Genomic DNA, 144,179 nt, shown 5'->3' with positions numbered 1-144,179 from the left:
TTATCTTGGCCAGGTCGCAATTGTAAATGAGAACTTGTTCTCAACTTGCCTACCTGGTTAAATATAGGTGAAATAAAATTTGTTTAAAAAAATTAGAATGGAAATGACTGACTCCATTAAATCTGTGTATTCTTCCAAAGCAATACGTAGAAATAAAGAAACATAGAAAAAAAAAAAAAACATAGAATGCCCACCCCACATCACTCCCCGACCCCCAAAGGTGCGGACAACGGCCACAAAACCTGAACCTATAGTGGAGGGTCTTGGTGGGCATCTATCCGTGGTGGCGGCTCTGGTGCGGGACGTAGTATGTGTAACCACAAAGCATGGATTCTGAAGGGTCACATGGTCCTCAAAGCGACTGTCTTGCTCCAGACTGCCAACCCCTCCAAACTCTTTCTCCCTCTCCACTGCCAACCACTCCTCGCTCAAACGGTCCAAGAATTCCTCCTCGGTCTCTGACTCACCCCTCAGCACCGATGCCGACGTCATCTGCCCTTCCCCAAAAAATAGTTTGGGGCTGCCTCTCAGGTTTCCGTCGTGTCCTCTCCTCCTGACCACGCTGCTTGGTCCTTTGGTGGTGGGTAGTCACGGCCGTCAAAAGAAGTGGACCAAAGTGCAGCGTTGTGAGAGTACATTTATCTTCTTTATTTAAGGAATGCCGCCAACAAAACAAGAACCAAGCTAAATAACCTTGAAGCTTACAGGTCTAAGTGCAACTAACAAAGTTAACTACACACACTGAAGGAGAGAAAAAAGGGGTACCTAAGTATGATTCCCAATCAGAGACAACGATAGACAGCTGTCCCTGACTGAGAACCATACCCGGCCAAAACATAGAAATAAAGAAACATAGAAAAACACATAGAATGCCCACCCCGCATCACACCTGACCTAACCAAATAGAGAAATGAAACGGCTCTCTAAGGTCAGGGCGTGACAGTAGGTCAGATGATTGAGTGTAGTCTGGCCCAGGACCCAGGAGTGTGAAGGTGAACGGAAAGGCTCTGGAGGAACGAACCGCCCTTGCTGTCTCTGCCTGGCCGGTTCCCCTCTCTCCACTGGGATTCTCTGCCTCAACCCTATTACAGGGGTTGAGTCACTGGTGCTCTTCTATGCTGTCCCTAGGAGGGGTGCGTCACTTGAGTGGGTTGAGTCGCTGACGTGGTCTTCCTGTCTGGGTTGCGCCCCCCCCCCCCTTGGGTTGTGCCGTGGCGGAGATCTTTGTGGGCTATACTCGTCTCAGGATGGAAAGTTGGTGGTTGAAGATATCCCTCTAGTGGTGTGGGTGCTGTGCTAATGCAAAGTGGGTGGGGTTATATCCTGCCAGTTTGGCCCTGTCCTTGGGCATCATCGGATGGGGCCACAGTGTCACCTAACCCCTCCTGTCTCAGCCTCCAGTATTTATTATTTATGTATTTATTTCATCTTTCTTTAACCAGGTAGGCAAGTTGAGAACAAGTTCTCATTTACAATTGCGACCTGGCAATTTATGCTGCAGTAGTTTATGTGTCGGAGGGCAAGGGTCAGTTTGTTATATCTGGAGTATTTCTCCTGTCTTATCCGGTGTCCTGTGCGAATTTAAGTATGCTCTCTCTAATTCTCTCTTTCTTTCTTTCTTTCTTTCTTTCTTTCTTTCTTTCTTTCTTTCTTTCTTTCTTTCTTTCTTTCTCTCGGAGGACCTGAGCCCTAGGACCATGCCTCAGGACGACCTGGCATGATGACTCCTTGCTGTCCCGAGTCCACCTGGCCGTGCTGCTATTTCAGTTTCAACTGTTCTGCCTGCGGCTATGGAACCCTGACCTGATCTCCGGACGTGCTACCTATCCCAGACCTGCTGTTTTCAACTCTCTAGAGACAGCAGGAGCGGTAGAGATACTCTCAATGATTAGCTATGAAAAGCCAACTGACATTTACTCCTGAGGTGCTGACTTGTTGCACCCTCAACAACTACTGTGATTATTATTTAACCATGCTGGTCATTTATGAACATTTTAACATCTTGGCCATGTTCTGTTATAATCTCCACCCGGCACAGCCAGAAGAGGACTGGCCACCCCTCATAGCCTGGTTCCTCTCTAGGTTTCTTCCTAGGTTTTGGCCTTTCTAGGGAGTTTTTCCTAGCCACAGTGCTTCTACACCTGCATTGCTTGCTGTTTGAGGTTTTAGGCTGGGTTTCTGTAAAGCACTTTGATATATCAGATGATGTAAGAAGGGCTATAATCCCCATATGGTGAGTGTAGTGGGTGATATAAAAGGTCTGTTGGATAAACAAAAACAGTGTCATATGTTACAGGGTGTGTGTGTGTGTGTGTGTGTGTGTGTGTGTGTGTGTGTGTGTGTGTGTGTGTGTGTGTGTGTGTGTGTGTGTGTGTGTGTGTGTGTGTGTGTGTGTGTGTAAGTCATTGGATAAACACACACAGAGCTACATGTTACGGCTGTATCAGGTTGCCTGACAGGTTGCCTGGCACGCACACAGGCACACGCACACACACACACACACACACACGCACACACACACACACACACACACACACACACACACACACACACACACACACACACACACACACACACACACACACACACACACACACACACACACACACACCATAATGACAAAGCGAAAACAGGTTGGTAGAATATTTTAGCAAATGTACTACAAATAAACAACACAAATACCTTATTTACATAACTATTCAGACCCTTCACTATGATAAATTGAGCGGAGGTGCATCCTGTTTCCATTGATCATCCTTGAGATGTTTCTACAACTTGATTGGAATCCACCAGTGGTAATTTAAATTGATTTGGAAAGGCACACGCCTTTCTATATAAGATCCCACAGTTGTTAGTGCATGTCAGAACAAAACCCAAGCCATGAGGTCGAAGGAATTGTCCGTAGAGGTCCAAGACAGGATTGAGGCACAGATATGGCGAAGGGTGCCAAAAAATATATGCAAAAATTATTGAATGTCTCCAAGAACACAGTGGCCTCTATCATTTTTATATGGAAGAAGTTTGGAATCACCAAGACTCTTCCTAGAGCTGGCCACTCGGCCAAAATCGTGAGAGAAGGGACTTAGTCAGGGAGGTGACCAAGAACCCGATGGTTACTCTGACAGAGCTCTAAAGTTCCTCTGTGGAGAAGGGAGAACCTTCCATAAGGACAACCATCTCTGCAGTACTCCACAAATCATGCCTTTATGGTAGAGTGGCCAGGGGAAGCCACTCCTCTGTAAAAGGCACGACAGCCCGCTTGGTGTTTGCCAAAAGGCACCTAAAGACTCTCAGACCATGAGAAACAAGATTCTCTAATCTGATGAAACCAAATCTGAATTATTTGGCCTGAATGTCAAGTGTCACGTCTGGAGGAAACCTGGCTGTTACGGATACAGGTATTCTGTGTGTGTGTATTTCTTTTCTCTCCTTCTCCCCTCCTCACAGGTGGCAATCATCATTCCCCAATCAGTCATCAATCAGTTGCTAATCAGAAGACACACCTCCTCCTGTTTCCATTACCCAATCACATCCCCTTTCCCTTGGTTTAAAAAAAAACCCTGTCTGTTGTTTGCTCTAGAGCACAATCTCTCTGTAGATCTCTTGTTTGATTTTTGCAACTACATGCCACTTTGTCCCCACCTGTGAGTATTGGTTTTGTTATGGTGTTTGTTTGATGATGGGAAAAAGGGGGTACCAAGATAAGTCGCCCATGGGCATACATTATCCATAGGAATACTTTGTATAAAAACACTAGTTAGAACTGGGCGGACCACCCACTGTATTTTTGATTAGCTAATTAGCTGTTGGTGAAGTAGGCTAGTCTAGCTTAGTTTAAAAAAGTTTCCTTGGGTCCAACTCAGCCCCTTTTCCTGCTCTCTCATTACCGTGTGTTTTCAAATAAACCATGAGTGATGGTAAGTTAGTTGTCTGTGGTTATTTCGTTCTCACTCTTTCTTTTTCACTATTATAATTTGCATGAGCCATGTTACGGGTCCCCCCCCCCCCCCCCAGATTGCCGGGCCAAAAGGGATTCGTAACACTGGCATAATCCCTATGGTGAAGTTTTGAGTGTGTAGTCTTAGAGTGATTATCTTAATTTACCGAGGTTAGCTAGCCAGCTATTTGTCGTCCTTAACGTAGGAGACACTGCTGGCTAGCCAACAGCTAGCCAACGTCTACCGAATAGAACTTCCGCACTCAACAACCCGGTCGCATTCCGCTTCGCTCCACAGGTAGTATCACATTTTCATTTCATTACAGTACAACGGTTTGATTTGTTTGATCGTAGCTGACAAAGACATAGCTGTCTTTGTATCAAAGATAATTGTGTAGTCTAGAGTGATTTTCTAGGTTAGCTAGCCAGCTATTGTCGTTCTTTTAACGCAACGTAACGTAATCAACACTGCTAGCTAGCCAGCTAGCCCCCGAATAGATGTGTAGTCCACTTGTCATTCCAATCTCCTTTGCATTAGCGTAGCCTCTTCTGTAGCCTGTCAACTATGTGTCTGTTTATCCCTGTTCTCTCCTCTCTGCACAGACCATACAAACGCTCCACACTGTGTGGCCGCGGCCACCCTAATCTGGTGGTCCCAGCGCGCACGACCCACGTAGAGTTCCAGGTCTCCGTTAGCCTCTGGAACTGCCGATCTGCGGCCAACAAGGCAGAGTTCATCTCAGCCTATGCCTCCCTCCAGTCCTTCGACTTCTTGGCACTGACGGAAACATGGATCACCACAGACAACACTGCTACTCCTACTGCTCTCTCTTCGTCCGCCCACGTGTTCTCGCACACCCCGAGAGCTTCTGGTCAGCGGGGTGGTGGCACCGGGATCCTCATCTCTCCCAAGTGGTCATTCTCTCTTTCTCCCCTTACCCATCTGTCTATCGCCTCCTTTGAATTCCATGCTGTCACAGTTACCAGCCCTTTCAAGCTTAACATCCTTATCATTTATCGCCCTCCAGGTTCCCTCGGAGAGTTCATCAATGAGCTTGATGCCTTGATAAGCTCCTTTCCTGAGGACGGCTCACCTCTCACAGTTCTGGACGACTATAACCTCCCCACGTCTACCTTTGACTCATTCCTCTCTGCCTCCTTCTTTCCACTCCTCTCCTCTTTTGACCTCACCCTCTCACCTTCCCCCCCTACTCACAAGGCAGGCAATATGCTCGACCTCATCTTTACTTTGCTCAAACCTTCTCCCACCTATCTCCTGATTCTGCCTCCTCAACCCTCCTCTCCTCCCTTTCTGCATCCTTTGACTCTCTATGTCCCCTATCCTCCAGGGCGGCTCGGTCCTCCCCTCCCGCTCCGTGGCTCGACGACTCATTGCGAGCTCTCAGAACAGGGCTCCGGGCAGCCGAGCGGAAATGGAGGAAAACTCTCCTCCCTGCGGACCTGGCATCCTTTCACTCCCTCCTCTCTACATTTTCCTCCTCTGTCTCTGCTGCTAAAGCCACTTTCTACCACTCTAAATTCCAAGCATCTGCCTCTAACCCTAGGAAGCTCTTTGCCACCTTCTCCTCCCTCCTGAATCCTCCTCCCCCCCCCTCCTCCCTCTCTGCATATGACTTCGTCAACTATTTTGAAAAGAAGGTCGACGACATCCGATCCTCGTTTGCTAAGTCAAACGACACCGCTGGTTCTGCTCACACTGCCTTACCCTGTGCTCTGACCTCTTTCTCCCCTCTCTCTCCAGATGAAATCTCGCGTCTTGTGACGGCCGGCCGCCCAACAACCTGCCCGCTTGAGCCTATCCCCTCCTCTCTTCTCCAGACCATTTCCGGAGACCTTCTCCCTTACCTCACCTCGCTCATCAACTCATCCCTGACCGCTGGCTACGTCCCTTCTGTCTTCAAGAGAGCGAGAGTTGCACCCCTTCTGAAAAAACCTACACTCGATCCCTCCGATGTCAACAACTACAGACCAGTATCCCTTCTTTCTTTTCTCTCAAACTCTTGAACGTGCCGTCCTTGGCCAGCTCTCCCGCTATCTCTCTCTGAATGACCTTCTTGATCCAAATCAGTCAGGTTTCAAGACTAGTCATTCAACTGAGACTGCTCTTATCTGTATCACGGAGGCGCTCCGCACTGCTAAAGCTAACTCTCTCTCCTCTGCTCTCATCCTTCTAGACCTATCGGCTGCCTTCGATACTGTGAACCATCAGATCCTCCTCTCCACCCTCTCCGAGTTGGGCATCTCCGGCGCGGCCCACTCTTGGATTGCGCCCTACCTGACTGGTCGCTCCTACCAGGTGGCGTGGCGAGAATCTGTCACCACGCGCTCTCACCACTGGTGTCCCCCAGGGCTCTGTTCTAGGCCCTCTCCTATTCTCGCTATACACCAAGTCACTTGGCTCTGTCATAACCTCACATGGTCTCTCCTATCATTGCTATGCAGACGACACACAATTAATCTTCTCCTATCCCCCTTCTGATGACCAGGTGGCGAATCGCATCTCTGCATGTCTGGCAGACATATCAGTGTGGATGACGGATCACCACCTCAAGCTGAACCTCAGCAAGACGGAGCTGCTCTTCCTCCCGGGAAAGGACTGCCCGTTCCATGATCTCGCCATCACGGTTGACAACTCCATTGTGTCCTCCTCCCAGAGCACTAAGAACCTTGGTGTGATCCTGGACAACACCCTGTCGTTCTCAACTAACATCAAGGCGGTGGCCCGTTCCTGTAGGTTCATGCTCTACAACATCCGCAGAGTACGACCCTGCCTCACATAGGAAGCGGCGCAGGTCCTAATCCAGGCACTTGTCATCTCCCGTCTGGATTACTGCAACTCGCTGTTGGCTGGGCTCCCTGCCTGTGCCATTAAACCCCTACAACTCATCCAGAACGCCGCAGCCCGTCTGGTGTTCAACCTTCCCAAGTTCTCTCACGTCACCCCGCTCCTCCGCTCTCTCCACTGGCTTCCAGTTGAAGCTCGCATCCGCTACAAGACCATGGTGCTTGTCTACGGAGCTGTGAGGGGAACGGCACCTCAGTACCTCCAGGCTCTGATCAGGCCCTACACCCAAACAAGGGCACTACGTTCATCCACCTCTGGCCTGCTCGCCTCCCTACCACTGAGGAAGTACAGTTCCCGCTCAGCCCAGTCAAAACTGTTCGCTGCTCTGGCCCCCCAATGGTGGAACAAACTCCCTCACGACGCCAGGACAGCGGAGTCAATCACCACCTTCCGGAGACACCTGAAACCCCACCTCTTTAAGGAATACCTAGGATAGGATAAAGTAATCCTTCTCACCCCCCCCGCCCTTAAAAGATTTAGATGCACTATTGTAAAGTGGCTGTTCCACTGGATGTCATAAGGTGAATGCACCAATTTGTAAGTCGCTCTGGATAAGAGCGTCTGCTAAATTACTTAAATGTAAAATGACTTAAATGTGAAGCACAGTGGAGGCAGCATCAAGCTGTGGAGAAGTTTTTCAGCGGCAGAGACTGGGAGACTCGTCAGGATCGAGGCAAAGATGAACGGAGAAAATCAATGTGAAGGGGTGAAGGTTCACCTTCCAACTGGACAACGGCCTTAAGCACACAGCCAAGACAATGCAGGAGTGGCTTCGGGGGACAAGTTTCTGAATTTCTTTGAGTGCCCCAGCAACAGCCCAGACTTGAACCAGATCTAACATCTATGGAGGGACCTGAAAATAGCTGTGCAGCAACACTCCTCATCCAACCTGACAGAACTTGAGAGAATCTGTAGAGAAGACTGTGAGAGACTCCCCAAATACAGGTGTGCCAAGCTGGTAGTGTCATACTCAAGAAGACTCAAGGCTGTAAACACTGCCAAAGGTGCTTCAACAAAGTACTGAGTAAAGGGTCTGAAAACTTATGTAAATGTAATATTTCTTTTTTCTTTTTAATAAATAAGCAAAGAAAAATGGTATTGTGTGTAGATGAGAGGAAAAAATGATTTAATACATTTTGGAATGAGGCTGTGACCTAACAAAATGTGGAAAAAGTCAAGGGGTCTGAATACTTTCCAAAGGCACCATCATATTGTATACCACTTTGAAACATGCATTCACCATTCCATATGGTATGTAGGGTTATGTAATGTTGCTTCCTTCTGGAGCCGCTTTATAAGTATTTCTCTTGATTAAATAAATTGATTAATTTCATATTGATTAGGTTCATTTATGCTCCAATGTCCAGTGTACATGTATTGAGGCCACCTTACTGTAAACAACTTATAGCATTCCCACTAACCCTACTCTGCCATGTCGACTAATATATTACCTAAACCCACCTGCCACACTTCTAAACTAACACATTACCCCAATCCACCTGCCCCCAAGGACCACCTGACCCCACAACCAGCTCAGATATTGAATAATTACTAATTGAGGCACTGACATTTCTTCTGGCCTGTTTGTATGTGGCCCCTTTGTGTAGCACTTTGGCGTTCTGATGGCACTAAATATTGATAACCTCCAATGCCTTGGGGAACTTTCTGTGTGTTTGGAGTCTATCTGTGTACAGAGTGGGAGTCTGGGGTTTGTTTGGAGTCTAGCTGTGTACAGAATGGGAGTCTGGGGTTTGTTTGGAATCTAGCTGTGTCCAGAGTGGGAGTCTGGGGTTTGTTTGGAATCTAGCTGTGTACAGAGTGGGAGTCTGGGGTTTGTTTGGAGTCTAGCTGTGTACAGAGTGGGAGTCTGGGGTTTGTTTGGAGTCTAGCTGTGTACAGAGTGGGAGTCTGGGGTTTGTTTGGAGTCTAGCTGTGTACAGAGTGGGAGTCTGGGGTTTGTTTGGAGTCTAGCTGTGTACAGAGTGGGAATACAGCTGTGAGTGTAGATGTACATGTGAGGACAGCTGTGATTGAGTGTTTGAGAGAGAGAGTGGGTAAGAGAAGGGCTGGATATAAGGCACAGTGGTGAACTTGTGTGTGTGTGTGTGTGTGTACCTCATTACACAGTCTGCAATGAGGGGGATGGGCAAATATAAACTGCTCACTGAATAGGAAAAAGTGTTGTTGATTTCTTTAGCTATTAGTTTCAGACCACCAGGATGACTTTTTCAGGAGAAACATTACAGTTGTATCATTTCTATCTGTGGATATCTATCACCCCGTCGTTCTCTGTCATACTTTCAATATATCATACAAAACTAGTGTACAGTCAAATAACATCCATTTTCATTCTATGGTAGCCCTGAGCTATGGTATTGTATTCTCACTCTAATAGAAATACACAGGAAATAAACTAAGATGACAGTCAACAATTTGAAAAGCTGTCTAGTCAAAGGTAACTCATGAGAAAAGGAGAAAGAATAACATTAGCAGCCCCTTACTGTGCTGTCACCAGGGCCAGTGGGATGTCATGTCAGTCAGGGCCACAGAGGCTTCAGGGAGAGAGTGGCAGGGCTACACAAGGCCTGACCGAGCCTTCAGCTGACTGAGCAGGGCGCCTCTGCCTCTGGGGAGCCTTCCACTCTACCCCAGGCCCGTCCAGGCTACCTGTTTAGACTACTGTCCCTGTGGTTTTCATCCCAGGGAGGGAACATGTCAGTTTAACATGAATACGGCTTTCATCGAGTGTCATGACAAATTAGCCTCTTCTGAAGAGGAGTTGTTTCTTCTCCTTAGGAAGGACGCGTGAAAACTACTGCAGAATCCCAAACGCATATGTTTGGAAAGTGTCCTGCTCTCCAGATTAAGTTAACTGCCCAATGTTTTGGTGTGCTGTCTAGTAGGCACAGAAGTGCCTGTTGAAAAGGAGACCAAATACCTTTTGTTTCCCCGAGTAGCATGCAAACCATTAGTGAAATATTATTTTGATCATACACAAAGAATTGGGCATTTCATGAGAACTACCGATGCATAAAAATGCTAAACCAACAATTATTTTGACAAGGAGAGAGACACTTTTCCAATGTATTTTACAGCAGGCCACTGTCCTTATTCTCTTCTGTCACGATAGGGAACATATGCATGTGGTGGTGTTTGCTTTTCGGGTCCTTCAGACAGAGGACTGCATCCCAAATGGCAGCCTGTTCCCTTTATAGTGAACTACTTTTGACCAGGGCAGCGCTATATAGGTCATATGCTGCTATTTGGGACAGGAGAAACACCAAAGAACAGAGAAATCAGAACCCTGTAGGTAGTGTAGGACACTCCAGTCTCTTCCTGTTTTATTCATGCAGGGTCTGGAGCGTGCCTCACACAGATATTTGCTCAGACAATTAAAGTGATTAACCCTTAAGAGGCTAAGCCCTGTCTAAGGTCATACCAAAGATAATTCTTGAATTTGATTTATAATTTTAATACCAATTGAAGTAAAAACAAAATGTGTATATACATTTCATTAAGCATTTGGACCAACAAGAAGAATCTAAAGGAAGTTTGTTCTGACGTGTCAATCCTACATCTGAGAGATACAAGATTAGGAAACGTTTGTTATTTCTTTCTAAATGTATTTAATTAAAGGGCTCTTTCCTGACATCCAGAGAAAACAGAAGGCTGATCTCCTCCATGTCCCTCTGCGGGCAGGACCAAGCTGTGTGGTGGTGAGTTTGGCGCTCTGTGTGTGTGTGCATGCGTGAATGCGTGAGTGTCTGTGTGTGAGTGTGTGTGTGTGCGTCTATGTGTTTATCTGTGTGTGCGTACATTTCTCTGTGTGCGTCCCTCTCCGATTCAGAACACCACAACAGTCTCTCCTCCATTCTTCAAAGGGCTGTTCTCTGATCTGCCTGTCTCATCAGATTACTGGTGGCGGAGTGATATATCTGGAGCCCCCGGCAGGCACTTCAATGGAGCGCCACACGCAGGACCCAGTTTTCTGGGGAGCCGCCTGGACTGTTTCCGCTCTGCTGTGTGGAAAGCTAGAGGCAGTGTGCGTGTGGAAAGTGGAGGGTCTGGGTGATCAGAGAGGCTAAGAGGGGCTGGTGGCTTACTCAGGGCTCTGGGGAAGAAGGGGGGTTTAATTGTGCACAGGTGACTCTGTGCAGGTGCTTCAGCACACCAGATGCTGCCCTGGCATGAACAGACTCAGACAGATGGAGGGGAGAAGAAAGACAATTTGTGTGTGTGTGTGTGTGAGAGAGAGAGAAAATAAGACAGAGTGATAAAGACCCAGCTGAAAAAACAGCATAGATTATATACATTTCAGGCTGGTCCATGCTGGTCTATGCTGGTCCATGCCGGTCTATGCTGGTCAAGGTGGTCGGATGCTGGTCAGGCTGGTCGGATGCTGGTCAAACAAGTCCATGCTGGTCGGATGCTGGTCCATGCTGGCCGGATGCTGATCAAGCTGGTCGGATGCTGGTCAAGCTAGTCCGATGCTGGTCAAGCTCGTCCATGCTGGTTGGATGCTGGTCAAGTTAGTCCATGCTGGTCGGATGCTGGTTGGATGCTGGTCAAGCTAGTCCATGCTGGTCGGATGCTGGTCGGATGCTGGTCGGATGTCACCCTATTCCCTTTTGTTTTTCACTCTCAATTGTTCATAGACAAAGAAATGTGATATTCTGAGTCTATGTTAAAGCATCAATCACATTAGAATAACTTTTTTTTTAAAGCCTTGAAGAAAACAACTGTACGTTTTTTGTGTAACTCCCCTTTAATTGCACATCTGGCCCTTTAATTGCACATCTAGTGAGTGAGGAACGTGCAATCTAAAGTGCTGTCTAATGTGTCGGTCTAGTGATGGTTCTGTACTGCTGCTACTGCTGCTACTCATTTCAAGTTAAAGTTTGCAAATAACACATAATAGATACACATGATATACTCACTCATAATATACTTCTTCCAGGTAAGCCTACTTTAAAGGAAACATTTAATTGAGTAGGTTTTGGGGAAAATATTTCTGTCAGCTCACAAGAAGCTTATCACATCAACTGGCTACACACGGAGTGATGGACAAACGTGAACACCACAGAGACATACAGGGGCAATATTGCTGGAAATGAATTGGAAGATTGAAGATTTTGCGTTATGTTTGGCGTTTTAAGCCAATGGTGGCTAACCAGAGGTGGGACAATGTTACCTTGATTAGATAGTAGCTGGGAGCTTGCTGTGTCTGATACTTGTGAGATTTGCTTATGGCAGCTTAGGGTGGAACATGTGAAATGAATTGTCCAGCTGGTTATGCTGGCAGACCAGCCTTTATTGTGCTAGTGACCAGCCTTCAAAAGTACAACAAAGGCTGTTCATGAAGGCTGGTCACCAGTGAAAGCACAAAGAAGGCTGGTCACCAGCCTATGCTGGTATGTGCTGTTTTTTTCAGCAGGGGAGAATGATAGCAAAACATAAATGCCTTTCTTTCTGTCTGTTTTAAAATCAACCACATGCAGTCAAGCTCATTGAACAAACATTGATCTTGTTTTCTCTCTGTTCGTGCTGCTATTGATATTGAGCTGAATGTTCTCTGACAGTGGTGGTCTGTCTCTGTCTGTCTGGACAGAACATGGCTACATCCCAAATAGCATCCTATTCCCTACATAGTGCACAACTTTAGAGCAGGGCCCATAGGTCTTTGATGAAAATAAGTGCACTATGAAGGGAATAAGGTTTAGGACACAAGCCCATAACACACAGTAGATGTTACTCTTTAATTTTACTCTTGCTTTGTTAACCTCTCTCTCCTTCAGAGAGTTAGAGAAGAACATGAAGTATGCATTCCAAATGGCACCCTATTCGCTATATAGTGCACTATGTAGGGAATCGGGTGCTATTTGGGATTCAGTCTCTGTTTATGTCCCTAACAGATTTCTCTGAAGAAGCTCGCTGTCCCAGTCAGAGAGGAATAAGAAACAGCATCCAGAATGCTAATGATCTAACTCAACAAGTGAACATACGCCTTTAGGCCTGGCTCATGTAAGTCTCCATCTCCAATCCGAAATTCCTTTTTGATACTGTCGCAAAGCTAACTAAAAAGCAGCATTCCCCAAGAGAGGATGACTTTCACTTTAGCAGTGATAAATTCATGAACTTCTTTGAGGAAAAGATTATGATTATTAGAAAGCAAATTACGGACTCCTCTTTAAATCTGCGTATTCCTTAAAAGCTCAGTTGTCCTGAGTCTGCACAACTCTCCCAGGACCTAGGATCAAGAGAGACGCTCAAGTGTTTTAGTACTATATCTCTTGACACAATGATGAAAATAATCATGGCCTCTAAACCTTCAAGCTGCATACTGGACCCTATTCCAACTAAACTACTGAAAGAGCTGCTTCCTGTGCCTGGCCCTCATATGTTGAACATAATAAACGGCTCTCTATCCACCGGATGTGTACCAAACTCACTAAAAGTGGCAGTAATAAAGCCTCTCTTGAAAAAGCCAAACCTTGACCCAGAAAATATTAAAAACTATCGGCCTATATCGAATCTTCCATTCCTCTCCAAAATTTTAGAAAAGGCTGCAACTGACTGCCTTCCTGAAGACAAACAATGTATACAAAATGCTTCAGTCTGGTTTTAGACCCCATCATATCACTGAGACGGCACTTGTGAAGGTGGTAAATGACATTTTAATGGCATCGGACCGAGGCTCTGCATCTGTCCTCGTGCTCCTAGACCTTAGTGCTGCTTTTGATACCATCGATCACCACATATTCTTTTGGAGAGATTGGAAACCCAAATCTGGCCTGGTTTAGATCTTATCTGTTCGAAAGATATCACTTTGTCTCTGTGAATGGTTTGTCCTCTGAAAAATCAAATGTAAATATCGGTGTTCCTCAAGGTTCCGTTTTAGGACCACTATTGTTTTCATTATATATTTTACCTCCTGGGGATGTTATTCGAAAACATAATGTTAACTTTCACTGCTATGTGGATGACAAACAGCTGTACATTTCAATGAAACATGGTGAAGCCCCAAAATTGCCCTTGCTAGAAGCATGTGTTTCAGACATAAGGAAGTGGATGGCTGAAAACGTTCTATTTTTAAACTTGGACAAAACAGAGATGCTTGTTCTAGGTCCCAAGAAACAAAGAGATCTTCTGTTGAATCTGACAATTAATCTTAATGGTTGTACATTCGCCTCAAATAAAACTGTGAAGGACCTCGGTGTTACTCTGGACCCTGATCTCTCTTTTGAAGAATATATCAAGACCATTTCAAGGACAGCTTTTTTCCGTCTACGTAACATTGCAAAAATCTGAAACTTTATGTCCAAAAATTATGCAGAAAAGTTAATCCATGCTTTTGTCACTTCTAGGTTAGACTACTGCAATGCTCTACTTTCCGGCTACCCGGATAAAGCACTAAATAAACTTCAGTTAGTGCTAAATACGGCTGCTAGAATCCTGACTAGAACCCCCAAATGTATCATATTACTCCAGTGCTAGCCTCTCTACACTGGCTTCCTGTCAAAGCAAGGGCTGATTTCAAGGTTTTACTGCTAACCTACAAAGCATTACATGGGCTTGCTCCTACCTATCTCTCTGCTTTGGTCCTGCTGTACATACCTACACGACGCAGGCCTCCTAATTGTCCCTAGAATTTCTAAGCAAACAGCTGGAGGCAGGGCTTTCTCCTATAGAGCTCCAGTTTTATGGAAAGGTCTGCCTACCCATGTCAGAGACGCAAACTCGGTCTCAACCTTTAAGTCTTTACTGAAGACTCATCTCTTCAGTGGGTCATATGATTGAGTGTAGTCTGGCCCAGGAGTGGGAAGGTGAACGGAAAGGCTCTGGAGCAACGAACCGCCCTTGCTGTCTCTGCCTGGCCGGTTCCCCTCTTTCCACTGGGATTCTCTGCCTCTAACCCTATTACAGGGGCTGAGTCACTGGCTTGCTGGGGCTCTCTCATGCCGTCCCTGGAAGGTGTGCGTCACCTGAGTGGGTTGATTCACTGATGTGGTCATCCTGTCTGGGTTGGCGCCCCCCCTTGGGTTGTGCCAGGGCGGAGATCTTTGTGGGCTATACTCAGCCTTGTTTCAGGATGATAAGTTGGTGGTTGAAGATATCCCTCTAGTCTTGTGGGGGCTGTGCTTTGGCAAAGTGGGTGGGGTTATATCCTTCCTGTTTGGCCCTGTCCGGGGATGTCCACAGATGGGGCCACAGTGTCTCCTGACCCCTCCTGTCTCAGCCTCCAGTATTTATGCTGCAATAGTTTGTGTCGGGGGGGCTAGGGTCAGTTTGTTATATCTGGAGTACTTCTTCTGTCCTATTCGGTGTCCTGTGTGCGTTCTCTAATTCTCTCCTTCTCTCTTTCTCTCTCTTGGAGGACCTAAGCCCTAGGACCATGCCCCGGGACTACCTAACATGATGACTCCTTGCTGTCCCCAGTCCACCTGGCCGTGCTGCTGCTCCAGTTTCAACTGTTCTGCCTTATTATTATTCGACCATGCTGGTCGAATAATGGGCTGGGGACAGCAAGGAGTCATCATGTTAGGTAGTCCAGGGGCATGGTCCTAGGGCTCAGGTCCTCCAAGAGAGAGAGAAAGAAAGAGAGAATTAGAGAGAGCATATGTGGGGTGGCCAGTCCTCTTCTGGCTTTGCCGGGTGGAGATTATAACAGAACATGGCCAAGATGTTCAAATGTTCTAGTTTCCGGTTCCGGTTTGGAGCGAGTGGTCGCATCGGCGCTTCGCTCCCGCAGGTAGTATAACTTTTTTACATTTTACATTTCATTATATTTCATTATAGCACAACGGTTTGATTTGTCTAATCTTAGCAATTTCTTCTCAGCTAGCTACATAGCCGTCTTTGTATCAAAGATAATTGCGTAATTATCGTATTTCGCCGTCCTAACGTAGTCTTCACTAGCCAGCTAGCTAACGTCCACTGATTAGCTGCACTGGGAAAACTATTACACTCAACTGAACGACTTGATCAGTGTAGTGTTAGCTAGCTACATAGCTGTCTTTGCTGTCTTCGTATCTTCGTTCCAAGATAATTGTGTTGTTTAGGTCTAGAGTGTGTAGTCTTAGAGTGATTATCTTAATTTACCGAGGTTAGCTAGCCAGCTATTTGTCGTCCTTAACGTAGGAGACTCTGCTAGCTAGCCAACAGCTAGCCAACGTCTTCTGAATAGAACTCAACAACCCGGTCGCATTCACAGGTACTATCACATTTTCATTTCATTACAGTACAACGGTTTGATTTGTTTGATCGTAGCTAGCCACATAGCTAGCTACATAGCTAGCTACATAGCCGTCTTTGTATCAAAGATAATTGTGTAGTCTAGAGCGATTTTCTAGGTTAGCTAGCCAGCTATTGTCGTTCTTTTAACGCAACGTAACGTAAACAACACTACTAGCTAGCCAGCTAGCCCCCGAATAGCAGCACTGTAGAAACTATTACACTCAACGGAACGACTTGATTAGTGTAGTGTCAATAACGCACCCACTGCCAGCTAGCCTACTTCAGCAGTACTGTATCATTTTAATCATTTTAGTCAATAAGATTCTTGCTACGTAGCTTAACTTTCTGAACATTCGAGACGTGTAGTCCACTTGTCATTCCAATCTCCTTTGCATTAGCGTAGCCTCTTCTGTAGCCTGTTAACTATGTGTCTGTTTATCCCTGTTCTCTCCTCTCTGCACAGACCATACAAACGCTCCACACCGCGTGAACGCGGCCACCCTAATCTGGTGGTCCCAGCGCGCATGACCCACGTGGAGTTCCAGGTCTCCGGTAGCCTCTGGAATTGCAGATCTGCGGTCAACAAGGCAGAGTTCATCTCAGCCTATGCCTCCCTCCAGTCCCTCGACTTCTTGGCACTAACGGAAACATGGATCACCACAGACAACACTGCTACTCCTACTGCTCTCTCTTCGTCCGCCCACGTGTTCTCGCACACCCCGAGAGCTTCTGGTCAGCGGGGTGATGGCACCGGGATCCTCATCTCTCCCAAGTGGTCATTCTCTCTTTCTCCCCTTACCCATCTGTCTATCACCTCCTTTGAATTCCATGCTGTCACAGTTACTAGCCCTTTCAAGCTTAACATCCTTATCATTTATCGCCCTCCAGGTTCCCTCGGAGAGTTCATCAATGAGCTTGATGCCTTGATAAGCTCCTTTCCTGAGGACGGCTCACCTCTCACAGTTCTGGGCGACTTTAACCTCCCCACGTCTACCTTTGACTCTTTCCTCTCTGCCTCCTTCTTTCCACTCCTCTCCTCTTTTGACCTCACCCTCTCACCTTCCCCCCCTACTCACAAGGCAGGCAATACGCTCGACCTCATCTTTACTAGATGCTGTTCTTCCACTAACCTCATTGCAACTCCCCTCCAAGTCTCCGACCACTACCTTGTATCCTTTTCCCTCTCGCTCTCATCCAACACCTCCCACACTGCCCCTACTCGGATGGTATCATTTACATTTAAGTCATTTAGCAGACGCTCTTATCCAGAGCGCCGTCCCAACCTTCCCTCTCTCTCCCCCGCTACTCTCTCCTCTTCCATCCTATCATCTCTTCCCTCCGCTCAAACCTTCTCCAACCTATCTCCTGATTCTGCCTCCTCAACCCTCCTCTCCTCCCTCTCTGCATCCTTTGACTCTCTATGTCCCCTATCCTCCAGGCCGGCTCGGTCCTCCCCTCCCGCTCCGTGGCTCGACGACTCATTGCGAGCTCTCAGAACAGGGCTCCGGGCAGCCGAGCGGAAATGGAGGAAAACTCGCCTCCCTGCGGACCTGGCATCCTTTCACTCCCTCCTCTCTACATTTTCCTCCTCTGTCTCTGCTGCTAAAGCCACTTTCTACCACGCTAAATTCCAAGCATCTGCCTCTAACCCTAGGAAGCTCTTTGCCACCTTCTCCTCCCTCCTGAATCCTCCTCCCCCTCCCCCTCCTCCCTCTCTGCAGACGACTTCGTCAACCATTTTGAAAAGAAGGTCGACGACATCCGATCCTCGTTTGCTAAGTCAAACGACACCGCTGGTTCTGCTCACACTGCCCTACCCTGTGCTCTGACCTCTTTCTCCCCTCTCTCTCCAGATGAAATCTTGCGTCTTGTGACGGCCGGCCGCCCAACAACCTGCCCGCTTGACCCTATCCCCTCCTCTCTTCTCCAGACCATTTCCGGAGACCTTCTCCCTACCTCACCTCGCTCATCAACTCATCCCTGACCGCTGGCTACATCCCTTCCGTCTTCAAGAGAGCGAGAGTTGCACCCCTTCTGAAAAAACCTACACTCGATCCCTCCGATGTCAACAATTACAGACCAGTATCCCTTCTTTCTTTTCTCTCCAAAACTCTTGAACGTGCCGTCCTTGGCCAGCTCTCCCGCTATCTCTCTCTGAATGACCTTCTTGATCCAAATCAGTCAGGTTTCAAGACTAGTCATTCAACTGAGACTGCTCTCCTCTGTATCACGGAGGCGCTCCGCACTGCTAAAGCTAACTCTCTCTCCTCTGCTCTCATCCTTCTAGATCTATCGGCTGCCTTCGATACTGTGAACCATCAGATCCTCCTCTCCACCCTCTCCGAGTTGGGCATCTCCGGCGCGGCCCACGCTTGGATTGCGTCCTACCTGACAGGTCGCTCCTACCAGGTGGCGTGGCGAGAATCTGTCTCCTCACCACGCGCTCTCACCACTGGTGTCCCCCAGGGCTCTGTTCTAGGCCCTCTCCTATTCTCGCTATACACCAAGTCACTTGGCTCTGTCATAACCTCACATGGTCTCTCCTATCATTGCTATGCAGACGACACACAACTAATCTTCTCCTTTCCCCCTTCTGATGACCAGGTGGCGAATCACATCTCTGCATGTCTGGCAGACATATGCATGTCTGGCAGACGGATCACCACCTCAAGCTGAACCTCGGCAAGACGGAGCTGCTCTTCCTCCCGGGGAAGGACTGCCCGTTCCATGATCTCGCCATCACGGTTGACAACTCCATTGTGTCCTCCTCCCAGAGCGCTAAGAACCTTGGTGTGATCCTGGACAACACCCTGTCGTTCTCAACCAACATCAAGGCGGTGGCCCGTTCCTGTAGGTTCATGCTCTACAACATCCGCAGAGTACGACCCTGCCTCACACAGGAAGCGGCGCAGGTCCTAATCCAGGCACTTGTCATCTCCCGTCTGGATTACTGCAACTCGCTGTTGGCTGGGCTCCCTGCCTGTGCCATTAAACCCCTTCAACTCATCCAGAACGCCGCAGCCCGTCTGGTGTTCAACCTTCCCAAGTTCTCTCACGTCACCCCGCTCCTCCGTTCTCTCCACTGGCTTCCAGTTGAAGCTCGCATCCGCTACAAGACCATGGTGCTTGCCTACGGAGCTGTGAGGGGAACGGCACCTCAGTACCTCCAGGCTCTGATCAGGCCCTACACCCAAACAAGGGCACTGCGTTCATCCACCTCTGGCCTGCTCGCCTCCCTACCACTGAGGAAGTACAGCTCCCGCTCAGCCCAGTCAAAACTGTTCGCTTTTCTGGCCCCCCAATGGTGGAACAAACTCCCTCACGACGCCAGGACAGCGGAGTCAATCACCACCTTCCGGAGACACCTGAAACCCCACCTCTTTAAGGAATACCTAGGATAGGATAAGTATTCCCTCTCCCCCCCCCTTTAAGATTTAGATGCACTATTGTAAAGTGACTGTTCCACTGGATGTCATAAGGTGAATGCACCAATTTGTAAGTCGCTCTGGATAAGAGCGTCTGCTAAATGACTTAAATGTAAATGTAAATGGTCATTATGAACATTTGAACATCTTGGCCATGTTCTGTTATCATCTCCACCCGGCACAGCCAGAAGAGGACTCGCCACCCCACATAGCCTGGTTCCTCTCTAGGTTTCTTCCTAGGTTTTGGCCTTTCTAGGGAGTTTTTCCTAGCCACCATGCTTCTACACCTGCATTGCTTGCTGTTTGGGGTTTTAGGCTGGGTTTTTGTACAGCACTTTGAGATATCAGCTGATGTACGAAGGGCTATATAAATAAAATTGATTTGATGACGATCAACACGGTTTAGCTTCACAGCTGTATTGATACCCTTCGATGTTCATCAGACTACCTTCTGTCTTCTAAGGGAATACCACAGTGTCAGACAGTGACAGGCTTTCATTATGCATTCAACTCAACCATAAGTGATTTGAAAGTGCAGATGTTAAGGGTGTAATTCATGTAACATCTTCTAAATTTAGGGCAGAAGAAGAGGTAGAAATTATATGATGCTGAGATTCCTTGTGTATTTGAAAACAAAATTGAGAGAGCGAGAGAGGGATTCATAACGCAATTGAAATTTAAAGGCAATGTTCATGGGTTCACGGAGACTGCATTCACGTTAAAAGCTGTGTCCTATGTCCTTTACAAGATGGCGCCGATAGAGATGGCAGCTTCGCTTCAAGTCCTTAGGAAACTCAGTTGTCACAGAGTCTGAAGTGGTGGGTGTGGAGTCAAGAGCAGAGAGCAGAGGGTAATGAGGAAACCGGACATTATAACGGCCTCCAATATTAACGCCCAAAACAACAGGCGAATAATCAAAAAATGTCCAACCCAACACAGGGCACAAACAGACAGGAACACGACATGCCACAACCTTGACTAACAGAAAACAAGCCCGCACAAAAACAGGCGGGCCTAACAGGCTTAAATAGTCCTGAATCAAAACAAAATAAGAGACAGATGCAACCAATAAGACATAACAAACAGAAAAGGAAAAGGGGATCGGTGGCAGCTAGTAGACCGGCGACGACGACCGCCGAGCGCCGCCCAAACAGGCAGGGGAGCCACCTTCGGTGGGAGTCCTGACAGCAGTATTTAGTTTGTTTTAATGTATTATTATTTCTTACATTGTTAACCCAGAAAACCTTAAGTCTTATTACATATAGCCGGGAAGAACAATTGGATATCAGAGAGATGTTGCCTTAACAGCACAACCAGGACTACGATCAGGAGTACGACTTTCCCAAAGCGAATCCTTTGTCTGCACCTCCCTGGGCATTTGAACTGATTCCAGAGGTCGACCCAAAACAACACCGTCGGAGGAGAGGGTGCCGGAGCGGTCTTCGAGTGAGGCTTCGGATGCGCACACACCACCCACAGCTTCTGAGTATATTACTCGATAATGTACAGTCGATGAAATTAGGGCCAGATTTGCTTTCCAAAGATGTATCCGGGATTGTAACATACTCTATTTCACGGAGACATGGCTAGCTAGGGACATGCTGTCAGAATCCGTACAGCCAATGCGATTTTCAGTGCTTCATCTCTCTGGTACAATCCAAGATGGCGTAGCAGTCAGATGTTTTGTCGTGTCGTGTCCCTTGTATATATCTTTTTTTTAAACATATTTTTCTTCGCATATCTTTTAAATCATTTTGCTAAACCTCAACATCTAAATATTCTCCTGCAACCCGCCTCACCCATTGTAGCGTGGATCTGCTTTTTTTTCTAAAGTATTTATATTTACTTTGGATCCGGAACCCCTCAACTGAAGCTAGCCAGCTAACTACCAGCTATCAGTCAGCAAACCATTGCTAGCGGTCATCAGCTAACCTTTAGCTCGGAAAGCTCTCGCCAGTTCGAACAACGCGACTTTAACCAGAGCATAATGGACCTATTTTCAAACATTTTCGTCTGGATCTTCACAACTAGCTAACTAGCTAACCCCAACCCCGGATGACTACTCCTGGCTAGCGTTTCCATCCACTTAGCTTGAAGCTAGCCCAGCCAGAGCTCGTGTGCTATCACCAAAGCATACTCCTGGGCTACAATATCCGGACCCACGACCGGTCTATCGATGTCACCGCATGAAGAGGCATAAACAGACTTAATCCCATCTCGACGTCCCCCAAAGGCTAACTTTCTAGCCCTTGCTATCTTCTTGCTTGCTAATTCGGCCTGCTAACTGCAAGCCAGCCCCGGTCTACTAACTGCTAGCTTGTTTAGCCCCGGTCTGCTAACTGCTAGCTTGTTTAGCTCTGGTCTGCTAACTGCTAGGTTGTTTAGCCCCAGCCTACTAACTGTTAGCTTGTTAGCACAGGCCTACTAACTGTCTGAATCGCCGCGTCCCCAGCCAGCCCAACCACTCACTGGACCCTTATTTATTTTCAATCTCTTTTTGATTTTTAATTCGATTATACCTTCCGGTAACCTGTCTCACCCGATGTGATACGGAATCGCTATTATTTTTAATTTTTAGAACACATTCAAGAAACTCCAGAAGCTAACCAGCTAACTAGCTACAAGCTATTTAGTCATTGTTAGCCACTGCTAGCGGCTTTTACCTTCTGCACAGCCAGACAGTTTTTTTTTAGCCTGGATAATACTCGCCAGTCTAGCTTCCTTGTCCCATCTACCGCTGCCACCTGGACACTGTGATCACTTGGCTACATAGCTGATGCCTGCTGGACACTGTGATCACTTGGCTACATAGCTGATGCCTGCTGGACTGTCCATTAATCACGGTACTCCATTCTGTTTGTTTATGTTTTTATCTGTCGGCCCCAGCCGCACTCAGGCTCTGTGTGTAGTTAATCCGACCCTCTCTGCCTAGTCATCGCCATTTTACCTGCTGTTGTTGTGCTAGCTGATTAACTGTTGTTGTCTCACCTACTGGTTTAGCTAGCTCTCCCAATCAACACCTGCGATTACTGTATGCCTCGCTGTATGTCTCTCTCAAATGTCAATATCAAACCAAATCAAATCAAATGTATTTATATAGCCCTTCGTACATCAGCTGATATCTCAAAGTGCTGTACAGAAACCTGTACATATGCCTTGTTTACTGTTGTTCAGGTTAGGTATCACTGTTTTAGTTTACAATGGAGCCCCTAGTTCCACTCTTCATACCCCTGATACCTCATTTGTCCCACCTCCCACACATGCGGTGACCTCACCCATTACAACCAGCATGTCCAGAGATACTTATCATCACCCAGTGCCTGGGCTTACCTCCGCTTTACCTGCACCCCACCATACCCATGTCTGCACATTACGCCCTGAATATATTCTACCATGCCCAAAAATCTGCTCCTTTTATTCTTTGTCCCCAACAGCTAGGCGACCAGTTTTGATAGCCTTTAGCCGAACTCTCATACTACTCCTCCTCTGTATCGCGGGTGATGTGGAGGTAAACCCAGACCCTGCATGTCCCCAGGCACCCTCATTTGTTGACCTCTGTGATCGAAAAAGCCTTGGTTTCATGCATGTCAACATCAGAAGCCTCCTCCCTAAGTTTGTTTTACTCACTGCTTTAGCACAACCCTGATGTCCTTGCCATGTCTGAATCCTAGCTCAGGAAGGCCACCAAAAATTCTGAGATTTCCATACCCAACTATAACATTTTCTATCAAGATAGAACTGCCAAAGGGGGAGGAGTTGCAGTCTACTGCAGAGATAGCCTGCAAAGTAATACCCAAACAGTTCGAACTACTAATTTTCAAAATTACTCTCTCCAGAAATGTCTCTCACTGTTGCCGCCTGCTGCAGACCCCCCTCAGCTCCCAGCTGTGCCCTGGACACCATTTGTGAATTGATCACCCCCCATCTAGCTTCAGAGTTTGTTCTGTTAGGTGACCTAAACTGGGATATGCTTAACCTCTTCAACCTATGGGGGCGCTATTTCATTATTGGATTAAAAAAATGTGCCCGTTTTAAGCGCAATATTTTGTCACGAAAAGATGCTCGACTATGCATATAATTGGCATCTTTGGAAAGAAAACACTCTGACGTTTCCAAAACTGCAAAGATATAATCTGTGAGTGCCACAGAACTCATGCTACAGGCGAAACCAAGATGAAACCTCAAACAGGAAATGAGCAGAATTTTTGAGGCTCTGTTTTCCATCGTCTCCTTATATGGCTGTGAATGTGCCATGAATGAGCTTAAGCTCTCTGCCGTTCGTCCAAAGTGTCTGCAGCATTGTGACATATTTGTAGGCATATCATTGGAAGATTGGCTTTAAGAGACTACATTTGCCAGGGGTCCGCCCGGTGTCCTTTGTCTAAATTGGTGCGTAATCTTCAGATGCAGGCATTTTCCAATGGGATTCAGAGGGGAAAGCACACTTCCACGAACGATATATCATCGAATAGATATGTGAAAAACACGTTGAGGATTGATTCTAAACAACGTTTACCATGTTTCAGTCGATATTATGGAGTTAATTTGGAAAAAAGTTTGGCGTTTTGACGAATTAATTTTCGTTTTTTTTGGTAGCCAAACATGACGCAGAAAACGGACCGATTTCTCCTGCACAAATAATCTTTCAGGAAAAGCTGAACATTTGCTATCTAACTGAGAGTCTCCTAATTGAAAACATCTGAAGTTCTTCAAAGGTAAATGATTTTATTTGAATGGTTTTCTGGTTTTTGTGAAAATGTTGCCTGTTGAATGCTAACTCTAAATGCTAATGATAGCTATCAATAGCTATCAATACTGTTACACAAATCCTAGTTTTGCTATGGTTGAGAAGCATATTTTTGAAAATCTGAGATGACAGTGTTGTTAACAAAAGGCTAAGCTTGAGAGCTAGTATATTGATTTAATTTCATTTGCGATTTTCATGAATAGTTAACGTTGCGTTATGGTAATAAGCTTGAGGCTGTATTCACGATCCTGGATCCGGGATGGCTCGATGCAAGAAGTTAACACCCCGGCAGTCCTACAATATAAGCTAGATGCCCTCAATCTCACACAAATCATCAAGGAACCCACCAGGTACAACCCTAAATCTGTAAACAAGGGCACCCTCATAGACGTCATCCTGACCAACTGGCCCTCCAAATACACCTCCGATGTCTTCAACCAGGATCTTAGCGATCACTGCCTCATTTCTTGTATCCGCTACGGATCCGCAGTCAAACGACCACCCCTCATCACTGTCAAATGCTCCCTAAAACACTGCTGTGAGCAGGCCCTTCTAATCGACCTGGCCCGGGTATCCAGGAAGGATATTGACCTCATGCCGTCAGTTGAGGATGCCTGGTCATTCTTTAAAAGTAACTTCCTTGCCATTTTAAATAAGCATGCTCCATTCAAAAAATGCAGAACTAAGAACAGATATAGCCCTTGGTTCACTCCAGACCTGACTGCCAGCACAAAAACATCCTGTGGCGGACTGCAATAGCATCGAATAGTCCCCGCGATATGCAACTGTTCAGGGAAGTCAGGAACCAATACACTCAGTCAGTCAGAAAAGCAAAGGCCAGCTTCTTCAGGCAGAAATTTGCATCCTGTAGCTCTAACTCCAAAAAGTTCTGGGACACTGTAAAGTCCATGGAGAACAAGAGCACCTCCTCCCAGCTGCCCACTGCACTGAGGCTAGATAACACAGTCACCACCGATAAATCCATGATTATCGAAAACTTCAACAAGCATTTCTCAATGGCTGGCCATGCCTTCATCCTGGCTACTGCAACCTCTGCCAACAGCTCCGCCCCCCCCCCCCCACAGCTACTCGCCCAAGCCTCTCCAGGTTCTCCTTTACCCAAATCCAGATAGCAGATGTTCTGAAAGAGCTGCAAAACCTGGACCCGTACAAATCAGCTGGGCTTGACAATCTGGACCCTCTATTTCTGAAACTATGTGCCGCCACTGTCGCAACCCCTATTACCAGCCTACCAACCTCTCTTTCATATCGTCTGAGATCCCCAAGGATTGGAAAGATGCCACAGTCATCCCCCTCTTCAAAGGGGAAGACACCCTGGACCCAAAATGTTGCAGACCTATATCCATCCTGCCCTGCCGATCTAAGGTCTTCGAAAGCCAAGTCAACAAACAGTTCACTGACCATCTCGAATCCATGCAATCTGGTTTCCGAGCCGGTCACAGGTGCACCTCAGTCACGCTCAAGGTACGATATCATAACCGCCATCGATAAAAGACGGTACTGTGCAGCAGTCTTCATCGACCTTGCCAAGGCTTTCGACTCTGTCAATCATCATATTCTTATCGGCAGACTCAGTAGCCTCGGTTTTGCTGATGACTGCCTTGCCTGGTTCACCAACTACTTTGTAGACAGAGTTCAGTGTGTCAAATCGGAGGGCATGCTGTCCGGTCCTCTGGCAGTCTTTATGGGGGTGCCACAGGGTTCAATTCTCGGGCCGACTCTTTTCTCTGTATATATCAATGATGTTGCTCTTGCTGCGGGCGATTCCCTGATCCACCTCTACGCAGACGACACCATTCTGTATACTTCCGGCCCGTCCTTGGACACTGTGCTATCTAACCTCCAAACGAGCTTCAATGCCATACAACACTCCTTCCGTGGCCTCCAACTGCTCTTAAATGCCAAACCAAATGCATGCTTTTCAACCGTTCACTGCCTGCACCCGACTAGCATCACCACCCTGGATGGTTCCGACCTAGAATATGTGGACATCTATAAGTGCCTGGGTGTCTGGCTAAACTGTAAACTCTCCTTCCAGACTCATATCAAACATCTCCAATCTAAAATCAAATCTGGAGTCGGCTTTCTATTCCGCAACAATGCCTCCTTCACTCACGCCGCCAAACTTACCCTAGTAAACTGACTATCCTTCCGATCCTCGACTTCGGCGATGTCATCTACAAAATAGCTTCCAGTACTCTACTCAGCAAACTGGAAGCAGTTTATCACAGTGCCATCCATTTTGTTCCTAAAGCACCTTATACCACCCACCACTGCGACCTGTATGGTCTAGTCGGCTGGCCCTCGCTACATATTCGTCGCCAGACCCTCTGGCTCCAGGTCATCTACAAGTCGACGACACAACAGTGGTAGGCTTGATTACCAACAACGACGAGACGGCCTACAGGGAGGAGGTGAGGGCCCTCGGAGTGTGGTGTCAGGAAAATAACCTCACACTCAATGTCAACAAAACTAAGGAGATGATTGTGGACTTCAGGAAACAGCAGAGGGAACACCCCCCTATCCACATCGATGGAACAATAGTGGAGAGGGTAGCAAGTTTTAAGTTCCTCGGCATACACATCACAGACAAACTGAATTGGTCCACTCACACTGACAGCGTCGTGAAGAAGGCGCAGCAGCGCCTCTTCAACCTCAGGAGGCTAAAGAAATTCGGTTTGTCACCAAAAGCACTCACAAACTTCTACAGATGCACAATCGAGAGCATCCTGGCGGGCTGTATCACCGCCTGGTACGGCAACTGCTCCGCCCTCAACCGTAAGGCTCTCCAGAGGGTAGTGAGGTCTGCACAACGCATCACCGGGGGCAAACTACCTGCCCTCCAGGACACCTACACCACCCGATGTTAAAGGAAGGCCATAAAGATCATCAAGGACATCAACCACCCGAACCACTGCCTGTTCACCCCGCTATCATCCAGAAGGCGAGGTCAGTACAGGTGCATCAAAGCTGGGACCGAGAGACTGAAAAACAGCTTCTATCTCAAGGCCATCAGACTGTTAAACAGCCACCACTAACATTGAGTGGCTGCTGCCAACACACTGTCATTGACGCTGACCCAACTCCAGCCACTTTAATAATGGGAATTGATAGGAAATGATGTAAATATATCACTAGCCACTTTAAACAATGCTACCTTGAATAATGTAGGGTAAGTACATTATATATCTCATATGCATACGTATATACTGCACTCTACATCATCGACTGCATCCTTATGTAATACATGTATCACTAGCCACTTTAACTATGCCACTTTGTTTACTTTGTCTACATACTCATCTCATATGTATATACTGTACTCGATACCATCTACTGTATGCTGCTCTGTACCATCACTCATTCATATATCCTTATGTACATATTCTTTATCCCCTTACACTGTGTATAAGACAGTAGTTTTGGAATTGTTAGTTAGATTACTTGTTGGTTCTCACTGCATTGTCGGAACTAGAAGCACAAGCATTTCGCTACACTCGCATTAACATCTGCTAACCATGTGTATGTGACAAATACAATTTGATTTGATTTGAAGTCCATGCTACGTAAAGCTCCGCCTTATCTCAGTTCACTGGTCACGATGGCAACACCCACCCGTAGCACGTGCTCCATCAGGTGTATCTCACTGATCATCTCTAAAGCCAACACCTCATTTGGCCTCCTCATCCCCATACTGCTTATATTTGTTTACTTTTCTGCTCTTTTGCACACCAATATCTCTACCTGTACATGACCATCTGATCATTTATCACTCCAGTGTTAATCTGCAAAATTTTAATTATTCGCCTACCTCCTCATGCCTTTTGCATACGATGTATATAGACTCTCCTTTTTTCTGTGTTATTGACTTGTTAATTGTTTACTCCATGTGTAACTCTGTGTTGTCTGTTCACACTGCTATGCTTTATCTTGGCCAGGTCACAGTTGCAAATGAGAACTTGTTCTCAACTAGCCTATCTGGTTAAATAAAAAAAAAATAAAAAAAAAGAAGGGTGGGGGTGTATGTTTCATGATTCATCTTGTTGCTCCACTCCTAAGCACGTGCTTCCTGTTTTATAGGTCTATCCAATGTTTATCTGACCAATTGACCACACTTCCACACTTAAAGATTGCTTCGATCACGTGGACTGGGATATGTTCCAGGTAGCCTCAGACAATAACATTGATTTATACGCTGACTCGGTGAGCGAGTTTACAAGGAAGTGTATAGGGGATGTAGTACCCACTGTGACTATTAAAACCTTCCCTAACCAGAAACCGTGGATTGATGGCAGCATTCACGCAAAACTGAAAGCATGTACCACTGTATTTAATCATGGCAAGGTGACTGGAAACATGGCCCAATACTGTGTAGTTATTCCCTCGTAATGGAATCAAACAACCAAAGCATCCGTATAGAGACAAAGTGGAGTCACAATTAAAAGGCTCAAATACGAGACGTATGTTGCAGGGTCTACAGTCAATCACGGATTACAAAAAGAAAACCAGCCCTCTCGCGGACATCGACGTCTTGCTCCCAGACAAATTAAACAACTTCTTTGCGGGCTTTGAGGACAATAAAGTGCCACCGACATGGCCCGTTACCAAAGACTTAGATATTACCTGTTAGTTACTGCTGTACTGTCGGATCTAGGAGCATAAGCATTTCAGTACAAACACAATAAAATCTGCTAACTGTGTGTATGTGACCAATACAATTTGATTTGATGTCAGCTTAATCAAAAATGTCCTTCACATTTCAAGAGGGTCTTCTGCGATAAGCGTTGAATCTAGCCAAGGTCTAAACACTAGCGGAATATGCAAGGGTACCAAGCGGTATAGAGTGGCGAGGTGTCTCTCTTGAGAGAAGACAAACCTTTCTTCCCCTTGAGCGTCCCCTGGAGTGTCATCTGTGGTTGCCAGTGCAATATCTTAACCATACACATTATCAACCAGTTCCACACAGTATTTCAGAGCCAGGGGACATGAGGAGTGATGTTACCAACTTCTTAAGGCTGTGCTCTACAAGCCTCCTGGACTAGGTCCTCACCCCGCAAGGGAAACCAGCAGTCCAAAAATAAGCCTTTTAGATAGAAAGCATATTTTAGCATGGTTGGAGCCTCCTTTGACATCCTGTAAGCTTGGTCGAGATGAGCAGAGACAACTAGAGAAGGAGTTGTGGGGAGATGGGAGAGGGTTTATAATTCAGGGGCTGCACAAAGATCTTTGCTACGCAGGATCACCATTTCGCGTAGCTAGTTGTAGTTCTTTGCTGTGTAAATAAGCCTTTTCTCAAAATATCTTTGACACAACAGTACTTAACCTCGTAGGAATACATCTGCTGTACTGTGGTCCATTGAGTGACTGTTCTGAAGATAACAACATGCCCACTGGTGAGGATGATAAGGCAGGATCAGGACTTCACAAATGTGAACTGTTTATAAAGTGTGATTTAGAAATCCAACATGACTTCAAATGAAATAGACAAAATTATAATCTAAGGTATGATAAATAGTTATGGAAAATTGATATGTTTCCCCCTGAACTCATATTGAAAACACTGAGCATGATGAAGTTTCCCTTTGAGGAACATTTGAAAGGGGAGAGGCTTTTGGGAAGCTCACAACCAGGCAGATATAAATCAAAAACACAACTTCAAAATTGTTCTCTGGCTCCTTTAAAAAGACACAGAGAGACGCCTCCATCCACGGTTGCCTCCGAGGCAAGGAAAGGCTGGATGACAGCAACTGTTTTCAGTTCACAAGGAGGCATGTTAAAGAGGAAATCTGAGAAATCATCTGGTTAGGCCCACTAGAGGTCTCATTATAACATTAGTTGATGAGTTGCTGTTACTGATACAACAGTTGACTAACTATGCATCCCAAATAGCACCCTATTCCATATGGGCCCTTGTCAAATGGTACCCTATTCCCTATGGGCCCTGGTCAAATGGCACCCTATTCCCTATGGGCCCTGGTAAAAAAAGTAGTGCACTATATAGAGAATAGGGTGCCACTGGACACTTCCATTGAGTGCTATCTTTACTCTATCTCGCTCTCTACCTTGTAATTCAATCAACTCCATTAACTCAGCGTGGGGATACTGCCCTCAGAATAACAAACCCTCGCAGGATTATAATTACAAGCTCAGCAGGAAAAGAGTCAGGGAATCGCATATCCAGATTCTAAATGAATAACCTTAATAAACATGATAAAGAAAAAACATGTGTACAGTATAAAACAACATTCTATAAGCACAGAAAACATAAAGCATATCAACATGTATATTATATTCCGCATGTGTACACCATCTTAAATAAATGAAATGCAGTTTTAACTTTTCAAAATGTTTCTAGAAAATAGAATTCTTTGAAAAGCAGCTGGGTTTGCTTTACAATATGGTATAGAATCACTCAGACAAGGCTTTTTATCCAAAGTCTCTCTGTTTTGATTTTATATAACCTCCTATACAGTAACAACATATTTGTCTTTTGCATCACTGAAAGGTTCCCAAACAGAAAGCCCTCTGACAGGAACTACAGGGAGAGGTAGAGATGCAGTATCTCTATGTATTAGAACCACCACATGCTCTATAAGGGAAAATCCCTCTCCATTTCCTTTAACCAGCCTCAGCTGATATTGGTTCTGAGACACAGTGCCAGTAAGAGCAGATAAGACCTTTTTCCCCGCTATCACAGACACATATTGCCTCTTGGCTAAGTGTTGTTGCTGTCCCACAGTTATACTGCAGTGTCAACAGTCATCTGTGTTCTCTGGTCATCTGTATTCTGGAGCAGTAACTGAAAGATCACTGGTATGAATCCCTGAGCCGACTAGGTGGACAATCTGTTGACCAAGGCACCTAACTATAATTGCTCCTGTAAGTCACTCAATATGAGTATCTGCTAAATGACTCAAATGTAAATCCACCAAGGCAAAATCAGTCATCCCAACCAAACATGCGTCCCGTCATCTGGTAGAACTTCATGTTGAAAGGCCTGTAGAAGTCCCGTAGCCTCTGCACCACCTCTGGGTGGATGTTGGGGTGGGTCCGCCCTTTGGTTTTGCCCAGGCAGTGTGGCTTGCTGCTGCCCTCAGCCTTCTTGAGGCAGGAGAAGCCCTTGGTCTGGTTGAAGTAGAAGTGTTTGTCTGTGATGATCCTCTTGAGTCCCAGGAAGTCCTGCACCCTGCCCAGCTCTCCGGCCGGGTCGCTGATCAGACGTTCCCCGCTTACGAACAGAATCTGGCCCATGGGGAAGTATTCTAGCCAGTTGTCCAGGTGGTTGGCATAGATGCCGATCTGGATGGCGCTCCAGGACGTGTCGATGAGCCCCGTAGACCTGTTTTTGAAGGTCAAGCTCTCGAAGGTGGGAATTTTGGGTTCTTGGACAGCGTCTGTGTGTAGTCAGAGATGGCCCTGGTGATGGGGTCCCTCACCACCACAATTAGCTTGGTGTCCCGGGACATGGCGGAGATCCGGGCCGGGGCCTCTCTGGTCACAAAGTAGCTGGGGGTCTTCTCCATGGTGATCTGGCCCTCCAGGGTCTTGGGCATCAGCTCTCTGAAGAGAGGAGAGGGATACGTTGAGAAGACAAGACCAATTGACTGACTGTCAGACCTACGTATATACTTTGACAAGAACAACTCTAAGAACAACAAACATGTGAGACTGAGAAAACACAAAACAAACACATCTAACACTTTATTTTCATTGGAATTGTCTTGAATTTTCTTTATCATGCAGCTACAGTCTGCAAGCTTTAAAATCAGTCCGAAAAGCAGGGCCAAATGCACAGTATCACATCTACACTTGTTGATAGTTGTGTAGTGCACCAGAGTATTTTATTTCATATATTTTTATCTTTATTTTACTAGGCAAGTCAGTTAAGAACAAATTCTTATTTTCAATGACAGCCTAGGAACAGTGGGTTAACTGCCTGTTCAGGGGCAGAATGACAGATTTTGTACCTTGTCAGCTCAGGGATTTGAACTTGCAACCTTACAGTTACTAGTCCAATTCTCTAACTACTAGGCTACCCTGCCGCCCAGTATTGATAGCTGTGTAGTGTGTGGGAGTATTGATAGGTGTGTAGTGCATCAGCGTATTGATAGTTATGTAGTGTGTGGGAGTATTGATAGCTGTGTAGTGTGTGGGAGTATTGATAGGTGTGTAGTGCATCAGCGTATTGATAGTTATGTAGTGTGTGGGAGTATTGATAGTTATGTAGTGTGTGGGAGCGATGTCTTTTCTACGGTAATGTTTCCTATGCAGCCTATTCCCTAATTATATAGTTCACTACTTTTGACCAGGGCGCATCACAAGTAATATATGGCAGTTTTCAGCTAATTTCCTGCAGTTCTACACATTTAGGCATGTTAATCTGATATCTGAGTGAGAATGACTAATACCATCAATGGGGGCCCACTGGAGGTCAGGGCCCAGGGAAGGTGCCTGGTCAATATTTGGTCATGATTACTACAAGTGTAGATAGCTGACTAGACTAACTATCATTGTTAGCTTACATGTTTAATAATACAATTTGTCATCTAACAAATTATAGGTAGTCAGTGAGTGACTGTGTGTGACTGACATAACAAGAGAAAACCTGCCGAATGATGTACAACCACATTTCTAAATTACATCTGATGTATTCTAGTATTCTTACTCTCAACAGTAAGTTGAGACCCTGACTGAGTTCCCCAAAAAGCTTTTGTCTCTTATACTTGGAGCCGGCCCTGAATGCCCTGTACCACTAGAAGAAAACAACAGCGTTAACCACCTTTCCCCAGCAGAAAGAAAGTCATCCTTCGTTCGTGACACGCAGCAGTGGAACAACATGTTTCTAAGCTTATCTGAATCTGGAACGTCATCAAATAGACTATTTGAGAACCACAATTTGATTAATTGCTGCATGGACATATTCTCTGTTTGTTATTCTGTAGATATTAAAAATGAAAAGTGTTCGTATCAGGCCGCATAATATTGTGATTAGAGATATTTTTTTCTTCAGTTTTAACATGACATTTATTGGACACTTGATTTGGAAAAGAGAAACCCTATGTTTCGGGGCACCTTATAAACAGCTGCAGCTGAGTGAACAGACCATAGCAGAGACATAGTAGTCGCAGCAAAAGTGGTCCTGTTGGACTCAAGGGCTGTTTCCACAGTGGCATCCTATTCCCTATATAATGCACTACATTAGACCTCTGGTCAAAACCAGTGTACTATGTAGGGAATAGGGTGCCATTTGGGACCAAGCCTGGGAAAATAAATCCTGGTGATGAAAGAATACCCATAAATCCCACCTCAAATATTTACAGCAAAAAAGTTGAACTGGAAAGGCCGCTCAGCCTTAATATTTGCTTTAAAGTTTTCTTTGGCAATATTTCTTAATCTATGCGGGCCCATTTTTCACACAATCTATTCGGCCATGATACCCCACCTTTCCAGCTTCTCTCCTCTGTCTCCCCTTCCCGCTCCACCCTCGCCTCTCCTCCACTGCCCCAAGTGCCTTCAGGACAGTGACCTGAACCAAAGCAGATAAAAGCAGCCCATGAATCATTAACGTCTCCTTCTCCCAGCCATTTAGAGCCTCTGCAGAATGCAGACTTCAATTATTCATCCTAGCTCTCTCTATTTCTCTGCTGGTGTGGCTCTGCTTAAAGACCAGGATGTGTGTGTGTGCTGACAAAGTGGCCTGCCTGCGCTGTTCCCATGGCAGATGCATTTTACTGTCCGTGACGGAACTACTGAGCAGTGCTAGGGGAAGGAGGCGGGCTCAGCTGCTGTCAGGTCCCCTGGTTGGTCAAAATGGGGAGGAAGAAAGGGGTGAGGCCTACTCATCTTTTCAATCTCAGGGCCTTTATAAAGCGACACACAGCAGCAGATAGCTTTCGGCTCCACACAGCCATCCTCCGCCACCAAACTTGCTACTTTCCTAATGTGATAGCAGCACTGTTTTTCTGTCTCACAAACAGGCAGGTAAAAGATCATGCTCCGTTTAACCTCCATGCAGCTAAAGAAGACGAGGCGTCTGAGATGCCACTAGAGAGATGTGTTTCTCAGAGTGAGAGTGCTTCTGAGAGATGCCAGCTGTCAGACTGTGAAGTGGATGACTACACTACTCCCTTAAGCTTCACTCCAAGATTTCCCTCTTGCACTGATGCTGGGAAAGTCAAGATATTTGAATAAATGTCCATATCCAGCCTGAAAACAGAGGTTTTGGTTTCACCCAAAAAATTACCACATTCAATTATGGCAGTGTCTTTTCGGTTCCACTATGACACCTAAATGTGTTTAAAATAGTTTATGTTTTGCAAAGATGTATCCACCACAGGAGGCTATTGAGGGGAGGACTGGAAGTCTGGAATGGAGTGAATGGAACTGTATCAAACACATGGACACCATGATGTATATCAGACCCGTCCTCCCCAATTAAGGTGCCACAAACCACCTGTGTGATACACAGAGAGCTTTCACCTTGAAGTGTCCCTCCGTGGTTTATGTGCCTCTCCTGCCCTTCAGGGTGCATATGCTTCCAAGGTATAATAGCCTGAGCCTCCTGAGTGACTCTAACCTGGCAGCCTCATGTCACAAGAACAGGGTGAGGGAGCACAGCTACACACAGTTCGTTCTCCAGTTTTAAAATATATATATACACTGAGAGTGTTAAATCAACACTGAAAGCGGAACAGTGTTAAATTAACTACAGCCTTATTAAAATATTTCACAGAGTGCCGTTTGAGTTTATTGTAACAGTTACCGCCCATGACTGCACTTGTTAGTGACAGAGTGTCAATGGTGGGTGTAGCTGGTGCATGGAAGTCAGGGACAGGAGAGCAGAGATGAATGGACAAAGCACTTTACCTAGGCAATCATCATACAGAACGCAACCGCGTGACAAAACAAATTCACAAAGAACAAGTAAGGCAGCCCAAAGTACAAAACCTTTAGTACAAAGTACTGGCTGCCGCAAAGCACAGGCATAAAACAAAACCTGTCACAAACCAGCCGGCAGCATACCAACCCTGACAATAAACAATACCCCACACAGACATGGAGGGAACAGAGGGCTAAATACATGTTAATTAGTAGGAGATGAAAACCAGGTGTGCAGGAAGACAAGACAAAACAAATGGAAAATGAAAGGTGGATTGGTGATGGCTAGAAGACCGGTGACGTCGACCGCCGAACAATGCCCGACCAAGGAGAGGAACACAGAGACAAGAGTTGTTGCACTCATTTTTGGTCTTATGATCTTCACCAAGTGAGATCCTAAGCGAATATATTATTGTAAAAAATATATTTACAGTATTTAACATAATACCGGACATATTTCGCAAGGACTTATTTTGAAGGCCTAGTTTTACCTTACTACTGGGGCCTAAAACTAATACACATCACTTTGAATCAACACCACACTCATCATCACACCCATCATTATCATTTTTCCCAGCATGCCCTATTGCATGCTGCATTGCAGACATATTTTTGGAATTTGTTTCAATATCTATGTTTCCGCCTGAATTTATTTGCCCATCACCTCCGTGGCCTGGCTATCACCCTGGTTCGTGGTCTGCTCTCCTAGGTGCAGTGCAGAGTTACAACATTCTGGTAACTTTATCAAAATTCCAGGGTTTTCCAGACATCCTGTTTGGATGAATTCAGATTTCCTGCTTATTCCCTACTGATTCCAATAATATTCCAATCAGGATTTCTGTAAAAACTAGGTTTGGGATAGGGGGGTACTGAAGGAGGTGCAGAGTACAGGAATGGGACTATGGTTATTTGAGGTTTGAAGTTGTGTTGCAAATGGCACACTGAGCCCTATGGGCCCTGGTCAAAAGTAGTGCACAGTGCACAATAAAGGAAATAGGGTGTAGTTTGGAATCCATCCACTGAGGTTAATGCAACCTGATTACAGAAAGAACAGAATCAGAATAGTATCAGGACAGTATCTGGAGACTATCAAGGTATTATCAGGACAATATCAGGACAGTATCGGGATTGTATCAGGATAGTATCATGATAGTATCAAGATAGTATCAGGACAGTATCAGGATTGTATCAGGAGACTATCAGGATAGTATTGGGTTAGTATCAGAATAGTATGAGTATAGTAGCATGATAGTATCAGGAGAGTATCAGAACAGTATCAGGACAGAATCAGATCAGTATCAGGATATAATTGGGATAGTTTCATGAAAGTAACAGGAAAGTATTAGAAAAGTATCAGGATAGTATCAGAATAGTATAAAGATAGTATCAGGATAGTATCAGAATAGTATGAGGATAATATCGTGATAATATCAGGACATTATCAGGATATCAGGATAGTATCATGATAGTATGAGAGTAATATCAGGATAGTATAAAGATAGTAACAGGATAGTATCAGAATAGGATCAGGATAGTATCATGATAGCATCAGGATAGTATCAGAATAGTATGAGGATAATATCATGATAGTATCAGGACATTATCAGGATAGTATAAGGATAGTATCAGGACAGTATCAGAATAGTATCAGGATAGAATCAGAATAGTATACGGATAGTATCGGGTTAGTATCAGGACAGTATCAGAATAGTATGAGGATAATATCATGATAATATCAGGACATTATCAGGATAGTATAAGGATAGTATGAGAATAATATCAGGATAGTATTTTTTTTTTTTTTTTTTATTTCACCTTTATTTAACCAGGTAGGCAAGTTGAGAACAAGTTCTCATTTACAATTGCGACCTGGCCAAGATAAAGCAAAGCAGTTCGACAGATACAACGACACAGAGTTACACATGGAGTAAAACAAACATACAGTCAATAATAGAGTATAAGCAAGTCTATATACAATGTGAGCAAATGAGGTGAGAAGGGAGGTAAAGGCAAAAAAAGGCCATGGTGGCAAAGTAAATACAATATAGCAAGTAAAACACTGGAATGGTAGTTTTGCAATGGAATAATGTGCAAAGTAGACATAAAAATAATGGGGTGCAAAGGAGCAAAATAAATAAATAAATTAAATACAGTTGGAAAAGGAGGTAGTTGTTTGGGCTAAATTATAGGTGGGCTATGTACAGGTGCAGTAATCTGTAAGATGCTCTGACAGTTGGTGCTTAAAGCTAGTGAGGGAGATGAGTGTTTCCAGTTTCAGAGATTTTTGCAGTTCGTTCCAGTCACTGGCAGCAGAGAACTGGAAGGAGAGTGACTTTGTTTGGGTGTAGGGCCTGAGTGACTTGGTGTATAGCGAGAATAGGAGAGGGCTGGGAACAGAGCCCTGAGGGACACCAGTGGTGAGAGCGCGTGGTGAGGAGACAGATTCTCGCCACGCCACCTGGTAGGAGCGACCTGTCAGGTAGGATGCAAGCCAAGAGTGGGCCGCGCCGGAGATGCCCAACTCGGAGAGGGTGGAGAGGAGGATCTGATGGTTCACAGTATCGAAGGCAGCCGATAGGTCTAGAAGGATGAGAGCAGAGGAGAGAGAGTTAGCTTTAGCGGTGCGGAGCGCCTCCGTGATACAGAGAAGAGCAGTCTCAGTTGAATGACTAGTCTTGAAACCTGACTGATTTGGGTCAAGAAGGTCATTCTGAGAGAGATAGTGGGAGAGCTGGCCAAGGACGGCACGTTCAAGAGTTTTGGAGAGAAAAGAAAGAAGGGATACTGGTCTGTAATTGTTGACATCGGAGGGATCGAGTGTAGGTTTTTCAGAAGGGGTGCAACTCTCGCTCTCTTGAAGACGGAAGGGACGTAGCCAGCGGTCAGGGATGAGTTGATGAGCGAGGTGAGGTAAGGGAGAAGGTCTCCGGAAATGGTCTGGAGAAGAGAGGAGGGGATAGGGTCAAGCGGGCAGGTTGTTGGGCGGCCGGCCGTCACAAGACGCGAGATTTCATCTGGAGAGAGAGGGGAGAAAGAGGTCAGAGCACAGGGTAGGGCAGTGTGAGCAGAACCAGCGGTGTCGTTTGACTTAGCAAACGAGGATCGGATGTCGTCGACATTCTTTTCAAAATGGTTAACGAAGTCATCTGCAGAGAGGGAGGAGGGGGGGGGGGGATTCAGGAGGGAGCAGAAGGTGGCAAAGAGCTTCCTAGGGTTAGAGGCAGAAGCTTGGAATTTAGAGTGGTAGAAAGTGGCTTTAGCAGCAGAGACAGAAGAGGAAAATGTAGAGAGGAGGGAGCGAAAGGATGCCATGTCCGCAGGGAGGCGAGTTTTCCTCCATTTCCGCTCGGCTGCCCGGAGCCCTGTTCTGTGAGCTCGCAATGAGTCGTCGAGCCACGGAGCGGGAGGGGAGGACCGAGCCGGCCTGGAGGAGGGGGCATAGAGAGTCAAAGGATGCAGAAAGGGAGGAGAGGAGGGTTGAGGAGGCAGAATCAGGAGATAGGTTGGAGACGGTTTGAGCAGAGGGAAGAGATGATAGGATGGAAGAGGAGAGAGTAGCGGGGGAGAGAGAGCGAAGGTTGGGACGGCACGATACCATCCGAGTAGGGGCAGTGTGGGAAGTGTTGGATGAGAGCGAGAGGGAAAAGGATACAAGGTAGTGGTCGGAGACTTGGAGGGGAGTTGCAATGAGGTTAGTGGAAGAACAGCATCTAGTAAAGATGAGGTCGAGCGTATTGCCTGCCTTGTGAGTAGGGGGGGAAGGTGAGAGGGTGAGGTCAAAAGAGGAGAGGAGTGGAAAGAAGGAGGCAGAGAGGAATGAGTCAAAGGTAGACGTGGGGAGGTTAAAGTCGCCCAGAATTGAGAGAGGTGAGCCGTCCTCAGGAAAGGAGCTTATCAAGGCATCAAGCTCATTGATGAACTCTCCGAGGGAACCTGGAGGGCGATAAATGATAAGGATGTTAAGCTTGAAAGGGCTGGTAACTGTGACAGCATGTAATTCAAAGGAGGCGATAGACAGATGGGTAAGGGGAGAAAGAGAGAATGACCACTTGGGAGAGATGAGGATCCCGGTGCCACCACCCCGCTGACCAGAAGCTCTCGGGGTGTGCGAGAACACGTGGGCGGACGAAGAGAGAGCAATAGGAGTGGCAGTGTTATCTGTGGTGATCCATGTTTACGTCAGTGCCAAGAAGTCGAGGGACTGGAGTGAGGCATAGGCTGAGATGAACTCTGCCTTGTTGGCCGCAGATCGGCAGTTCCAGAGGCTACCGGAGACCTGGAACTCCACGTGGGTCGTGCGCGCTGGGACCACCGGATTAGGGTGGCCGCGGCCACGCGGTGTGGAGCGTTTGTATGGTCTGTGCAGAGAGGAGAGAACAGGGATAGACAGACACATAGTTGACAGGCTACAGAAGAGGCTACGCTAATGCAAATGAGATTGGAATGACAAGTGGACTACACGTCTCGAATGTTCAGAAAGTTAAGCTTACGTAGCAAGAATCTTATTGACTAAAATTATTAAAATGATACAGTACTGCTGAAGTAGGCTAGCTGGCAGTGGCTGCGTTGTGACTTTGTAGGCTAGCTGGCAGTGGCTGCGTTGTTGACACTACACTAATCAAGTCGTTCCGTTGAGTGTAATAGTTTCTACAGTGCTGCTATTCGGGGGCTAGCTGGCTAGCTAGCAGTGTTGTTTACGTTACGTTGCGTTAAAAGAACGACAATAGTTGGCTAGCTAACCTAGAAAGTCGCTCTAGACTACACAATTATCTTTGATACAACGACGGCTATGTAGCTAGCTATGTAGCTAGCTACGATCAAACAAATCAAACCGTTGTACTGTAATGAAATGAGGTGAAAATGTGATACTACCTGTGGAGCGAAGCGGAATGCGACCGGGTTGTTGAGTTCTATTCGGAAGACGTTGGCTAGCTGTTGGCTAGCTAGCAGTGTCTCCTACGTTAAGGATGACAAATAGCTGGCTAGCTAACCTCGGTAAATTAAGATAATCACTCTAAGACTACACACTCTAAACTACACAATTATCTTGGATACGAAGACAGCAAAGACAGCTATGTAGCTAGCTAACACTACACTAATCAAGTCGTTCAGTTGAGTGTAATAGTTTCTACAGCTGCTATTCGGTGGACGTTTGCTAGCTGGCTAGCTGCTGGGCAAATAGCAGTGAAGACTACGTTAGGACGACGAAATACGATAATTACGCAATTATCTTAGATACAAAGAAGGCTATGTAGCTAGCTAAGAAGAAATTGCTAAGATTAGACAAATCAAACCATTGTACTATAATGAAATGTAATGAAAAAGTTATACTACCTGCGGAGCGAAGTGCGGATGCGACCGCTCGCTCCAACCCGGAAGTGGTCAAGATAGTATCATGCTACTATCTTAGTATCATGCTACTATCAGGAGAGTCTATCAGGAGAGTATCGGGATAGTTTTGGGTTAGTATCAGAATGGTATGAGGATAGTATCATGATACTATCAGGAGAGTATCAGTACTGAATCAGAACAGTATCAGGATAGTATTAGGATAGTACCATGATAATATCAGGAAAGTATCAGGATAATATGAGAATAGTATCAGGAGAGTATGAGAATAGTATCAGGATACTATCAGGATACTTTGAGATTAGTTTCAAGATAGCTATATTATCAGAATAGAAACATGATAGTATTGGGATAGTATAAGGTTAGTATCAGGACAGTTTCCGAATAGTATCAGGATATAATCTAAAAAAGTTTTAGGATAGTATCAAGATAGTATCAGGATAGTGTCAGAAGAGTATCAGGATTGTTTCTGAATAGTATCAGGATAGTATCAGGATCAATATCAGGATAGTATCAGAAAATAATCCAGATAGATTCAGAATAGTATCAGGATGTAATCAAAATAGTTTTAGGATAGTTTCAAGAGAGTATCAGGATAAAATCAGAAGAGTATCAGGATAGTATCGGGTTAGTATCAGAATGGTATGAGGATAGTATGATGTTAGTATCATGATACTATCAGGAGAGAATCAGGACAGAATCAGAACAGTATCAGGATAGTATTAGGATAGTATCATGATAGTATCAGGATAGTATGAGGATAGTATGAGAATAGTAACAGGATAGTATCATGATACTATCAGAATAGTATCACAATAGTTTCAAGATAATATCAGGATAGTATCAGAATAGAAACATGATAGTATTGGGATAGTATAAGGATAGTATTAGAAAAGTATCAAGATACAATCAAAATTGTTTTAGGATAGTATCAGGATAGTGTCAGAATAGTATCATGATAGAATCATGATAGTATCAGCATACTCTCATGATAGTATCAGGATAGTGTCAGGACAGTATCAGAAGATAATCAGGATAGTATCGGGTTAGTATCAGAATAATATGAGGATAGTATCACTGTAGTATCAGGATATTATCAAGACATTATCAGAAAATAATCAGAATAGTGTTAGGAAGTATCAGGATAGTATCAGAATAGTATCAGGATTGTATGAGGATAGTATCAGGTCCCCTCAGAAATATGGTAATGTGAGCAGGCCACTGTCACGCCTTGGTCATTGTATTTTGTGTTTTTGTTATATATTTGGTCAGGCCAGGGTGTGACATGGGTTTATGTTATTGTATTTTTCGTATTGGGGTTTGTAGTATTTGGCATCGCCGCTGAGTAGGGGTGTTGTATAGGCTTGGCTGCCTGAGGCGGTTCTCAATCTAAGTCAGGTGATTCTCGTTGTCTCTGATTGGGAATCATATTTAGGTAGCCTGAGTTTCGCTTTGTATTTCGTGGGTGAATGTTCCTGTCTCTGTGTAGTTCACCAGATAGGCTGTACTAGATTTCACGTTCCATTTGTTGTTTTGTATTTTGTAATAGTTATTTCATGTATCGCTTTCTTCATTAAAGACATGAGTAACCACCACGCTCCATTTCGGTCCGACTCTCTTTCTACAAACGAAGAACGACGTTACAGCCACCTGGTAGCCATAACCATAATAGTAATATATTAATAAACATAATAATATTCATAACCATTAAAGTAATACAATTAAGAACATAATAATAACTGTAACATTACAGTAATATAATAACATAATAATAACAATAACCATTATAGTAATATAATAACAAACATCATAATTACCATAATTGTAATATAATAATACACATAATAATAATAACCATAACCATTATAGTAATATAATAATACACATACTTATAACCATAACCAATATAGTAATATATTAATAACCATAACAAGTATAGTAATATAATAATACACATAATAATAACCATTATAGTAATATAATAATACACATAATAATAACAACCATAACCATAGTAATATAATAATAACAACAATAATAACCATAACCATTATAGTAATATAATAATAACCATAATAAATATAGTAATATAATAATAACCATAACCATGGTCTTCTTCTACAAAGCAGAACTTTTCAGATGTTTGGTTCCCATGCATAATTCAGCATATGGAGGATTTGTAGTTTGAATAAACTCTGCAATGCTAAAGAAAGAAAATCATCTCTAACTGTCTTCCCAAGGAATAAAGACTGGGGATATAGTGGGGAGAGAGTTTGAAGTTGATCCATGATAGATTAATTCACAGGTCTGGGATGACTATACAGGGAAGAGAAAAGAGAGTGGCTTTTGTTCATGCAGGCTACACAAGAGCATTTATTTAAATTCCAACAGGAACCGCATGCAGTCTAATTAAACTTTATTGGCAGCGTAGGTAATGTAATGAACGAGGTACCTTCCAAGTGCCTGAGATTTACTGCATCTCCACAGACCTGCTTTGATGTCTTCTGTGCACTGCTAAAATACGACTCCCCATACACACTAATGCATGGAACACAGACAGCAGGCGTCAACTCATAAAACAACGGAGCAGAATGGAGTAAGGATATACAGTATGTAAGTGTAAGCATGGTTTATATTAACATTTTGATGCTGGAACTAACTTAAAGACATGGCGGAAAGTGGAAAGTGAATGGACGATTTATGGTGTCACATTTTCATTAGAAAATGAAACTGACAGGTTGAGTGGGAAACTTATGAGAGCACAAACAAATAAACAATGCCATTTTTAGGGAGAAAGTATGCGAGACAGAACACGGCCTAAATTGTACTCTGAGAGATTACGCTCATATGGTTCTACTAACTAGGCAATGTTGTCTGTCAAAACTCATTGGAGCTTACTCTATTCCCTGTTTGAACACATTCTGAAGGACAAGGTAATGCTAGAGGAGATCAGTCAATGAGTCCTTTGTAAGGTTGTCTATAAATGTCATGCAGGTGAATGAGGACCCAAAAGCGACTTGGCGAAAACAGAGTATTTAATCCAGAATAAACTTTACAAAACAAAAAGCATAATACTACACGTAAAGACGAGAACAGACTGGAGACTTGATCGAGAACTGCAGGTTGCCTCGGGAAGGCACTTGAACCTAGCAGACTCAGACACCTGCTCACCACGCAGCATCTGAGGGAAACACGACACGACAGGGCAAAACATAGACACAGCACGGTGAATTATATATGAGGATCCGACAGGGCAGGTACGGGAAACAAGGAGTGAAATAGGGACTCTAATCAGGGAAAAGGATCGGGAACAGGTGTGGGAAGACTAAATGATGATTAGGGGAATAGGAACAGCTGGGAGCAGGAACGGAACGATAGAGAGAAGAGAGAGCGAGAGAGTGAGAGAGGGAGGGGGAGAGAGAGGGATAGAAAGAGGGAAAGAACCTAATAAGACCAGCAGAGGGAAACGAATAGAATGGGAAGCACAGGGACAAGACATGATAATAAATGACAAAACATGACAATAAAAGGAGTACTTTGGCACAAATGGTCTGATGCATCACGGCTTTAGTTTCCCCCTCCCTCCATCCATGTTACTTTGCATACAAAACCCATGCAGCCTATAATAATAATAATAATATATGCCATTTAGCGGACGCTTTTATCCAAAGCGACTTACAGTCATGTGTGCATACATTCTACGTATGGGTGGTCCCGGGAATCGAACCCACTACCCTGGCGTTACAAGCGCCATGCTCTACCAACTGAGCTAGAGAAGGATACATGTGTAGTGGTAAAAAGGAGGAGGAGGAGGAGGAAGAGTGGGTAGTGGCACTGTATGATGGGGGATCCCCAATAAATACAAATACATACAGTACCAATACTCATTCCCCCTCATCCTACTCCTCATCTTCCTCTTCATTCTCCTTCCCTCCCTCCCACTACATAAAAATGTTCAGGCTACATAGAGTACATATTGAGGTATAGCACAGATTATAATCGGAAACAAATATATAACAAACAAAACAAAACTAGCAAGTAAACAAATCCCTCCTGCTTTACTCACAGATCAATCAGAAAGGGTCTGGGGTTTGACTGGGGCTGGGGTTGGACTGGGTCTCTGGTTAGAGAAATTTTTTATTTAATTTTTTAATTTATTGAACTATTATTTAACTCGGCAAGTCAGTTAAGAACACATTGTTATTTACAATGAAGGCCTAGGAACAGTGGGTTAACTGCCTTATTCAGGGGCAGAACAACATATTTTTATCTTGTCAGCTAGGGGATTCAATCTAGCAACCTTTCAGTTACTGGCCCAACACTAACCGCTAGGCTACCAGTCTAATTGACTGGCACTTGGAAGAAAACATTTTACAAAAAAATGACCTACAAACACATGAGTGATTCCATTTCTAACTAGTACGAAAAAAAATCCATAAATGGTCCTTTAGATTGACATACTAAATGGCATACTGTATATCTAGAAGCATAATTGAAAAATAATGTAGCAAAGTTGGCATATTTGTGACGTTTTGTGACCCAGGCCTACTTTAATTCTCCATAGTATTTCACCTGTAGGTGGTGTCATATGAAGCTTTACCACTGGCTCTATAATTTGAGTACTATTTAGAGTTCAATAAAACTATTTTCTTTTGATGGATGAATATTGAAACATATAAACAGTAATATTATCCTCAGGAATATCAAAGCTCCGCTAGTTGTAAAATCGTATACATAGAAATTGGCACAGTAGGCAATGTAACCGATCACAGCCCTCCTTTTAGTTCTAGCATTGCACATCTTGAAATCACCAGGGTGACCATTTTGAATCCATTTTCACATTCACTCTGTTAGTAATGCACATACATTGGATCATAACTCTAAAAGTAGCAGAGATCCCACTCTGGATCTTTGATATACTATATTATGTTCAACAACGTATTTGTCACGTTCGAAGATAGGAACGGACCAAGGCGCAGCGTGAGTTGAGTTCCACATACTTTATTACACCGTGAAACTACAAAAACAATAAACATAACACAAACTTGAAAGCCGTAGTGCACAAAACACTAACACAAACTATATCCCACAAAAGAGGTGGGAACAAAGGACAACTTAAGTATGATCCCCAATTACAGACAACAATAATCAGCTGCCTCTAATTGAGAACCATACTAAAACACCAACATAGAAATATAACGACTTGAACACCCGAGTCACCCCTGACCTAAAGCACCATAGAGAACCCTGAGGCCTCTCTATGGTCATGGCGTGACATTATTAAAGGATACATTGGGATTTTGCCAATGAAGCCCCTTAAAACTGCACGCAGAGCGATACCAATGGCGTCCATGAGTTCATCTGACTCTGGGGAAGTAGGCTTAGATAAGCCTAGTTTTATTATTTATTTATTATTTATTGCCAAAAATGTGTCAAATCTCAAAATTAGTTTTTTAAATATTCATGTTTATATTTTTCCCTATGAATAAATTATTGTAATTTAATTTGGGGGGATTTAAATCTAAATACCTCTCATATAACAGCAAGCAGTAAAGCATCATAGGAGACAAATTGTTCGTACATCTTACAGATCACCACAAAATCAAATAACTTCCATGTAAAAAAGACCCATGAGCACCAACATGTGAAGTTCCTTGGAGCATGTCAAAGCCAAGATGGCATGGCAGTCAGACGTCCGTTGTCCTCGTCTTGTCGTGTCCCGTACATATATATATTTACAACTTTCATCGCATACCTTTTTATATATATTTTTGTCTTTTCCATAAACTCAACTTCAAAACACTCTCCTGCAACCCGCCTCACCAATTTATAAAAAATAAAGTATTATTTACCTCAAATCTGTGATCCTCCACAGAAGCTAACCAGAAGCTAGCCTGAAGCTAACCAGAAGCTAGCCAGAAGCTAACCAGAAGCTAATCAGAAGCTAACCAGAAGTTAGGTTAGCTTCTTTACTGGCCAATCATTAGTATTCAGACTCCAACCAACCTCACTACTCACTGGACCCTTTTGATCACTCGACTAAGCATGCCTCTCCTTAATGTCAATATGCCTTGTCCATTGCTGTTCTGGTTAGTGTTTATTGGCTTATTTCACTGTAGAGCCTCTAGTCCTGCTCACTATACCTTATCCAACCTATTAGTTCCACCACCCACACATGCGATGACATCTCCTGGTTTCAATGATGTTTCTAGAGACAATATCTCTCTCATCATCACTCAATACCTAGGTTTACCTCCACTGTATTCACATCCTACCATACCTTTGTCTGTACGTTATAACTTGAAGCTATTTCATCGCCCCCAGAAACCTCCTTTTACTCTCTGTTCCAGACGTTCTAGAGGACCAATTCTCATTGCTTTTAGCCGTACCCTTATCCTACTCCTCTTTTCCTCTGGTGATGTAGAGGTGAATCCAGGCCCTGCAGTGCCTAGCTCCACTCCTATTCCCCAGGCGCTCTCTTTTGATGACTTCTGTAACCGTATTAGCCTTGGTTTCATGCATGTTAACATTAGAAGCCTCCTCCCTAAGTTTGTTCTATTCACTGCTTTAGCACACTTTGCCAACCCGGATGTTCTAGCTGTGTCTGAATCTTGGCTTAAAAAGACCACCAAAAATTCTGAAATGTTCATCCCTAACTACAACATTTTCCGACAAGATAGAACTGCCAAAGGGGGCGGTGTTGCAATCTACTGCAAAGATAGCCTGCAGAGTTCTGTCCTACTATCCAGGTCTGTACCCAAACAATTTGAACTTCTACTTTTAAAAATCCACCTCTCTAAATACAAGTCTCTCACTGCTGATGCCTGCTATAGACCACCCTCTGCCCCCAGCTGTGCTCTGCACACCATATGTTAACTGATTGCCCCCCATCTATCTTCAGAGCTTGTGCTGCTAGGCGACCTAAACTGGAACATTCTTAACAACCCAGCCATCCTACAATCTAAGCTTGATGCCCTCAATCTCACACGAATGATCAATGAGCCTACCAAGCACCTCCCCAAAGCCGTAAACATGGGCACCCACATAGATATCATCCTTACCAACTTGCCCTCTAAATACACCTCTGTTGTCTTCAACCAAGATCTCAGCGATCACTGTCTCATTGCCTGCATCCGTAACGGGTCAGCGGTCAAATGACCTCCACTCGTCACTGTCAAACGCTCCCTGAAACAATTCAGCGAGCAGGCCTTTCTAATCGACCTGGCCGGGGTATGGCTGGAGGGATATTGATCTCATCCTGTCAGTAGAGGATGCCTGGTTATTTTTGTAAATGCCTTTGTAAATGCCTTCCTAACCATCTTAAATAAGCATGCCCCATTCAATAAATGTAGAACCAGGAACAGATATAGCCCTTGGTTCTCCCCCGACCCTTAACCAACACAAAAACATCCTATGGCGTTCTGCATTAGCATCGAACAGCCCCCGTGGTATGAAACTTTTCATGGAAGCTAGGAACCAATATATACACAGCCAAGGCTAGCTTTTTCAAGCAGAAATTTCCTTCCTGCAACACTAACTCAAAAAAGTTCTGGGACACTGTAAAGTCCATGGAGAATAAGAACACCTCCTCCCAGCTGCCCACTGCACTGAAGATAGGAAACACTGTCACCACTGAAAAATCCACTATATTTGAGAATTTCAATAAGCATTTTTCTAAGGCTGGCCATGCTTTCCACCTGGCTATCCCTACCCAAGTCAACAGCACTGCACCCCCCACAGCAACTCGCCCAAGCCTTCCCCATTTCTCCTTCTCCCAAATCCAGTCAGCTGATGTTCTGAAATAGCTGCAAAATCTGGACCCGTACAAATCAGCCGGGCTACACAATCTGGACCCTTTCTTTCTGAAATGATCTGCCAAAATTGTTGCCACCCCCTGTCGTCTGAGATTCCCAAAGATTGGAAAGCAGCTGTGGTCATCCCCCTCTTCAAAGGGGGGGACACTCTTGACCCAAACTGCTACAGACCTGTATATATCCTACTCTGACTTTCTAAGGTCATCGAAAGCCATGTCAACAAACAGATTACCGACCATTGCGAATCTCACCATACCCTCTCTGCTATGCAATCTGTTTTCAGAGCTGGTCATGGGTGCATCTCAAGGTCCTAAACGATATCTTAACTGCCATCGATAAGAAACAATACCGTGTAGCCGTATTCATTGATCTGGCCAAGGCTTTCGACTCTGTCAATCACCACATCCTCATCGCCAGACTCGACAGCCTTGGTTTCTCAAATGATTGCCTCACCTGGTTCACCAACTACTTCTCTGATAGAGTTCAGTGTGTCAAATCGGAGGGTCTGTTGTCTGGACCTCTGGCAGTCTCTATGGGGGTGCCACAGGGCTCAATTCTTGGACCAACTCCCTTCTATGTATACATCAATGATGTCACACTTGCTGCTGGTGAGTCTCTGATCCACCTCTACGCAGACAACACCATTCTGTATACTTCTGGCCCTTCTTTGGACACTGTGTTAACAACCCTCCAGGCAAGCTTCAATGCCATACAACTCTCCTTCCGTGGCCTCCAATTGCTCTTAAATACAAGTAAAACTAAATGCATGCTCTTCAACTGATCGCTGCCTGCACCTGCCCGCCATCACTACTCTGGACGGCTCTGACTTCGAATATGTGGACAACTACAAATACCTAGGTGTCTGGTTAGACTGTAAACTCTCCTTCCAGACCCACATCAAACATCTACAATCCAAAGTTAAATCTAGAATTGTCTTCCTATTTCGCAACAAAGCATCCTTCACTCTTGCTGCCAAACATACCCTTGTAAAACTGTGCATCCTACCATTCCTCGACTTCGGCGATGTCATTTACAAAATAGCCTCCAAATACCCTATTCAACAAATTGGATGCAGTCTATCACAGTGCCATCCGTTTTGGCACCAAAGCCCCATATACCACCCACCATTGCGACCTGTACGCACTCGTTGGTTGGCCCTCGCTTCACAATCGTCGCCAAACCCACTGGCTCCATGTCATCTACAAGACCCTGCTAGGTAAAGTCCCCCCTTATCTCAGCTCGCTGGTCACCATAGCATCACCCACCTGTAGCACGCGCTCCAGCAGGTATATCTCTCTGGTCACCCCCAAAACCAATTCTTTCTTTGGCCGCCTCTCCTTCCAGTTCTCTGCTGCCAATGAGTGGAACAAACTACAAAAATCTCTGAAACTGGAAACAGTTATCTCCCTCACTAGCTTTAAGCACCAGCTGTCAGAGCAGCTCACAGATTACTGCACCTGTACATAGCCCATCTATAATTTAGCCCAAACAACTACCTCTTTCCCTACTGTATTTATTTATTTAATTAATTTATTTATTTTGCTCCTTTGCACCCCATTATTTTTATTTCTACTTTGCACATTCTTCCACTGCAAATCTACCATTCCAGTGTTTTACTTGCTATAGTGTATTTACTTACTTACTTACTTTTTTTTGCCTTTACCTATCTTATCTCACCTCATTTGTTCACATCATATATAGACTTGTTTCTACTGTATTATTGACTATGCTTGTTTTACTCCATGTGTAACTCTGTGTTGTTGTATGTGTCGAACTACTTTGTTTTATCTTGGCCAGGTCGCAATTGTAAATGAGAACTTGTTCTCAACTTGCCTACCTGGTTCAATAAAGGTGAAAAAAAAGTCAAATTTGGTAAAATTAAAGCATGTATAGATTTTCAACCATGGTTAATAGTTTAGGTAGCTAGCTTGCTACATGTCTAAACAAAATACTCTACTATGCAAGTAACCATTTCACTGTACAGTTTACACCTTCAAAGCATACTGTAATGTCGTTCGTTCGTCTGTTGTTTGAAGAGAGTCAGACCGAAATGCAGCGTGTAGGTTACTCATGACATTTAAAGAAGAAAATGCTGTACATGAAATAACTGAGAATACAAAACAACAAACGAGTGAAACTAATTACAGCCTATCTGGTGACTAACACAAAGACAGGTACAATCGCCCACGAAATACAACGCGCACTCAAACTACCTAAATACGGTTCCCAATCCGAGACAACTAGAATCAGCTGACTTCAATTAGGAATCGCCTCAGGCAGCCAAGCCTAACTAGACACACCCCTACTAATACACACTCCCAATTAATACAAACCCCAATACGAAATACAACATATAAACCCATGTCACACCCTGGCCTACCCAAACATATAACAAAAACACAAGATACAATGACCAAGGCGTGACACATACTTACTTTGCCATTGTTCCTCAACTGCGGTGTATGATATACAATATTTTTGCTCGGATTCTCTACTTTATCCAATGTAAAAAAACACAATTTCAAATGTTGCTACATAAGACCGAATCAACGTGGTGGGTCACATTGTCCATCTTAAACATTAGGAAAAAGCAAAGGCTTTCATTTATGGTCAAACAGATGGAAAAGGGCTCTTCCACCAGAAAATGTCTTAAAAAGTATTAGAAATACATCAAAACACACTGTTGAAATAAAGACCCTTGCCAACTAATATCAACACTTATTTGGTATAATAACTTTCTCTGCCTTCTGTAAGTTTAAGAAACATTACCTTGTGCTTTGGATTTCCATTAGGAAAAACCCACATATCTTTAAGATAATTTTCTAATTTCTCTCCCTCATCAGGGAGGACACTGAAAGTTCACAGAGTAACGAGTGAAGTTCGACCTATCGATTAGCTGTAGTGATTTTACTGACATACATCTTGTTTATGATTGTTTATGAATTATATTATTAGTGGGTAAAACTTGAAAATCTGTAACCAAATCAGTAAATTAATTTCCTAAGAATCGGTAACAGAATTGGCTACAATGGGAAATCATAGTACAGTGGTTAGAGCATTGGGCCAGTAACTGAAAGGTAGCTAATTTGAATCCCGGGGCTGACAAGGTGAATGATCTGTCGATGTGCCCTTGAGAAACAATAATTGCTCCAGGGTCGCCGTTGATAATGGCTGACCCTGCCTGTGATGTGACCCCACACTCCGAGGGTTTTCTATGGAATCACTCACATGGGAATTGTGGGGGGATTGGAGTGATGCATGGGAATTGTAAGGTGTAGGAAGTAATTTTCGAGAGCGGCACAATTACTAGATAAGAGGCTCATCTCTTCCTGGAAAAGGACAGGACCTCTGTTAGTCATTCCTCTGGGAAAACAACAACAACATGGTTTTGATAAAGTGGGGCCATGAAGAGATACAAGAAAGACTCATGGGATGTAGATAAAATATCACCATATTGGACAGCAATAACTGCTGAGAAAACTGGTGAAGGGAAACAGATGGGTACAGATTTAGGATCTTAATTTGATTACTCTTTTGTTGATGAGAATTTTCCAGGAAATGCAGATTCATGATTGATATAAATTCACAGGAAACCCACACGAACACCCAGTTATATTAACAGTGTTGCACTTTTCATGTAGCCTACTTTTGTCCATGTAGCCTACTTTTGTCCAGTCCAATAGCCTAACCACCGATCAAGCAACATTATGGACTAAACCAGTGGCCATCAACCGGTTGATTACGATCGACTAATTGATCTCCAAGGCATTCGTAGTCAATCACGAAACATTTCAGAAAAAACCCAAAGATAATGCCTTGCTTTCCTATTTTTTTAAATTCATTTCGCGCTATTGGCGGTAGGTGTACTTGATTCAGCTGCCCTGCGCGCCGGGTAGGCGAAGTGTTCCCATTGGATGCCATAACAATGTCATAACAAAAAGCTAAAGCAAAGCAAAGTTGATACTGTGAGTTTTCAAAACTTTTAAAACCATGACTAGAGAGACTGTCTGTCATGCCTACTCCCGCTCCAGCGCTCGAGGTCGCCAGTCTACTTACAACTGGTCCTGGCAACAATCATTACCCCCACCTGCTCCCCATCGTTACACACACCTGGACCTCATCATTACCTTGATTACTCTCCATTTATTTAGCCCTCAGTAACCTCAGTGATCAGGCAGTCTTGGTTTTGGTCACGTTCAGTACGCTTCTCCTGTTTTGTTAATCTGCCTTATTCATTAAACACTCCTTCTGCACCTCCTTCCTGACTCTCAGCGTATATGTTTTATTGTCAAGAAATACAACAAATAGCTGCTGTTTTTATGAGCGTTAAAGTTTTTACTCAGCACTGTCCACACTTTTACGAACCATAAAACGCATTTTCTACTTCCACTCACGCTACAACCAGCACTGCAGCTGTAATGAATGAGTAGGAAAGTGTATCTATTGTATAGGCTTCTGTTATTATTATTAGTGTCTTGGGTCTATTTTATTATCAAGGAAAATGTCACTTTCTCAACATGAATTTGTACATGAAGCTGAAATAATGCTGTACGACTCAAGTTTCACTATCAGCTGGAACGTGGTGTCCATTTTTGACCAGTGTCAGTGGAGGAAAGGGAGGGCTGAGGGATGTTGAGAGGCGGACCCTCTGCTGCTCTCTCCCTCCGCTGAGACTGTCCATCAGAGGCAGGCACAATCAGCCCAGTAAAATAAAATAAAATGATTTAAATGTATGCTCATTCAGCTGTGCCTCACAAGTAATACAACATCTAATCTATTATCGGTGTGAGCATATAGCCGTGTCGTGACTTCTGCCAAAGTCGGCTCCTCTCCTTGTTCGGGCGGCGTTCGGCGATCGACGTCAGCGGCTTTCTAGCCATCGCCACTCCATTTTTCATATGTCCATTTGTTTTGTCTTGTTCCAATCAACCTGCTTTTCAATCCCCAATCAATCTACATGTACCTAATCCTCTGTTCCCCATCATGTCTTTGTGTGTATGTAACGCTCGTCTGAAGAAGAGGACCAAAGCGCAGCGTTCTATGTGTTCATGATAATTTATTCAAACTGAACACTGACACAAAATAAAAAAGTGGAACAAAACGAAACAGTTCTGTCTGGTGCAGACACGAAACAGAAAACAACTACCCACAAACGCAGGTGGGAAAAAGCCTACCTAAGTATGATTCTCAATCAGAGACAACGATAGACAGCTGCCTCTGACTGAGAACCACACCCAGCCAAACACAAAGAAATAGAAAACATAGAAATAAAGAAACTAGAATGCCCACCCTAGTCACACCCTGGCCTAACCAACATAGAGAATTAAAGCCTTCCTATGGACAGTGTAATTGTTCATTGTTAACGGTGTATGTTCATGCGCAATACTTTTATAATTAATGTTCTGTGTTTTTGGGCACTTATGTCATTTTTTGTGCCTATTGCTGAATGGAATAAAAGTGTGCCTGTTTACTCTACTCTGCTCTCCTGCACCTGACTTTGCCTCCCTTACACAGCCTTAACAGAATTACACACCAACAATGGAGTCAGCAGGAGCAGGTACCTCGGTTAGAGGAGTCGAGTAGCGCATCCAGGAACATTCAGCTATGTTAAATCATCTTGGTGCCATGATGGATCGCGTTGTCCAGACTATGGACCGCTGGAAGAGACAGGAGGTCTCCCCAGTGCCTCGACCAGTGCAACCAGGGTTACCTCTACCTGTCCCGTCCAGAACCAGTCCCAGTGGGATGCGTATCTCCCTTCCCAGGGAGTATGATGGGACGACAGCACAGTGCCAGGGAATCCTATTACAACTGGACCTCCACCTGGCAACTGTGCACCCAGCTTCCTCAGGAAGGGAGAGAGTTTCTGCCCTCGTCTCATTTCTCTCAGGAAGAGCTCTGTAGTGGGCAAACGCCGTGTGGGGAGTAGGAGGCGCAGCATTGGACCACTTCGAGGAGTTCACCGGGTCATCATTGACCATCCACCCAAGGGTAGAGAGGCCGGGGAACGGCTCTTTTATTTAAGGCAGGGGAAGAGGAGCGCCCAGGATTTTGCCCTGTAATTCCGGACCTTGGCCGCCGGAGCAGTTTGGAACGACAGGGCCCTCATCGACCATTATCGGTGCAGCCTGCGTAAGGACGTCCGACGTGAGCTGGCCTGCAGGGATGCCACCATCTCCGTTGACCAATTGGTGGATTTGTCCATCCGGTTGGATAACCTGCTTGTCACCTGCGGACGTCCAGAGGGAGCTCTGTTGGTGCCATCTTCCAGCACCCAGTACCCATGTAGTTGGGAGGGGCTGCTCGTAGGGAGACTGGAGGAGGAGCCATCATAGGCACCATCTGTGGCCGCAGAGGGCACACTGCCGGTCGGTGCCGTGTTCGTCCCTCTGGGAGTCGAGGCAACAGGCAGCACACTCTGGCGTCACCCCAGGTGAGTTCGCACCACACTCATCCAGAGTCCTCTGTTGATCACCTGTTTGTATCGGTTTGTTTCCCTGATTTCTCCCCGCCTTCCCAGCATAAGGCACTCGTCAATTCAGGTGCAGCTGGGAATTGTATCGACAGAGCGTTTGCCCTTTGTTTAGGGATCCCCATTATTCCTGTAGTTAGACCTTTCCCGGATCACGCTCTGGATAGTCGACCATTAGGGTCCGGGCTAATCAGGGAAGACACCATCTCCCTGACCATGGAGACACAGGGGTTCAGGAGAAGAAAATCAGTCACTTTCTCATTGACTGTCCTGCGTTTCCCATGGTACTAGGCCTTCCCTGGTTAGCTCTTCATAACCCCACTATTTCCTGGCAACAGAGGGCTCTCACGGGGTGGTCGAGAGAGTGCTCAGGGAGGTGTGTAGGGGTTTCCGTTGGTGCTACCACGGTGGAAAGTCCAGACCAGGTCTCCACTGTGCGCATCCTCCCAGAATATGCAGATTTCGCTCTCGTCTTCTGTAAAAAGAAGGCGACTCAATTACCACCTCATCAACGGGGGGATTGTGCGATAAATTTGAATTGAATGTATTGGGCCTATAGCTTTCTGCACAAACCTCATTTCTACAGTAATGTTTTAATTGGTTAATGTTGCAGAGGTTTACGATTTTTATGTCATGTTAAATAAAGATCTGAGCGGTAGATCTCGGCTTGCATTTTGAAAGTTATCTGAAAGTTTGGTGACAACAAAAGGTTGGTGAAAACTCGACTCATCGTTCAAGTCCTGTTGTTTCATGATTATTCAGTTGTGACAACATAGGTCAAGTGGTCTGTAGGATGTATGAAAGAAACTGTCTGAGCACAGTCAAGGGAACTTTACTTCCATCACTTAAAAACTAAAGCTGAACAAATTGGGTCGTAGAACATTAATAAACAGTGTTGTTAGTCCCTTCGGGGTGGGCTGTCTGATTATAAAATTCACTTAAAAGAAACAATTATCTAGTATTTTTGCTCAGTTTGTCACCAGATTTAGAGGCGCAACATATACACGCCCGCATGCCCGCACGCACGCACACACACACACACACAAATGGCGTAGCAGTGCAGACGTGTTTTGTTCGTCCTCTTGTGTACTTTGGTATTTTTTGTCATTTTTGGATATATTGAAATTTTATTTTCAATCTCTTTTCCATTTTAGTTCAATTATACCTTCCGGTAACCTGCCTCACCCAATGTGATACGAAACCGCTATTATTTTTTAATTTTTAGACCTTGCAGCAAGAACCACCTAGCCTTCAGAAGCTAACCAGCTAATTAGCTACAATCTATTTAGTCATTGTTAGACACTGCTAGCGGCCTTTACCTTCTGCACAGATACCAGCCCTTTTTTTAGCCTGGATAATAATCACCAGCCTACCAGTATCGGACTGTCTCTCCACTACAACGCCATATTCCTGCCGTAATCCCTGGACCATTACTCCTGATCTTCACAGCTAGCTAGCACCCACCGAGTTACCAAGGACCGAAGCTATCCCTGAGGCCCACCTCCCGGCCTACTCAATTGTTCACCGGATTCCACCCAAACAAGGCTAGAACCCACTACTCCACCGGATCCTTGCCATAAGCTCTGGACCATGGCACCAGATCACCGCTGCTACCGAGTGGCTATAGTGGCTAAAGCCCCTGCCCCGAAGCTAGCACCAGTTAGCAGTGAGCCAGGAGCAGCTAAAAAAACAAAATTACTACAACTACATTACCTCTTTCACCATCTGGCTTGGATCCTTTGTCGACACGGCGCCCCGCCGCACCACCACGACTGGTCTGCCGACAAATAATTCATCCGCTGTGCCTTCAACCGGCCTCAGTCGGAAGTCGGAGCAGGCGCCAGCCCGGGCTACTAACTTTAAGCGCTGTGTCGCCCGCGTGCTAGCGTAGTAGCGACTACTCCGTGGCTTCCCTGTTCCATCTATTGCTAACCCCTGGACCCTATGATCACTTGGCTACATAGCTGATGCCTGCTGGACTGTCCATTAATCACGGTACTCCATTATTTAAATTTTATTTTGTCTGTCGGCCCAAGCCGCAAACTCAGACTCTGTGTGTAGTTAAACAACCCTCTCTGCCCAGTCATCAACATTTGACCTGTTGTTGTTGTTTTAGCTGATTAGCTGTTGTTGTCTCACCCGTTGTTGTCTTAGCTAGCTCTCCCAACCAACACCTGTGATTACTTTATGCCTCGCTGTATGTCTCTCTCAAATGTCAATATGCCTTGTATACAGTTGTTTAGGTTAGTTATCATTGTTTTAGTTTACAATGGAGCCCTAGTCCCACTTATCATACCTCTGATACCTCCTTTGTCCAACCTCCCACCCATGCGGTGCCCTCACCCATTATAACCAGCAGTCACCCATTATAATCAGTCCAGAGATACAACCTCTCTTATCATCACTCAGTGCCTGGGCTTACCTCCGCTGTACGCGCACCCACCATACCCCTGTCTGCACATTATGCACATTACGCCCAGAAATTCTTAATTCCCAACACTCTAGGCGACCCGTTTTGCTAGCCTTTATCTGTACCCTCATACTACTCCTCCTCTGTTCCGCGGGTGATGTGGAGATAAACCCAGGCCCTGTGTGTCCCCAGGCACCCTCATTTGTTGACTTCTGTGATCGAAAAAGCCTTGGTTTCATGCATGTCAACATCAGAAGCCTGCTCTCTAAGTTTGTTTTACTCACTGCTTTAACACACTCTGCCAACGCTGATGTCATTGCCGTGTCTGAATCCTGGCTTAGGAAGGCCGCCAAAAATTCTGAGATTCCTTACCCAATTACAACATTTTCCATCAAGAGAGAAATACCAGAGGGGGAGGAGTTGCAATCTACTGCAGATATAGCATGCAATGTTTTGTCATACTTTCCATGTCAATACCCAAACACTTCGAACTTCTAATTTAAAAAATGATCCTCTCCAAATATAAGTCTCTCACTGTTGCCGCCAGCTATCGACCCCCCTCCGCTCCCAGCTGTGCCCTGGACACCATTTGTGAATTGACCCCCCCCATCTAGCTTCAGAGTTTATTCTGTTAGGTGACCTAAACTGGGATATGCTTAACCTTTTTGGGATAGGGGGCAGCATTTTCACCTTTGGATGAATAGCGTGCCCAGAGTGAACTGTCTCCTACTCTGTTCCAGATGCTAATATATGCATATTATTATTAGTATTGGATAGAACACACTGAAGTTTGAATGATGTCTGTGAGTATAACAGAACTCATATGGCAGATGAAAACCTGAGAAAAATCCTACCAGGAAGTGGGACATCTAAGGTTTGTAGTTTTTCAAAGCTTGGTCTACCGAATACACATGAAGATATGGATAAAGTTGCACCTCCTACGGCTTCCACTAGATGTCAACCGTCTTTAGAAACTTGAATGAGGATTCTACTATAAAGGAGAGGCTCATGACACCTCTTTGAGTCTCCAGAATTCTCCGGTTGGAATATTATTGATGTTTTATGTTAAAAACGTCCTAAAGATTGATTCCATTCTTCGTTTGACATGTTTCTAAAGGACTGTAACGGAACTTTGAGTTTTTGTCTGCATGAAATGCTTGCGCTTCATGAAGATGGATTACTGGGCTGAACACTCTAACAACAAGTGGCTATTTGGACATAATTGATCGACTTTACGGAACTTTATGGAACAAATCAGTCATTTATTGTTGAACTGGGATTCCTGGGAGTGCATCTGATCAATTTTGTTGACTCCAAAAAGTTGTATAATCCTCTGTCTGTTTTGGGTTCCGAGCGCCGTTCTCAGATTATGCTTTTTCCGTGAAGTTTTTAAAAAATCTGACACAGTGGTTGCAAGGAGAAGTCTATCTTTAATTCTGTGAATAACACTTGTATCTTTTATCAATGTTTATTATGAGTATTTCTGCAAAATCACCGGATGTTTTGGAATCAAAACATTACTGCACGTAAGGCGCCAATGTAAACTGAGCTTTTTGGATATAAATATGCACCTTATCGAACAAAACATACAATGTATTTTGTAACATGATGTCCTATGAGTGTCATCTGATGAAGATCATCAGAGGTTATTGATTCATTTTATCTATATTTCTGCCTTTTGTGACTCCTATCCTTGGCTGGAAAATGGATGTTTTTTCGACTTGGCTATGACCTAACATAATCAAATGTTGTGCTTTCGCTGTTAAGCATTTTTGAAAATGGACACGATGGGAAGATTAACAAAATGTTTATCTTTCATTTGCTTTATTGGACATGTCAATGTGTGAAAGTTAGATATTTCAAAAAAATATTTTAGAATTTTGCGCACTGCCTTTTCAGCGGAATGTTGTCGAGGGGTTCCGCTAGCAGAACACCCCGGCAGTACTACAATCTAAGCTAGGTGCCCTCAATCTCACACAAATCATCAAGGAACCCACCAGGTACAACCCTAGATCCGTAAACATGGTCGCCCTCATAGACATTATCCTGACCAACTTGCCCTCCAAATACACCTCAGCTGTTTTCAATCAGGGTCTCAGCAATCACTGCCTCATTGCCTGTATCCACTATGGGTCCGTGGTCAAACGACCACCTCTCATCACTGTCAAACGCTCCCTAAAACACTTCTGCGAGCAGGCCTTTCTAATCGACCTGGCCCAGGTATCCTGGAAGGATATTGACCTCATCCCATCAGTAGAGGATGCCTGGTCATTCTTTAAAAGTAATTTCCTCACCATCTTAGATAAGCATGCCCCGTTCAAAAAATGCAGAACTAAGAACAGATATTGGTTCACTCCAGACCTGACTGCCCTTGACCAGCACAAAAACATCCTGCGGTGGACTGCAATAGCATCGAATAGTCCCCGCAATATGCAACTGTTCAGGGAAGTCAGGAACCAATACACGCAGTCAGTCAGGAAAGCAAAGGCTAGCTTTTTCAAGCATACATTTGCATTCTGTAGCTCAAAAACTTTTTGGGACACTGTAAAGTCCATGGAGAACAAGAGCACCTCCTCCCAGCTGCCCACTGCACTGAGGCTTGGTAACACGGTCACCACCGATAAATATGTGATAATCGAAAACTTCAACAAGCATTTCTCAACGGCTGGCCATGCCTTCCTCCTGGCTACTCTAACCTCGGCCAACAGCTCCACCCCCCCTCCCGCAGCTACTCGCCCAAGACTCCCCAGCTTCTCCTTTACCCAATCCATATAGCAGATGTTCTGAAAGAGCTGCAAAACCTGGACCAATACAAATCAGCTGGGCTTGACAATCTGGACCCTCTATTTCTGAAACTGTCCGCCGCCATTGTCGCAACCCCTATTACCAGCCTGTTCAACCTCTCCTTCGTATCATCTGAGATCCCCAAAGATTGGAAAGCTGCCGTGGTCATCCCCCTCTTCAAAGGAGGAGACACCCTGGAACCAAACTGTTACAGACCTATATCCATCCTGCCCTGCCTATCAAATCAAATCAAATTTATTTATATAGCCCTTCGTACATCAGCTGATATCTCAAAGTGCTGTACAGAAGGTCTAAGGTCTTCGAAAGCCAAGTCAACTGACCATCTCGAATCCCACCGTACCTTCTCCGCTGTGCAATCTGGTTTCCGAGCCGGTCACGGATGCACCTCATCCACGCTCAAGGTACTAAACGATATCATAACTGCCATCGATAAAAGACAGTACTGTGCAGCCGTCTTCATCGACCTGGCCAAGGCTTTCGACTCTGTCAATCACCATATTCTTATCAGCAGACTCAGTAGCCTTGGTTTTTCTAATGACTGCCTTGCCTGATTCACCAACTACTTTGCAGATAGAGTTCAGTGTGTCATATCGGAGGGCATGCTGTCCGGTCCTCTGGAAGTCTCTATGGGGGTGACACAGGGTTCAATCCTCGGGCCGACTCTTTTCTCTGTATATATCAATGATGTTGCTCTTGCTGCGGGCGATTCCCTGATCCACCTCTACGCAGACCACAGCATTCTGTATACTTCTGGCCCTTCCTTGGACACTGTGCTATCTAACATCCAAACGAGCTGCAATGTCATACAACACTCCTTCCGTGGCCTCCAACTGCTCTTAAACGCTAGTAAAACCAAATGCATGCTTTTCAACAGTTCGCTGCCTGCACCCGCACGCCCGACTAGCATCACCACCCTGGATGGTTCCGACCTAGAATATGTGGACATCTATAAGTAGCTAGGTGTCTGGCAAGACTGCAAACTCTCCTTCCAGACTCATATCAAACATCTCAAATGCAAAATCAAATCTAGAGTCGGCTTTCTATTTCACAACAAAGCCTCCTTCACGCACGCCGCAAAACTTACCCTAGTAAACCTGACTATCCTACCGATCCTCGACTTTGACGATGTCATCTACAAAATAGCTTCCAATACTCTACTCAGCAAACTGGATGCAGTTTATCACAGTGCCATTCGTTTTGTTACTAAAACACCTTATACCACCCACCACTGCAACCTGTATGCTCTAGTCGGCTGGCCCTCGCTACATGTACGTCGCCAGACCGACTGGCACCAGGTCATCTACAAGTCTATGCTAGGTAAAGTTCCCCCTTATCTCAGTTCACTGGTCACGATGGCAACACCCACCTGTCGCACACGCTCCAGCAGGTGTATCTCACTGATCATCCCTAAAGCCAAAACCTCATTTGACCGCCTTTCCTTCCAGTTCTCTGCTGCCTGCGACTGGAACGAATTGCAAAAATCTCTGAAGTTGGAGACTTTTATCTCCCTCACCAACTTTAAACATCTGCTATCCGAGCAGCTAACCGATCGCTGCAGCTGCACATAGTCCATCGGCATATAGCCCACCCAATTTACCTACCTCATCCCCATACTGTTTTTATTTGATTTACTTTTCTGCTTTTTTGCACACCAGTATCTCTACCTGCACATGTTCATCTGATCATTTATCACTCCAGTGTTAATCTGCTAAATTGTAATTATTCACTCCTATGGCCTATTTATTGCCTACCTCCTCATGCCTTTTGCACACAATGTATACAGATTCTCTGTTTTTCCTACTATGTTATTGACTTATTTATTGTTTATTGTTTACTCCATTTGTAACTCTGTGTTGTTGTCTGTTCACACTGCTATGCTTTATCTTGGCCAGGTCGCATTTGTAAATGAGAACTTGTTCTCAACTAGCCTAACTGGTTAAATAAAAGTGAAATAAAAATAATTTAAAAGATACATTACAGAAAGCTTTAGGACCTGACTCGTATCTGTACGTTACATTACAGAAAGCTTTGGGACCTGACACTTATCTGTTAGTTACAGAAAGCCTTAGGACCTGACACTTATCTGTTAGTTACAGAAAGCTTTAGGACCTGACACTTATCTGTTAGTTACAGAAAGCATTAGGACCTGAACCTTATCTGTTAGTTACAGAAAGCTTTAGGACCTGACACTTATCTGTTAGTTACAGAAAGCTTTAGGACCTGACACTTATCTGTTAGTTACAGAAAGCTTTAGGACCTGACACTTATCTGTTAGTTACAGAAAGCATTAGGACCTGACACTTATCTGTTAGTTACAGAAAGCTTTAGGACCTGACACTTATCTGTTAGTTACAGAAAGCTTTAGGACCTGACACTTATCTGTTAGTTACAGAAAGCTTTAGGACCTGACACTTATCTGTTAGTTACAGAAAGCTTTAGGACCTGACACTTATCTGTTAGTTACAGAAAGCTTTAGGACCTGACACTTATCTGTTAGTTACAGAAAGCTTTAGGACCTGACACTTATCTGTTAGTTACATTACAGAAAGCTTTAGGACCTGACACTTATCTGTTAGTTACAGAAAGCTTTAGGACCTGACACTTATCTGTTAGTTACAGAAAGCTTTAGGACCTGACACTTATCTGTTAGTTACAGAAAGCTTTAGGACCTGACACTTATCTGTTAGTTACAGAAAGCATTAGGACCTGACACTTATCTGTTAGTTACAGAAAGCTTTAGGACCTGACACTTATCTGTTAGTTACAGAAAGCTTTAGGACCTGACACTTATCTGTTAGTTACAGAAAGCTTTAGGACCTGACACTTATCTGTTAGTTACAGAAAGCTTTAGGACCTGACACTTATCTGTTAGTTACAGAAAGCTTTAGGACCTGACACTTATCTGTTAGTTACAGAAAGCTTTAGGACCTGACACTTATCTGTTAGTTACATTACAGAAAGCTTTAGGACCTGACACTTATCTGTTAGTTACAGAAAGCTTTAGGACCTGACACTTATCTGTTAGTTACAGAAAGCTTTAGGACCTGACACTTATCTGTTAGTTACAGAAAGCTTTAGGACCTGACACTTATCTGTTAGTTACATTACAGAAAGCTTTAGGACCTGATTCTTATCTGTTAGTTACAATAAAGAAAGCTTTAGGACCTGACACGTATCTGTTAGTTACATTACAGAAAGCTTTAGGACCTGATTCTTATCTGTTAGTTACAGAAAGCTTTAGGACCTGACACTTATCTGTTAGTTACAGAAAGCATTAGGACCTGACACTTATCTGTTAGTTACAGAAAGCTTTAGGACCTGACACTTATCTGTTAGTTACAGAAAGCTTTAGGACCTGACTCTTATCTGTTAGTTACAGAAAGCTTTAGGACCTGACTCTTATCTGTTAGTTACATTACAGAAAGCTTTAGGACCTGACACTTATCTGTTAGTTACAGAAAGCTTTAGGACCTGACACTTATCTGTTAGTTACAGAAAGCTTTAGAACCTGACTCTTATCTGTTAGTTACAGAAAGCTTTAGGACCTGACTCTTATCTGTTAGTTACATTACAGAAAGCTTTAGGACCTGACACTTATCTGTTAGTTACAGAAAGCTTTAGGACCTGACTCTTATCTGTTAGTTACATTACAGAAAGCTTTAGGACCTGACACTTATCTGTTAGTTACAGAAAGATTTAGGACCTGACTCTTATCTGTTAGTTACAGAAAGCTTTAGGACCTGACTCTTATCTGTTAGTTACATTACAGAAAGCTTTAGGACCTGACACTTATCTGTTAGTTACAGAAAGCTTTAGGACCTGACTCTTATCTTTTAGTTACATTACAGAAAGCTTTAGGACCTGACACTTATCTGTTAGTTACAGAAAGCTTTAGGACCTGACACTTATCTGTTAGTTACAGAAAGCTTTAGGACCTGACACTTATCTGTTAGTTACAGAAAGCTTTAGGACCTGACACTTATCTGTTAGTTACAGAAAGCTTTAGGACCTGACTCTTATCTTTTAGTTACATTACAGAAAGCTTTAGGACCTGACACTTATCTGTTAGTTACAGAAAGCTTTAGGACCTGACACTTATCTGTTAGTTACAGAAAGCTTTAGGACCTGACACTTATCTGTTAGTTACAGAAAGCTTTAGGACCTGACTCTTATCTGTTAGTTACAGAAAGCTTTAGGACCTGACACTTATTTGTTAGTTACAGAAAGCTTTAGGACCTGACACTTATCTGTTAGTTACATTACAGAAAGCTTTAGGACCTGACACTTATCTGTTAGTTACATTACAGACAGCTTTAGGACCTGATTCTTATCTGTTAGTTACAATACAGAAAGCTTTAGGACCTGACACGTATCTGTTAGTTACATTACAGAAAGCTTTAGGACCTGATTCTTATCTGTTAGTTACAATACAGAAAGCTTTAGGACCTGACACGTATCTGTTAGTTACATTACAGAAAGCTTTAGGACCTGAGTCATATCTGTTAGGTACAGAATGCATTAGGAACTGACACTTATCTGTTAGTTCCATTACAGAAAGCTTTAGAACTTCACTCTTATCTGTTAGTTACATTACAGAAAGCTTTAGTACTTCAATTTTATCTGTTAGTTACATTACAGAAAGCGTTAGGACCTGACTCGTATCTGTTAGTTACAGAAAGCTTTAGGATCTGACACTTATCTGTTAGTTACAGAAAGCATTAGGACCTGAATCTTATCTGTTAAATACATTAAAGAAAGCTTCAGGACCTGACACTTATCTGTTAGTTACAATACAGAAAGCTGCAGGACCTGACACTTATCTGTTAGTTACAATACAGAAAGCTTCAGGACCTGACACTTATCTGTTAGTTACAATACAGAAAGCTGCAGGACCTGACACTTATATGTTAGTTACAATACAGAAAGCTTCAGGACCTGATACTTATCTGTTAGTTACAATACAGAAAGCTTCAGGACCTGACACTTATATGTTAGTTACAATACAGAAAGCTTCAGGACCTGATACTTATCTGTTAGTTACAATACAGAAAGCTTTAGGACCTGACACTTATCTGTTAGTTACATTACAGAAAGCTTTAGGACCTGACACTTATCTGTTAGTTACAGAAAGCTTTAGGACCTGACACTTATCTGTTAGTTACAGAAAGCTTTAGGACCTGACACTTATCTGTTAGTTACAGAAAGCTTTAGGACCTGACACTTATCTGTTAGTTACATTACAGAAAGCTTTAGGACCTGATTCTTATCTGTTAGTTACAATAAAGAAAGCTTTAGGACCTGACACGTATCTGTTAGTTACATTACAGAAAGCTTTAGGACCTGATTCTTATCTGTTAGTTACAGAAAGCATGAGGACCTGACACTTATCTGTTAGTTACAGAAAGCTTTAGGACCTGATTCTTATCTGTTAGTTACAGAAAGCCTTAGGACCTGACACTTATCTGTTAGTTACAGAAAGCTTTAGGACCTGACACTTATCTGTTAGTTACAGAAAGCATTAGGACCTGACACTTATCTGTTAGTTACAGAAAGCTTTAGGACCTGACACTTATCTGTTAGTTACAGAAAGCTTTAGGACCTGACACTTATCTGTTAGTTACAGAAAGCTTTAGGACCTGACACTTATCTGTTAGTTACAGAAAGCATTAGGACCTGACACTTATCTGTTAGTTACAGAAAGCTTTAGGACCTGACACTTATCTGTTAGTTACAGAAAGCTTTAGGACCTGACTCTTATCTGTTAGTTACAGAAAGCTTTAGGACCTGACTCTTATCTGTTAGTTACATTACAGAAAGCTTTAGGACCTGACACTTATCTGTTAGTTACAGAAAGCTTTAGGACCTGACACTTATCTGTTAGTTACAGAAAGCTTTAGGACCTGACTCTTATCTGTTAGTTACAGAAAGATTTAGGACCTGACTCTTATCTGTTAGTTACATTACAGAAAGCTTTAGGACCTGACACTTATCTGTTAGTTACAGAAAGCTTTAGGACCTGACTCTTATCTGTTACATTACAGAAAGCTTTAGGACCTGACTCTTATCTGTTAGTTACAGAAAGCTTTAGGACCTGACTCTTATCTGTTAGTTACAGAAAGCTTTAGGACCTGACTCTTATCTGTTAGTTACATTACAGAAAGCTTTAGGACCTGACACTTATCTGTTAGTTACAGAAAGCTTTAGGACCTGACTCTTATCTTTTAGTTACATTACAGAAAGCTTTAGGACCTGACACTTATCTGTTAGTTACAGAAAGCTTTAGGACCTGACACTTATCTGTTAGTTACAGAAAGCTTTAGGACCTGACACTTATCTGTTAGTTACAGAAAGCTTTAGGACCTGACACTTATCTGTTAGTTACAGAAAGCTTTAGGACCTGACTCTTATCTTTTAGTTACATTACAGAAAGCTTTAGGACCTGACACTTATCTGTTAGTTACAGAAAGCTTTAGGACCTGACACTTATCTGTTAGTTACAGAAAGCTTTAGGACCTGACACTTATCTGTTAGTTACAGAAAGCTTTAGGACCTGACTCTTATCTGTTAGTTACAGAAAGCTTTAGGACCTGACACTTATTTGTTAGTTACAGAAAGCTTTAGGACCTGACACTTATCTGTTAGTTACATTACAGAAAGCTTTAGGACCTGACACTTATCTGTTAGTTACATTACAGACAGCTTTAGGACCTGATTCTTATCTGTTAGTTACAATACAGAAAGCTTTAGGACCTGACACGTATCTGTTAGTTACATTACAGAAAGCTTTAGGACCTGATTCTTATCTGTTAGTTACAATACAGAAAGCTTTAGGACCTGACACGTATCTGTTAGTTACATTACAGAAAGCTTTAGGACCTGAGTCATATCTGTTAGGTACAGAATGCATTAGGAACTGACACTTATCTGTTAGTTCCATTACAGAAAGCTTTAGAACTTCACTCTTATCTGTTAGTTACATTACAGAAAGCTTTAGTACTTCAATTTTATCTGTTAGTTACATTACAGAAAGCGTTAGGACCTGACTCGTATCTGTTAGTTACAGAAAGCTTTAGGATCTGACACTTATCTGTTAGTTACAGAAAGCATTAGGACCTGAATCTTATCTGTTAAATACATTAAAGAAAGCTTCAGGACCTGACACTTATCTGTTAGTTACAATACAGAAAGCTGCAGGACCTGACACTTATCTGTTAGTTACAATACAGAAAGCTTCAGGACCTGACACTTATCTGTTAGTTACAATACAGAAAGCTGCAGGACCTGACACTTATATGTTAGTTACAATACAGAAAGCTTCAGGACCTGATACTTATCTGTTAGTTACAATACAGAAAGCTATAGGACCTGACACTTATCTGTTAGTTACAATACAGAAAGCTATAGGACCTGACACTTATCTGTTAGTTACAATACAGAAAGCTTCAGGACCTGACACTTATCTGTTAGTTACAATACAGAAAGCTGCAGGACCTGACACTTATATGTTAGTTACAATACAGAAAGCTTCAGGACCTGATACTTATCTGTTAGTTACAATACAGAAAGCTATAGGACCTGACACTTATCTGTTAGTTACAATACAGAAAGCTATAGGACCTGACACTTATCTGTTAGTTACAATACAGAAAGCTTCAGGACCTGACACTTATCTGTTAGTTACAATACAGAAAGCTATAGGACCTGACACTTTTCTGTTAGTTACAATACAGAAAGCTATAGGACCTGACACTTATCTGTTAGTTACAATACAGAAAGCTATAGGACCTGACACTTATCTGTTAGTTACAATACAGAAAGCTTCAGGACCTGACACTTATCTGTTTGTTACAATACAGAAAGCTTTAGGACCTGACACTTATCTGTTAGTTACATTACAGAAAGCTTTAGGACCTGACACTTATCTGTTAGTTACAATACAGAAAGCTTCAGGACCTGACACTTATCTGTTAGTTAGAATACAGAAAGCTTCAGGACCTGACACTTATCTGTTAGTTACAATACAGAAAGCTTTAGGACCTGACACTTATCTGTTAGTTACAATACAGAAAGCTTTAGGACCTGACACTTATCTGTTAGTTACAATACAGAAAGCTTTAGGACCTGACACTTATCTGTTAGTTACAATACAGAAAGCTTTAGGACCTGACACTTATCTGTTAGTTACAATACAGAAAGCTTCAGGACCTGACACTTATCTGTTAGTTACATTACAGAAAGCTTTAGGACCTGATTCTTATCTGTTAGTTACAGAAAGCATTAGGACCTGAGTCATATCTGTTAGTTCCATTACAGAAAGCTTTAGGACCTGACTCTTATCTGTTAGTTACATTACAGAAAGCTTTAGTACTTCACTCTTATCTGTTAGTTACATTACAGAAAGCTTAGGACCTGACTCTTATCTGTTAGTTACAATACAGAAAGCTTTAGGACCTGACTCTTATCTGTTAGTTACATTACAGAAAGCTTTAGGACCTGATTCTTATCTGTTAGTTACAGAAAGCATTAGGACCTGAGTCATATCTGTTAGTTCCATTACAGAAAGCTTTAGGACCTGACACTTATCTGTTAGTTACAGAAAGCTTTAGGATCTGACACTTATCTGTTAGATACAGAAAGCATTAGGACCTGAATCTTATCTGTTAAATACATTAAAGAAAGCTTCAGGACCTGACACTTATCTGTTAGTTACAATACAGAAAGCTTTAGGACCTGACACTTATCTGTTAGTTACAATACAGAAAGCTTTAGGACCTGACACTTATCTGTTAGTTACAATACAGAAAGCTTTAGGACCTGACACTTATCTGTTAGTTACAATACAGAAAGCTTCAGGACCTGACACTTATCTGTTAGTTACATTACAGAAAGCTTTAGGACCTGATTCTTATCTGTTAGTTACAGAAAGCATTAGGACCTGAGTCATATCTTTTAGTTCCATTACAGAAAGCTTTAGGACCTGACACTTATCTGTTAGTTACAGAAAGCTTTAGGACCTGACTCTTATCTGTTAGTTACAGAAAGCTTTAGGACCTGACACTTATCTGTTAGTTACAGAAAGCTTTAGGACCTGACACTTATCTGTTAGTTACATTACAGAAAGCTTTAGGACCTGACACTTATCTGTTAGTTACATTACAGAAAGCTTTAGGACCTGATTCTTATCTGTTAGTTACAATACAGAAAGCTTTAGGACCTGACACGTATCTGTTAGTTACATTACAGAAAGCTTTAGGACCTGAGTCATATCTGTTAGGTATAGAATGCATTAGGAACTGACACTTATCTGTTAGTTCCATTACAGAAAGCTTTAGGACCTGACTCTTATCTGTTAGTTATATTACAGAAAGCTTTAGAACTTCACTCTTATCTGTTAGTTACATTACAGAAAGCTTTAGTACTTCAATTTTATCTGTTAGTTACATTACAGAAAGCGTTAGGACCTGACTCGTATCTGTTAGTTACAGAAAGCTTTAGGATCTGACACTTATCTGTTAGTTACAGAAAGCATTAGGACCTGAATCTTATCTGTTAAATACATTAAAGAAAGCTTCAGGACCTGACACTTATCTGTTAGTTACAATACAGAAAGCTGCAGGACCTGACACTTATCTGTTAGTTACAATACAGAAAGCTTCAGGACCTGATACTTATCTGTTAGTTACAATACAGAAAGCTTCAGGACCTGATACTTATCTGTTAGTTACAATACAGAAAGCTTCAGGACCTGACACTTATCTGTTAGTTACAATACAGAAAGCTGCAGGACCTGACACTTATCTGTTAGTTACAATACAGAAAGCTTCAGGACCTGACACTTATCTGTTAGTTACAATACAGAAAGCTGCAGGACCTGACACTTATATGTTAGTTACAATACAGAAAGCTTCAGGACCTGATACTTATCTGTTAGTTACAATACAGAAAGCTATAGGACCTGACACTTATCTGTTAGTTACAATATAGAAAGCTATAGGACCTGACACTTATCTGTTAGTTACAATACAGAAAGCTTCAGGACCTGACACTTATCTGTTAGTTACAATACAGAAAGCTATAGGACCTGACACTTATCTGTTAGTTACAATACAGAAAGCTATAGGACCTGACACTTATCTGTTAGTTACAATACAGAAAGCTTCAGGACCTGACACTTATCTGTTTGTTACAATACAGAAAGCTTTAGGACCTGACACTTATCTGTTAGTTACATTACAGAAAGCTTTAGGACCTGACACTTATCTGTTAGTCACAATACAGAAAGCTTCAGGACCTGACACTTATCTGTTAGTTACAATACAGAAAGCTTCAGGACCTGACACTTATCTGTTAGTTACAATACAGAAAGCTTTAGGACCTGACACTTATCTGTTAGTTACAATACAGAAAGCTTTAGGACCTGACACTTATCTGTTAGTTACAATACAGAAAGCTTTAGGACCTGACACTTATCTGTTAGTTACAATACAGAAAGCTTTAGGACCTGACACTTATCTGTTAGTTACAATACAGAAAGCTTCAGGACCTGACACTTATCTGTTAGTTACAATACAGAAAGCTTCAGGACCTGATACTTATCTGTTATTTACATAATTTTTTAGGACCTGAGTCACATCTGTTAGTTACAGAAAGCATTAGGACCTGACACTTATCTGTTAGTTACATTACAGAAAGCTTTAGGACCTGACACTTATCTGTTAGTTACAGAAAGCTTTAGGACCTGACACTTATCTGTTAGTTACAGAAAGCATTAGGACCTGACTCTTATCTGTTAGTTACATTACAGAAAGCTATAGGACCTGACACTTATCTGTTAGTTACATTACAGAAAGCTTTAGGACCTGGCACTTATCTGTTAGTTACATTACAGAAAGATTTAGGACCTGACACTTATCTGTTAGTTACATTACAGAAAGCTTTAGGACCTGACACTTATCTGTTAGTTACAGAAAGCATTAGGACCTGACACTTATCTGTTAGTTACAGAAAGCATTAGGACCTGACACTTATCTGTTAGTTACAGAAAGCATTAGGACCTGACACTTATCTGTTAGTTACAGAAAGCTTTAGGACCTGACACTTATCTGTTAGTTACAGAAAGCTTTAGGACCTGACACTTATCTGTTAGTTACAGAAAGCTTTAGGACCTGACACTTATCTGTTAGTTACAGAAAGCATTAGGACCTGACACTTATCTGTTAGTTACAGAAAGCTTTATGACCTGACACTTATCTGTTAGTTACAGAAAGCTTTAGGACCTGACACTTATCTGTTAGTTACAGAAAGCATTAGGACCTGACTCTTATCTGTTAGTTACATTACAGAAAGCTTTAGGACCTGACACTTATCTGTTAGTTACATTACAGAAAGCTTTAGGACCTGACACTTATCTGTTAGTTACATTACAGAAAGCTTTAGGACCTGACACTTATCTGTTAGTTACAATACAGAAAGCTTTAGGACCTGACACTTATCTGTTAGTTACAGAAAGCTTTAGGACCTGACACTTATATGTTAGTTACAGAAAGCTTTAGGACCTGACGCTTATATGTTAGTTACAGAAAGCTGTAGGACCTGACTCTTATCTGTTAGTTACAGAAAGCATGAGGACCTGACACATATATGTTAGTTACAATACAGAAAGCTTTAGGACCTGACACTTATCTGTTAGTTACAATACAGAAAGCTTTAGGACCTGACACTTATCTGTTAGTTACAATACAGAAAGCTTTAGGACCTGACACTTATATGTTAGTTACATTACAGAAAGCATTAGGACCTGACTCTTATCTGTTAGTTACATTACAGAAAGCTTTAGGACCTGACACTTATCTGTTAGTTACATTACAGAAAGCTTTAGGACCTGACACTTATCTGTTAGTTACAGAAAGCTTTAGGACCTGACACTTATCTGTTAGTTACATTACAGAAAGCTTTAGGACCTGACACTTATCTGTTAGTTACATTACAGAAAGCTTTAGGACCTGACACTTATCTGTTAGTTACAGAAAGCTTTAGGACCTGACACTTATCTGTTAGTTACATTACAGAAAGCTTTAGGACCTGACACTTATCTGTTAGTTACAGAAAGCTTTAGGACCTGACACTTATCTGTTAGTTACATTACAGAAAGCTTTAGGACCTGACACTTATCTGTTAGTTACATTACAGAAAGCTTTAGGACCTGACACTTATCTGTTAGTTACATTACAGAAAGCTTTAGGACCTGACACTTATCTGTTAGTTACATTACAGAAAGCATTAGGACCTGACACTTATCTGTTAGTTACATTACAGAAAGCTTTAGGACCTGACACTTATCTGTTAGTTACATTACAGAAAGCTTTAGGACCTGACACTTATCTGCTAGTTACATTACAGAAAGCTTTAGGACCTGACACTTATCTGTTAGTTACAGAAAGCTTTAGGACCTGACACTTATCTGTTAGTTACATTACAGAAAGCTTTAGGACCTGACACTTATCTGTTAGTTACAGAAAGCTTTAGGACCTGACACTTATCTGTTAGTTACAATACAGAAAGCTTTAGGACCTGACTCTTATCTGTTAGTTACATTACAGAAAGCTTTAGGACCTGACACTTATCTGTTAGTTACAGAAAGCTTTAGGACCTGACACTTATCTGTTAGTCCCATTACAGAAAGTTTTAGAAACCTGACTCTTATCGGTTAGTTACATTACAGAAAGCTTTAGGACTTCACTCTTATCTGTTAGTTACATTACAGAAAGCTTAGGACCTGACACTTATCTGTTAGTTACATTACAGAAAGCTTTAGGACCTGACACTTATCTGTTAGTTACATTACAGAAAGCTTTGGGACCTGACACTTATCTGTTAGTTACATTACAGAAAGCTTTAGGACCTGACACTTATCTGCTAGTTACATTACAGAAAGCTTTAGGACCTGACACTTATCTGTTAGTTACAGAAAGCTTTAGGACCTGACACTTATCTGTTAGTTACATTACAGAAAGCTTTAGGACCTGACACTTATCTGTTAGTTACAGAAAGCTTTAGGACCTGACACTTATCTGTTAGTTACAATACAGAACGCTTTAGGACCTGACACTTATCTGTTAGTTACAGAAAGCTTTAGGACCTGACACTTATCTGTTAGTTACATTACAGAAAGCTTTAGGACCTGACACTTATCTGTTAGTTACATTACAGAAAGCTTTAGGACCTGACACTTATCTGTTAGTTACATTACAGAAAGCTTTAGGACCTGACACTTATCTGTTAGTTACAGAAAGCTTTAGGACCTGACACTTATCTGTTAGTTACATTACAGAAAGCTTTAGGACCTGACACTTATCTGTTAGTTACAGAAAGCTTTAGGACCTGACACTTATCTGTTAGTTACATTACAGAAAGCTTTAGGACCTGACACTTATCTGTTAGTTACATTACAGAAAGCTTTAGGACCTGACACTTATCTGTTAGTTACATTACAGAAAGCTTTAGGACCTGACACTTATCTGTTAGTTACATTACAGAAAGCATTAGGACCTGACACTTATCTGTTAGTTACATTACAGAAAGCTTTAGGACCTGACACTTATCTGTTAGTTACATTACAGAAAGCTTTAGGACCTGACACTTATCTGCTAGTTACATTACAGAAAGCTTTAGGACCTGACACTTATCTGTTAGTTACAGAAAGCTTTAGGACCTGACACTTATATGTTAGTTACATTACAGAAAGCTTTAGGACCTGACACTTATCTGTTAGTTACAGAAAGCTTTAGGACCTGACACTTATCTGTTAGTTACAATACAGAACGCTTTAGGACCTGACACTTATCTGTTAGTTACAGAAAGCTTTAGGACCTGACACTTATCTGTTAGTTCCATTACAGAAAGCTTTAGGACCTGACTCTTATCTGTTAGTTACATTACAGAAAGCTTTAGGACTTCACTCTTATCTGTTAGTTACATTACAGAAAGCTTAGGACCTGACACTTATCTGTTAGTTACATTACAGAAAGCTTTAGGACCTGACACTTATCTGTTAGTTACATTACAGAAAGCTTTGGGACCTGACACTTATCTGTTAGTTACATTACAGAAAGCTTTAGGACCTGACACTTATCTGCTAGTTACATTACAGAAAGCTTTAGGACCTGACACTTATCTATTAGTTACAGAAAGCTTTAGGACCTGACACTTATCTGTTAGTTACATTACAGAAAGCTTTAGGACCTGACACTTATCTGTTAGTTACAGAAAGCTTTAGGACCTGACACTTATCTGTTAGTTACAATACAGAACGCTTTAGGACCTGACACTTATCTGTTAGTTACAGAAAGCTTTAGGACCTGACACTTATCTGTTAGTTACATTACAGAAAGCTTTAGGACCTGACACTTATCTGTTAGTTACAGAAAGCTTTAGGACCTGACACTTATCTGTTAGTTACATTACAGAAAGCTTTAGGACCTGACACTTATCTGTTAGTTACATTACAGAAAGCTTTAGGACCTGACACTTATATGTTAGTTACAGAAAGCTTTAGGACCTGACTCTTATCTGTTAGTTACAGAAAGCTTTAGGACCTGACTCTTATCTGTTAGTTACAGAAAGCATGAGGACCTGACACATATCTGTTAGTTACAATACAGATAGCTTTAGGACCTGACACTTATCTGTTAGTTACGATACAGAAAGCTTTAGGAGCTGACACTTATCTGTTAGTTACATTACAGAAAGCTTTAGGACCTGACACTTATCTGTTAGTTACAGAAAGCTTTAGGACCTGACACTTATCTGTTAGTTACATTACAGAAAGCTTTAGGACCTGACACTTATCTGTTAGTTACATTACAGAAAGCTTTAGGACCTGACACTTATCTGTTAGTTACAGAAAGCTTTAGGACCTGACACGTATCTGTTAGTTACAGAAAGCATTAGGACCTGACACTTATCTGTTAGTTACAGAAAGCTTTAGGACCTGACACTTATCTGTTAGTTACAGAAAGCTTTAGGACCTGACACTTATCTGTTAGTTACATTACAGAAAGCTTTAGGACCTGACACTTATCTGTTAGTTACATTACAGAAAGCTTTAGGACCTGACACTTATCTGTTAGTTACAGAAAGCTTTAGGACCTGACACTTATCTGTTAGTTACATTACAGAAAGCTTTAGGACCTGACACTTATCTGTTAGTTACATTACAGAAAGCTTTAGGACCTGACACTTATCTGTTAGTTACAGAAAGCATGAGGACCTGACACTTATCTGTTAGTTACATTACAGAAAGCTTTAGGACCTGACACTTATCTATTAGTTACAGAAAGCATTAGGACCTGACTCTTATCTGTTAGTTACATTACAGAAAGCTTTAGGACCTGACACTTATCTGTTAGTTACAGAAAGCATTAGGACCTGACACTTATCTGTTAGTTACAGAAAGCGTTAGGACCTGACTCTTATCTGTTAGTTACAGAAAGCATTAGGACCAGACTCTTATCTGTTAGTTACAGAAAGCATTAGGACCTGAGTCTTATCTGTTAGTTACATTACAGAAACCTTTTGGATCATACTTTTATCTGTTTGTTACTGGATTATCCTTTGTACTTCCTTGTTTTTGCCATTTGTTTGTCATTTGTCTTGAAAAAGCTTTTTTGCCAATGCTTTAGGCTCATAGGCTGATTTATCATTGTTTATTTCTGTCAGCCAGCTGTTTAGAGCTGTCATTGTTTTGTTTTTCAGGTGAGCACAGGTACTGGTGTTTTCTGTGCCATCTGTGGCCAGAAGCAGTAGACCATTTATTTCGCTTCATTATTTTCTATAAATATTTGTTTCCTTTCCTGGATCAGCTGATGTCATTAATGGAAAGTTACTTTGGCATAGTTACACTTACAGTGCCCTTTCCAAGAGCCATGATTCATACAGGGTTTAATTTCAATATTTTAATAACATTTTTAAATGCTTAATAATGACAAATAACACTGTTATGTCATTCATGTTAGGAAATAAAGGTAGTGTTTTATATCACATGTTCTTTGAAGACTCCAAGCATTAACTCATGAATTATAGTCATCTCATGAACTACAGCGACTTCCAAAAGTATTCCCCCCCTTGGCATTTTTCCTATTTTGTTGTCTTACAACCTATAATTAAAACTGATTTTGGGGGAATTTGTATCATTTGATTTACATAACATGCCTATATCTTTGAAGATGTAAAATATGTCATATTGTGAAACAAGCAAGAATTAAGACAAAAAAACAACTTAAAACTTGAAAGTATATAACTATTCACCCCCCAAAGTCAATACTTTGTAGAGCCACCTTCTGCAGCACTTACAGCTGCGAGTCTATTGGGGTATGTCTCTATAAGGTTGGCACATCTCACCACTGGGATTCTTGCCCATTCTTCAAGGCAAAACTGCCCCAGCTCCTTCAAGTTGGATGGGTTATTTTAAGTCATACCACAGATTCTCAATTGGATTGAGGTCTGGGCTTTGACGAGGCCATTCCAAGACATTTAAATGTTTCCCCTTAAACCACTCGAGTCTTGCTTTAGCAGTATGCTTAGGGTCATTGTCCTGCTGGAAAGTGAACCTCCGTCCCAGTCTCACATCTCTGGAAGACTGAATAAGGTTTCCCTCAAGAATTTCCCTGTATTTAGTGCATCCATCATTCCTTAAATTCTGACCAGTTTCCCAGTCCCTGCCAATGAAAAACATCCCACAGGTGATGTTGCATCCAACAACATGCTTCACTGTGGGGATGGTTACCTAGGGGTGATGCGAGATGTTGGGTTTGTGCCAGACATAGCGATTTCCTTGATGGCCAAAAAGCTCAATTTTAGTCTCATCTGACCAGAGTACATTCTTCCAAATGTTTGAGGAGTCTCCCACATGCCTTTTGGTGAACACCAAAAGTGTTTGCTTATTATTTTCTTTAAACAATGGATTTTTTTCTGGCCGGTGTGTCCATGTATGCCGATGATTCAACCAAATCAACTCAGCAAAAAAAGAAAAGTCCTCTCACTGTAAACTGCGTTTATTTTCAGGAAACTTAACATGTGTAAATATTTGTATGAACATAAGATTCAACATCTGAGACATAAATTGAACAAGTTTCACAGACATGTGACTAACAGAAATTGAAAACGTGTCCCTGAACAAAGGGGGGAGGTTCAAAATCAAAAGTAACTGTCAGTATATGGTGTGGCCACCAGCTGCATTAAGTACCACAGTGCATCTCCTCCTCATGGACTGCACCAGATTTGCCAGTTCTTGCTGTGAGATGTTTCCCCACTCTTCCACCAAGGCACCTGCAAGTTCCCAGACATTTCTGGGGGGAATGGCACTAGCCCTCACCCTCTGATCCAACAGGTCCCAGACGTGCACAATGGGATTGAGATCTGGGCTCTTCGCTGGCCATGGCAGAACACTGACATTCCTGTCTTGCAGGAAATCATGCACAGAACGAGCAGTATGGCTGGAGGCATTGTCATGCTGGAGGGTCCTGTCAAGATGAGCCTGCAGGAAGGGTAGCACATGAGGGAGGAGGATGTCTTCCCTGCAATGCACAGCATTGAGATTGCCTGCAATGACAACAAGCTCAGTCTGATGATGCTGTGTCACACCGCCCCAGACCATGACGGACCCTCTACCTCCAAATCAATCCTGCTCCAGAGTAGAAGCCTCGGTGTAACACTCATTCCTTCAACGTTAAACTGAATCTGACCGTCACCCCTGGTGAGACAAATCCGCAACTCGTCACTGAAGAGCACTTTTTGCCAGTCCTGTCTGGTCCAGCGAAGGTGGGTTTGTGCCCATAGGCGACGTTGTTGCTGGTGATGTCTGTTGAGGATCTGCCTTACAACAGGCCTACAAGCACCTCAGTCCAGCCTCTCTCAGCCTATTGCAGACAGTCTGAGCACTGATGGAGGGATTGTGCATTCCTGGTGTGACTTAGCTAGTTGTTGTTGCCATCCTGTACCTGTCCCGCAGGTACGATGTTCGGATGAACCGATCCTGTGCAGATGTTGTTACACGTGGTCTGCCACTGCGAGGATAATCAGCTGTCTGTCCTGTCTCCCTGAAGCGCTGTCTTAGGCATCTCACAGTACGGACATTGCAATTTATTGCCCTGGCCATATCTGCAGTCCTCATGCCTCCTAGCAGCATGCCTAAGGCACGTTCACGGAGATGAGCAGGGACCCTGGGCATTTTTTTTTGTGTTTTTCAGAGTCAGTAGAAAGGGCTCTTTAATGTCATATTTTTTTCATAACTGTGACCTTAATTGCCTACCGTCTGTAAGCTGTTTGTGTTTTAACGACCGTTCCACAGGTGCATGTTCATTAATTGTTTATGGTTCATTGAGCAAGCATGGGAAACTGTGTTTAAACCCTTTACAATGAAGATCTCATTTGTGTCTGGAAGTAGCAAGTTAGCTTTGGTGCATGACTGCTTTTATTTTATTTTTGTAATTATTATTATGAACAAAACAAATACAAAACACAAATATACAAACAAGAGTACATAAACAGACAGTATTAACAGTATTATATATCATATTATAGTATTATAAACAGTAGTACATATCAAGATGCTTTTTCAATATGTCAAAAAGTTTTATGGTAAGTATTGCTTTTTTGTTTGTACACTTACTGATCATTTCAAAATAATATTTATATTTTATCTTAAACAATGTGAAGAGGGGTTTGTTATCCACCCACATAATTTTATGGATAAAGAATCTGCCATGAGAAATAAACAAATGAACAATGAAAGTTAAATCAAGGTCCATGTCATTTGGATCAAAAGAAAACATAACATCAGTGTTTCAAATTAACATTAATAATATTTTATTTTAAAATAAAATATTCAAACTCACTCCAAAATCTTCTGACATAAGAACAGTCCAAAATATAAATGGTCAAGAGTCTCCCACAAGATACAGGTTTGTTATCAATAGCTATTACACCTGCATTGTTTGCTGTTTGGGGTTTTAGGCTGGGTTTCTGTACAGCACTTTGAGATATCAGCTGATGTACGAAGGGCTATATAAATAAATTTGATTTGATTTGATTTGATATTTTGAATCTGTGTATAATAAAGATCTTTACAGGGGTGCTTGACTGCTGTTGTTAGTACAGAATGCTCAGATCAACCCTTAAAGAAATGGGTGGGGCCAAAGCTTGTGAGGGTGTGAACAATGCAGAATGGGTGTAGAGAAAGAATGGCTCTCCAGTAATAGTACCAGGCCATTTTCTCAAAAGTGAGTTTACAAGTTTATCAATTTTCAAAGCAAAATGACATCCCCATTGTTCCTCAACTGTAGTGTATGATATGCCATTTTGTATCTCTGAGTCTCTCCTTTTATCCCATGTAAAAAAAAAAACATTTCAAATCTTGCAACATAAGACAGTTTTGAGCCGGTCGGTCACATATGCATCAGCAACCAGAGCTAATGAAGTCACTGAAACCCTCAACAAAGAGTTTCTGTCTCTGTTAGAATGGGTGGCCAGTAATAAACTGGTCCTGAACATCTCTAAAACTAAAAGCATTTTATTTGGTACAAATCATTCCCTAAGTTCTAGACCTCAGCTGAATCTGGTAATGTGACGGTTGAAGAAGTTGAGGAGACAATTACTTGGTGTTACCTTAAATTTTAAACTGTCATGGTCAAAATATAGAAATGCAATGGTTGTAACGATGGGGAGAGGTATGTCCGTAAAAAAGAGATGCTCTGCTTTTTTGACACAACACTCCAAAAAGTAAGTCCTGCAGCTCTAGTTTCGTCTTATCTTGATTATTGTCCAGTTGTGAGGTCGAGTGCTGCAAGCATATACCTACTTAAGCTGCAGCTGGCCCAGAACAGAGCGGTACTTCTTGCTCTTCATTGTAATCAGAGGGCTGATATTAATACTATGCTGCCAGTCTCTCTTGGAGAGTTGAGGAGAAACTGACTGCATCACTTCTTCTTTTTATAAGAAACATTAAAGTGTTGAAAATCACAAATTGTTTGCATAGTCAACTTACACACAGCTCTGACACACAAATCCAGAACAATTATTGCATGGAACTCCGTTCCATCTCATATTGCGCAAATTAACAGCAAACCTGGTTTAAAAACAACAGACAATGCAACACCTCACAGAACAAAGCCTCTCCCCTCAACCTCTATCCCCCACTCCTCACCCTCCATCCCTCACCCCTCCCCCTACTTCCCTCCCCCACTCTTCATCCTCCATTCCCCGACTCCTCACCCTCCATCCCTCACCCCTCCCCCTACTTCCCTCCCCCACTCTTCATCCTCCATTCCCCCACTCCTTACCCTCCATCGCCCCACTCCTTACCCTCCATCGCCCCACTCCTTACCCTCCATCGCCCCACTCCTTACCCTCCATCGCCCCACTCCTTACCCTCCATCGCCCCACTCCTTACCCTCCCTCCCCCACTCCTTACCCTCCATCGCCCCCACTCCTTACCCTCCATCGCCCCACTCCTTACCCTCCATCCCCCACTCCTTACCCTCCATCGCCCCACTCCTTACCCTCCATCGCCCCACTCCTTACCCTCCATCGCCCCCCACTCCTCACCCTCCATCGCCCCACTCCTTACCCTCCATCGCCCCACTCCTTACCCTCCATCGCCCCACTCCTCACCCTCCATCGCCCCACTCCTCACCCTCCATCGCCCCACTCCTTACCCTCCATCGCCCCACTCCTTACCCTCCATCGCCCCACTCCTTACCCTCCATCCCCCCACTCCTTACCCTCCATCCCCCCACTCCTTACCCTCCATTGCCCCACTCCTTACCCTCCATCCCCCACTCCTTACCCTCCATCCCCCCACTCCTTACCCTCCATCGGCCCACTCCTTACCCTCCATCCCCCCACTCCTTACCCTCCATCGCCCCACTCCTTACCCTCCATCGCCCCACTCCTTACCCTCCATCGCCCCACTCCTTACCCTCCATCGCCCCACTCCTTACCCTCCATCGCCCCACTCCTTACCCTCCATCCCCCACTCCCCACCCTCCATCCCCCCACTCCCTACCCTCCATCCCCCACTTCTCATCCCACATCCCCCACTCCTCATCCTACATCCACCCGCTACTCACCCTCCATCCCCACTCCTTACCCTCCATCCCCCACTCCCCACCCTCCATCCCCCACTTCTCATCCCACATCCCCCACTCCTCATCCTACATCCCCCCACTCCTCACCCTCCATCCCCACTCCTTACCCTCCATCCCCACTCCTCATCCTACATCCCCCCACTCCTCACCCTCCATCCCCACTCCTCACCCTCCATCCCCACTCCTCATCTTACATCCCCCCACCTTCCCCACAATCCTGGCATCACTCTCTCTGGAAGCAGCTCTGGAGAGGGGTTCAGATTAGCATGTCTAAAACCGGCTTCTTATCGCTTCTCTCGACATTACACCCATGCCAGGCTTCTCATTACACCCACGCCAGGCTTCTCCTTACACCCACGCCAGGCTTTTATCCTCTCTCTAGGAGACAGAGAGTGGCTGAGGCAGAGCGTAGCGATAGAGGGACAGAGAGAGAGATGGGCGGAAAGGGACGGACAGAGAGCGACAGACAGCAATGGATGGAGACAGATGTATGGATAGGTGGACAGAGAGCGATGGAGAGACAGAGAGAGAGAAAGAGGGATGGAAGGAAGGAGAGGAACAGAGAGGCTCTTCTAGAGAGAGAGAGAGAGAATCTCTACTGGATCCAGGCAGTCACAAACATTCTGTTCAGCTTTAATATCTGATAGTGTTTCCGTTAAACATTGGGAGGAATAAATCAAGAGATGCGGTAATAATAATTACTAAGTTAATGTATTCTTAAATGTAAATGTAGCACTGCGTGGAGGGTTGGCATTTGTGGGGGAGGCAAGCAGGGTAAACAACATGGTTGTATGCACGATTTCCATTCTGAGCCCCCTGAATAATCCATTCAGTTAATAGCCTGGGGAAAAAGGATCTTAGAGCACCTCTTTTGTTTCTGTCGAGGCAGCTAACAGTGGTGCTGGCACTGTGCATAACGAACAGGTGATTATGAGGTATGAGAGGGAGGGGCCCATGCCATCTTGATAACAGTAAGTAATGCCAATAGAGGGAAAGGAGGAGAAGGGAGGAGAGGATGGAACAAAGGAGGGAGGAAAGGAGGGAGAGGGTGTCTACTGTGGAACAAGTCTACTCTAGAATGTCACAGTTGGTAAAATGACACAAATGGCTAAAGCAGGACCAGGCTGGGCAGCGGTTGACTGGGCTCCAGCCCAACAGACAGTAAGAATCTGAAAGCCACAGCACCCCATCGGCAGGCTAAACTGACCATGTATGCATCCCAAATGGCACCCTATTCCCTATGTAGTGCACTACCTTTGACCAAGGACCATATGACTCTGGTCAAAAGTAGTGCCCAATATAGGTAATAGGATGCAATCTGGGATGTACCCTATACCATCTGGGATGCAGCCTTTGCAAACAACAGATAGACAGGATTGTGAGTTTCTTTGCAGAGCTACCCCATAAAGAAGAAAACTCCTGCAAGGCAATGTGCACAAAGAAATTAATAAAAACATTATATTTAGCTGTCATGCTCTGCACCAGCATCTAATGGGTTAACCATCACAACTCAAATAAAAACATTATCTTTAGCTGTCATGCTCTGCACCAGCATCTAATGGGTTAACCATCACAACTCAAATAGTACGCAAAATTGACAAGGTCCTTTAACATGAACTACTAGGCTACAGATGAACCGTTATCTGCATGAGGGATGTTTCCCTTCATTCATTTACCAGCAGGTCTCTGTATTTTTGTATGGTCTTATAATATTCAGTCCCTTGTAACTGTCTGTCTGCATTATCTGACTAGTAACTAATGTCCTAATTCTGACCAACCCAGCCCACACACACCCTCATATGTGCATGTACACACACACACACACACACACACACACACACACACACACACACACACACACACACACACACACACACACACACACACACACACACACACACACACACACACACACACACACACACACACACACACACACACACACACACACACACACACACACACACACACACACACACACACACACACACACACACACACACACACACACACTGCTCCCTATATGTTGCCAGCACGATTTTAAATGAGGTGTTCAAGAAGCATCGGAACAATGTCTTGATGATTCATATTATTAATCAGGGTGTCATTTATTTATTTAATGGTCCTAAAACATATTAACATTGAGGGAGTATTCTGGAGAGGGATAATGGGTGAATATTTTAAGTGTTATTGAGTCATACTCTGCCAGCCTTGAATGACATCGTCCATACCACACAGTATACCCCCATTAATAAATATGCTCCATCAAAACTAGGATTAGAAAATGTTTTAAGTAGTGTGGAAAGTAAATAATAATGGGCTATGGTACAAAAACAAAATTAGTACAAGAACAGAATGCATAGTACTGTTAATATTCATGATAAATTCATCACATTGGCATTTACATTAGTGTTCCAACATATAAATAGTAAATACTAAACATTTAGTATTGGAAGAAGGAATTTGTGCTTCAGGACAGTACCTTGGGGCCAGAGGCTATACATGTGGAAATGTCATGTGAAATCAGGTTGTTTTTCCATTAGGGACATTTCCATAAGTGACTCAATGCATGGTTTAAAGGTACTTCCTGCTGTAATGTCCATGGAGGTGATCACTAGGAGACTTAAGACATGAACAGGACTGCCACATGGCAGATCCAAAAAGGTTTGTGGGAAAGTCTGGTGGGTTTCAGCCTTGGCAGAGCAGAGCAAACCTCGGTTAAAGTAGAAGCCAGTTGGACAGAAGAGAAAAGCAGCAAGAGAAAGAGAGGAGAAACATAAGAGATGAACAGGGCAGTAAAAGGAATGATTCACTGGTGCTGGCTAAGTGGAAAATAATATGATGTAATGAGTGGTATGTCAGAAACAGCCCGGCCCATGGCCTGAGTGGCGCAGGGGTCTAAGGCACTGCATTACAGTGCCAGCTGTGTCACTAGAGACCCTGGTTTGAGTCCAGGCTCTGTTGCAGCCTGCCGCGACTGGGAGACCAACGGGGCGGCACACAATTGGCCCAGCATCGTCCGGGTTAGGGGACAGGGATGTCCTTGACCCATCGTACTCTAGCAACTCCTGTGGCGGGCAAGGCGCATGCACGCTGACACGGTTGCCAGGTCCGTACATACATTTTTAGGTACAGAAATGTATGTAGCAACTAAGGATTTTAGCTTTAAGGAGGTCCAACTAAAAGCACATTTTTATATAGAAATATTTAAAAATTACATTTCCAAGACCCTCACTGGTGATATGCAATTAAAAATAATATTTCTCTCTCTCCAAACACTGTAATGTAAATGTAATAACCAGCTATGAAAAAATCTGCTTCGTGACTTAAGATAATAATGTGAAAAAAACAATTTGATTAAATGGATTCCATTTGTTATTGCTAAATAATTGGAAAATGTTACCTCAGTTACCAAAGTGAGATAAATATACTGTATCTGACCTCGACCAAGTGATTTCTTGGCTTTTATTCAGTTACTCACGTTTCATTTGACTTAGTTCCCAACATATTATACATTCATAGATTTGGAACGAGACATCATATTGTGTTTTTACACAGTGTCACGCTATGTTGTTTGGCACACGGGAATATTTTGTAGCACTCTTTCCCCTTTTCCACCTTCATTCATTGAAATCCCCCAGAAAGGGATGCGTTATGTTTACTGTCAGAGACAAATATTTATCTAAGAGATAAATAGACAGACAAATAATGACATTCCTTCCCTCTTTACATTCTGCCCTCTGTGATAGGAAGTTGGTTATTAATGACCCTAGGCCAAGGCCTTGCTTGGCTCAGACAGAGATAATGTAAGAAACAGTGAAGAATGTGTCGACGTGAGAAACAGTGAGGATCAACTAAGGCCGTTAATGTGTGGGAACAACATGGGGTAAGCAGTGGGGAACTCTTGAACTCTCATTTGTGTTAATAAAACTTATCTAAATTGTTTGTGTAATGAAACGAACGTTGTCAGGGCCAGGGGGGGCCTGGGGGACATCAATTAAGCAGATAAGGAAATTAAAATAAATCCCTTCTGATGGTGACTTGCCGGCTGGTCGCTGTGCCGACTGCACGTCCAGTAAACAATAGGGAGGAAACAGGAAGCAGGAAGTAATTTTGCTGAGCGATTTGAGGGGTCATAAATCTTTAAAACATCGAGCAGCAGCCCTAGTCTGCCCTCTCTTCAGGACAAAGGGAGGACTGCTTTTACTATTTGCTCATCAGAGATCAATGGTGTGGTCATGGGGCAGCAGGGTAGCCTAGTGGTTAGAGTGTTGGACTAGTAACCGAAAGGTTGCAAGTTCAAACCCCTGAGCTGACAATCTGTCGTTCTGCCCCTGAACAGGCAGTTAACCCATGACATGAGTTTACATGAGTTTACATAATATAAATAATGTAAAGGCCGTCATTGAAAATAAGAATTTGTTCTTAACTGACTTGCCTAGTTAAATAAAGGTAAAAAATAAATAAAAAATACTGTCTGTCTCTTAAAATGACTTGATCCTTGAGACCATGACACCATACATGAGTTTACATAATTATGATAATGAGTGAAGTAATGTGTGGGGACACAGATTGACACAATCAAACAGTTTATTCTAGTAGAGACCAAGAGGACAGGATCAGCTTTCCCTCTCCAAACCGTAAACTTAACCATTAGTAGGCAAAATGCCAAACTGATCCAAGATCAGTAACTTCACCGTGGTGTGTCCCCTGAGTGGGGATTTCTGGGATATGTAGAAGTGCTTGGTGTAAATGATTACAGCATCTGGTGAATGGGCCGTGCTCCACAGTTAAGGCGAGGCAATGCAACAACCAATGGTTGAGTGCCACGTCATCGACTGTTATAACATATGACGTGTTAAGCTGATACTTAAAATACCTATTGCATTGTAACATCAGCAACTTCTAAGCTCTGGAATACTGCCAATAATGCAGGTCACCTAATTGGCTGATTTAATAATGTATCGCGGTGTGTTTGGGGAGGAGGTGGTGGTGAGAGCCAACATAGTTCTAACTATTGGCATTATCTTGGCTCCAGCGACACAATCCCCTTATTGACTGGTCTGCTGGTGCCATCATGGGCTGGAACCCGTTCTGCCATGCTCATTGCCTGAAGTCAGCGCAGCCTGCCCCGGGACGTCTTCCTGGGTACTCGGAAATTGCCCCGGACCTCTCCACCATTCCCGCAGAGTACCAGGACCTCCGGGAGGTGTTCAGTAAGGCCCGGGCCTCTTAGTTTCTGCCACACCAACCATATGACTGTGGGATCAACCTTCTCTTAGGCACCACTCTGCCCAGACTGTACTCTCTGTCGGCTCCGGAGACCAAAGCTATGGAGACCTACATTGAGGAATCCCTAGCTGCATGGTTCAGCCATCCTTCTGCTTCCCCTGTCAGCGCAGGGCACTTCTTTGTGGAGAAGGACAAAACCCTGTGCTCGCGCATCGATTACCGGGGCTCCACGTTTGTCGCCACATGCACAATCTGTGTGCAGAACAAGACTCCCCGGCAAGCTCCGGCTGTTCCCCTTCAACCTCTGATTGTTCCTCACCGTCTCAGGTCTCCTCCAGTCTGATGGCAACACCACTATCCTGACAGTAGTGGACCAGTTATCTGAAGCCGCCCACTCTCCCCAAGCTACCTTCTGCCAAAGACTCTCCATGGACTCCCATACCGTCGGCCCGGATATTTGTCCGCCACTGTCGTCGTACCTGCAAGAGAGCTCGGTCAGCTCTTCTCAAGAACACCTCCAGGTATCGATTACAAGCGGATCGCCACCAGACCCCGGTATCGTCTCGGGCAGAGGGTATGGCTGTCCACCCAAGATCTACCCCTCCGGGTGGAGTCCTGCAAACTTTCCCCCTGGTTTTCTTCCCTTTCCCCGTCTCCAAGATCATTAACACCTATGCTGTTCGTCTTCTGTTACCTCGTACCCTCCGTACACAAACCACTTTTCATGTGTCTAGGATCAAACACATGTCTCACAGCCCTTTGTCTCCTGTTTCCTGTTTCAATTCTGTCTGCCCTGACCCAGAGCCTGTCTTCCGTTCTATACCTTGTCACACTAACCTGGATTATTGACCTCTGCCTGCCCTGAACCCAAGACCCCTGCTGTTCTGTACCTTATGGACTCCGATCTGGATTACTAACCTCTGCCTGTCCTTGACCTGTCGTTTTGCCTGCCCCCTGTTCTAGTAATACACTTGGGTACTTCGACACTGTCTGCATCTGGGTCTTCTCCTGAAACGTGATACTATTTAAATAATCAAATGTTAGAATTAAACAATCAAGGCCTTTAAACAGTAGTTGGACAATCTGTCATGTTTTGTCTTATTTTGTCTTGTCATTTTGCTTTTCCCTCTGTTCATTTTCCCCCTGCTGGTCTTTTTAGGTTCGTTCCCCTTTTTCTCTCTCCCTTCCTCTCTCTCTTCTCTCTATCGTTCCGTTCCTGCTCCCAGCTGTTCCTATTCCCCTAATCAATCATTTAGTCTTCCCACACCTGTTCCCTATCCTTTTCCCTGATTAGAGTCCCTATTTCTCCCCTTGTTTTCCGTTTCTGCCCTGTCGGATCCTTGTCTATTGTTCACCGTGCTGTGTTTGTGTATCGCCCTGTCGTGTCGTGTTTCCCTCAGATGCTGCGTGGTGAGCAGGTGTCTGAGTCTGCTACGTTCAAGTGCCTTCTCGAGGCAACCTGCAGTTCAAGATCGAGTCTCCAGTCTGTTCTCGTCATTACGAGTGGAAATTGTGTTTTTTGATTGTATTTTTACTTTACTGGATTAAAGACTCTGTTTTCGCCAAGTCGCTTTTGGGTCCTCATTCACCTGCATAACAGAAGGATCCGACCAAGTATGGACCCAGCGACTATGGATTCTCTCTACTCTACTCTCGAGTTCCAGGGAGCGATGCTCGGCAGACACGAGCAGGAATTGTCTGCTGCTCGGCATGCCGTTGAGACCCTGGCCGCTCAGGTCTCCGACCTCTCAGGACAGTATCAGAGTCTTCGTCTCGTGCCACCAGCTACTTCCGGGTCTTCCGAGCCTCCGGAACCTAGGGTTAATAACCCACCATGTTATTCTGGGCAGCCCACTGAGTGCCGCTCCTTTCTCACCCAGTGTGATATAGTGTTCTCTCTCCAACCCAACACATACTCAAGAGAGAGCTCGGATTGCCTACGTCATATCACTCCTTACTGGTCGGGCTCGGCAGTGGGGCACAGCTATCTGGGAGGCAAGCGCTGAGTGTACTAACAATTATCTGAACTTTAAAGAGGAGATGATAAGAGTTTTTGATCGTTCAGTTTTTGGGAAAGAAGCTTCTTGGTCCCTGTCTTCCCTATGTCAAGGTAATCGATCCATAACGGATTACTCTATAGAGTTTCGCACTCTTGCTGCCTCCAGTAACTGGAACGAGCAGGCGTTGCTCGCTCGTTTTCTGGAGGGACTCCACGCTAAGGTTAAGGATGAGATTCTCTCTCGGGAGGTTCCATCCAGCGTGGATTCTTTGATTGAACTCGCTATTCGCATTGAACGACGGGTAGATCTTCGTCACCGAGCTCATAGAAGAGAGCTCGCGTTAACTGTGTCTCCCCTCTCTCGGACACTACCATCTTTCCCCACTGACTCAGGTGTTGAGCCCATGCAGCTGGGGGGTATTCGCATCTCGACTAAGGAGAGGGAACGGAGAATCACCAACCGCCTCTGTCTCTATTGCGGTTCCGCTGGTCATTTTGTCATTTCATGTCCAGTTAAAGGCCAGAGCTCATCAGTAAGCGGAGGGCGACTGATAAGCGCTACTAGACGGTCCTCTCCGTCAAGTACCTGTACTACTTTACCGGTCCATCTACGCTGGACCGGATCGGCAGCTTCCTGCAGTGCATTAATAGACTCTGAGGCGGAGGGCTGTTTTATGGACGAAGCCTGGGCTCGGGAACATGACATTCCTCTCAGACAGTTAGGGAGCCCACGGTCATGTTCGCCTTGGATGGTAGTCCTCTCCCCAGTATATTATGTGAAACACTACCTTTAACCCTCACTGTATCTGGTAACCATAGTGAGACCATTTCTTTTTTGATTTTTTGTTCACCTTTTACACCTGTTGTTTTGGGTCATCCCTGGCTAGTGTGTCATAATCCTTCTTTTGATTGGTCTAGTAATTCTATCCTTTCCTGGAACGTTTCTTGTCATGTGAAGTGTTTAATGTCTGCTATTTCTCCTGTTTGTTCTGTCCCCTCTTCTCAGGAGGAACCTGGTGATTTGACAGGAGTGCCGGAGGAATATCATGGTCTGCGCACGGTCTTCAGTCGGTCCAGAACCAACTCCCTTCCTCCTCACCGGTCGTATGATTGTTGTTCTGATCTCTTTAAGAAGCGTTTTGCATCCGCTCCTATCCTTGTTGCACCTGACGTCACTAAACAGTTTATTGTTGAGGTTGACGCGTCGGGGGTGGGCGTGGGAGCCATTCTGTCCCAGCGCTCCGATACTGACGATGGGGTCCACCCTTGTGCGTATTTTTCTCATCGCCTGTCACCGTCGGAACGTAACTATGATGTGGCTAACCGCGAACTGCTCGCCATCCGTTTAGCCCTAGGCAAATGGCGACAGTGGTTGGAGGGGCGACCGTTCCTTTTGTCGTTTGGATTGACCAAAGGAACCTTGAGTACATCCGTTCTGCCAAACGACTGAATGCGCGTCATGCTCGTTGGGCGTTGTTTTTCGCTCGTTTCGAGTTCGTTATTTCTTATTGCCCGGGTACTAAGAACACCAAGCCTCATGCTTTATCCCGTCTCTTTAGTTCTGCTGTGGCTTCTACCGATCCCGAGGGGATCCTTCCTGTTGGGCGTGTTGTCGGGTTGACAGTCTGGGGAATTGAAAGACAGGTTAAGCAAGCACTCACGCACACTGCGTCGCCGCGCTTGTCCTAGTAACCCTCTTTTCGTTCCTGTTTCTACTCGTCTGGCTGTTCTTCAGTGGGCTCACTCTGCCAAGTTAGCTGGCCATCCCGGCGTTCGGGGTACGCTTGCTTCTATTCGCCAGCGGTTTTGGTGGCCTACTCAGGAGCGTGACACGCGCCGTTTCGTGGCTGCGTGTTCGGACTGCGCGCAGAAGAAGTCTGGTAATTTTTTTTCTGCTTCTGCTCCTGGTCTTGCTGGGTTTCAGTCTGTTCCCTGCCATCGCATCTCTCCTGTTCTTGTTCCTGCCCTTGCTGTGTCTCAGTCTGTCCCTAGTTGTTACTCTCCTGGCCTGTTTGGTCCTGTTTGCTCTAAAGCTTTCAGTTCTCTACCCGTGTCTCATTTTTTTTTTTTTTTAGTACCCTAGTTTCCCTTTTTATCGTTTTTCGTTACGGTCCTGAGGAGAGGAGTTGGGTTCTTTCTCGGGACGTGCTGGACCGTTTGATCTATGATTTCCTCCGTTGCCGCCAGTGTTCCTCCTCGAGAGCGCCAGGAGGCGCTCGGTGAGTGGGGGGGTACTGTCATGTTTTGTCTTATTTTGTCTTGTCATTTTGCTTTTCCCTCTGTTCATTTTCCCCCTGCTGGTCTTTTTAGGTTCGTTCCCCTTTTTCTCTCTCCCTTCCTCTCTCTCTTCTCTCTATCGTTCCGTTCCTGCTCCCAGCTGTTCCTATTCCCCTAATCAATCATTTAGTCTTCCCACACCTGTTCCCTATCCTTTTCCCTGATTAGAGTCCCTATTTCTCCCCTTGTTTTCCGTTTCTGCCCTGTCGGATCCTTGTCTATTGTTCACCGTGCTGTGTTTGTGTATCGCCCTGTCGTGTCGTGTTTCCCTCAGATGCTGCGTGGTGAGCAGGTGTCTGAGTCTGCTACGTTCAAGTGCCTTCCCGAGGCAACCTGCAGTTCAAGATCGAGTCTCCAGTCTGTTCTCGTCATTACGAGTGGAAATTGTGTTTTTTGATTGTATTTTTACTTTACTGGATTAAAGACTCTGTTTTCGCCAAGTCGCTTTTGGGTCCTCATTCACCTGCATAACACAATCATTGGAAAAATGAAATACCTTTTATGGTGTCTGATGGAATTTATAGATACCCCATTTTTATAATTATCCCTCATATGTTCTGCTCTCCATTTCTCTGCAGTATCACAGCCTATCCAAGCCTCATGCTCTGATCCCAGCTTCATTCGTTAGTATGTAGCTCATCTTTAGGAGAAAGAAGAGACAGAGCCCTATGACACCAGGCCCATGAAGTCAGACCACATCACCCTCACACTTTAAATGTATGTTGTTTCTTTTTTCTTAGTAGAGCTCTGAGATAACTCTAATGAAAAGCGCTATGCAAATTCAATGTATAATAATCATTATTATTATTACTACATTGCAGAAAGAACCTGTTTTGTTCAGGAACTGTATCTCTGGAACATTGAAGATGTTCCTTGTCTCTATCATCGTCCAGGTACAGCTACATGCTCTGTGGCAGCAGCAATCTCCCCGTGCATCAGCCTCATGAAAAGTCAAGGCTATTTACATTAGCAATTACAAGTGTTCAGGTTAAAATTAATTTAATTACTGGGTGGCTTCCCCCGTGCCCCACTGTGGCCATATCAATCACATCCTGGGAGCCAGAGAGACCCTGAATCACCACACACACACACTCACATGCATGCGCATACGCAATCACACACAGCACACTGCCACATACACACACGCAACAGCGCCTCTTCAACCTCAGAAGGCTGAAGAAATGTGGCTTATCACCCAAAACCCTGACTAACCTTTACAGATCCACAATCGAGAGCATCCTGTCGGGCTGTATCACAGCCTGGTACGGCAACTGCTCCACCCTCAACTGCAAGGCTCTCCAGAGGGTAGTAAGTTCTGCACAACGCATCACCAGTGGCAAACTACCTACCCTCCATGACACTTATAGCACCCGATGTCACAGGAAGGCAAAAAAAGATCATCAAAGACAACAACCACCCGAGCCACTGCCTGTTCACATCGCTATCATCCAGAAGCCGAGGTCAGTACAGGTGCATTAAACCGGGGATCGAGAGACTGAAAAACAGCTTCTATCTCAAGGCCATCAGACTGTTAAACAGACTGTTAAACAGCAATCACTAACTCAGAGAGGCTCTGCCTATATGGAGACTCAATCACTGGCCATTTTAACTAATGGATCACTAGCCATTTTAAATAATGCCACATTAATAATGTTTACATATCTTCTATTACTCATATGAAATGTAAATACTGTATTTTATACATCTATTGCACCTTGCCTATGCAGGTTGGCCATCGCTCATCCATATATTTATACGTACATATTCTCATTCAACCCTTATACATTTGTGTGTATTAGGTAGTTGTTGGGGAATTGTTAGATTACTTGTTAGATATTACTGCATTGTCGGAACCAGGAGCACAAGAATTTCGCTACACTTGCATTAACATCTGCTAACCATGTGTATGTGACCAATACAATACAATACAATACAAATGTGATTTGATTTGACACACTCTCCCTCCATCTTTATGGGAAATGGCTGAGCTGCTGCTCCCTATCTACCAATAAAGGGGTCCACTCCTTTTCTAACACATTCTTCTCTTTAATCAAGCCACTGTATGGCACTGGGGGAGTCAGTAAGGATCTTATATCATTATTTTTCTTCCAAAGGATTCAAATAAGGCAAGAAAGAAGAAGAAATAGAGCAGTTGTGGTTCTGTGTATGAATGTATTAGAGATCAAGAGTAAACATAGGTCTTTACACAAACCTCTAACATTCACTGACCCAGCTCAGTTTACCAATGTACTAACAAGCTTTCCATAGTTCATCTCGTAAACCCGACCCTAGGCAAAGTGACGTAGCATTGAAACAGTGTGGGAGGCAACAAGTCTGCCTATGGAGGCTATAATATGACTAACTGTCTCTTAAAATATGTAGATTTATTTTATTGGAGTCCAATACAATACATATTGTGAACAGCTGGGTTTCTACTTGAGAGAAAACCAGGTATGTATTTTAGAAACCACAAATGTAATGAATCTATGGTGCTTCTGTTCAATAAAATGCCTTTCAGGCCACATAAAGGTGCAGTCCGTCTTTCTTTCCTCGTTCTCTCGCTCCATTACACCATATTCCCTACATAGGGCATTACTTTTGACAAGAGCCCTGGCCTAAAGTAGTGCACTATATATGGATTAGGGTGCCATTTGGAACACACACCATATTCGAAAATACACTGGCTTTCTGGCCAAACAGACAGCTATGATAGCACTGCCAAACCCTAATCTCCTGCATGTTCTCTTTCTTACACAGCAGTCCACTCTACCGTTATTTACTTGGCTTCTGCACATTGGACGATTGTGAACGAGACATCACTCAGTAAAACAAGGAGGATCAAAAGCACATCTGATTCTAATAGTAGTGCAGGGTGAACTGAATTTCAGAGATATCACCATTAGCTAGAATTGTATATGTAAGTACAGCAACTCAACTATTAGCTAATCGTGTTGTTTCAATTCCAAACTTTAATCAATCCCTTATCAGTCATTCCCAAACTGTGGGTCGGCAGCGGGTGCGGGGTCCCACCAAAAAATAAAAAACATTTTGGACACACCTACTCATTCAAGGGTTTTTCTTTATTTTTACTGTTTTACATTGTTTTACATTGTAGAATAATAGCGAAGACATCAAAACCATGAAATAGAATCATGTAGCTACCAAAAAAGTGTTTTAAATTTATATATTTTATATTTGTGATTCTTCAAAGTAGGTACCCTTTGCCCATCTTAATTGGGTTGAGGTCGGATGATTGTGGAGGCCAGGTCATCTGACTCCATCACTCTCCTTCTTAGCCTGGAGGTGTATTTTGGGTCACATGATTCCATGTGTTATTTCACAGTTTTGATGTCTTCACTATTATTCTACAATGTAGAAAATAGTAAACATAAAGAAAAACCCTTGAATAAGTAGGTGTGTCCAACCTGATTTGATTGGTATTGTATATACTGTATATATACAATTGAAGTTGGAGGTTTACATACACTTAGGTTGGAGTCATTAAAACTTATTTTTCAACCACTCCACAAATGTCTTGTTAACAAACTATAGTTTTGGCAAGTCGGTTAGGACATCTACTTCGTGTATGACACAAGTCATTTTTCCAACAATTGTTTACAGACAGAATATTTCACATATAATTCACTGTATCACAATTCCAGTGAGTCAGAAGTTTACATACACTAAGTTGACTGTGCCTTTAAACAGCTTGGGAAAATCCCGAAAATTATGTCATGGCTTTAGAAGCTTCTGATAGGCTAAATTACATCATTTGAGTCAATTGGAGGTGTACCTGTGGATGTATTTCAAGGCCTACCTTCAAATTCAGTGCCTCTTTGCTTGACATTATGGGAAAATCAAAAGAAAACAGCCAAAACACCAGAAAACAATTTGTAGACCTCCACAAGGCTGGTTCATCATTGGGAGCAATTTCCAAACACCTGAAGGTACCACGTGCATCTGTACAAACAATAGTATGCAAGTATAAACATCATGGACCATGCAGCCATAATACCGCTCAGGAAGGAGACACGTTCTGTCTCCTAGAGATAAATGTACTTTGGTGCGAAAATTGCAAATCAATCCCAGAACAACAGCAAAGGACCTTGTGAAGATGCTGGAGGAGCAAAGTATCTATATACACAGTAAAACAAGTCCTATGTTAATATAACCTGAAAGGCCGCTCAGCAAGGAAGAAGCCACTGTTCCAAATCTGCCATAAAAAAGCCAGACTACAGTTTGCAACTGCACATGGGGACAAAGATCGTACTTTTGGGAGAAATGTCCTCTGGTCTGATGAAACAAAAATAGAACTGTTTGGCCATAATGACCATCGTTATGTTTGGGGGGGAAAAAGAGGAGGCTTGCAAGCCGAAGAACACCATCCCAACCGTGAAGCACGGGGGTGGCAGCATCATGTTGTCGGGGTGCTTTGCTGCAGGAGGGAATGGAGAACTTCACAAAATAGATGGCATCAGGAGGATGGAAAATTGCATGGATATATTGAAGCAACATCTCAAGACATCAGTCAGGAAGTTAAAGCATGGTCGCAAATAGGTCTTCCAAATGGACAGTGACCCCAAGAACGCTTCCAAAGTTGTGGCAAAATGGCTTAAGGACAACAAAGTCAACGTATTGGAGTGGACATCACAAAGCCCTGACCTCAATCCTATAGAACATTTGTGGGCAGAACTCAAAAAGTGTGTCTGAGCAAGGAGGCTTACAAACCTGACTCAGTTACACCAGTTCTGTCAGGAAGAATGGGCCAAAATTCATCCAACTTATTGTGGGAAGCTTGTGGAAGGCTACCCGGAATGTTTGACCCAAGTTAAATCATTTAAAGTCATTGCTACCAAATACTAATTGAGTGTATGTAAACTTCTAAACCACTGGGAATGTGATGAAATATATTAAAACTGAAATAAATCATTCTCTCTACTATTATTCTAACATTCACATTCTTAAAATAAAGTGGTGAGCCTAACTGACCTTAAATGTCAGGAATTGTAAAAAACTGAGTTTAAATGTATTTGGCTGAAGTGTATGTAAACTTTCGACTTCAATTGTGTATTTTTGTAACTGACAAGTTTTCTTTGCACCCCATGACAATGTGTAGAATTGCAGGAAAAAAGCTTTAAACCTGCAATTTTCTCTCCACCAACAAGAGTGGTGTGAACAGTTTGTGTCATGAACTTTGCTTGTGCCCACATAAATATACCCACAGTGAAGAGGATGACTGTTTGTCACTACAGGTTCCGCGACGGGACTTACTGCTAGACTCTATCACATCCGCATGGTGGTTGTTTTGGCAGTGTTTGGGGTGGAACTGCGTTAGAGCTGTCAAATCCACTAGCGGCTCCCGGCATTATACCTAAAGCGGACATTGCCATTGGTTGCACCGAGTCGCATTAAGAGAAATCCAATGCAGCCTTGTTTACAAGTTTGAACACTGGAATGTGAAATAATCTACCCATTGATTAAGCTGAAACAAATCCTAATTATCTTGTTTCGTGATTTTGTATTTGAGGGTCATCATTTCAATATGGCCCACACTTTCTTGTTCTGAACTTCTAACGTGACGGGTGTAGCTTCCTGACAATGATCACTAGAGCAGCTGCAGTTACACATCCATCACAAAAATAAGCTATGCAGGTGTTGGCTTTCGCCGGTTAACGATTGATTTGATTGAATCTAGGCTTTACTCAAAGACAGTCTGACTGTATGGTACATCCCTAGTGTGCTCGTACGGTAGAGAGCGGTTGTGCAGTGGACGTCTGTCTGAGGAATAGAGGGTTTTCTCTCCATGCTCTAGCAGAGTCTGTTTATCCCGCAGAAAGGACCAGGGGAGGTCCAGACTCTGCCAGAGTGCCTGGCTGGCTCTCCACATGCCCCTCTGGAGCAGGAGGGGAAAAGGAAGTATGGTTTGGAGGCATTCTATTGCCACACGGACGGCTGCAGATAACACACACATGGCAAATGTGTCAGCATCCAAGCCTCTGGGGGAGCAGGGAGGCCGCAAGCACTAAAAGGAGAGTGTGTTGCTTTCATGTTTGAACAGATGAATAGGACCAGTGGAGGAGAAGAGAGCTACAACTTCACTGTAGAGGTAATTTATCTGACCAAAACTGCTGTTAATTTTTACAGGCACTCCAAAAACTGTGCCAAATAGCTGGACACATTGGAAGAGTGGAAAAGTCATTATGGTCAAAACTGAAAACAGAACACTCAATAGTTGAGGGCTTCCTTCTTTTTATTAGTTGCCAGGCTTTCCAAAGCTCTGGGTTCTCTCTTTCGCTCTCTCCCCCCCACCTCTTTTTTTCTATTTCATGGAAACATGGTGGATGGCTCCCTGTCCTGTGATAAAGCTGTTGCCTGTATGATGGGAGAGAGAGATCCATCAAACTGAGGAGGAGAGTTTATTCCATAATATGTATGTATCACGCATCATTTACCTGGCCTTCTCTCTGACTAAATAACACGGTTTTGGCTCAACTCTATGTGCAAAAATATTGCAGCTTTCTGTCTAAAGAAATTCTCCATTTGCATACATGTTTTCGTTAGCGGTTTGTTTAGTGGAGAGACCATAGAGACCGTGCATGTAGCCTCAAGTTCTCTCAGAGGTTGTGGTCCAAACACTTAAAAGACACACCCTATCCCCTCAGCCCTTAAATTAAATGGACACTTCTGATGACGTATCATGATGGCTGACGAGTAAACACTTGCAGGGTAAGGGTCAAGGGAGGAAGAAATTATTTTTAAATGGACCACCCTTGGCCGGAAATTTGTCACTCGTTTATCCCACAATGATTGTGTTTTCAGCCACCGGTGGCTTGCTTTATATGCGCTACATTCAATTATGGGTGCATGTCTACTTATATGAAATATATAATTATTAATTATTAATATTAATAAAAACATATTTACTTTTTCCGTAGTAGAAAAATGTCAAACTTTTTTGCATTTGTTTTTACTTATGTATGTTGACTTCTCCATTGACGTTGTTTTTAAGTTTTCGCAGACTTTACTTAGCGGATGTACAGTAGTCGTAAATTGAATTATGGGGAGTTTCAGGCCCCGGAGTGAACATAATTGTACATCCGCAAAGCCCACTAAAAACGAGTGATGAGGGGCTTACATTGCAAACTTCCCTTGCTTGACTAATCATTTGGACAACCATCCAAGATGGTGACGGGGATTACCCCAAGGGCATATGGTTAGGGTAAGTGGACAAGGGTGTGTCTTTTAAGTGTTTGAACCACAGCCAGAGACTTGAATGCCACTATTCTCCCATGCCAAATTATAGGTTTAAGATTTCACTTTACTCCCATCCTTCTCGGGATGCCAGAAAAACTGAAATACCAGAGGAGGGAAGTATTAATGGAAGTGAGTGAAATTACTGACATGGGTCCTTTTCATTCAGACTCATATCAAGTGGATACACTGATTTATAAGAGAAGTGCCACAGAGGGAGCTCAAGAAGAATAAATAACTTTGACATTTATGAACATGCCCTGAAAAAGTAACGCTATGACTATAACTGATGTTCCCTGAAGGAGGGAAACAAGGTAAAACATGCTATGGGGAGTCACAACATACTATGGGGAGTCACACTCTCGCAACTTCGATCGAAGGACCTATAATCACGCCTGACAAGGCCAATGAAATCCACGCCTTGCTGGAAGCCCAGCCTTCCATAGGTAATAAGCGTGAGGCACAGATTCCTTCCTCCAATTTAACAATGTTCTCCATCGAGCCCAGAAACAGACGGCGCAGGGTCAAACCCTCCTTCAGGGAACAGTAGTTGTAGTCATAACATTACGTTCCCTCCTTCAGGGAACAGTAGTTGTAGTCATAACATTTACGTTCCCTCCTTCGGGGAACAGTAGTTGTAGTCATAACATTACGTTCCCTCCTTCAGGGAACAGTAGTTGTAGTCATAACATTACGTTCCCTTTCAGTCAGTCAACTTGTAAAACATTCTACGGGGAAATATAATAACTCCCCAAGCCAACCCTAACGAATACTAAATGAAAGGGCTATCTGACCCCACCAGATAAGGCAGAATGTGTATTGCGGGAAACGGCACTGCCTAGTGACTTTCCCCTTTCCCAGTCGTAGGCACACTGTGTACTATACTGGGAGAAGTGACATCCAAGTGATAAAATTTCACACAATTGTGTGGTGATGCCCAACTTCCAACGGCACAAATATCTCCTCCAGTTAACCCTTTAAGCAAAGCCCAAGATGCTGCCAGACCCCTGATGGAATGGGCGCAAACACCTCTAGGTAACCCTTGCCCCTTGCTGCTGTATTCCAGGGAGATCCAGTGGGTGAGATGCTGCATAGAGAGCACCTTGCTGCGAGCTGGATAAGCAAAACAGACTAAAATACTGGGCACATAATCAGGGTCCTTCAATGCTATTATTTAACTAGGCAAGTCAATTAAGGACAAATTCTTATTTACAATGGCAGCCTAGGAACAGGGGGTTAACTGACATATTCAGAACAACATACTTTTGCCGTATCAGCTCTGGGATTCGATCTGGTAACCTTTTGGTTCCTGGCCCAACACTCTAACCACTAGGCTACCTGTATGTCTGTAAAGCTCCCACTGGACACAGGGCATGTAACCTCTGTTGCTTTTCAGAAGCAAAAGGAGGAGGTGAAAATGGAAATCCCTTAAATCTAAGGACCTGTAGGACATAGACACGACTTTCGGAGCGAAGGCCACATCTGGATTCAACGTCACCTTAAGAGTTACCCGGGGCGAACTGAGTACAGGACGGGTGTACGGTCAACGTGTGGAGGTCCCCAATACATTTAGCGGCCAAAGCCATAAGCAGGGAGGTTTGTAGTAGAGGATCTTCAGATTCACAGACTCCAGAGACTCAAAGATGGCTGCACACAGTGCCTCCAAATCCAGTGCCAAGTCCCATGTGGGCGCAATAGGTTTAGATACCGGTCGGAGAGGACGTACACCTTTCAGTAACCGCACAACCAAGTGGTGGAAACCCAGTGTGGCTCCGTCAATTTCCTCATGGCATGCTGAGATAGTGGTCATGTAAACTTTGAACATGGAGAATGAATGCCCATGCTCGAAAAGCTCCAGTAGGAACATAAGGATGTCGCTCACAGAGCACTGAAAAGGAACCAGTCCATTATCTTGGCACCAGAGCTCAAAGCTTGCCACTTATACCCATACAGCCCTATCATGGAGGGAGCCCTTGGGGACTGAATGGTAGCAATTGCATTCAGAGGTAAAACTCTAGCCATCAGATTGACCCTCTCAGGGGCCATGCCCATAGGAACCAAACCACCGGCCTCGCATGCCAAACCTACTCCTAGGAGTTGAAGTTGCCATGGATCCCCACCTAAAAAATGATCTCCATGAACCAAGGCTCCCTGGGCCAACAGGGAGCCACAATAATCAATGGTAAGTCCTCCGGGTGCACCCTCTTCAACTTGGGCTGAATCAGAATCACTGGCAGAAACACATAAAGGAAGGTTAGAGGCCACTGGTGCATCAGAGTGTCCATTCCCAACGAGGAACTCTGGTCCCTCATTCGAGAAAAATAGACGACGCTCTGCATTTTCTCGTGTTGCGGATATATCTGCGTTGGCCCTGTCGCATCTCTCCCATATCTGGACAAACACCCAGGGGTGAAGTCTTCACTCCTGAGGAAGAGGGCCCCACCTCCGAGACATACAAGACAACAACATGACTGTCATTGGGGCATGGTCATGAACCAGAACCCGGCTTGTTAGCTTTCATGGTTTTGGTCGCATTATAGCCATCTTACTTTTTGATATAGCCAGGCTATGCAATTCCAAGGAAACTATTTATTCATGATTAGACAACTTAATAATGAAAATTATACAAACTTCAGCACACAACATCCAAGGAGTGAGCACACTCAACCACTTTAGTTGGAACAACATAAGACAGTCTCGTGTTCCAGTTGTTTGTTTTAGTAGCTTGATTTTTTCGTGTTCACAACGAAGTGAAGAGCGGAATAATTTAAGGAATGAATCCGAACCTCACTCTTATCACCTGAGGAAAGCTGGGCTTCCAATCAGGCATGATTGTAGGGCGTTCAACCGGGCCTTCAGCCAAGAGTGTGACATCCCTATAGTATGTTTTACCGAAGTTGACAGAAATGTTGATGAAACATGTTGATGAAACACTTATGTCATCAGACATAAGGTAGTGGATGGTGGCAAAGGTTCAAATTTTAAACTCAGACAAGATGGATATGCTAGTTCTAGGTCCCAAAAAACAAAGGGATCTGCTGTTTGATCTGACAATTAATCTTGTTGCTTATACAGTCGTCTCAAGTAAAACTGTGTTGGACCGTTACTCTGGTTCCTGATCTCTCTTTTGAAGAACGAGTCAAGAATATTTCAAGGGCAGCTTTTTTCCTTCTTCGTAACATTGCAAAAGTCTGAATCTTTTTGTCAAAACATTTTGCTCTTGCTGCGGGCGATTCCCTGATCCACTTCTACGCAGACGACACCATTCTGTATACTTCTGGCCCTTCCTTGGACACTGTGCTATCTAACATCAAAACGAGCTGCAATGCCATACAACACTCCTTCCGTGGCGTCCAACTGCTCTTAAACGCTAGTAAAACCAAATGCATGCTTTTCAACCGTTCGCTGCCTGCACCCGCACGCCCGACTAGCATCACCACCCTGGATGGTTCCGACCTAGAATATGTGGACATCTATAAGTACCTAGGTGTCTGGCTAGACTGTAAACTCTCCTTCCAGACTCATATCAAACATCTCCAATCCAGAATCAAATCTATAGTCGGCTTTCAATTCCGCAACAAAGCCTCCTTCACTCACGCCGCCAAACTTACCCTAGTAAAACTGACTATCCTACTGATCCTCGACTTCGGTGATGTCATCTACAAAATACTTTCCAATACTCTAATCAGCAAACTGGATGCAGTTTATCACAGTGCCATCCGTTTTGTTACTAACACAGCTTATACCACCCACCACTTCACCCTGTATGCTCTAGTCGGCTGGTCCTCGCTACATATTCGTCGCCAGAACCACTGGCTCCAGGTCATCTACAAGTCCATGCTAGGTAAAGCTCCACCTTATCTCAGTTCACTGGTCACGATGGCAACACCCACCCGTAGCACGCGCTCCAGCAGGTGTATCTCACTGATCATCCCTAAAGCCAACACCTCATTTGGCCGCCTTTCCTTCATTTACATTTACATTTAAGTCATTTAGCAGACGCTCTTATCCAGAGCGACTTACAAATTGGTGCATTCACCTTATGACATCCAGTAGAACAGTCACTTTACAATAGTGCATCTAAATCTTAAAGGGGGGGTGAGAAGGATTACTTATCCTATCCTAGGTATTCCTTAAAGAGGTGGGGTTTCAGGTGTCTCCGGAAGGTGGTGATTGACTCCGCTGTCCTGGCGTCGTGAGGGTGTTTGTTCCACCATTGGGGTAGGGAGGCGAGCAGGCCAGAGGTGGATGAACGCAGTGCCCTTGTTTGGGTGTAGGGCCTGATCAGAGCCTGGAGGTACTGAGGTGCCATTCCCCTCACAGCTCCGTAGGCAAGCACCATGGTCTTGTAGCGGATGCGAGCTTCAACTGGAAGCCAGTGGAGAGAGCGGAGGAGCGGGGTGACGTGAGAGAACTTGGGAAGGTTGAACACCAGACGGGCTGCGGCGTTCTGGATGAGTTGTAGGGGTTTAATGGCACAGGCAGGGAGCCCAGCCAACAGCGAGTTGCAGTAATCCAGACGGGAGATGACAAGTGCCTGGATTAGGACCTGCGCCGCTTCCTGTATGAGGCAGGGTCGTACTCTGTGGATGTTGTAGAGCATGAACCTACAGGAACGGGCCACCGCCTTGATGTTAGTTGAGAACGACAGGGTGTTGTCCAGGATCACGCCAAGGTTCTTAGCGCTCTGGGAGGAGGACACAATGGAGTTGTCAACCGTGATGGCGAGATCATGGAACGGGCAGTCCTTCCCCAGGAGGAAGAGCAGCTCCGTCTTGCAGAGGTTCAGCTTGAGGTGGTGATCCGTCATCCACACTGATATGTCTGCCAGACATGCAGAGATGCGATTCGCCACCTGGTCGTCAGAAGGGGGAAAGGAGAAGATTAATTGTGTGTCGTCTGCATAGCAATGATAGGAGAGACCATGTGAGGTTATGACAGAGCCAAGTGACTTGGTGTATAGAGAGAATAGGAGAGGGCCTAGAACAGAGCCCTGGGGGACACCAGTGGTGAGAGCGCGTGGTGAGGAGACAGATTCTCGCCACGCCACCTGGTAGGAGCGACCTGTCAGGTAGGACGCAATCCAAGCGTGGGCCGCGCCGGAGATGCCCAACTCGGAGAGGGAGGAGAGGAGGATCTGATGGTTCACAGTATCGAAGGCAGCCGATAGGTCTAGAAGGATGAGAGCAGAGGAGAGAGAGTTAGCTTTAGCAGTGCGGAGCGCCTCCGCGATACAGAGAAGAGCAGTCTCAGTTGAATGACTAGTCTTGAAACCTGACTGATTTGGATCAAGAAGGTCATTCAGAGAGAGATAGCTTGAGAGCTGGCCAAGGACGGCACGTTCAAGAGTTTTGGAGAGAAAAGAAAGAAGGGATACTGGTCTGTAGTTGTTGACATCGGAGGGATCGAGTGTAGGTTTTTTCAGAAGGGGTGCAACTCTCGCTCTCTTGAAGACGGAAGGGACGTAGCCAGCGGTCAGGGATGAGTTGATGAGCGAGGTGAGGTAAGGGAGAAGGTCTCCGGAAATGGTCTGCCTGGGACTGGAACGAATGGCAAAAATTGCTGAGGTTGGAGACTTTTATAATATATAATAATATAATATATATAATATATTATTATTATTATATTATTATTACTTTTATCTTTTATCTCCCTCCCCTTTGAATTTTTGGTTGAAAAACGTTCCCGTTTTAAACAAGATATTTTGTCATGAAAAGATGCTCGACTATGCATATAATTGACAGCTTTGGAAAGAAAACACTCTGCCGTTTCCAAAACTGCAAAGATATTGTCTGTGAGTGCCACAGAACAGATGTTACAGGCGAAACCCAGATAAAGATCCAATCAGGAAGTACCACATTGTTTGAAACAGCCTCATGCCAATGACTCCTTATTTGGCTGTGAAGAAGCTTGGAGTCAGCTTACGTTTTCCACGTTTTCCCCAAGGTGTCTGCAGCATTGTGACTTCTTTTTAGGCATTTCCATTGGAGAATGGCTGCAAGAGACCGTTTAGGGCGAGTGGACGCATGGTGTCTCCCGGAGAAAACGTTGCGTAAAATACTGAGGTAGCCATTTTTCCAATAGTTTCTTATGAGAAACCAACTGCCTCCACGGATATATTATTGAATACATATGTTAAAAACACTTTGAGGATGGATCCTAATCAACCTTTGCCGTGTTTCTGTTGATATTATGGAGCAAGTTTTGAAAAAAGTTTGCCGTTATAGTTGAAGTATTTTCGGTCGATTTCTCAGCCAAGCAGGATGAACAAACGTGACATTTTTCGCCTCAAAAAATATTATTTTTGGAAAAAGGGAACATTTGCTAGTCTCCTGAGTCCCCTGAGTGAAAGCATCTGAAGTTCTGAAGGTAAAATTATTTAATTTGGTTGCTTTTCTTATTTTGGTGAAAATGTTGCCTGCTGCCAGCACAGCCTAGCATAGCATTATGCCATGCTAAACTTACACAAATGCTTGTCTAGCGTTGGCTGTAACGCATATTTTGAAAATCTGAGATGACAATGTTGTTAACAAAAGGCTAAGCTTGTGTTTCAATATATGTATTTCATTTCATTTGCGATTTTCATGAATAGAAAAAGTTGCGTTATGGTAATGCACTTGAGGCTATGATTACGCTCCCGGATACGGGATTGCTCGTCGCTAGAGGTTAAACATCGGCTATTTGAGCAGCTAACCGATCGCTGCAGCTGTACATAGTCTATCGGTAAATAGCCCACCCATTTTACCTACCTCATCCCATACTGTTTTTATTTATTTACTTTTCTGCTCTTTTGAACACCAGTATCTCTACCTGCACATGACCATCTGATCATTTATCACTCCAGTCTTAATCTGCTAAATTTGAATTATTCGCCTACCTCCTCATGCCTTTTGCACACAATGTATATAGACTCTTTTTTTTCTACTGTGCTATTGACTTGTTTATTGTTTACTCCATGTGTAGCTCTGTGTTGTTGTCTGTTCACACTGCTATGCTTTATCTTGGCCAGGTCGCAGATGTAAATGAGAACTTGTTCTCAACTAGCCTACCTGGTGAAATAAAAAAATAAAAAAAATAAAATGCGGAAAAGCTAATCCATGCTGGTCACTTTTAGATTAGACTACTGCAATGGTCTACGCTAAATACACTTAAGTTATAGCTAAATACAGCTGCTAGAATCTTGACTAGAACCAAAACATTTGATCATATTACTCCAGTGCTAGCTTCTCTGCACTGGCTTCCTGTTAATGCCTCAAGGTTACCTGCTAACCTACAAAGCAATACATGGACTTTCTCCTAGTCTTATCTCTCTGATTTGGTCCTGCCGTACATACCTACACATATGCTACTGTCACAAGACGTAGGCCTCCTTATTGTCCTTAGAATTTCTAAGCAAACAGCTGGAGGCAGGGCTTCCTCCTATAGAGCAACATTTTTATGCAATGGTCTACCTATTCAATGTGAGAGATGGAGACTGTCTCCACCATTAAGTCTTTACTAAAGACTCATCTCTTCAGTAGTGTCACACCCTGATCTGTTTCACCTGTCCTCGTTATTGTTTCCACACCCTCCAGGTGTATTTATCCCTGTGTTTCCTGTCTCTCTGTGCCAGTTCGTCTAGTATGTCTAAGCCTACTAGCGTTTTTTCCCGTTGTCTTGCATGGCCTTTTCTCCTTTATCTAGTCCTCCCGGTTTTGACCCTTGCCTGATCTGGACTCTGTACCCGCCTGTCTGACCATTCTGCCTGCCCTGACCTGGAGCCTGCCTGCCACTCTGTACCTCCTGGACTCTGACCTGGTTAGGACCTTTTGCCTGTCCACGACCATTCTCTTGCCTATTCCCTTTGGATATATTAAACATCTTAAACTCCAAACATCTGCCTCCTGTGTCTGCATTTGGGTCTCGCCTAGTGTCATAATAAGTACAGGAGGTCCTATGATTGAGTGCAGTCTGGCCCAGGGCTGCAAAGGTGAACGACAAGACCCTGGAGTGACAAACTGCCCTTGCTGTCTCTGCCTAGCCGGCTCTCCTCTCTCCACTGGGATTTTATGCCTCTGACATTATTACGGAGGCTGAGTCATTGGCTTACTAGTGCTCTTCCGTGCCTTCCCTAGGATGGATGCATCATGTGGTGCCAGGTTTTTTCGCTATATACGACTTGAGTGGGTCGAGTCACTGACATTATCTTCCTGTCCGGTTTAGCACCCCTCGGTCTCGTGCGATGGAGGAGATCATACTCAGCCTTGTCTCAGTGTAGTAAATTGTTGGTCTGCTGATATCCATTTAGTGGTGTGGGTGCTGTGCTTTGGCAAAGTGGCTGGGGAAATATCCTGCCTGGATGGCCCTGTCTGGGGGTATTGTCGGACAGGGCCACAGTGTCATCCGACCCCCCCTATCTCAGCATACACTTAGTCTATGTGTAGGGGGATAAGGTCAGTCTGTCCTATCTGGTGAAATTCTCCTGCCTTATCTAGTGTCGCGTGTGAACTTAAGTGTGCTCCCTCTAGTTCTCCCATCTCTCTCTCTCTCTCTCTCCTCCCCCTCTCTCACCCTCCCAGAGGCCCTGGGACCATGCCTCAGGACTACCTGGCCAGATGACTCCTGGCTGTCCCCATCCCCAGACCACCTGGTCATGCTGCTGATCCAGTTTCTGCTGTTTTGCCTGTGGCTATGGAACCCTGAACTGTGCTACCATGTCCCGGACCTGATGTTTTCAACTTTCTCTCTCCCTCTCCCGCTCCCTATCTCTCTGTCCACCTCCATCTCTCTCTACCGCACTTGCTGTCTCTACCTTTGAATGTTCAACTATGAATAGCCAACAGACATTTACTCCTGAGGTGCTGACCTGTTGCACTCTCTACAACCACTGTGATTAATATTTGACCCTGCTGGTCATCTATGAACGTTTGAACATTTTTAAAAACAATCTGTCCTTAATGGCCAGGTACTCTTATAATCTCCACCCGGCACAGCCAGGTGAGAACTGGCCACCCCTCAGAGACGGGTTACTCTCTAGGTTTCTTCCTATGTTCCTGCCTTGCTAGGGTGTTTTTCCTAGCTACAGTGCTTCTACATCTACATTGTTTGGGGTTTTATGCTGGGTTTCTGTACAGCACTTTGTGACATCTGTTGATATAAAAAGGGCTTTACAACTACATTTGATTGATTGATTGATTGATTGATTGATTGACTGAAAGGGAACCGGTAAATCACTATCGTTCTATTTAGGAGTTACACATATTGCCTTACAGGGGTAATGTGCTGCAGACTTGTAGGTCGAAGGCTAGAGAGGTCTAATGTTGGGATATTGCTTCAGTAAATTGCTTCAGCTCTATAACATTTCAAACAGTCAGATTAGAGTTGCAGGTCTTGTTCGTTAGTAGGCCTAAACCAAATGGTTCCTTTTGTAATCTGAGTCCTCGCACCGATAATGCTAAGTACTGTAACTCACATCCCATAAAACAAGAACAACAGCTGTTTAACTGAAGTGGTCTAAAGTTCAGAAAGGGTTTCTGCCTGACTAATGTACGCAAATCTCCAAAGCAAATAAACAATAAGCAGAATACAGCAAGAAGTGTAACTCTATTCCCAACATGACCATCTGCTGTCTGCTATAGTGACTTCTGAACTCTGTGAGGTGGCACATTCTGTTGGTAGCCATCTAGGTGGCCCTCGCTTCCCTAACCCTAACCCTGATCAATTATACTTTCTCTTATCAAAGCCTCTCAGGGGTCCCAGGCTTCGGACATTTGTACCAAAGTTATCCTTAGACCCCCATTGGGACGAATGACAGACTGATGAAGAGACAACAAACAGGTTGTTATTTTGGTTGCATTGGTCCGTCAGACCGTCAGTTAGGTGAAAACATCAGGTGTGAGTGTCGGGGGATTCTGAGGGTTTCTGAGGAGCACCCTGTACCTGCTGCCTGTCCTCACCCTCCCATTCCCTACATGCCAGGGAGCAGCTGCTGACAGCCACGACTGTGGCCATAAACCTCCTCTATATGGGGGCCTCCTAGGGGTGTGCAGGGGTGGTGTGTGTGTGTGTGTGTGTGTGTGTGTGTGTGTGTGTGTGTGTGTGTGTGTGTGTGTGTGTGTGTGTGTGTGTGCGTGCGTGCGTGCGTGCGTGCGTGCGTGCGTGCGTGTGTGTGTGTGGTGTTGGTGGGTTACATTCATCCAGCGGGATCACTTTACAACCCTGACGTGGGCATGGGCTCATGCTCAAGAGGTCTCTCTATCTCTCACTCTTTCTCTCTCAATTCAATTCAATTTCAATTTAAGGGCTTTATTGGAATGGGAAACAAGTGAAGTAGATAATAAACAAAAGTGAAATAAATGATAAAAATGTACATTAAACATTACACACAAATGTTCCAAAATAATTAAGACATTTCAAATGTCATATTATGTGTAAATATTTAAAGGACAATTTTTTAAAACATAAATATGGGTTGCATTTACAATGTACAACATTTAAAACTCCAGGAGGGGCAGGTAGCCTAGTGGTTAAAGTGTTGGACTTGTTACTGAAATGTTGCAAGATCAGATCTCTGAACTGACAAGGTAAAAATCTGTTGTTCTGTCCCTGAACAAGGAAGTTAACCCACTGTTCCTAGGCTGTCATTGAAAATATGAATTTGTTCTTAAGTGTTGCCCTTTTCTTGAGGCAACAGGTCAATAATCTTGCTGCTGTAATGGCACACTGCGGTATTTCACCCAGTAGATGGTTAATCAAAATTGAGTTTGTTTTCAAATACTGTGTGGATCTGTGTAATCTGAGGGAAATATGTGTCTCTAATATGGTAATACATTTGGCAGGAGGTTAGCAAGTGCAGATCAGTTTCCACTCATTTTGTGGGCAGTGTGCACATAGCCTGTCTTCTCTTGAGAGCCAGGTCTGCCTATGGTGGCCTTCTTCAATAGCAAGGCTATGCTCACTCTTTACATAGTCAAAGCTTTCCTTAATTTTGGGTCAGTCACAGTGGTCAGGTATTCTGCCACTGTGTATTCTCTGTTTAGGGTCAAATAGCATTCTAGTTTTCTCTGTATTTTTTTGTTAATTCTTTCCAATGTGTCAAGTAATTATATTTTTGTTTCTCATGATTTGGTTGGGTCTAATTATGTTTCTGTCCTGGGGCTTTGTGGGGTCTGTTTGTGTTTGTGAACAGAGCCCCAGGACCAGCTTGCTTAGCGGACTCTTCTCCAGGTTCATCTCTCTGTAGGCTTTTTAATGGAAGGTTTGGGAATCGCTTCTCTCTCTCCCTCTGGGGATCTGTTACCACCCTGTCCAGCACTGTTCTGGGAACTTCAATGCAGCTTTGTGTTTTCCAGTAGACCAGTAGACTAGCACCTTCATAACAAGGAAAATCAGATAAATCAACTGAGCCATAGTATTGCATCTATATCAAACACTCAGAGAGACCATACTGTAGGTGAGTAAGAGAGAGAAATACAGAAAAAGAGAGGGAGGAGAGAGACAGCGGATATTGAGCCCATTTTCAACTCAATGGCTCTGTTTAAAATTGGAAGGAATATGTCATAGTTGGACTTCTGACCAAGCCAGATCAAAGACCAACGTCGACTGCCAGCTGTACACTGCAGATGCATACAGCACATATGTAGCAAGTACACACATACATGCACACACATGCAAACGCAAACACACACACACACGCACGCACACACACGCAAACACATATACACACACACACATGCACACAAACACACACGCACGTACACGCACACACACAAACAAACGGGTAGGGCTCCATGTTTCAGCTGGTGTCCTGCTTTCACATGACTACCTGCAGCAAGCAGGGACTCTCAGTCAGCCAGGTACAGAGCCACTGGAGGAGGGGGTTGGGGGGGTGCACACCATGTCTAATTTCTAGAGGACATGTCAAGTAGTCAAGACACTACTTGAGTACAGAGATAACTGCCTTCCTGCTTTATCATGATTTGTGCCAAAGCACAAGGGTAGACCTGCTATTACTGAACCTTACAGTCTGTTTCAGACTACCACAATAAAGGCTAACTAATTCATTTATGGAATATGGACAATTGCAAAGTCCCATAAATGCATTGTTTCTGTGGGCCTGTATATACTTTGCTATAATCGAAATCTATAGAAATTCCTCCCACCACTCAAGGCATCCACAGTAATAGAGCTAACTGCTGAGATGCTTCTCCTCCCCACCAAAAAGCTGCCAGCCTTTCCTTTCCACAGATCCTCCAGACCTCTTCACAGGCCCAATGATGAGTGAGATGTCTGACAGCAACAAACAAGGCTACACTCTCAACTCTGCCACTGACTTAATTGACACCTAACCTTGACAAAATATGAACAACTTGGAAGTGGAGCTCAAAGAAAATGCTGGGAATTTAAACCACTTTTCACCAACAGCTCTGAGTGAATGTATTTTCTTGGTGCAACTTTTCATACATGGAACAGCATCAGTCAAGCTATTTGGCTTGACGACTAGACTGATGTAGGAAAGTATGATAATTACAAAAGAGTTATGAAAATTAATGTTTAAAAAATTCAGACATGGGAGGAGACAAAGTAATATTCCACATATTTACATCTGGATCTTGTAATGTATGCCTGGGATTTGGAGTACAAACCAGCATTACATATTTACATCTGGATCTTGTAATGTATGCCTGGGATTTGGAGTACAAACCAGCATTACATATTTACATCTGGATCTTGTAATGTATGCCTGGGATTTGGAGTACAAACCAGCATTACATATTTACAACTGGACCTTGTAATGTATGCCTGGGATTTGGAGTACAAACCAGCATTACATATTTACATCTGGATCTTGTAATGTATGCCTGGGATTTGGAGTACAAACCAGCATTACATATTTACATCTGGATCTTGTAATGTATGCCTGGGATTTGGAGTACAAACCAGCATTACATATTTACATCTGGATCTTGTAATGTATGCCTGGGATTTGGAGTACAAACCAGCATTACATATTTACATCTGGATCTTGTAATGTATGCCTGGGATTTGGAGTACAAACCAGCATTACATATTTACATCTGGATCTTGTAATGTATGCCTGGGATTTGGAGTACAAACCAGCATTACATACTTACATCTGGATCTTGTAATGTATGCCTGGGATTTGGAGTACAAACCAGCATTACTATTTACATCTGGATCTTGTAATGTATGCCTGGGATTTGGAGTACAAACCAGCATTACATACTTACATCTGGATCTTGTAATGTATGCCTGGGATTTGGAGTACAAACCAGCATTACATATTTACATCTGGATCTTGTAATGTATGCCTGGGATTTGGAGTACAAACCAGCATTACATATTTACATCTGGACCTTGTAATGTATGCCTGGGATTTGGAGTACAAACCAGCATTACATATTTACATCTGGACCTTGTAATGTATGCCTGGGATTTGGAGTACAAACCAGCATTACATATTTACATCTGGATCTTGTAATGTATGCCTGGGATTTGGAGTACAAACCAGCATTACATATTTACATCTGGATCTTGTAATGTATGCCTGGGATTTGGAGTACAAACCAGCATTACATATTTACATCTGGATCGTGTAATGTATGCCTGGGATTTGGAGTACAAACCAGCATTACATATTTACATCTGGATCTTGTAATGTATGCCTGGGATTTGGAGTACAAACCAGCATTACATATTTACATCTGGATCTTGTAATGTATGCCTGGGACTTGGAGTACAAACCAGCATTACATATTTACATCTGGATCTTGTAATGTATGCCTGGGATTTGGAGTACAAACCAGCATTACATATTTACATCTGGATCTTGTAATGTATGCCTGGGATTTGGAGTACAAACCAGCAACAAACTTTTCATCCAAACAACTGAATCCAAAATAATACTAGTAAAACATGGAAAGACAAAAACATGGGTTTCTGGAAGTATACTATGGGATGTAGTATGCTATGTATGGGATGGAGTATACTATGGGATGTATATTATGGGATGGAGTATACTATATATGGGATGGGTGGGATGGAGAATACCATGGGATGGAGTACACTATTGGATGGAGTATACTAATCTCAAAAAAAGAAACGATGAGCCTGCAGGAAGGGTACCACATGAGGGAGGAGGATGTCTTCCCTGTAATGCACAGCGTTGAGATTGCCTGCAATGACAACAAGCTCAGTCCGATGATGCTGTGACACACCGCCCCAGACCATGACGGACCCTCCACCTCCAAATCGATTCCGCTCGAGAGTACAGGCCTCGGTGTAGCGCTCATTCCTTCGACGATAAACATGAATCCGACCATCACATCTGGTAAGACAAAACCGTGACTCGTCAGTGAAGAGCACTTTTTGCAAAGTCCTGTCTGGTCCAGCGACGGTGGGTTTGTGCCCATAGGCAAAGTTGTTGCCTGTGAGGTCGGGTGAAGACCTGCCTTACAACAGGCATACAAGCCCTCAGTCCAGCCTCTCTCAGCCTATTGCGGACAGTCTGAGCACTGATGGAGGGATTGTGCGTTCCTGGCGTAACTCGGGCAGTTGTTGTTGCCATCCTGTACCTGTTCCGCAGGTGTGATGTTCGGATGTACCGATCCTGTGCAGGTGTTGTTACACGTGGTCTGCCACTGCGAGGACGATCAGCTGTCTGTCCTTTCTCCCTGTAGCACTGTCTTAGGCGTCTCACAGTACGGACATTGCAATTTATTGCCCTGGCCATATCTGCAGTCCTCATGCCTTCTTGCAGGATGCCTAAGACACATTCACACAGATGAGCAGGGACCCTGGGCATCTTTCTGGGCATCTTTCTTTTGGTGTTTTTCAGTCAGAAGAAAGGCCTCTTTAGTGTTCTAAGTTTACTTAACTGTGACCTTAATTGCCTACTGTGTGTAAGCTGTTTGTGTCTTAACGACCACCGTTCCACAGGTGCATGTTGATTAATTGTTTATGGTTCATTGAACAAGCATGGGAAACAGTGTGTAAACCCTTTACAATGAAGATCTGTGAAGTTATTTGGATTTTTACGAGTTATCTTTGAAAGACAGGATCCTGAAAAAGGGACATTTCTTTTTTTGTTGAGTTTATGTATGGGATGGAGTAAACTATTCATGGGATAGCGCATACTATGGGATGGAGTATAATATTGAATGGAGAATATACTATAGGACAGAGTACACTAAGCTTGAGTTGCAGCATACTATGTATGTGACGGAGTATGCTATCAGATGGAGTATACTATGTATGTGATTGTAACGGCGTTCGTCTGTTGAAGGAAGAGAGTCGGACCGAAATGCAGCGTGTTTGTTACTCATGATCTTTAATGAATGAAAACGTGATACATGAAATAACTCAATACAAAAACAACAAACGGAACGAGAAACCTATTACAGCCTATCTGGTGAACACTACACAGAGACAGGAACAATCACCCACGAAATATAAAGCGAAACTATGGCTCCCTAAATACGGTTCCCAATCAGAGACAACAAGAATCACCTGACTCTGATTGAGAATCGCCTCAGTCAGCCAAGCCTATACAACACCCCTAATCAGCCGCGATCCCAAATAATACAAACCCCAATACGAAAACAACATATAAACCCATGTCACACCCTGGCCTACCCAAACATATAACAAAAACACAAAATACAATGACCAAGGCGTGACAGTGATGGAGTATACTATCACATGGAGTATACTATGTATGTGATGGAGTATACTATCAGATGGAGTATACTATGGGATGGAGTATACTATATATGGGATGGAGTTTACAATGGGATGGAGTATTCTGTGGGATGAAGTAAACTATTGGATGTAGAATATTGTAGGATGGAGTAAACTATATGATGGAGTAAACTATGGGATGGAGAACACTATGTTTGAGTTGGAGTATGCTATGTATGTGATGGAGTACTCTATGGAATGGAGCATACTACATATGGGATGGAGTATACTGAGTAAGGGCTAGAGTATACTATGTATTAAATATAGTATACTACGGGATGGAGAATACAATGTATGGGATGACGTGTACTATGGGATGGAGTACACTAAATTTGAGTTGGAGTATACCATGTATGTGATGGAGTAAACTATATATGTGATGGAGTATACTATGTATGTGATGGAGTATACTATGGGATGGAGAAAATGATGTATGGGATGAAGTGTCGTATGGGATGGAGTATACTATAACTGGGATGGAGAATAGAATGGGATGGATTATTCTATGGGATGAAGTAAACTATTGGATGTAGAATACTGTGGGATCGAAGAAACTATGGGATGAAGTAAACTATGGGATGGAGTATAATATGTATGAGTAGGAGTATACTATGTATGTGATGGAGTATGCTATGGGATGGAGAATACTACATATGGAATGGAGTAAACTAAGTAAGCGCTGAAGTATACAATGTATTAAATGGAGCATATTGGAAAACAATGAAGAAGTGTACTATGGGATGGAGTATACTATATATGGAATGGAGAACACTATGGGATGGACTATAATATGTATGTGATGGATCACGCTATATATGGGATGGAGTATATTAAGTATTGGATGGAGAATACTATGTACGGGATGGAGTATACTATTTATAGGATGGAGTATACTACTGTATAATCATTCCAATACATAGTATACTCCAATCCTATAGTATAGTACATAGTATACGCCATCTCATGTATATTTTACTCCATCCCTTTGAATACTTCAACCAATACAAAGTATACTATATAGCATAAATAGTAAACACCCTCACGAAGTATACTCCATCCCATACATTGTATACTCCTTCCCACACATACTATACTCCATCACATACATGGTATATTCCATAACATAAATAGTATACTACATCCCGTAAATAGTATACAAAATCACATACATAGTGTACTCCTTCCCATAGATAGTATACTCCATCTCATACATACAAGGTACAAATCTGTCGTTCTGCCCCTGAACAGGCAGTTAACCCACTGTTCCTAGGCCGTCATTGACATTAAGAATTTGTTCTTAACTGACTTGCCTAGTTAAATAAAGGTAAAAAAAAAAAAAATCAACTCCATCCCATGGTACACTCCATCCCATACACAGCATACTCCATCCCATACTTAGCATACTCCATGAACATAAATAGTATACTACATCCTATACATAGTATACTACATAATACACATAGTATACTGCATGCTATACGTAGTATACTCCATCCCATACTGTGTATACTTAATCCCATACATACTATAAGCATACTATGGGATGTAGTAGACTGTATAGGATGGAATATACTATGGGATGACGTGTACTAAATATGAGATGGGGTATACTATGGGATGACGTATACTATATATGAGATGGAGTATACTGTGGGATGACGTATACTTTACATGAGATGTAGTGTACTATGGGATGACGTATACTATATATGAGATGGAGTATAATATTGGATGGAGTATACAATGGGATGGAGTATACAATGGGATGGAGTGTTCTATGGGATGAAGAAAATTATTTGATGTAGAATACTGTGGGACGGAGCAAACTATGGGAAGGAGTATACTATGTTTGAGTTCGAGAATTCTATGAATGTGATGGAGTATACTATGGAACATACTATGTATGTGATGGAGTATATTAAGTAATGGCCAGAGTAAACTTTGTACTAAATAGAGTATATTATGGGATGGAGTATACCATGTATGGATGAAGTGTACAATGGGATGGAGAATAATATGTATGTGATGGAGTATACTATATCTGGGATGGCGTATATTAAGTATTGGATGGAGTATACTTTGTACGGGATGGAGAAAACAATTGGTATACTCTATCCCGTACATCATATACTCCATCCCTAAGTATACTCCATCCCATATGTTGTATACTCCTTCCCATACATACTATACTCCATCACACACATAGTATATTCCATCCCACAAATAGTATACTACATACCGTAAATAGTACACTACATCATATACTATTTATGGGATGGAGTATACTAAGTATGGGATGGTGTATACTATGGGATAGAGTGTGATATAGGATAGTGTATACTATGGAATGGAGTATACTATGGGATAGAGTATACAATGGGATACAGTATAATAAGTATGGGATGGAGTATACTAAGTATTGGATGGTGTATACTATGGGATAGAGTGTGATATAGGATAGTGTATATTATGGAATGGAGTATACTATGGGATAGAGTATACAATGGGATACAGTATAATAAGTATGGGATGGAGTATACTAAGTATTGGATGGTGTATACTATGGGATAGAGTGTGATATAGGATAGTGTATATTATGGAATGGAGTATACTATGGGATAGAGTATACAATGGGATACAGTATAATAAGTATGGGATGTAGCATAATGTATCAGATGGATTATACTATGGGATAGAGTATACTATTTGATAGAGTATACCACGTGACAGAGTATTTTATGGGATATAGTAATCTATGTATGGGATGGAGTATACTAAGTATGGCATGGAGAAATGATATACTATATGAGATAGAGTATTATATGGGATAGAGTATACTATGGAATGGAGTATACTATGGGATATAGAACAGTGCCTTGAAAAGTAGAATGAATTCGTTTTTTACAATCACTTTAGCACTCATTTTGGAACCTTGATGTCATTTTTTCAAATCTCCAAACACAAAATTCACAACCAATGATCAAAATGCTATTTTTTCAAAACTCTAACACTTTTCCCAATTGCTTGGATACAATACACATAAAGCTAAGATCATTTGTTCATTGAACTAAAATCACCTGTTCAAAATGACACAACTTAACATCAAAGTATTACCATTTCAAAATGCAATTCACACATTACATCTGAGATGAATGTTTATTCATTTCATTACAATGATCTGACTATCAATTGATACAACTGCTCAAAATGATAAGTAACTGTTGCATTACTCTTAATGCATAGTTTTATGGAAACTAACAAACAATATTCCAAGTTAATAAAATCATGAAAGTTTCAGGATAACAAGATCCATTGACACCAATTATTGTGGAACATGAACCAATTGGACTACATTATCTATGGATGTAATATTTCATCATCATTATTTATCAGACACTGATTCTAAGGTCCCATGTACCGCATTTCCAGAACATGTTTTCAGATTTGACATTACTGTACACTTTATTAGGTACACCTATCTACTACTAGGTAGGACTCCCTTTTGCCTCCACAACAGCCTGATTATTCTCAGTGATGTAGTCTTTATATCTTTTTCAGTGTAGTATTTATATCCGCAAATAATAATTTGCGGTATCATCTTTCCATGGGCTCCATCTGAGTTCACTCGCAGACATTCCTCTGCTCTTCCACGCGCAACTTTTTCTCAGCTGGCCCAATTTGATTGGCTGCTGTCCGATTCAAACTGTAAACCATTAAATAAAGAGTTGATGCACTGTACACTTTTTTAATCGCATCATTTTCATACAGTATATTTGGGCTTGGGGAGGGTATCAAGTCAGTTTGAGTCAAAAGGCTCAAGTCCAAGTTAAGTCACGAGTCATTGGTGTTCAAATCAAAGTCGAGTTGCAAGTCATCATATTTGTGACTCGAATCTGACTCAAGTCCAAGTCATGTGACTCGAGTCCACACCTCTGATTAACAGTGTCTTGACAAGTAGCATGAATTATCTTTTTATGGCTGCAGGGGCAGTATTGAGTAGCTTGGATGAAAAGGTGCCCATTGTAAATGGCCAGCTCCCCAGTCTCAGTTGCTAATATATGCATATAATTATTAGTATTGGATAGAAAACACTATAAAGTTTCCAAAACTGTCAAAATATTGTCTGTGAGTATAACAGCACTGATATTGCAGGCGAAACCCTGAGGAAAAACAAAACAGGAAGTGGCTTCTATTTTGAAAACTCCATGTTCCATAGCCTCCCTTTGCTGGATTTAAAGGGATATGAACCAGATTCCTTTTCCTATCGCTTCCTCGAGGTGTCAACAGTCTTCAGACATAGTTTCAGGCTTTTATTTTGAAAAATGAGCCAGAACGATAACATCGCGTCAAGTGGTCACATGAGTTTTGCTCACGCAACAAAATTTGGACAGCTATTGTTTTTCCCTCTCCTACTGTGAAAGACATTTGCGGTTGATATATTATCGATTATATATTTTAAAAACAACCTGAGGATTGATCATAAAAAACGTTTGACAAGTTTCTGTGGACATTATGGAAACTATTTGGAATTTTCGTCTACGTTGTCATGACCTCTCTTTCCTGTTGACAAACAAACTGAGGTATTTTGGATCTAAAAATAATCTTTATGGAACAAAATAAAAGTTTGTTGTGTAACTGGGAGACTCGTGAGTGAAAACATCCGAAGATCATCAAAGGTAAAATATTAATTTGATTGCTTTTCTGATTTTCGTGACCAAGCTTCCTGATGCTAAGTGTACTTAATGTTTTGTTGTGTGATCGATAAACTTACACAAACGCTTGGATTGCTTTCGCTGTAAAGCATCATTTCAAAATCTGACACGACAGGTTGATTAACAAAAGGCTAAACTGTGTTTTCCTATATTGCACTTGTGATTTCATGAATATAAATTTTTGTAGTAATATTTATTGAATGTAGCGCTATGCTATTCAGCGGTTGTTGATGAAACTTATCCCGGTAGGGAGATTGCAGCATAACAGTGTCTTGACAAGTAGAATGAACTAACAGTGTCTTGACAAGTGGAATGAATTAACAGTGTCTTGACAAGTAGGATGAATGAATAGCGCAGGGTCCGTTTGTTTCCTTATTTCTTATTCATTTGCACACATTCATCAAATTGTTGTCTGTTATATAATCTGTAATTTTTTTCCCCCATTCCATTCAGCAGTTCAAAAGACAAAAAAGAGAAGGAAAACATTTCCAGAGCTTTTTGGTACTTCCTATCAAAAGCGTCCACACACAAAGACCATTAATAAAGGGTCTCTCTCTCAGACTCCCTGAAACAGAGTTGACAGGAGTGTTCGCACAGCAGATCCACTCCCTCAGGTTGACTAGTCAGTCACGTTTTTGTAGCTCTTCTTTAAAAGAAAGAAATAAAGAGTGATGGCTAAAATATAGAGTATTCACTCTCAGAGAGGCACAAAGAGGGATGTATCTGTGTGTGGGGAGAGGGTAGGAGTGCTAATATATGAGAGGGGGCTGAGGCTGGAAAGGGAGTTTGGGGGAGTTAGAGGGAGGGGCCCGGGTGAGAGCAGAAGATTCTCCAGGCTTTTAAAGTGAGCTGCTTGGTGTTAACTCAATCAAAAGGTGAATTATAACTCTGGAGACACTCAGGTAACCCTTCATTATAACCCTAATCCTTCTTACAACCCTAATCCTTCTTACTAACAGAGCTGCAGTGTCGGCAATGCCTCGTTACACACAGACACAGTGCGAGGGGAGAGGCACTCTCCCCTGGAGAGAGAACACACACACACACATGAACATGAAGCTACTGATAAAAATCAATCACAAATCAATTTAACACAGAGAGAGAAAAGTGAAATACAATACGGTAACTCTCAAAGAAGAGAGGGGATTGAGGGGAAGCAAGTGTCTGTGTGTAATTATGTGTATCTAGAGTTTGTTCAGAATATTTATTTCAGGTCAGACATTGACCCTACTCCATCAGCACGTTAATAAAGTGCTATTCACTTTGGAAGCGGTACTTTACTTGTTACTTAAATCTGGGCCTTTTCCATATAATCCTTGAAATTGAAAATGTTTACTTTTAGCTCCCAATTCAACTGTTGGTGATGTTGAATAGGCCTATGAAAAACAGTTGTTCTATTGTATTAAAAAAAAAAAAAAAAAAAAAAAAAAATCAATTCTTTACAAGACAGCAATTAGGTCAATTTTTTACATTGGATGTATATACTTTATTTCATATGGAAAGTGTCCTTATTTATGTTAATAGACATATATTTCGATACATTTTACAAGGTGATATCATACATAGCAGAGCTCTGCCATTAAGCCTAGACAGTAGATTCGTTTAACGAATTTCACCAAGATAAGTTTTGATAAATTAATAAAATATTTACTTATTGCTTAGATTGGCTACTTAGGCATGTAAACTACTGTTACAAATGAACATGTAAACAATATATAATTGGGTAGGACAACCATCTCGTTAGTTTATAGGTCATAACTATGCAGTGTTCATTTTAGGCTACAGAAAATATCGAATGAATCCGTAGTGAATTATAAGATATATGTTGGTGTGATTAGAGCTTTCCCACAACATTGACACTGGTTGAACACCTGAATAAAGTAGAACTATAGAGCACCAGGTTGTCCAAATAGAAAATGCAATGAAGTAATAGCAAAGAAGCATGCTATACAACCGGGGCCATTTGTATTATCCCAATGGTATTATCCCAATGGTGAACAAGCGAGAGGCACTGGCGTTGCATTTAACAGCACAGCTTTGAAAACTTTTCAGCAAACACTATTTAACTCAGCAGTTAGTTTGGGAAAAGTATACATAAGGCATAGGCTGCACATAATATTATAATATTACTACTAATAGTAATACTACTACTCATAATAATAATAATAACAATAAAACGTATAATTATTTCACCTATATTTAACGTTTTTTCTTCTTTACATTTACCTGTACCACTCCAGTCCATTCTCGTAGTTGCGGTCGAAGAAGTGCGGCTCGGCTCCCACAGCTCTGATGTCTGGATGCACGCGGAGGAACTCGAGTAGCGCGCGCGTCCCTCCTTTCTTCACCCCAATGATCAGCGCCTGGGGCAGCTCCTTTCTCCCCTCTCCAAGTGGACTGAGTTTACCGGTACTTCCCGTCTTCACTGTAAACCGGTGTGACAATCTCTTCGAAGAAACGATGTCATCCAATGAAAGCTGGATATCACGCGACAATTCCCGGTTCTCGCTATCGCTGTCCACCTGAGGTCCCGGTTCGTACAAAACCTGTCTCTTATCAGTATCGTCGAACCGTGAGTCCTTAGAGATCCGTTTAGTGTCGTCAGCGCTCTCGTAGCTCAAGCGCACCTTGGACTCCGTGGTCCATTTCTTTAACAGTCTTTTCCTCCTCAGCGACATCAAGTCTTGTAGTTCCGATGCGAAAAAGCCCACGACTTGGCCGGAGGCTTTCACCGGCGTGGGCATGCTGCTACAGCGGTCCGTGAGGCAGTGGAGGAGGTACATGGAGGTGAGGAGAGAACACAGCATAACCACGAATTTTTTAAAAATGCTTCGGGACAGGGGGTTCGAATAGACTGTTCTAAAAGCCATAACGGTCCTTGGGTCGCCGGTTCAGGAGCCACAGCCATGCTAAGCAGACATTCTTGGGTCTTGCCATTAAGAAATAGAGAGGACAGCTCTTAGGCTACCTGAGCACACCAAAATAACCCTCACATGTGTCCCAGAGCTCGAGCTGTACTCTATAATAAATAATAGTGTAAGTCTGTGTCAACATAAAACAAAAACTGTCGAATATGCAGTGCAATTCTAAATGTCAAATTTCGTTTATATAGGCTGGCAGTCCCGCATAAAAATAATCCTTTATCAACAAAACAGCATTATAAGTAGCCTAGCCACGACTAAAAGATGACACGTAGGTTATGTTTGTTTATTGTTTAAATTAAATGTCCATGTGTAATGCCAGGTCAAAAAGACGAGGCAATGGTAACTTCAGCACCTCTGTCTACTCCACATTGCAGTTGTTGTATCAAACTTCTGCAAAACATCAGAGAGGAAGAATGTCATGTCTTCAGCCAATTAGTCTGCTTATACTTTTAGCAAAGGTAGCCTCTGTGATGTCAGGAACCAATAAAATCGCAGTAGGGAGGGTACAATTTCCCTTTTTCTCATGGGCTTTCACACACGTGCACGTGGCACACACATACATAGTTACATATTGCTATGCTCCTAGGGACCAAATAATTGATTCCCATCCAAAATCATATTTTCCCTAACCTTAACACTTAACCTAACCCTGACCTTAACCCTAAGCCTAACATTAACCCCAAATCCCTAACCCTAAAATGATACCTAACCCTAACTCCTAACCCTATACCTAACCTTAACCCTAATTGTAACCCTAAACCTAACCCCTAAACCTAAAATAGCATTTTACCTCATGGGGAACGACAAAATTACACCACTTATCCGAATGTCTTTTAGTACCCACAAGGATAGTTCAACAAAGACACACACACACACACACACACACACACACACACACACACACACACACACACACACACACACACACACACACACACACACACACACACACACACACACACACACACACACACACACACACACACACACACACACACACACACACACACACACTTTTATTAAGTCATTGTTAACATTTTCCTTATAGTATAATTAAATGACTGTGGTTTACCCTTGTTCTGGACCTAAAATGTTTTGTTTTTCCCACTGAGTCAACCTGAGAACGATTGGGACTGTCTCTCCATTACTCTCCTTAGATTTTCCATTTCTCAACAGTCACACGTACACTCAACCCTCTCTCTGCGTCAGGCCACCTAAGAAGATGGCCTCCATTGTAAACTTGCTGTCTCTCTGTTTTATAATACAGAGCGGAAGAGCAGAAAGTAAAATAATGGTAACAGGCACATTATTACTTTACAAGTGAACAAGAACCAAATGTTTCCCATCTGCTGTCAGCCATTTGTGTATTAGCATGAGAATGCCTGGGCAGTGCTTCAAGGGTGCACAGCTCACTGGTCGAGAAAGAGAACAGATACCACAGAGACCATTACACAGGACTTTATTACTAATGCCAGATGCCCCCTGCCTTGTTGACCTTCCTAAAAAAGGAGAGGCAATAGCAGGGTCCTTCCCGGCCCCCATGCCGCCCCGCGGATGCCCGTGGGTCAAATCACATCATTACCATCAGGATGGAGGAATGCAATGAGAGAGAGAAAGATAATCAAATCAAGTGTTATTGGTCACATGCGCCGAATACAACAGTTGTAGACCTTATCATGAAATGCTGACATACGACACTTTAAACAACAATGCAGTTTTAAAATGGTAAGTAAGAAAAATGTGCTATATAAACTAAACGAATATAACTATAACAATAACGAAGATTATGCATCCTGTAGCTCCAACTCCAAAAAGTTCTGGGACACTGTGAAGTCCATGGAGAACAAGAGGACCTCCTCCCAGCTGCCCACTGCACTGAGGCTAGGAAACACGGTCTCCACCGATAAATCCATGATTATCGAAAACTTCAATAAGCACTTCTCAACGGCTGGCCATGCCTTCCGCCTGGCTACTCCAACCTCGGCCAACAGCTCCGCCCCCCCCGTAGCTCCTCACCCAAGCCTCTCCAGGTTCTCCTTTACCCAAATCCAGATAGCAGATGTTCTGAAAGAGCTGCAAAACCTGGACCCGTACAAATCAGCTGGGCTTGACAATCTGGACCCGCTATTTCTGAAACTATCTGCCGCCATTGTCGCAACCCCTATTACCAGCCTGTTCAACCTCTCTTTCATATCGTCTGAGATCCCCAAGGATTGAAAGCTGCCGCAGTCATCCCCCTCTTCAAAGGGGAGACACCCTGGACCCAAACTGTTACAGACCTATATCCATCCTGCCCTGCCTATCTAAGGTCTTCGAAAGCCAAGTCAACAAACAGGTCACTGACCATCTCGAATCCCACCGTACCTTCTCCGCTGTGCAATCTGGTTTCCGAGCCGGTCAAGGGTGCACCTCAGCCACACTCAAGGTACTAAACGATATCATAACCGCCATCGATAAAAGACAGTACTGTGCAGCCGTCTTCATCGACCTCGCCAAAGCTTTCGACTCTGTCAATCACCATATTCTTATCGGCAGACTCAACAGCCTCGGTTTTTCGGATGACTGCCTTGCCTGGTTCACCAATTACTTTGCAGACAGAGTTCAGTGTGTCAAATCGGAGGGCATGCTGTCCGGTCCTCTGGCAGTCTCTATGGGGGTGCCACAGGGTTCAATTCTCGGGCCGACTCTTTTCTCTGTGTATATCAATGATGTTGCTCTTGCTGCGGGCGATTCCCTGATCCACCTCTACGCAGACGACACCATTCTATATACTTTCGGCCCGTCATTGGACACTGTGCTATCTAACCTCCAAACGAGCTTCAATGCCATACAGCACTCCTTCCGTGGCCTCCAACTGCTCTTAAACGCGAGTAAAACCAAATGCATGCTTTTCAACCGTTCGCTGCCTGCACCCGCATGCCCGACTAGCATCACCACCCTGGATGGTTCCGACCTTGAATATGTGGACATCTATAAGTACCTAGGTGTCTGGCTAGACTGCAAACTCTCCTTCCAGACCCACATCAAACATCTCCAATCGAAAATTAAATCAAGAGTCTATTCTGCAACAAAGCCTCCTTCACTCACGCTGCCAAGCTTACCCTAGTAAAACTGACTATCCTACCGATCCTCGACTTCGGCGATGTCATCTACAAAATGGCTTCCAACACTCTACTCAGCAAACTGGATGCAGTCTATCACAGTGCCATCCGTTTTGTCACTAAAGCACCTTATACCACCTACCACTGCGACTTGTATGCTCTAGTCGGCTGGCCCTCACTACATATTCGTCGCCAGACCCACTGGCTCCAGGTCATCTACAAGTCCATGCTAGGTAAAGCTTCGCCTTATCTCAGTTCACTGGTCACGATGGCAACACCCATCCGTAGCACGCGCTCCAGCAGGTGTATCTCACTGATCATCCCTAAAGCCAACACGTCATTTGGCCGCCTTTCGTTCCAGTACTCTGCTGCCTGTGACTGGAACGAATTGCAAAAATCGCTGAAGTTGGAGACTTTTATCTCCCTCACCAACTTCAAACATCAGCTATCCGAGCAGCTAACCGATCGCTGCAGCTGTACATAGTCTATAGGAAAATAGCCCACCCATTTTCACCTACCTCATTCCCATACTGTTTTTATACTGTTTTTATTTATTTATTTTTCTGCTCTTTTGCACACCAATATCTCTACATGTACATGACCATCTGATCATTTATCACTCCAGTGTTAATCTGCAAAATTGTATTATTCGCCTACCTCCTCATGCCTTTTGCACACATTGTATATAGACTGCCCATTTTTTTCTACTGTGTTATTGACTTGTTAATTGTTTATTCCATGTGTAACTCTGTGTTGTCTGTTCACACTGCTATGCTTTATCTTGGCCAGGTCGCAGTTGCAAATGAGAACTTGTTCTCAACTAGCCTACCTGGTTAAATAAAGGTGAAATAAAAAAAATAAAAAAATACAGTGCAATTGGAAAGTATTCAGACTCCTTGACATTTTCAAATTTTTGTTACTTTACAGCCTTATTCTAAAATGTAATGAATTGTTTTTTCCCCTCATCAATCTACACAAAAAAAGGAAATATCACATTTACATAAGTATTCAGACCCTGAGGTGAAGCACCTTTTGAAGCCATTACAACCTCAAGTCTTATTGGGTATGACGCTACAAGATGGCACACTTGTATTAGCGGAGTTTCTCCCATTCTTCTCTGCAGATCCTATCGAGCTCTGTCAGGTAGTATGGGGAGTGTTACTAAACAGCTATTTTCAGATTTCTCCAGAGATGTTCGACCGGGTTCAAGTCTGTGCTCTGGCTGTGCTACTCAAAGACATTCAGAGACTTGTCCCGAAGCCACTCCTCCGTTGTCCTGTTGGAAGGGGAACCTTCACCCCAGTCTGAGGTCCTGAGTGCTCTGTAACAGGTTTTCATCAAGGATCTCTCTGTACTTTTTTCCATTCATCTTTTCCCTCGATCCTGACTAGTCTCCCAGTCCCTGCCGCTGAAAAACATCCCCACAATATGATACTGCCACCACCATTCTTCACCGTAGGGATGGTGCCAGGTTTCCTCCAGATGTGACGCTTATTATTCAGGACAAGTAGTTCAATCTTGGTTTCATCAGACCAGAGAATCTTGTTTCTCATGATCTGAGAGTCTTTAGGTGACTTTTGGCAAACTCCAAGACGGCTGTCATGTGCCTTCTACTGAGTAGTGCCTTCCGTCTGGCCAATCTGGTTGTGAGAAGAGTGTGAAGGAATGTGGATGTATGTGTGTGTGTGTTTGTCCATGTTTGTGTGTGTGTTGGAGTGTCAGTGTAATATGTGTGGGTGTTTGGTTATAGTCCACTGAGTGTACATTGAATCAAATCAAATTTATTTGTCACATACACATGGTTAGCAGATGTTAATGCGAGTGTAGCGAAATGCTTGTGCTTCTAGTTCCGACAATGCAGTGATAACCAACAAGTAATCTAACTAACAATTCCAAAACTACTGTCTTATACACAGTGTAAGGGGATAAGGAACATGTACATAAGGATATATGAATGAGTGATGGTACAGAGCAGCATACAGTAGATGGTATCGAGTACAGTATATACATATGAGATGAGTGTGTAGACAAAATAAACAAAGTGGCATAGTTAAAGTGGCTAGTGATACATGTGTTACATAAGGATGCAGTCGATGATGTAGAGTACAGTATATACATATGCATATGAGATGAATAATGTAGGGTAAGTAACATTATATAAGGTAGCATTGTTTAAAGTGGCTAGTGATATATTTACATCATTTCCCATCAATTCCCATTATTAAAATGGCTGGAGTTGGGTCAGTGTCAATGACAGTGTGTTGGCAGCAGCCACTCAGTGTTAGTGGTGGCTGTTTAACAGTCTGATGGCCTTGAGATAGAAGCTGTTTTTCAGTCTCTCGGTCCCAGCTTTGATGCACCTGTACTGACCTCGCCTTCTGGATGATAGCGGGGTGAACAGGCAGTGGTTCGGGTGGTTGATGTCCTTGATGATCTTTATGGCCTTCCTGTAACAACGGGTGGTGTAGGTGTCCTGGAGGGCAGGTAGTTTGCCCCCGGTGATGCGTTGTGCAGTCCTCACTACCCTCTGGAGAGCCTTACGGTTGAGGGCGGAGCAGTTGCCGTACCAGGCGGTGATACAGCCCGCCAGGATGCTCTCGATTGTGCATCTGTAGAAGTTTGTGAGTGCTTTTGGTGACAAGCCGAATTTCTTCAGCCTCCTGAGATTGAATAGGCGCTGCTGCGCCTTCTTCACGACGCTGTCAGTGTGAGTGGACCAATTCAGTTTGTCTGTGATGTGTATGCCGAGGAACTTAAAACTAGCTACCCTCTCCACTACTGTTCCATCGATGTGGATAGGGGGTGTTCCCTCTGCTGTTTCCTGAAGTCCACAATCATCTCCTTAGTTTTGTTGACGTTGAGTGTGAGGTTATTTTCCTGACACCACACTCCGAGGGCCCTCACCTCCTCCCTGTAGGCCGTCTCGTCGTTGTTGGTAATCAAGCCTACCACTGTTGTGTCGTCCGCAAACTTGATGATTGAGTTGGAGGCGTGCGTGGCCACGCAGTCGTGGGTGAACAGGGAGTACAGGAGAGGGCTCAGAACGCACCCTTGTGGGGCCCCCGTGTTGAGGATCAGCGGGGAGGAGATGTTGTTGCCTACCCTCACCACCTGGGGGCGGCCCGTCAGGAAGTCCAGTACCCAGTTGCACAGGGCGGGGTCGAGACCCAGGGTCTCGAGCTTGATGACGAGCTTGGAGGGTACTATGGTGTTGAATGCCGAGCTGTAGTCGATGAACAGCATTCTCACATAGGTATTCCTCTTGTCCAGGTGGGTTAGGGCAGTGTGCAGTGTGGTTGAGATTGCATCGTCTGTGGACCTTTTGGGCGGTAAGCAAATTGGAGTGGGTCTAGGGTGTCAGGTAGGGTGGAGGTGATATGGTCCTTGACTAGTCTCTCAAAGCATTTCATGATGACGGAAGTGAGTGCTACGGGGCGGTCTGTGCAAAAGTCTGTGCAAAACAATGTATAGATAATAATAAAATAAGGGGGGGGGTCATTTCAAATAGTCTGGGTGGCCATTTGATTAACTGTTCAGCAGTCTTATGGCTTGGGGGTAGAAGTTGTTAAGGTTCCTTTTTGTCCCAGACTTGCCATGCGGTAGCAGAAAGAACAGTCTATGACTTGGGTGGCTGGAGTCTTTGGCAATTTTTAGGGCCTTCCTCTGACAGGTCCTGGATGGCAGGGAGTTCAGACCCAGGGATGTACTGTGTCATACGCACTACCCTCTGTAGCGCCATTGCGGTCGGATTCTGAGCAGTTGCCATACAACTGGTGAGGCAATCCAGTTAGGATGCTCTCAATGGTGCAGCTGTATACATTTTTGAGGATCTGGGTACCCATGCCAAATCTCGTGGGTGAACAGAGTACAGGAGGGGACTAAGCACGCAGCCCTGAGGGGCCCCTGTGTTGAGGGTCAGCGTGGTGGATGGGTTGTTGCCTACCCTTACCACCTGGGGTGGCCGATCAGGAAGTTCCAGGATCCAGTTGCAGAGGGAGGTGTTCAGTCCCTGGGTCCTTAGCTTACTGATTAGCTTGGAGGAGGTAAAGAGTTTGATGGCTCCAGAGAAAAGGGTGCATGTTTTACGTGTCCCCAGCCGATTGTGTTTTTTTTGTTCGTTTATTTACGTTGTTTGTAACTTATTTTTTTTAACGTATTTTGTACATAATGTTGCCGCTACCATATCTTATGACCAAAAATAATTTCTAGACATCAGGACTGCGATTTCTCTCAACAGACTAGCAGCATCCTTTTTTTCCTTTTACGAATCTGATGAGCCCGGTGCGTAGGTTATACCGCTTCCTCGGGAACAGGCCCCGATCCTCGTGATTGTGTAGATGCGGAGAAATAGGGGTCAAACGGCGGGCTGCCTTCTAAGAATTTGTAGGCAATCTAATAAACCCCCACTACCCTCAATTCTACTGGCAAACAAGTAATCTTTGGAGAATAAAATCGACGAGTTAGGCGGAAGATTAAACTTCCAACGGGACATTAAAAACTGTTAATTATTTTGCTTCACGGAGTCGTGGCTGAATGATGACAATATCAACATACAGCTGGATGGTTCTACGATGTCCCGGCAGGATAGAACAGCGGTGTCTGGTAAGACAAGGGGCGGCGGACTATTTATTATTTGTAAACAACAGCTGCACGATATCTAATGAAGTCTCAAGCTATTGCTGGCCTGAGGTAGAGTATCTCATGATAAGCTGTAGACCACACTACATACAGAGAGAGTTTTCATCTGTATTAATGTAGCTGTTTTACATACCACCGCAGTCAGAGGCTGGCACTAAGACAGCATTGACTGAGCTGTATTCTGTCATGAGCAAGCAAGAAAACTCTCACCCAGAGGCAGCACTCCCAGTAGCCGAGGACTTTAAATGCAGGGAAACTTAAATCCGTTTTACCAAATTTGTATCAGCATGTTAAATATGCAACCAGAGGAAAAATAACTCTGGACCACCTATACTCCACACACAGAGACACATACAAAGCTCTCCCTCGCCCTCTATTTGGCAAATCTGACCATAATTCTATCCTCCTGATTTCTGCTTACAAGAAAAGATTAAAGCAGGAAGCACCAGTGACTAGATCAATCAAAAGTGGTCAGATGAAGCAGATGCTAAGCTACAGGACTCTTTTGCTAGCACTGACTGGAATATGTTCTGGGATTCCTCCGATGGCATTGAGGAAAACAGCACATTAGTCATTGGCTTCATCGATAAGTGTCGTCATCCCCACAGTGACTGTATGTACAGTGCCTTGCGAAAGTATTCGGCCCCCTTGAACTTTGCGACCTTTTGCCACATTTCAGGCTTCAAACATAAAGATATAAAACTGTTTTGTGAAGAATCAACAACAAGTGGGACACAATCATGAAGTGGAACGACATTTATTGGATATTTCAAACTTTTTTAACAAATCAAAAACTGAAAAATTGGGCGTGCAAAATTATTCAGCCCCTTTACTTTCAGTGCAGCAAACTCTCTCCAGAAGTTCAGTGAGGAGGATCTCTGAATGATCCAATGTTGACCTAAATGACTAATGATGATAAATACAATCCACCTGTGTGTAATCAAGTCTCTGTATAAATGCACCTGCACTGTGATAGTCTTAGATGTCCGTTAAAAGCGCAGAGAGCATCACGAAGAACAAGGAACACACTAGGCAGGTCCGAGATACTGTTGTGAAGAAGTTTAAATCCGGATTTGGATACAAAAAGATTTCCCAACCTTTAAATATCCCAAGGAGCACTGTGCAAGCGATAATATTGAAATGGGAGGAATATCAGACCACTGCAAATCTACCAAGAACTGGCCGTCCTTCTAAACTTTCAGCTCATACAAGGAGAAGACTGATCAGAGATGCAGCCAAGAGGCCCATGATCACTCTGGATGAACTGCAGAGATCTACAGCTGAGGTGGGAGACTCTGTCCATAGGACAACAATCAGTCGTATATTGCACAAATCTGGCCTTCATGGAAGAGTGGCAAGAAGAAAGCCATTTCTTAAAGATATCCATAAAAAGTGTTGTTTAAAGTTTGCCACAAGCCACCTGGGAGACACACCAAACATGTGGAAGAAGGTGCTCTGGTCAGATGAAACCAAAATTGAACTTTTTGGCAACAATGCAAAACGTTATGTTTGGCGTAAAAGCAACACAGCCCATCACCCTGAACACACCATCCCCACTGTCAAACATGGTGGTGGTAGCATCATGGTTTGGGCCTGCTTTTCTTCAGCAGGGACAGGGAAGATGGTTACAATTGATGGGAAGATGGATGGAGCCAAATACAGGACCATTCTGGAAGTGTATATATATATATATATATATATTTATTTATTTATTTATTTATTTATTTATATATAAACTTATATATAAACCCCTTTTTCAGGACCCTGTCTTTCAAAGATAATTATAAAAAATCCAAGTAACTTCACAAATCTTAATTGTAAAAGGTTTAAACACTATTTCCCATGCTTGTTCAATGAACCATTAACAATTAATAAACATGCAGCTGTGGAATGGTTGTTTAGACACTATCAGCTTACAGACGGTAGGCAATTAAGGTCACAGTTATGAAAACTTAGGACACTAAAGATGCCTTTCGACTGACTCTGAAAAACACCAAAAGAAAGATGCCCAGGGTCCCTGCTCATCTGCATGAATGTGCAATAAATTGCAATGCCCATACTGTGAGACTCCTAAGACAGTGCTACAGCGAGACAGGATGGACAGCTGATCATCCTCGCAGTGGCAGACAACGTGGAACAACACCTGCACAGGAGGTGCAGGTTTTGGTCGGATTCGTGCTCATCACTGACGAGTCGCGGTTTTGTCTAAGCAGGGGTGATGGTTGGATTCACGTTTATCGTCGAAGGAATGAGGATTGCACCGAGGCCTGTACTCTGGAGCGGGATCGTTTTGGAGGTGGAGGGTCTGTTATGGTGTGTCACAGCATCATCGGACTAAGCTTGTTGCCATTGCAAGCATTCTCAACGCTGTGCGTTACAGGGAAGACATCCTCCTCCCTCATGTGGTACCATTCCCGCAGGCTCATCCTGACATGACCCTCCAGCATGACAATGCCACCATCCATACTGCTCATTCTGTGCGTGATTTCCTGCAAGACAGGAATGTCAGTGTTCTGCCATGGCCAGCAAAGAGCCCGTATCTAAATCCCATTGAGCACGTCTGAGACCTGTTGGATCGGAGGGTGAAGCCTAGGGCCATTCCCCCTAGAAATGTCCGGGAACTTGCAGGTGCCTTGGTGGAAGAGTGGGGTAACATCTCATAACATGAACTGGCAAACCTGGTGCTGTCCATGAGGAGGAGATGCACTGCAGTACTTAATGCAGCTGGAGGCCACACCAGATACTGACTATTACTTATGATTTTGACCCCCCCCCCCTTCGTTCAGGGACACATTATTCAATTTCTGTTAGACACATGACGGTAGAACTTGCTCATTTTGTGTCTCAGCTGTTGAATCTTGTTATGTTCATACAAATATTTACACAAGTTTAGTTTGCCGAAAATAAACACAGTTGACAGTGAGAGGACGTTTCTTTTTTTGCTGTTTCTATATGAGAGAGAGAGAGAGAGAGAGAGAGAGAGAGAGAGAGAGAGAGAGAGAGAGAGAGAGAGAGAGAGAGAGAGAGAGAGAGAGAGAGAGAGAGAGAGAGAGAGAGAGAGAGAGAGAGAGAAGAAATGGCTGCATATCTTACCTCATAGAGTTTCTGCTTCCTTGTGCAGGAGGACAGTCAAGAGAGACACACATATTTTGTAGTGACTCAGGAGAACTATCCATCAAGCAGCTTTTCTATATTTTTTAAAACTTAGCCTGTGTGATCTGGGGTTTGTCTGTGTAACATAGTCATTTGGAGAATGTAAAATATTTGTTCAAGGATACACATTTTCTTCAAAAACAAAAAACAGCATTTCGAGTGTAGTTATACACCCAGACTTTGGTGTTTAAGCAAAAATGTGCAAACAATCTAGAAGGCATGTAAGAACAAAATCCCCCTTTCATCTTCGCTATTTATCCAAATTACTGTACTATGGTTACATTGACGGATCCTTGTTGGAATCTTGGATGCAGAGTTGGGGTTTAAGTGTAAAGGGAGTGCAAAACACAAAGCTGTTTATTATCCTCAGAATAAAGACTTACACTTTACCCTGTATACTGAATCAATTCTAAGGGCCACGGCGAGGCAAAGTCAACACTGTCCACAAAGAAGACAAATACCCAAATCATAAAATAATCTGGCCCTGATTGTTGTTTTAAGTTATAGTTCTGCAGATTTTTATGTTTTCCTGTTTATAGTACTGTGTATTAATAATGAAACCTTGGTTTTTATGTTTTCCTGTTTATAGTACTGTGTATTAATAATGAAACCTTGGTTTTTATGTTTTCCTGTTTATAGTACTGTGTATTAATAATGAAACCTTGGTTTTTATGTTTTCCTGTTTATAGTACTGTGTATTAATAATGAAACCTTGGTTGCGCCGACATTATTGAATTGGCCCAGTAGTCTTGATACAGCAAGGAGACTGGGGCTATGTCCAAAATGGCACCAATTTCCTTATATAGTGCACTACTTTTGATCAGGGTCCATAGGGCTCTGGCCAAAAGTAGTACACTAAAGCCTAATGGGCCTTGGTCAAAAGTAGTGCCCTGTACACTGAGTGTTTAAAACATTAGGACGCCATTAAATTGTAAACTGGTCACCAAGACGCTATCTAAGAGGCTGGAGTCATGTCTTCCAGTGTTGGTCAACCCAGATCAGACTGGCTTCATAATTAGTAGATTGTCCTCCAATAATCTCAGAAGGTTCTTTGATATAATTCACCTTGCTAACAAAAACAAAATACCTTATGTCGCAGTCTCCCTCGACGCTGAAAAGGCCTTTGATAGGGTTGAATGGCCATACCTCTTTCGCGTCTTGGAAAAGTTTGGTTTAGGTATCGTGTTTGTACATTTTTATAAAATCACTCTACAAATCTCCTAAAGCTAGGATTGCTACCAATGGGATTACTTCCTCCTCTTTCCCTCTTTATAGGGGGAACAGACAAGGTTGACATACATGGCTTTGAGGTGGGCCCCAATACCCATAAATTATCACTCTTTGCAGACGACCTTATCTTATTTCTAACAAACCCAGAACACTCCCTCTCTCACAGTACTTTCTCTGGATATAAGGTCAATTTTGATAAAAGCGAAATCTTACCGTTGTCTGTATTTGACCATCATACCATCAAGCACAAGTTTCCTTTTAGATGGTTGCCTATGGGCTTCACATATTTGGGCATAATGGTAGATGGTAATCTGAACAACCTCTATAAACTCAATCTGGCCAGTTTGTTGCAAAAGGTGAAGGGTGACCTTTGTAAATGTATGGACTTACCTCTCACTCTACTGGGTAGAATCAATGTAATTCAAATTAATTTCCTGCCCAGGTTTCTATATCTGTTTCAATCTCTCCCTATCCCTGTTCCCGCAGCATTCTTTTCCTCTCTCGACAAGCTGACCAGATGGTTTATCTGACACGGGAAAACCCCTAGGGTTGGCCTGGTTAAACTGACCCTTGATTACAGTCAAGGGGGCTTAAACCTCCCCAATTTTAGAATGTACTACTGGGCTACACAGTCTAGGTTTCTGGCTCAGAGGTTTGACAATGGTCCCTCTCCCTCATGGTTGAACATTGAAAAGCTTGAGGTAAATGATGACACTGGGGCAGAATTGTTTTACAAATGAGACAGAAAATCTATAAAAACCATCACAGACAACCTTTTAATCATACATTCTGTCCTGGCATGGTGCAAACTGCCTGAGCTGTTCAGACGAGGGGGATTCATTTCCCCTAAAACCCTTCTATGGAACAATAGATTGATCCCTATGTTTTTCCAGAATAGTAACTTTAGACCATGGTCTGATAAGGGGATCACTCTTCTGGAACATTGTTATGAGGAGGGAGTTCTTATGTCTTTTGATCAGCTGAAACAGAAATACCACTTGTCTAACAGGGACTTCTTTAGCTACCTACAACTACTAAACTTTATTAGGGTGACTCTCAAGGGACAATGGAACCTACCTAAGATATCACCTATTGAACAACTCTGCCACGCAGACCAACCACTGTTCAAGACCATTTCCTGTGTTTACGATGCTCTTATGTCAGGTCTAACACTGCCTGGGCTAGATAAACCCCGACTTAGATGGGAGAGAGATCTGGGTATTGATCTTGATGAGGATCTATGGAGTGACCTATGCAGGGATGGTGTTACATCCACATTGAACTCCAGATACAGACTGATCCAGTTTAATTTCCTCCATCAGCTCTATATCACCCCATCTAGACTGCACAGGTTAAACCCAGATATCTCCTCCCTATGTTTTAGATGTGGCTCAGATGAAGGAACATTCCTCCATTCCACTTGGCAGTGTTCAAAACTACACCGTTTCTGGCAGGGTGTATGTGATACCATATCCTCAATTCACGGGGTTGCATTCCCTTTAGACCCGGAGGTCTGTCTACTGGGTAACGTTACTAACTCCAGTCTTAGGCAAAGCCATACTATAAAGCTAACAGAAATATTGCTAGCGATTGCCAAGAAATGTATTGCCTTGAAATGGAAATCTGATTCCTCCCTGCCAGTTGCAATGTGGCTTTCGGAAGTTGAATAGTTGTATCCCTTTTGGAGAAAATCACTTACTGCTTGAGGAATAAGTTAAAGACATTTTACAGAATTTGGCAACCTTTTATTGACTATATGGAGAATCTCCCCCCACATCACATTGATTGAATCTCTATATAATCCTCACATAATGTTTCACATGTAATGTATAATATGTAGCCTACGGCAGGTGACCATATGTTCCAATGTCTCATTATTATTATTTTTTATTGTATGTTTGTATATATAATTATAACTATTTGTATTTTTGTTGTTCCGCTCGTCTGTTACTGTCACTTTGTCCTATCGTTGTCTAATATCTTTTCACTTTGGTTTTGAATGTTCGTAATTGGAAAAAGCAAAAAAAAATAAAAAATAAAAAACATTAGGACACCTTCCTAATATTGAATTGCCACCCCTTTTGCCCTCAGAACAGCCTCAATTCATCAGGGCATGCATTCCACAGGGATGCTGTCCCATGTTTACTACAATGCTTCCCACAGTTGTGTCAAGTTGGCTGGATGTCCTTTGGGTGGTGGACCATTCTTGATACACATGGGAACGTTGCCGTTCTTGATAAATACTGATGCACCTGGCACCTACTACCACACCCCGTTCAAAGGCACTTAAATCTTTTGTCTTGTCCGTTCACCCTCTGAATGACATATATACACAATCAATGTCTCAATTGTCTCAAATCTTAAACATCCTTCTTCAACCTGTCTCCTACTCTTCATCTACACTGATTGAAGTGGATTTAACAAGTGACATCAATAAGGGATCATAGCTTTCACCTGGATTCACCTGGTCAGCCTGTCATGGAACAAGCGATGTTCTTAATGTTTTGTATAGTTGTGTATAATGTCAGTGTATAGTGAACAGGGTGCCATTTGGGATGCGGACTGTGCGTCTCAGGCCTTCACATCATTGTCCGCTTTATGAGTTTTGGGACCTGTCTTTCACAAGAGACATCTTTACTGCCACATACTGCTGGAGGCTTCTGGAAATTCAAGGCTGTAAAACAGAAATACTAATTTAATCAGAAATGTGGACAACAACACAACTCCCTAGTGGGATTTGGACGTAGTCAGAAGTTTCCTACTGTTAGAATACTCTGAACAGCTTCAACCCCCAAGCCATAAAACTGCTAAATAGTTAGTTAAATAGTTAACCAAATAGCTACCCAGAATATCTGCATTGACACTTAAAAAAAAACTTTTTAGACTAATCACATACGCTGCTGCTACTGTTTTTTGTTGCCTAGTCACTTTATTCCCAGTTATATGGACATATCTGCCACAATTATCTTGTACCCCTGCACATTAAGTTGGTACTGGTTCCCTGTGTTTGAAGCCAAGTTAACGTTACTCATTGTGTATTTATTATTACTTTTACTATAAAGTTTTACTGTAAACATTAGATTATTTGAGTGGGGATTAAAGCAGACCTGGCTTCAAATAGTATTTGAAATCAGTTGTTATAGTCTGGAGTGCCAGACGGTTTTTCCCTTTTGTAACTATTCTTTTGGTTCCAATGCTCCAGGCAAGCTCAATCATGCCCAGCTAAAGTACTTCAAATGATTTCAAATAATATTTGAACCCAGGTCTGGATTAAAGTAACAGGCTTCAGGGAATAATGAAACCCATCTTTTCCAACATATTTATCACATGATATAATACCAACATATCATTCACTGTATATCCTGGTGGGCAGACCTAGAGTGTTGCATAGCGGCATATTGCAGGGTTTTTTCTGTGGAGACAGGGAGGAAATGTATTGGGTTGTATATACACAGCTGTGGGCCAGTCACTGGGGTGATGTTTTCACTGTCATCATCTGGACCTGAATAGGAGGAAGGGTTCCTATTAAGTAACCACGGAAACACAAATAAATGAAACTCTAAATCAGATTACTGCTCAAGTGAAGTTGATTGTTTTGACATGGATTTTTAAAATGTCTTTACAATATGTCAAAAACAATATGATTAATCTGTAAGTGAGTTATCTTAACAGTTTGTTTGCTGTGTGTGTGAGCGGTAGGTACTAGGCAGGGGATTAAAGAGATGCTACTTGACCAGGAAGATTATTTTTTTTAGAATGGAAGGATATGATGGAGGTTCGTTCACTACTTTCCATGGTCTTTAAAGGTCCATAGCTCATCCATTTTAAGAGGTCTTCAAAAATATTGAGAATGTGTTATTTATTTGTGTTTGCATGACCTGTATCACAGTGTCACAAATATATATTTTATGAAGCAAAGTACCCTGCAATTTTTTGTCAGTTGAATTAGGTTAAAAGGATCAGACTCTTTTTTTTCAATGTTCGCCTAAAATTACATACCCAAATCTAACTGCCTGTAGCTCAGGACCTGAAGTAAGGAAATGCATATTCTTGCTATAATTTGAAAGGAAACACTTTGAAGTTTGTGGAAATGTGAAATGAATGTAGGATAATACAACATATTAGATCTGGTAAAAGACAATACAAACAAAAAAATAGGCATTTTATATATATTGTTTTGTTCCAACATCTTTGACATGCAAAGAGAAAGACCATAATGTAATATAAGAGTTTAGGCACAATACAGATTTTGGCACCTAGATGGCAGCAGTGTGTTTGCAAAGTTTCAGATTGATCCAGCGAAGTATTGCAATACTACACAATATTCTTTATCAAGTCTGCCCAAATGTGCCGAATTGATCAATTAATATATTTTAAATTACATAACTATAGAGAACATACAAAAATTATGGTAATACAAAGTTGCAGTTTACACACTCCCAGGAATGTCATACATGATGGATCATTAACTTATACACTAACTTTCACACATCTAGATGGCCAGGCAGGGTGGGTGTGGAGCCAGAGACAGTAAGGGTTCAAACTGTAGAACCCAGTTCCTACATTTGAATATAAAAATGGATTTTACCAAACAAAAAACTACACTACATTTAATCTCTGAGACCCTCAGGATGACAAATCAGAGCAAGATTAGTGAATATAAGTGCATTATTTACCTTCAGATGTGAATGTATCAAACCAGTTGCCGTGATCATTTTGTTGTTGTTGTTTTCCACTCTCCTCAAACAATAGCATGGTATTTTTTCACAGTGAAAACTACTTTAAATTGGACAGTGCAGTTAGATAAAAATATATTTAAGCTTTCTGCCCATATAAGACATGTCTACGTCCTAGAAAGTTTGCTGTTACTTACAACGTCATGCTAGTCACATAAGCACACATTAGCAACAACCATCCTGGTATAGGGACACCAATCACGGAGAGGTTAATTAATTATTCCCAGTGTTCTGGTTGGATAATGTCTTAAAATGACAAGACCTCATTGGTTCACTCATGCTTTTACAACAAAGACCTAATAACATGAATTGCAGAACAGAACATTTCATTCACCACATCATTAACATTCAAATCTCAGACTGTTTGTTGAGTGTGTGTGTGTGCATGCATGTTTGTGGGTGTGTGTGGGTGTGTGCGGGTGGGTGTGTGTGGGTATGTGTGTGAGTGTCCCATTCCGTAACTTAAGATGAAGCGGGATGCAGAGATAGAAAGAGAGAGAGAGAGGGTGGGTGGGTGGAGGTTAGGGAGTCTTTCCAGCGCCGGGGGCCCCATATTTTAAGTAAGCAGGACAAGGTTAAAAGACAAGCTGGTCACATAAGAGCAGGTGGTCCATTATAGTGCAGATGGACAGAGCTGGTGGTCCATTATAGTGCAGATGGACAGAGCTGGTTGTCCATTATAGTGCAGATGGACATTGCTGGTGGTTTATTGTAGTGCAGATGGACAGAGCTGGTGGTCCATTATAGTGCAGATGGACAGGGCAGGTGGTCCATTATAGTGCAGATAGACAGAGCTGGTGGTCCATTATAGTGCCGCTGGACAAACACTGGTGGTCCATTATAATGCAGATGGACAGAGATGGTGGTCCATTGTAGTGCAGCTGTACAGAGCTGGTAGGTCATTATGGTGCAGCTGGTCAGAGCTGGTGGTCCATTATAATGCAGATGGACAGAGATGGTGGTCCATTGTAGTGCAGCTGTACAGAGCTGGTGGGTCATTATGGTGCAGCTGGTCAGAGCTGGTGGTCCATTATTGTGCAACTGGACAGAACTAGTGGTCCATTATAATGCAGATGGAAAGCACTGGGGATTATTGTATTGCAGCTGTACAGAGCTGGTGGGTAATTATAGTGAAGCTGGACAGAGCTGGTGGTCCATTATAATGCAGATGGACAGCACTGGTTGTTCATTATAGTGCAGCTAGACAGCACTGGTTGTTCATTATAGTGCAGCTGGACAGCACTGGATGTACATTGTAGTGCAGCTGAACAGCAGATTATTATAGTGCAGCTGGACAGCACTGGATGTTCATTATAGTGCAGCTGGACAGAACTGGTGGGTCATTATAGTTTAGCTGGACGGAGCCAGTGGTTCATTATAGTTTAGATGGACAGAGCTGGTGGTTCATCATAGTTTAGCTGGACAGAGCCGGTGGTTCATTATAGTTTAGCTGGACAGAGCCGGTGGTTCATTATAGTTTAGATGGACAGAGCTGGTGGTTCATCATAGTTTAGCTGGACAGAGCCGGTGGTTCATTATAGTTTAGCTGGACAAAGCCGGTGGTCCATTATAGTTTAGCTGGACGGAGCCGGTGGTTCATTATAGTTTAGATGGACAGAGCTGGTGGTTCATCATAGTTTAGCTGGACAGAGCCGGTGGTTCATTATAGTTTAGCTGGACAGAGCTGGTGTTCCATTATAGTTTAGCTGGACAGAGCTGGTGGTTCATTATAGTTTCGCTGGACAGATCTGGTGGTCCATTACAGTTTAGCTGGACAGATCTGGTGGTTCATTACAGTTTAGCTGGACAGAGCTGGTGGTCCATTATAGTTTAGCTGGACAGAGCTGGTGGTCCATTACAGTTTAGCTGGACAGATCTGGTGGTCCATTATAGTTTAGCTGGACAGAGCTGGTGGTCCATTATAGTTTAGCTGGACAGAGCTGGTGGTTCATTATATTTTAGCTAGACAGAGTTGGAGGTTCATTATAGTGCTGCTGGAGGAGTTGGTGGTTCATTACAGTGTTGCTGGAGGAGGTGTTGATTCATTATAGTTTAGCTGGACAGAGCTGGTGGTCCATTATATTTAAGCTGGACACATCTGGTGGTCCATTATAGTTTAGCTGGACAGAGCTGGTGGTCCATTATATTTTAGCTGGACAGAGCTGGTGGTCCATTATAGTTTAGCTGGACAGATGTGGTGGTCCATTATAGTTTAACTGGACAGAGCTGGTGGTCCAATATATTTTAGCTGGACAGAGCTGGTGGTTCATTATAGTTTAGCTGGACAGATCTGGTGGTTCATTACAGTTTAGCTGGACAGATCTGGTGGTTCATTATAGTTTAGCTGGACAGAGCTGGTGGTCCATTATAGTTTAGCTGGACAGAGGTGGTGGTCCATTATAGTTTAGCTGGACAGAGGTGGTGGTCCATTATATTTTAGCTAGACAGAGTTGGTGGTTCATTATAGTGCTGCTGGAGGAGTTGGTGGTTCATTATAGTGTTGCTGGAGCAGGTGTTGATTCATTATAGTTTAGCTGGACAGAGCTGGTGGTCCATTATATTTTAGCTGGACACATCTGGTGGTCCATTATAGTTTAGCTGGACAGAGCTGGTGGTCCATTATATTTTAGCTGGACAGAGCTGGTGGTCCATTATAGTTTAGCTGGACACATCTGGTGGTCCATTATAGTTTAGCTGGACAGAGCTGGTGGTCCATTATTGTTTAGCTGGACAGAGCTGGTGGTTCATTACAGTTTAGCTGGACAGATCTGGTGGTTCATTATAGTTTAGCTGGACAGATCTGGTGGTTCATTACAGTTTACCTGGACAGAGCTGGTGGTCCATTATATTTTAGCTGGACAGAGCTGGTGGTTCATTATAGTTTAGCTGGACAGACCTGGTGGTTCATTACAGTTTAGCTGGACAGATCTGGTGGTTGATTATAGTTTAGCTGGACAGAGCTGGTGGTCCATTATAGTTTAGCTGGACAGAGGTGTTGGTCCATTATAGTTTAGCTGGACAGAGGTGGTGGTCCATTATAGTTTAACTGGACAGAGATGGTGGTTCCTTATAGTTTAACTGGACAGAGCTGGTGGTTCATTATATTTTAGCTAGACAGAGCTGGTGGTCCATTATAGTTTAGCTGGACAGAGCTGGTGGTTCATTATATTTTAGCTAGACAGAGTTGGTGGTTCATTATAGTGCTGCTGGAGGAGTTGGTGGTTCATTATAGTTTAGCTGGACAGAGCTGGTGGTCCATTATATTTTAGCTGGACACATCTGGTGGTCCATTATAGTTTAGCTGGACAGAGCTGGTGGTCCATTATATTTTAGCTGGACAGAGCTGGTGGTCCATTATATTTTAGCTGGACAGAGCTGGTGGTCCATTATAGTTTAGCTGGACAGAGCTGGTGGTCCATTATATTTTAGCTGGACAGAGCTGGTGGTCCATTATAGTTTAGCTGGACAGAGGTGGTGGTCCATTATAGTTTAACTTGACAGAGCTGGTGGTTCATTATATTTTAGCTGGACACATCTGGTGGTCCATTATAGTTTAGCTGGACAGAGCTGGTGGTCCATTACATTTTAGCTGGACAGAGCTGGTGGTCCATTATAGTTTAGCTGGACAGAGGTGGTGGTCCATTATAGTTTAACTTGACAGAGCTGGTGGTTCATTATAGTTGAACTGGACAGAGCTGGTGGTCCATTATATTTTAGCTGGACAGAGCTGGTGGTTCATTATAGTTTAGCTGGACAGAGCTGGTGGTCCATTATAGTGCAGATGGATAGAGCTGGTGGTCCATTATAGTGCCGCTGGACAAACACTGGCGGTCCATTATAATGCAGATGGACAGAGATGGTGGTCCATTGTAGTGCAGCTGTACAGAGCTGGTGGGTCATTATGGTGCAGCTGGTCAGAGCTGGTGGTCCATTATAATGCAGATGGACAGAGATGGTGGTCCATTGTAGTGCAGCTGTACAGAGCTGGTGGGTCATTATGGTGCAGCTGGTCAGAGCTGGTGGTCCATTATTGTGCAACTGGACAGAACTGGTGGTCCATTATAATGCAGATGGAAAGCACTGGGGATTATTGTATTGCAGCTGTACAGAGCTGGTGGGTAATTATAGTGCAGCTGGACAGCACTGGATGTACATTGTAGTGCAGCTGAACAGCAGATTATTATAGTGCAGCTGGACAGCACTGGATGTTCATTATAGTGCAGCTGGACAGAACTGGTGGGTCATTATAGTTTAGCTGGACACATCTGGTGGTCCATTATAGTTTAGCTGGACACATCTGGTGGTCCATTATAGTTTAGCTGGACACATCTGGTGGTCCATTATAGTTTAGCTGGACACATCTGGTGGTCCATTATAGTTTAGCTGGACAGAGCCGATGGTCCATTATAGTTTAGCTGGACACATCTGGTGGTCCATTATAGTTTAGCTGGACAGAGCTGGTGGTTCATTATAGTTTAGCTGGACAAAGCCGGTGGTCCATTATAGTTTAGCTGGACGGAGCCGGTGGTTCATTATAGTTTAGATGGACAGAGCTGGTGGTTCATCATAGTTTAGCTGGACAGAGCCGGTGGTTCATTATAGTTTAGCTGGACAGAGCTGGTGTTCCATTATAGTTTAGCTGGACAGAGCTGGTGGTTCATTATAGTGCTGCTGGAGGAGTTGGTGGTTCATTACAGTGTTGCTGGAGGAGGTGTTGATTCATTATAGTTTAGCTGGACAGAGCTGGTGGTCCATTATATTTAAGCTGGACACATCTGGTGGTCCATTATAGTTTAGCTGGACAGAGCTGGTGGTCCATTATATTTTAGCTGGACAGAGCTGGTGGTTCATTATATTTTAGCTAGACAGAGCTGGTGGTCCATTATAGTTTAGCTGGACAGAGCTGGTGGTCCATTATATTTTAGCTAGACAGAGTTGGTGGTTCATTATAGTGCTGCTGGAGGAGTTGGTGGTTCATTATAGTGTTGCTGGAGGAGGTGTTGATTCATTATAGTGCAGATGGATAGAGCTGGTGGTCCATTATAGTGCCGCTGGACAAACACTGGCGGTCCATTATAATGCAGATGGACAGAGATGGTGGTCCATTGTAGTGCAGCTGTACAGAGCTGGTGGGTCATTATGGTGCAGCTGGTCAGAGCTGGTGGTCCATTATAATGCAGATGGACAGAGATGGTGGTCCATTGTAGTGCAGCTGTACAGAGCTGGTGGGTCATTATGGTGCAGCTGGTCAGAGCTGGTGGTCCATTATTGTGCAACTGGACAGAACTGGTGGTCCATTATAATGCAGATGGAAAGTACTAGGGATTATTGTATTGCAGCTGTACAGAGCTGGTGGGTAATTATAGTGCAGCTGGACAGCACTGGATGTACATTGTAGTGCAGCTGAACAGCAGATTATTATAGTGCAGCTGGACAGCACTGGATGTTCATTATAGTGCAGCTGGACAGAACTGGTGGGTCATTATAGTTTAGCTGGACACATCTGGTGGTCCATTATAGTTTAGCTGGACACATCTGGTGGTCCATTATAGTTTAGCTGGACAGAGCCGATGGTCCATTATAGTTTAGCTGGACACATCTGGTGGTCCATTATAGTTTAGCTGGACAGAGCTGGTGGTTCATTATAGTTTAGCTGGACAAAGCCGGTGGTCCATTATAGTTTAGCTGGACGGAGCCGGTGGTTCATTATAGTTTAGATGGACAGAGCTGGTGGTTCATCATAGTTTAGCTGGACAGAGCCGGTGGTTCATTATAGTTTAGCTGGACAGAGCTGGTGTTCCATTATAGTTTAGCTGGACAGAGCTGGTGGTTCATTATAGTTTCGCTGGACACATCTGGTGGTCCATTATAGTTTAGCTGGACAGAGCTGGTGGTCCATTATATTTTAGCTGGACAGAGCTGGTGGTCCATTATAGTTTAGCTGGACAGAGCTGGTGGTCCATTATATTTTAGCTGGACAGAGCTGGTGGTCCATTATAGTTTAGCTGGACAGAGCTGGTGGTCCATTATATTTTAGCTGGACAGAGCTGGTGGTCCATTATAGTTTAGCTGGACAGATCTGGTGGT

General features: G+C 43.3%; 1 pseudogene; it reads right to left on the bottom strand.

The window, feature by feature from the left end:
- Nucleotides 1-30,365: 30,365 nt before the first annotated feature.
- On the bottom strand, nt 30,366-121,501 carry LOC124037322 (annotated as a pseudogene).
- Between the last annotated feature and the right edge of the window lie 22,678 nt (nt 121,502-144,179).

This window comes from Oncorhynchus gorbuscha, linkage group LG06 (assembly GCF_021184085.1).
Source record: "Oncorhynchus gorbuscha isolate QuinsamMale2020 ecotype Even-year linkage group LG06, OgorEven_v1.0, whole genome shotgun sequence".
NCBI lineage: Eukaryota > Metazoa > Chordata > Actinopteri > Salmoniformes > Salmonidae > Oncorhynchus > Oncorhynchus gorbuscha.
Note: the sequence above shows the minus strand (reverse complement) of the source record. Positions and strands in the feature narration are given on the sequence as shown.